Genomic DNA, 140,706 nt, shown 5'->3' on the forward strand with positions numbered 1-140,706 from the left:
GGGAAATGCGGGGGATTTCCTGGAAATGCAGGTAGCATCTAGTGCTTCCCACTGGACAGGGGAGGTAATTAGCGGACTTCCCCTGCCAGACAACACCTGTGAATCCTGGCAGCTGCGTGGACGGCTGCCCTAAACCTCCCACACACACTCGTTTGTGATCCTGAATTCTTAGTGTGGGTAGGTTCACTCTTCTGTCTGCAGCGCCTGGGATCTCCTAGTTGCCCTCCTCCTGAATTCCCCGAGTGTCACATATTGCGGGCTGCTGGGGAAAGGCGGGGGTTGGGCTGGAAATGCAGGTAGCATCTAGTGCCTCCCCCTGGACAGGGGAGGTATTTAGCGGAATTCCCCCTGCCAGGCTACAGCTGTGACATGAGGCAGCTGGGTGGAGGGCGACCCCACATCCCCTACACACTCGGCCGTGTTCCGGAATTCTGAGTGTGGGGATGTTCTGTCTTCTGTCTGCAGCGTCTGGGATCTCCTAGGAGCCCTCCGCGTGTCTTCACTGAATGTCTCCGTGTGCGGGGTCCCGGGAATAGGCGGGGGTTGGGCTGGAAATGCAAGTAGCATCTAGTGCCTCCCCCTGGAATGGGGAGGTAATTAGCGGACTTCCCCCTGCCAGGCAACACATGTGACATCAGGCAGCTGCGTGGTGGGCGGCCCCAAAACTCCCCCACACAATCGGCCGTGGTCCGGGATTCGGAGTGTGGGGAGGATCCGTTTTCTCTCTGCAGTGCCTGTGATCACCTAGGAGCCCACGGCATGTCTTCCCCTAGTGTCTCTTAGTGCGGGATGCCTGGGAAAATCGGGGGTTGGGCTGAAAATTCAGGTAGCTTCTAGTGCCTCCCCCTGGACAGGGGAGGTAATTAGTGGACTTCCCCCTGCCAGTCAACACCTGTGACACCAGGCAGCTGCGTGGAGGGCGGCCCCAAACCTCCCACACACACGCGGCCGTGTTCCAGAATTCTGAGTGTGGGGAGCTTCCGTCTTCTGTCTGCAGCGACTGGGATCTACTAGGAGCCATCCGCCTGTCTTCCCCGAGTATCTACTAGTGCGTGCTGCCGGGGAAAAGCGGGAGTTATGCTGGAAATGCAGGTAGCATCTCGTGCCTTCCCCTGGACAGGGGAGGTAATTGGCGTAATTCCCCCTGCAATGCAACACCTGTGACATCAGACATTTTCGTGGAGGGTGGCCCCAAACCTCCCCCACACACTCGGCCGTGATCCGGAATTCTCAGTTTGGGGAGGTTCCGTCTAGTGTCTGCAGGGCCTGGGATCACCTAGGAGCCATCCGCGTGTTTTGCTCGAGTGTCTCCTAGTACGGGCTGCCGGGGAAATGCGGGGGATTTCCTGGAAATGCAGGTAGCATCTAGTGCCTTCCCCTGGACAGGGGAGGTAATTAGCGGATTTCCCCCTGCCAGGAAACACCTGTGATACCAGGCAGCTGCGTGGAGTGCAGCCCCAAACCTCCCCCACACACTCGGCCGTGATCCGGAATTCTCAGTGTGGGGAGGTTCCGTCTACTCTCTGCAGCGCCTGGGATCACCTAGGAGCCCTCTGCGTGTGTTGCTCGAGTGTCTCCTAGTACGGGCTGCCGGGGAAATGCAGGGGATTTCCTGGAAATGCAGGTAGCATCTAGTGCCTCCACCTGGACAGGGGAGGTAATTAGCGGACTTCCCCTGCCAGACAACACCTCTGAATCCTGGAAGCTGCGTGGACGGCTGCCCTAAACCTCCCACACACACTCGTTCGTGATCCTGAATTCTTAGTGTGGGTAGGTTCACTCTTCTGTCTGCAGCGCCTGGGATCTCCTAGTAGCCCTCCTCCTGAATTCCCCGAGTGTCACCTATTGCGGGCTGCTGGGGAAAGGCGGGGGTTGGGCTGGAAATGCAGGTAGCATCTAGTGCCTCCCCCTGGACAGGGGAGGTATTTAGCGGAATTCCCCCTGCCACGCTACAGCTGTGACATGAGGCAGCTGGGTGGAGGGCGACCCCACATCCCGTACACACTCGGCCGTGTTCCGGAATTCTTAGTGCGGGGATGTTCTGTCTTCTGTCTGCAGCATCTGGGATCTCCTAGGAGCCCTCTGCGTGTCTTCACTGAATGTCTCCATGTGCGGGGTCCCGGGAATAGGTGGGGGTTGGGCTGGAAATGCAAGTAGCATCTAGTGCCTCCCCCTGAACAGGGGAGGTAATTAGCGGACTTCCCCTGCCTGGCAACACCTGTGACACCTGGCAAATGCGTGGAGGGCGGCCCTAACCTCCCCCACACACTCGGCCGTTTTCCGGAATTCTGAGTGTGGGGAGGTTCCGTCTTCTGTCTGCAGCGCCTGGGATCTCCTAGGAGAACACCGCGTGTATTGCCCGAGTGTCTCCTAGTGCGGGTTGCCGGGTAAATGCGGGGGATTTGCTGGAAATGCAGGTAGAATCTAGTGCCTCCCCCTGGACAGGGGAGGTAATTAGCTGAATACCCCTTGCCGGGCAACACCTGTGACACCATGCAGCTGCGTGGAGGGCGGCCCCAAACCTCCCCCACACACTTGGCCGTGATCCGGTATTCTGAGTGTGGGGAGGTTCCGTCTTATGTCTGCAGTGCCTGATATCTCCTAGGAGCCATCCGCGTGTATTCCCCGAGTGTCTCCTATTGCGGGCTTCAATGGAAATGCGGGGGTTGTGTTGGAAATGCAGGTAGCATCTAGTGCCTCCTCCTGGACAGGGGAGGTAATTAGCCGAATTCCCACTGCCAGGCAACAGCTGTGAAACGAGGCACCTTGGTGGAGGCCGGCCCCAAACCTCACCCACACACTCGGCCATGTTCCGGAATTCTGAGTGTGGGGATGTTCCGTCTTCTGTCTGCAGTGCCTGGGATCTCCTAGGAGCTCTCCGCCTGTCTTCCCCGATTGTCTCCTACGGCGAGCTCCCGGGGAATGCGGGGTTTGGGCTGGAAATGCAGGTAGCATCTAGTGCCTCCCCCTGGAATGGGGAGGTAATTAGCGGACTTCCCCCTACCAGTCAACACATGTGACATCAGGCAGCTGCGTGGTGGGCGGCCCCAAAACTCCCCCACACAATCGGCCGTGGTCCGGGATTCGGAGTGTGGGGAGGATCCGTTTTCTCTCTGCAGTGCCTGTGATCACCTAGGAGCCCACGGCATGTCTTCCCCTAGTGTCTCTTAGTGCGGGATGCCTGGGAAAATCGGGGGTTGGGCTGGAAATTCAGGTAGCTTCTAGTGCCTCCCCCTGGACAGGGGAGGTAATTAGTGGACTTCCCCCTGCCAGGCAACACCTGTGACACCAGGCAGCTGCGTGAAGGGCAGCCCCAAACCTCCCACACACACGCGGCCGTGTTCCAGAATTCTGAGTGTGGGGAGCTTCCGTCTTCTGTCTGCAGCGACTGGGATCTACTAGGAGCCATCCGCCTGTCTTCCCCGAGTATCTACTAGTGCGTGCTGCCGGGGAAAAGCGGGAGTTATGCTGGAAATGCAGGTAGCATCTCGTGCCTTCCCCTGGACAGGGGAGGTAATTGGCGTAATTCCCCCTGCAATGCAACACCTGTGACACCAGACATTTTCGTGGAGGGTGGCCCCAAACCTCCCCCACACACTCGGCCGTGATCCGGAATTCTCAGTTTGGGGAGGTTCCGTCTACTGTCTGCAGGGCCTGGGATCACCTAGTAGCCATCCGAGTGTTTTGCTCGAGTGTCTCCTAGTACGGGCTGCCGGGGAAATGCGGGGGATTTCCTGGAAATGCAGGTAGCATCTAGTGCCTTCCCCTGGACAGGGGAGGTAATTAGCGGATTTCCCCCTGCCAGGCAACACCTGTGATACCAGGCAGCTGCGTGGAGTGCAGCCCCAAACCTCCCCCACACACTCGGCCGTGATCCGGAATTCTCAGTGTGGGGAGGTTCCGTCTACTCTCTGCAGCGCCTGGGATCACCTAGGAGCCCTCTGCGTGTGTTGCTCGAGTGTCTCCTAGTACGGGCTGCCGGGGAAATGCAGGGGATTTCCTGGAAATGCAGGTAGCATCTAGTGCCTCCACCTGGACAGGGGAGGTAATTAGCGGACTTCCCCTGCCAGACAACACCTGTGAATCCTGGCAGCTGCGTGGACGGCTGCCCTAAACCTCCCACACACACTCGTTCGTGATCCTGAATTCTTAGTGTGGGTAGGTTCACTCTTCTGTCTGCAGCGCCTGGGATCTCCTAGTAGCCCTCCTCCTGAATTCCCCGAGTGTCACCTATTGCGGGCTGCTGGGGAAAGGCGGGGGTTGGGCTGGAAATGCAGGTAGCATCTAGTGCCTCCCCCTGGACAGGGGAGGTATTTAGCGGAATTCCCCCTGCCACGCTACAGCTGTGACATGAGGCAGCTGGGTGGAGGGCGACCCCACATCCCCTACACACTCGGCCGTGTTCCGGAATTCTGAGTGCGGGGATGTTCTGTCTTCTGTCTGCAGCATCTGGGATCTCCTAGGAGCCCTCCGCGTGTCTTCACTGAATGTCTCCGTGTGCGGGGTCCCGGGAATAGGTGGGGGTTGGCCTGGAAATGCAAGTAGCATCTAGTGCCTCCCCCTGAACAGGGGAGGTAATTAGCGGACTTCCCCTGCCAGGCAACACCTGTGACACCTGGCAGCTGCGTGGAGGGCGGCCCTAACCTCCCCCACACACTCGGCCGTTTTCCGGAATTCTGAGTGTGGGGAGGTTCCGTCTTCTGTCTGCAGCGCCTGGGATCTCCTAGGAGAACACCGCGTGTATTGCCCGAGTGTCTTCTAGTGCGGGTTGCCGGGTAAATGCGGGGGATTTGCTGGAAATGCAGGTAGAATCTAGTGCCTCCCCCTGGACAGGGGAGGTAATTAGCTGAATACCCCTTGCCGGGCAACACCTGTGACACCATGCAGCTGCGTGGAGGGCGGCCCGAAACCTCCCCCACACTCTCGGCCGTGATCCGGAATTCTGAGTGTGTGGAGGTTCTGTCTTCTGTCTGCAGCGCCTGATATCTCCTAGGAGCACTCCGCGTGTCTTCCCCGAGTGTCTCCTAGTGCGGGGTTCAATGGATAAGCGGGGGTAGTTTTGGAAATGTAGGTAGCATCTTGTGCCTCCCCCTGGACAGGGGAGGTAATTAGCGGAATTCCCCCTGCCAGGCTACAGCTGTGACATGAGGCAGCTGGGTGGAGGGCGACCCCACATCCCCTACACACTCGGCCGTGTTCCGGATTTCTGAGTGTGGGGATGTTCTGTCTTCTGTCTGCAGCGTCTGGGATCTCCTAGGAGCCCTCCGCGTGTCTTCACTGAATGTCTCCATGTGCGGGGTCCCGGTAATAGGCGGGGTTTGGGCTGGAAATGCAAGTAGCATCTAGTGCCTCCCCCTGAACAGGGGAGGTAATTAGCGGACTTCCCCTGCCAGGCAACACCTGTGACACCTGGCAGCTGCGTGGAGGGCGGCCCTAACCTCCCCCACACACTCGGCCGTTTTCCGGAATTCTGAGTGTGGGGAGGTTCCGTCTTCTGTCTGCAGCGCCTGGGACCTCCTAGGAGACCACCGCGTGTATTGCCCGAGTGTCTCCTAGTGCGGGTTGCCGGGTAAATGTGGGGGATTTGCTGGAAATGCAGGTAGAATCTAGTGCCTCCCCCTGGACAGGGGAGGTAATTAGCTGAATACCCCTTGCCGGGCAACACCTGTGACACCATGCAGCTGCGTGGAGGGCGGCCCCAAAACTCCCCCACACACTTGGCCGTGATCCGGTATTCTGAGTGTGGGGAGGTTCCGTCTTATGTCTGCAGTGCCTTATATCTCCTAGGAGCCATCCGCGTGTATTCCCCGAGTGTCTCCTATTGCGGGCTTCAATGGAAATGCGGGGGTTGTGTTGGAAATGCAGGTAGCATCTAGTGCCTCCTCCTGGACAGGGGAGGTAATTAGCCGAATTCCCACTGCCAGGCAACAGCTGTGACACGAGGCACCTTGGTGGAGGCCGGCCCCAAACCTCACCCACACACTCGGCCATGTTCCGGAATTCTGAGTGTGGGGATGTTCCGTCTTCTGTCTGCAGTGCCTGGGATCTCCTAGGAGCTCTCCGCCTGTCTTCCCCGATTGTCTCCTACGGCGAGCTGCCGGGGAATGCGGGGTTTGGGCTGGAAATGCAGGTAGCATCTAGTGCCTCCCCCTGGAATGGGGAGGTAATTAGCGGACTTCCCCCTGCCAGGCAACACATGTGACATCAGGCAGCTGCGTGGTGGGCGGCCCCAAAACTCCCCCACACAATCGGCCGTGGTCCGGGATTCGGAGTGTGGGGAGGATCCGTTTTCTCTCTGCAGTGCCTGTGATCACCTAGGAGCCCACGGCATGTCCTCCCCTAGTGTCTCTTAGTGCGGGATGCCTGGGAAAATCGGGGGTTGGGCTGGAAATTCAGGTAGCTTCTAGTGCCTCCCCCTGGACAGGGGAGGTAATTAGTGGACTTCCCCCTGCCAGTCAACACCTGTGACACCAGGCAGCTGCGTGGAGGGCGGCCCCAAACCTCCCACACACACGCGGCCGTGTTCCAGAATTCTGAGTGTGGGGAGCTTCCGTCTTCTGTCTGCAGCGACTGGGATCTACTAGGAGCCATCCGCCTGTCTTCCCCGAGTATCTACTAGTGCGTGCTGCCGGGGAAAAGCGGGAGTTATGCTGGAAATGCAGGTAGCATCTCGTGCCTTCCCCTGGACAGGGGAGGTAATTGGCGTAATTCCCCCTGCAATGCAACACCTGTGACACCAGACATTTTCGTGGAGGGTGGCCCCAAACCTCCCCCACACACTCGGCCGTGATCCGGAATTCTCAGTTTGGGGAGGTTCCGTCTACTGTCTGCAGGGCCTGGGATCACCTAGTAGCCATCCGAGTGTTTTGCTCGAGTGTCTCCTAGTACGGGCTGCCGGGGAAATGCGGGGGATTTCCTGGAAATGCAGGTAGCATCTAGTGCCTTCCCCTGGACAGTGGAGGTAATTAGCGGATTTCCCCCTGCCAGGCAACACCTGTGATACCAGGCAGCTGCGTGGAGTGCAGCCCCAAACCTCCCCCACACACTCGGCCGTGATTCGGAATTCTCAGTGTGGGGAGGTTCCGTCTACTCTCTGCAGCGCCTGGGATCACCTAGGAGCCCTCTGCGTGTGTTGCTCGAGTGTCTCCTAGTACGGGCTGCCGGGGAAATGCAGGGGATTTCCTGGAAATGCAGGTAGCATCTAGTGCCTCCACCTGGACAGGGGAGGTAATTAGCGGACTTCCCCTGCCAGACAACACCTGTGAATCCTGGCAGCAGCGTGGACGGCTGCCCTAAACCTCCCACACACACTCGTTCGTGATCCTGAATTCTTAGTGTGGGTAGGTTCACTCTTCTGTCTGCAGCGCCTGGGATCTCCTAGTAGCCCTCCTCCTGAATTCCCCGAGTGTCACCTATTGCGGGCTGCTGGGGAAAGGCGGGGGTTGGGCTGGAAATGCAGGTAGCATCTAGTGCCTCCCCCTGGACAGGGGAGGTGTTTAGCGGAATTCCCCCTGCCAGGCTACAGCTGTGACATGAGGCAGCTGGGTGGAGGGCGACCCCACATCCCCTACACACTCGGCCGTGTTCCGGAATTCTGAGTGTGGGGATGTTCTGTCTTCTGTCTGCAGCATCTGGGATCTCCTAGGAGCCCTCCGCGTGTCTTCACTGAATGTCTCCGTGTGCGGGGTCCCGGGAATAGGAGGGGGTTGGCCTGGAAATGCAAGTAGCTTCTAGTGCCTCCCCCTGAACAGGGGAGGTAATTAGCGGACTTCCCCTGCCAGGCAACACCTGTGACACCTGGCAGCTGCGTGGAGGGCGGCCCTAACCTCCCCCACACACTCGGCCGTTTTCCGGAATTCTGAGTGTGGGGAGGTTCCGTCTTCTGTCTGCAGCGCCTGGGATCTCCTAGGAGACCACCGCGTGTATTGCCCGAGTGTCTTCTAGTGCGGGTTGCCGGGTAAATGCGGGGGATTTGCTGGAAATGCAGGTAGAATCTAGTGCCTCCCCCTGGACAGGGGAGGTCATTAGCTGAATACCCCTTGCCGGGCAACACCTGTGACACTAGGCAGCTGCGTGGAGTGCAGCCCCAAACCTCCCCCACACACTCGGCCGTGATCCGGAATTCTCAGTGTGGGGAGGTTCCGTCTACTGTCTGCAGCACCTGGGATCACCTACGAGCCCTCCGCGTGTGTTGCTCGAGTGTCTCCTAGTACGGGCTGCCGGGGAAATGCGGGGGATTTCCTGGAAATGCAGGTAGCATCTAGTGCTTCCCACTGGACAGGGGAGGTAATTAGCGGACTTCCCCTGCCAGAAAACACCTGTGAATCCTGGCAGCTGCGTGGACGGCTGCCCTAAACCTCCCACACACACTCGTTTGTGATCCTGAATTCTTATTGTGGGTAGGTTCACTCTTCTGTCTGCAGCGCCTGGGATCTCCTAGTAGCCCTCCTCCTGAATTCCCCGAGTGTCACATATTGCGGGCTGCTGGGGAAAGGCGGGGGTTGGGCTGGAAATGCAGGTAGCATCTAGTGCCTCCCCCTGGACAGGGGAGGTATTTAGCGGAATTCCCCCTGCCAGGCTACAGCTGTGACATGAGGCAGCTGTGTGGAGGGCGACCCCACATCCCCTACACACTCGGCCGTGTTCCGGAATTCTGAGTGTGGGGATGTTCTGTCTTCTGTCTGCAGCGTCTGGGATCTCCTAGGAGCCCTCCGCGTGTCTTCACTGAATGTCTCCGTGTGCGGGGTCCCGGGAATAGGCGGGGGTTGGGCTGGAAATGCAAGTAGCATCTAGTGCCTCCCCCTGGAATGGGGAGGTAATTAGCGGACTTCCCCCTGCCAGGCAACACATGTGACATCAGGCAGCTGCGTGGTGGGCGGCCCCAAAACTCCCCCACACAATCGGCCGTGGTCCGGGATTCGGAGTGTGGGGAGGATCCGTTTTCTCTCTGCAGTGCCTGTGATCACCTAGGAGCCCACGGCATGTCTTCCCCTAGTGTCTCTTAGTGCTGGATGCCTGGGAAAATCGGGGGTTGGGCTGGAAATTCAGGTAGCTTCTAGTGCCTCCCCCTGGACAGGGGAGGTAATTAGTGGACTTCCCCCTGCCAGTCAACACCTGTGACACCAGGCAGCTGCGTGGAGGGCGGCCCCAAACCTCCCACACACACGCGGCCGTGTTCCAGAATTCTGAGTGTGGGGAGCTTCCGTCTTCTGTCTGCAGCGACTGGGATCTCCTAGGAGCCATCCGCCTGTCTTCCCCGAGTATCTACTAGTGCGTGCTGCCGGGGAAAAGCGGGAGTTATGCTGGAAATGCAGGTAGCATCTCGTGCCTTCCCCTGGACAGGGGAGGTAATTGGCGTAATTCCCCCTGCAATGCAACACCTGTGACATCAGACATTTTCGTGGAGGGTGGCCCCAAACCTCCCCCACACACTCGGCCGTGATCCGGAATTCTCAGTTTGGGGAGGTTCCGTCTACTGTCTGCAGGGCCTGGGATCACCTAGGAGCCATCCGCGTGTTTTGCTCGAGTGTCTCCTAGTACGGGCTGCCGGGGAAATGCGGGGGATTTCCTGGAAATGCAGATAGCATCTAGTGCCTTCCCCTGGACAGGGGAGGTAATTAGCGGATTTCCCCCTGCCAGGAAACACCTGTGATACCAGGCAGCTGCGTGGAGTGCAGCCCCAAACCTCCCCCACACACTCGGCCGTGATCCGGAATTCTCAGTGTGGGGAGGTTCCGTCTACTCTCTGCAGCGCCTGGGATCACCTTGGAGCCCTCTGCGTGTGTTGCTCGAGTGTCTCCTAGTACGGGCTGCCGGGGAAATGCAGGGGATTTCCTGGAAATGCAGGTAGCATCTAGTGCCTCCACCTGGACAGGGGAGGTAATTAGCGGACTTTCCCTGCCAGACAACAACTGTGAATCCTGGCAGCTGCGTGGACGGCTGCCCTAAACCTCCCACACACACTCGTTCGTGATCCTGAATTCTTAGTGTGGGTAGGTTCACTCTTCTGTCTGCAGCACCTGGGATCTCCTAGTAGCCCTCCTCCTGAATTCCTCGAGTGTCACTTATTGCGGGCTGCTGGGGAAAGGCGGGGGTTGGGCTGGAAATGCAGGTAGCATCTAGTGCCTCCCCCTGGACAGGGGAGGTATTTAGCGGAATTCCCCCTGCCACGCTACAGCTGTGACATGAGGCAGCTGGGTGGAGGGCGACCCCACATCCCGTACACACTCGGCCGTGTTCCGGAATTCTTAGTGCGGGGATGTTCTGTCTTCTGTCTGCAGCATCTGGGATCTCCTAGGAGCCCTCTGCGTGTCTTCACTGAATGTCTCCATGTGCGGGGTCCCGGGAATAGGTGGGGGTTGGGCTGGAAATGCAAGTAGCATCTAGTGCCTCCCCCTGAACAGGGGAGGTAATTAGCGGACTTCCCCTGCCAGGCAACACCTGTGACACCTGGCAGCTGCGTGGAGGGCGGCCCTAACCTCCCCCACACACTCGGCCGTTTTCCGGAATTCTGAGTGTGGGGAGGTTCCGTCTTCTGTCTGCAGCGCCTGGGATCTCCTAGGAGAACACCGCGTGTATTGCCAGAGTGTCTCCTAGTGCGGGTTGCCGGGTAAATGCGGGGGATTTGCTGGAAATGCAGGTAGAATCTAGTGCCTCCCCCTGGACAGGGGAGGTAATTAGCTGAATACCCCTTGCCGGGCAACACCTGTGACACCATGCAGCTGCGTGGAGGGCGGCCCCAAACCTCCCCCACACACTTGGCCGTGATCCGGTATTCTGAGTGTGGGGAGGTTCCGTCTTATGTCTGCAGTGCCTGATATCTCCTAGGAGCCATCCGCGTGTATTCCCCGAGTGTCTCCTATTGCGGGCTTCAATGGAAATGCGGGGGTTGTGTTGGAAATGCAGGTAGCATCTAGTGCCTCCTCCTGGACAGGGGAGGTAATTAGCCGAATTCCCACTGCCAGGCAACAGCTGTGACACGAGGCACCTTGGTGGAGGCCGGCCCCAAACCTCACCCACACACTCGGCCATGTTCCGGAATTCTGAGTGTGGGGATGTTCCGTCTTCTGTCTGCAGTGCCTGGGATCTCCTAGGAGCTCTCCGCCTGTCTTCCCCGATTGTCTCCTACGGCGAGCTGCCGGGGAATGCGGGGTTTGGGCTGGAAATGCAGGTAGCATCTAGTGCCTCCCCCTGGAATGGGGAGGTAATTAGCGGACTTCCCCCTACCAGGCAACACATGTGACATCAGGCAGCTGCGTGGTGGGCGGCCCCAAAACTCCCCCACACAATCGGCCGTGGTCCGGGATTCGGAGTGTGGGGAGGATCCGTTTTCTCTCTGCAGTGCCTGTGATCACCTAGGAGCCCACGGCATGTCTTCCCCTAGTGTCTCTTAGTGCGGGATGCCTGGGAAAATCGGGGGTTGGGCTGGAAATTCAGGTAGCTTCTAGTGCCTCCCCCTGGACAGGGGAGGTAATTAGTGGACTTCCCCCTGCCAGGCAACACCTGTGACACCAGGCAGCTGCGTGAAGGGCGGCCCCAAACCTCCCACACACACGCGGCCGTGTTCCAGAATTCTGAATGTGGGGAGCTTCCGTCTTCTGTCTGCAGCGACTGGGATCTCCTGGGAGCCATCTGCCTGTCTTCCCCGAGTATCTACTAGTGCGTACTGCCGGGGAAATGCGGGAGTTATGCTGGAAATGCAGGTAGCATCTCGTGCCTCCCCCTGGACAGGGGAGGTAATTGGCGTAATTCCCCCTGCAATGCAACACCTGTGACACCAGACATTTTCGTGGAGGGTGGCCCCAAACCTCCCCCACACACTCGGCCGTGATCCGGAATTCTCAGTTTGGGGAGGTTCCGTCTACTGTCTGCAGGGCCTTGGATCACCTAGGAGCCCTCCGCGTGTTTTGTTCGAGTGTCTCCTAGTACGGGCTGCCGGGGAAATGCGGGGGATTTCCTGGAAATGCAGGTAGCATCTAGTGCCTTCCCCTGGACAGGGGAGGTATTTAGCGGAATTCCCCCTGCCAGGCAACACCTGTGATACCAGGCAGCTGCGTGGAGTGCAGCCCCAAACCTCCCCCACACACTCGGCCGTGATCCGGAATTCTCAGTGTGGGGAGGTTCCGTCTACTGTCTGCAGCGCCTGGGATCTCCTAGGAGACCACCGCGTGTATTGCCCGAGTGTCTCCTAGTGCGGGTTGCCGGGTAAATGTGGGGGATTTGCTGGAAATGCAGGTAGAATCTAGTGCCTCCCCCTGGACAGGGGAGGTAATTAGCTGAATGCCCCTTGCCGGGCAACACCTGTGACACCATGCAGCTGCGTGGAGGGCGGCCCCAAACCTCCCCCACACACTTGGCCGTGATCCTGTATTCTGAGTGTGGGGAGGTTCCGTCTTATGTCTGCAGTGCCTGAAATCTCCTAGGAGCCATCCGCGTGTATTCCCCGAGTGTCTCCTATTGCGGGCTTCAATGGAAATGCGGGGGTTGTGTTGGAAATGCAGGTAGCATCTAGTGCCTCCTCCTGGACAGGGGAGGTAATTAGCCGAATTCCCACTGCCAGGCAACAGCTGTGACACGAGGCACCTTGGTGGAGGCCGGCCCCAAACCTCACCCACACACTCGGCCATGTTCCAGAATTCTGAGTGTGGGGATGTTCCGTCTTCTGCCTGCAGTGCCTGGGATCTCCTAGGAGCTCTCCGCCTGTCTTCCCCGATTGTCTCCTACGGCGAGATGCAGGGGAATGCGGGGTTTGGGCTGGAAATGCAGGTAGCATCTAGTGCCTCCCCCTGGAATGGGGAGGTAATTTGCGGACTTCCCCCTGCCAGGCAACACATGTGACATCAGGCAGCTGCGTGGTGGGCGGCCCCAAAACTCCCCCACACAATCGGCCGTGGTCCGGGATTCGGAGTGTGGGGAGGATCCGTTTTCTCTCTGCAGTGCCTGTGATCACCTAGGAGCCCACGGCATGTCTTCCCCTAGTGTCTCTTAGTGCGGGATGCCTGGGAAAATCGGGGGTTTGGCTGGAAATTCAGGTAGCTTCTAGTGCCTCCCCCTGGACAGGGGAGGTAATTAGTGGACTTCCCCCTGCCAGGCAACACCTGTGACACCAGGCAGCTGCGTGAAGGGCGGCCCCAAACCTCCCACACACACGCGGCCGTGTTCCAGAATTCTGAGTTTGGGGAGGTTCCGTCTTCTGTCTGCAGCGCCTGGGATCTCCTAGGAGACCACCGCTTGTATTGCCCGAGTGTCTTCTAGTGCGGGTTGCCGGGTAAATGCGGGGGATTTGCTGGAAATGCAGGTAGAATCTAGTGCCTCCCCCTGGACAGGGGAGGTAATTAGTTGAATACCCCTTGCCGGGCAACACCTGTGACACTAGGCAGCTGCGTGGAGTGCAGCCCCAAACCTCCACCACACACTCGGCCGTGATCCGGAATTCTCAGTGTGGGGAGTTTCCGTCTACTGTCTGCAGCACCTGGGATCACCTAGGAGCCCTCCGCGTGTGTTGCTCGAGTGTCTCCTAGTACGGGCTGCCGGGGAAATGCGGGGGATTTCCTGGAAATGCAGGTAGCATCTAGTGCTTCCCACTGGACAGGGGAGGTAATTAGCGGACTTCCCCTGCCAGACAACACCTGTGAATCCTGGCAGCTGCGTGGACGGCTGCCCTAAACCTCCCACACACACTCGTTTTTGATCCTGAATTCTTAGTGTGGGTAGGTTCACTCTTCTGTCTGCAGCGCCTGGGATCTCCTAGTAGCCCTCCTCCTGAATTCCCCGAGTGTCACATATTGCGGGCTACTGGGGAAAGGCGGGGGTTGGGCTGGAAATGCAGGTAGCATCTAGTGCCTCCCCCTGGACAGGGGAGGTATTTAGTGGAATTCCCCCTGCCACGCTACAGCTGTGACATGAGGCAGCTGGGTGGAGGGCGACCCCACATCCCCTACACACTCGGCCGTGTTCCGGAATTCTGAGTGTGGGGATGTTCTGTCTTCTGTCTGCAGCGTCTGGGATCTCCTAGGGGCCCTCCGCGTGTCTTCACTGAATGTCTCCGTGTGCGGGGTCCCGGGAATAGGCGGGGGTTGGGCTGGAAATGCAAGTAGCATCTAGTGCCTCCCCCTGAACAGGGGAGGTAATTAGCGGACTTCCCCTGCCAGGCAACACCTGTGACACCTGGCAGCTGCGTGGAAGGTGGCCCTAACCTCCCCCACACACTCGGCCGTTTTCCGGAATTCTGAGTGTGGGGAGGTTCCGTCTTCTGTCTGCAGCGCCTGGGATCTCCTAGGAGACCACCGCGTGTATTGCCCGAGTGTCTCCTAGTGCGGGTTGCCGGGTAAATGCGGGGGATTTGCTGGAAATGCAGGTAGAATCTAGTGCCTCCCCCTGGACAGGGGAGGTAATTAGCTGAATACCCCTTGCCGGGCAACACCTGTGACACCATGCAGCTGCGTGGAGGGCGGCCCCAAACCTCCCCCACACACTTGGCCGTGATCCGGTATTCTGAGTGTGGGGAGGTTCCGTCTTATGTCTGCAGTGCCTGATATCTCCTAGGAGCCATCCGCGTGTATTCCCCGAGTGTCTCCTATTGCGGGCTTCAATGGAAATGCGGGGGTTGTGTTGGAAATGCAGGTAGCATCAAGTGCCTCCTCCTGGACAGGGGAGGTAATTAGCCGAATTCCCACTGCCAGGCAACAGCTGTGACACGAGGCACCTTGGTGGAGGCCGGCCCCAAACCTCACCCACACACTCGGCCATGTTCCGGAATTCTGAGTGTGGGGATGTTCCGTCTTCTGTCTGCAGTGCCTGGGATCTCCTAGGAGCTCTCCGCCTGTCTTCCCCGATTGTCTCCTACGGCGATCTGCCGGGGAATGCGGGGTTTGGGCTGGAAATGCAGGTAGCATCTACTGCCTCCCCCTGGAATGGGGAGGTAATTAGCAGACTCCCCCCTGCCAGGCAACACCTGTGACAGCAGGCAGCTGCGGGAAGGGCGGCCCGAAACCTCCCCCACACACTCGGCCGTGATCCGGAATTCTGAGTGTGTGGAGGTTCTGTCTACTGTCTGCAGCGCCTGATATCTCCTAGGAGCACTCCGCGTGTCTTCCCCGAGTGTCTCCTAGTGCGGGGTTCAATGGATAATCGGGGGTAGTTTTGGAATTGTAGGTAGCATCTTGTGCCTCCCCCTGGACAGAGGAGGTATTTAGCGGAATTCCCCCTGCCAGGCTACAGCTGTGACATGAGGCAGCTGGGTGGAGGGCGACCACACATCCCCTACACACTCGGCCGTGTTCCGGAATTCTGAGTGTGGGGATGTTCTGTCTTCTGTCTGCAGCGTCTGGGATCTCCTAGGAGCCCACGGCGAGTCTTCCCCTAGTGTCTCTTAGTGCGGGATGCCTGGGAAAGTAGGGGGTTGTGCTGGAATTTCAGGTAGCTTCTAGTGCCTCCCCCTGGACAGGGGAGGTAATTAGCGGACTTCCCCCTGCCAGGCAACACCTGTGACACCAGGCACCTGCGTGGAGGGCGGCCCCAAACCTCCCCCACACACGCGGCCGTGTTCCAGAATTCTGAGGGTGGGGAGGTTCCGTCTTCTGTCTGCAGCGACTGGGATCTCCTAGGAGCCCTCCGCCTGTCTTCCCCGAGTATCTACTAGTGCGTGCTGCCGGGGAAAAGCTGGAGTTATGCTGGAAATGCAGGTAGCATCTCGTGCCTTCCACTGGACAGGGGAGGTAATTAGCGTAATTCCCCCTGCAATGCAACACCTGTGACACCAGACATTTTCGTGGAGGGTGGCCTCAAAAATCCCCCACACACGCGTACGTGATCCGGAATTCTGAGTGTGGGGAGTCTCCGTCTTCTGTCTGCAGCGACTGGGATCTCCTAGGGCCCTCCACGTGTCTTCACCGAGTGTCTCCTAGTGCGGGCTGCAGGGGAAAAGCGGTGGATCGCCTGGAAATGCAGGTAGCATCTAGTGCCTCCCCCTGTACAGAGGAGAAAATTAGAAGACTTCCCCCTGCCATGCAACACCTATGACACCTGGCAGCTGCATGGAGGGCGGCCCCAAACCTCAACCAAACACTCGGGCGTGTTCCGGATTTCTGAGTGTTGGGAGGTTCCGTATTCAGTCTAGAGTGCCTGGATCTCCTAGGAGCCCTCGGCGTGTCTTCCCCTAGTGTCCCTTAGTGCGGGATGCCTGGGAAAGTCGGGGGTTGGGCTGGAAATTATGGTAGCATTTAGTGCCTTCCCCTGGACAGGGGAGGTAATTAGCGTAATTCCCCCTGCCAGGCAACATCTGTTATACCAGGCAGCTGTGTGGAGTGCAGCCCCAAACCTGCCCCACACACTCGGCCGTGATCCGGAATTCTCAGTGTGGGGAGGTTCCGTCTACTGTATGCAACGCCTGGGATCACCTAGGAGCCCTCGGCGTGTGTTGCTCGAGTGTCTCCTAGTATGGGATGCCGGGAAATGCGGGGGATTTCCTGGAAATGCAGGTAGCATCTAGTGCCTCCCCCTGGACAGGGTATGTAATTAGCGGACTTCCCCCTGCCAGACAACACCTGTGAAACCTGGCAGCTGCGTGGACGGCGGCCCTAAACCTCCCACACACACTCGTTCGTGATCCTGAATTCTTAGTGTGGGTAAGTTCACTCTTCTGTCTGCAGGGCAAGGGATCACCTAGTAGCCCTCCTCCTGACTTGCCCGAGTGTCACCTATTGCGGGCTGCTGCGGAAAGGCGGGGTTGGGCTGGAAATGCAGGTAGCATCTAGTGCCTCCCCCTGGACAGGGGAGGTAATTAGTGGACTCCCCCCTGCCAGGCAACACCTGTGACACCAGGCAGCTGCGTGAATGGCGGCCTGAAACCTCCCCCACACACTCGGCCGTGATCCGGAATTCTGAGTGTGTGGAGGTTCTGTCTTCTGTCTGCAGCGCCTGATATCTCCTAGGATCACTCCGCGTGTCTTCCCCGAGTGTCTCCTAGTGCGGGGTTCAATGGATAAGCGGGGGTAGTTTTGGAAATGTAGGTAGCATCTTGTGCCTCCCCCTGGACAGGGGAGGTATTTAGCGGAAATCCCCCTGCCAGGCTACAGCTGTGACATGAGGCAGCTGGGTGGAGGGCGACACCACATCCCCTACACACTCGGCCGTGTTCCGGAATTCTGAGTGTGGGGATGTTCTGTCTTCTGTCTGCAGCGTCTGGGATCTCCTAGGAGCCCTCCGCGTGTCTTCACTGAATGTCTCCGTGTGCGGGGTCCCGGGAATAGGCGGGGGTTGGGCTGGAAATGCAAGTATTATCTAGTGCCTCCCCCTGAACAGGGGAGGTAATTAGCGGACTTCCCCTGCCAGGCAACACCTGTGACACTTGGCAGCTGCGTGGAAGGTGGCCCTAACCTCCCCCACACACTCGGCCGTTTTCCGGAATTCTGAGTGTGGGGAGTTTCCGTCTTCTGTCTGCAGCGCCTGGGATGTCCTAGGAGACCACCGCGTGTATAGCCCGAGTGTCTCCTAGTGCGGGTGCCCGGGTAAATGCGGGGGATTGACTGGAAATGCAGGTAGAATCTAGTGCCTCCCCCTGGACAGGGGAGGTAATTAGCTGAATACCCCTTGCCGGGCAACACCTGTGACACCATGCAGCTGCGTGGAGGGCGGCCCGAAACCTCCCCCACACTCTCGGCCGTGATCCGGAATTCTGAGTGTGTGGAGGTTCTGTCTTCTGTCTGCAGCGCCTGATATCTCCTAGGAGCACTCCGCGTGTCTTCCCCGAGTGTCTCCTAGTGCGGGGTTCAATGGATAAGCGGGGGTAGTTTTGGAAATGTAGGTAGCATCTTGTGCCTCCCCCTGGACAGGGGAGGTAATTAGCGGAATTCCCCCTGCCAGGATACAGCTGTGACATGAGGCAGCTGGGTGGAGGGCGACCCCACATCCCCTACACACTCGGCCGTGTTCCGGATTTCTGAGTGTGGGGATGTTCTGTCTTCTGTCTGCAGCGTCTGGGATCTCCTAGGAGCCCTCCGCGTGTCTTCACTGAATGTCTCCGTGTGCGGGGTCCCGGTAATAGGCGGGGTTTGGGCTGGAAATGCAAGTAGCATCTAGTGCCTCCCCCTGAACAGGGGAGGTAATTAGCGGACTTCCCCTGCCAGGCAACACCTGTGACACCTGGCAGCTGCGTGGAGGGCGGCCCTAACCTCCCCCACACACTCGGCCGTTTTCCGGAATTCTGAGTGTGGGGAGGTTCCGTCTTCTGTCTGCAGCGCCTGGGACCTCCTAGGAGACCACCGCGTGTATTGCCCGAGTGTCTCCTAGTGCGGGTTGCCGGGTAAATGCGGGGGATTTGCTGGAAATGCAGGTAGAATCTAGTGCCTCCCCCTGGACAGGGGAGGTAATTAGCTGAATACCCCTTGCCGGGCAACACCTGTGACACCATGCAGCTGCGTGGAGGGCGGCCCCAAAACTCCCCCACACACTTGGCCGTGATCCGGTATTCTGAGTGTGGGGAGGTTCCGTCTTATGTCTGCAGTGCCTTATATCTCCTAGGAGCCATCCGCGTGTATTCCCCGAGTGTCTCCTATTGCGGGCTTCAATGGAAATGCGGGGGTTGTGTTGGAAATGCAGGTAGCATCTAGTGCCTCCTCCTGGACAGGGGAGGTAATTAGCCGAATTCCCACTGCCAGGCAACAGCTGTGACACGAGGCACCTTGGTGGAGGCCGGCCCCAAACCTCACCCACACACTCGGCCATGTTCCGGAATTCTGAGTGTGGGGATGTTCCGTCTTCTGTCTGCAGTGCCTGGGATCTCCTAGGAGCTCTCCGCCTGTCTTCCCCGATTGTCTCCTACGGCGAGCTGCCGGGGAATGCGGGGTTTGGGCTGGAAATGCAGGTAGCATCTAGTGCCTCCCCCTGGAATGGGGAGGTAATTAGCGGACTTCCCCCTGCCAGGCAACACATGTGACATCAGGCAGCTGCGTGGTGGGCGGCCCCAAAACTCCCCCACACAATCGGCCATGGTCCGGGATTCGGAGTGTGGGGAGGATCCGTTTTCTCTCTGCAGTGCCTGTGATCACCTAGGAGCCCACGGCATGTCTTCCCCTAGTGTCTCTTAGTGCGGGATGCCTGGGAAAATCGGGGGTTGGGCTGGAAATTCAGGTAGCTTCTAGTGCCTCCCCCTGGACAGGGGAGGTAATTAGTGGACTTCCCCCTGCCAGTCAACACCTGTGACACCAGGCAGCTGCGTGGAGGGCGGCCCCAAACCTCCCACACACACGCGGCCGTGTTCCAGAATTCTGAGTGTGGGGAGCTTCCGTCTTCTGTCTGCAGCGACTGGGATCTACTAGGAGCCATCCGCCTGTCTTCCCCGAGTATCTACTAGTGCGTGCTGCCGGGGAAAAGCGGGAGTTATGCTGGAAATGCAGGTAGCATCTCGTGCCTTCCCCTGGACAGGGGAGGTAATTGGCGTAATTCCCCCTGCAATGCAACACCTGTGACACCAGACATTTTCGTGGAGGGTGGCCCCAAACCTCCCCCACACACTCGGCCGTGATCCGGAATTCTCAGTTTGGGGAGGTTCCGTCTACTGTCTGCAGGGCCTGGGATCACCTAGTAGCCATCCGAGTGTTTTGCTCGAGTGTCTCCTAGTACGGGCTGCCGGGGAAATGCGGGGGATTTCCTGGAAATGCAGGTAGCATCTAGTGCCTTCCCCTGGACAGGGGAGGTAATTAGCGGATTTCCCCCTGCCAGGCAACACCTGTGATACCAGGCAGCTGCGTGGAGTGCAGCCCCAAACCTCCCCCACACACTCGGCCGTGATCCGGAATTCTCAGTGTGGGGAGGTTCCGTCTACTCTCTGCAGCGCCTTGGATCACCTAGGAGCCCTCTGCGTGTGTTGCTCGAGTGTCTCCTAGTACGGGCTGCCGGGGAAATGCAGGGGATTTCCTGGAAATGCAGGTAGCATCTAGTGCCTCCACCTGGACAGGGGAGGTAATTAGCGGACTTCCCCTGCCAGACAACACCTGTGAATCCTGGCAGCTGCGTGGACGGCTGCCCTAAACCTCCCACACACACTCGTTCGTGATCCTGAATTCTTAGTGTGGGTAGGTTCACTCTTCTGTCTGCAGCGCCTGGGATCTCCTAGTAGCCCTCCTCCTGAATTCCCCGAGTGTCACCTATTGCGGGCTGCTGGGGAAAGGCGGGGTTTGGGCTGGAAATGCAGGTAGCATCTAGTGCCTCCCCCTGGACAGGGGAGGTATTTAGCGGAATTCCCCCTGCCACGCTACAGCTGTGACATGAGGCAGCTGGGTGGAGGGCGACACCACATCCCCTACACACTCGGCCGTGTTCCGGAATTCTGAGTGTGGGGATGTTCTGTCTTCTGTCTGCAGCGTCTGGGATCTCCTAGGAGCCCTCCTCGTGTCTTCACTGAATGTCTCCGTGTGCGGGGTCCCGGGAATAGGCGGGGGTTGGGCTGGAAATGCAAGTAGCATCTAGTGCCTCCCCCTGAACAGGGGAGGTAATTAGCGGACTTCCCCTGCCAGGCAACACCTGTGACACCTGGCAGCTGCGTGGAAGGTGGCCCTAAACTCCCCCACACACTCGGCCGTTTTCCGGAATTCTGAGTGTGGGGAGTTTCCGTCTTCTGTCTGCAGCGCCTGGGATGTCCTAGGAGACCACCGCGTGTATAGCCCGAGTGTCTCCTAGTGCGGGTGCCCGGGTAAATGCGGGGGATTGACTGGAAATGCAGGTAGAATCTAGTGCCTCCCCCTGGACAGGGGAGGTAATTAGCTGAATACCCCTTGCCGGGCAACACCTGTGACACCATGCAGCTGCGTGGAGGGCGGCCCGAAACCTCCCCCACACTCTCGGCCGTGATCCGGAATTCTGAGTGTGTGGAGGTTCTGTCTTCTGTCTGCAGCGCCTGATATCTCCTAGGAGCACTCCGCGTGTCTTCCCCGAGTGTCTCCTAGTGCGGGGTTCAATGGATAAGCAGGGGTAGTTTTGGAAATGTAGGTAGCATCTTGTGCCTCCCCCTGGACAGGGGAGGTAATTAGCGGAATTCCCCCTGCCAGGCTACAGCTGTGACATGAGGCAGCTGGGTGGAGGGCCACCCCACATCCCCTACACACTCGGCCGTGTTCCGGATTTCTGAGTGTGGGGATGTTCTGTCTTCTGTCTGCAGAGTCTGGGATCTCCTAGGAGCCCTCCGCGTGTCTTCACTGAATGTCTCCATGTGCGGGGTCCCGGTAATAGGCGGGCTTTTGGCTGGAAATGCAAGTAGCATCTAGTGCCTCCCCCTGAACAGGGGAGGTAATTAGCGGACTTCCCCTGCCAGGCAACACCTGTGACACCTGGCAGCTGCGTGGAGGGCGGCCCTAACCTCCCCCACACACTCGGCCGTTTTCCGGAATTCTGAGTGTGGGGAGGTTCCGTCTTCTGTCTGCAGCGCCTGGGACCTCCTAGGAGACCACCGCGTGTATTGCCCGAGTGTCTCCTAGTGCGGGTTGCCGGGTAAATGCGGGGGATTTGCTGGAAATGCAGGTAGAATCTAGTGCCTCCCCCTGGACAGGGGAGGTAATTAGCTGAATACCCCTTGCCGGGCAACACCTGTGACACCATGCAGCTGCGTGGAGGGCGGCCCCAAAACTCCCCCACACACTTGGCCGTGATCCGGTATTCTGAGTGTGGGGAGGTTCCGTCTTATGTCTGCAGTGCCTTATATCTCCTAGGAGCCATCCGCGTGTATTCCCCGAGTGTCTCCTATTGCGAGCTTCAATGGAAATGCGGGGGTTGTGTTGGAAATGCAGGTAGCATCTAGTGCCTCCTCCTGGACAGGGGAGGTAATTAGCCGAATTCCCACTGCCAGGCAACAGCTGTGACACGAGGCACCTTGGTGGAGGCCGGCCCCAAACCTCACCCACACACTCGGCCATGTTCCGGAATTCTGAGTGTGGGGATGTTCCGTCTTCTGTCTGCAGTGCCTGGGATCTCCTAGGAGCTCTCCGCCTGTCTTCCCCGATTGTCTCCTACGGCGAGCTGCCGGGGAATGCGGGGTTTGGGCTGGAAATGCAGGTAGCATCTAGTGCCTCCCCCTGGAATGGGGAGGTAATTAGCGGACTTCCCCCTGCCAGGCAACACATGTGACATCAGGCAGCTGCGTGGTGGGCGGCCCCAAAACTCCCCCACACAATCGGCCGTGGTCCGGGATTCGGAGTGTGGGGATGTTCTGTCTTCTGTCTGCAGCGTCTGGGATCTCCTAGGAGCCCTCCGCGTGTCTTCACTGAATGTCTCCGTGTGCGGGGTCCCGGGAATAGGCGGGGGTTGGGCTGGAAATGCAAGTAGCATCTAGTGCCTCCCCCTGAACAGGGGAGGTAATTAGCGGACTTCCCCTGCCAGGCAACACCTGTGACACCTGGCAGCTGCGTGGAAGGTGGCCCTAACCTCCCCCACACACTCGGCCGTTTTCCGGAATTCTGAGTGTGGGGAGTTTCCGTCTTCTGTCTGCAGCGCCTGGGATGTCCTAGGAGACCACCGCGTGTATAGCCCGAGTGTCTCCTAGTGCGTGTGCCCGGGTAAATGCGGGGGATTGACTGGAAATGCAGGTAGAATCTAGTGCCTCCCCCTGGACAGGGGAGGTAATTAGCTGAATACCCCTTGCCGGGCAACACCTGTGACACCATGCAGCTGCGTGGAGGGCGGCCCGAAACCTCCACCACACTCTCGGCCGTGATCCGGATTTCTGAGTGTGGGGATGTTCTGTCTTCTGTCTGCAGCGTCTGGGATCTCCTAGGAGCCCTCCGCGTGTCTTCACTGAATGTCTCCATGTGCGGGGTCCCGGTAATAGGCGGGGTTTGGGCTGGAAATGCAAGTAGCATCTAGTGCCTCCCCATGAACAGGGGAGGTAATTAGCGGACTTCCCCTGCCAGGCAACACCTGTGACACCTGGCAGCTGCGTGGAGGGCGGCCCTAACCTCCCCCACACACTCGGCCGTTTTCCGGAATTCTGAGTGTGGGGAGGTTCCGTCTTCTGTCTGCAGCGCCTGGGACCTCCTAGGAGACCACCGCGTGTATTGCCCGAGTGTCTCCTAGTGCGGGTTGCCGGGTAAATGCGGGGGATTTGCTGGAAATGCAGGTAGAATCTAGTGCCTCCCCCTGGACAGGGGAGGTAATTAGCTGAATACCCCTTGCCGGGCAACACCTGTGACACCATGCAGCTGCGTGGAGGGCGGCCCCAAAACTCCCCCACACACTTGGCCGTGATCCGGTATTCTGAGTGTGGGGAGGTTCCGTCTTATGTCTGCAGTGCCTTATATCTCCTAGGAGCCATCCGCGTGTATTCCCCGAGTGTCTCCTATTGCGGGCTTCAATGGAAATGCGGGGGTTGTGTTGGAAATGCAGGTAGCATCTAGTGCCTCCTCCTGGACAGGGGAGGTAATTAGCCGAATTCCCACTGCCAGGCAACAGCTGTGACACGAGGCACCTTGGTGGAGGCCGGCCCCAAACCTCACCCACACACTCGGCCATGTTCCGGAATTCTGAGTGTGGGGATGTTCCGTCTTCTGTCTGCAGTGCCTGGGATCTCCTAGGAGCTCTCCGCCTGTCTTCCCCGATTGTCTCCTACGGCGAGCTGCCGGGGAATGCGGGGTTTGGGCTGGAAATGCAGGTAGCATCTAGTGCCTCCCCCTGGAATGGGGAGGTAATTAGCGGACTTCCCCCTGCCAGGCAACACATGTGACATCAGGCAGCTGCGTGGTGGGCGGCCCCAAAACTCCCCCACACAATCGGCCGTGGTCCGGGATTCGGAGTGTGGGGAGGATCCGTTTTCTCTCTGCAGTGCCTGTGATCACCTAGGAGCCCACGGCATGTCTTCCCCTAGTGTCTCTTAGTGCGGGATGCCTGGGAAAATCGGGGGTTGGGCTGGAAATTCAGGTAGCTTCTAGTGCCTCCCCCTGGACAGGGGAGGTAATTAGTGGACTTCCCCCTGCCAGTCAACACCTGTGACACCAGGCAGCTGCGTGGAGGGCGGCCCCAAACCTCCCACACACACGCGGCCGTGTTCCAGAATTCTGAGTGTGGGGAGCTTCCGTCTTCTGTCTGCAGCGACTGGGATCTACTAGGAGCCATCCGCCTGTCTTCCCCGAGTATCTACTAGTGCGTGCTGCCGGGGAAAAGCCGGAGTTATGCTGGAAATGCAGGTAGCATCTCGTGCCTTCCCCTGGACAGGGGAGGTAATTGGCGTAATTCCCCCTGCCAGGCAACACCTGTGATACCAGGCAGCTGCGTGGAGTGCAGCCCCAAACCTCCCCCACACACTCGGCCGTGATCCGGAATTCTCAGTGTGGGGAGGTTCCGTCTACTCTCTGCAGCGCCTGGGATCACCTAGGAGCCCTCTGCGTGTGTTGCTCGAGTGTCTCCTAGTACGGGCTGCCGGGGAAATGCAGGGGATTTCCTGGAAATGCAGGTAGCATCTAGTGCCTCCACCTGGACAGGGGAGGTAATTAGCGGACTTCCCCTGCCAGACAACACCTGTGAATCCTGGCAGCTGCGTGGACGGCTGCCCTAAACCTCCCACACACACTCGTTCGTGATCCTGAATTCTTAGTGTGGGTAGGTTCACTCTTCTGTCTGCAGCGCCTGGGATCTCCTAGTAGCCCTCCTCCTGAATTCCCCGAGTGTCACCTATTGCGGGCTGCTGGGGAAAGGCGGGGGTTGGGCTGGAAATGCAGGTAGCATCTAGTGCCTCCCCCTGGACAGGGGAGGTATTTAGCGGAATTCCCCCTGCCAGGCTACAGCTGTGACATGAGGCAGCTGGGTGGAGGGCGACACCACATCCCCTACACACTCGGCCGTGTTCCGGAATTCTGAGTGTGGGGATGTTCTGTCTTCTGTCTGCAGCGTCTGGGATCTCCTAGGATCCCTCCGCGTGTCTTCACTGAATGTCTCCGTGTGCGGGGTCCCGGGAATAGGCGGGGGTTGGGCTGGAAATGCAAGTAGCATCTAGTGCCTCCCCCTGAACAGGGGAGGTAATTAGCGGACTTCCCCTGCCAGGCAACACCTGTGACACCTGGCAGCTGCGTGGAAGGTGGCCCTAACCTCCCCCACACACTCGGCCGTTTTCCGGAATTCTGAGTGTGGGGAGTTTCCGTCTTCTGTCTGCAGCGCCTGGGATGTCCTAGGAGACCACCGCGTGTATAGCCCGAGTGTCTCCTAGTGCGGGTGCCCGGGTAAATGCGGGGGATTGACTGGAAATGCAGGTAGAATCTAGTGCCTCCCCCTGGACAGGGGAGGTAATTAGCTGAATACCCCTTGCCGGGCAACACCTGTGACACCATGCAGCTGCGTGGAGGGCGGCCCGAAACCTCCCCCACACTCTCGGCCGTGATCCGGAATTCTGAGTGTGTGGAGGTTCTGTCTTCTGTCTGCAGCGCCTGATATCTCCTAGGAGCATTCCGCGTGTCTTCCCCGAGTGTCTCCTAGTGCGGGGTTCAATGGATAAGCGGGGGTAGTTTTGGAAATGTAGGTAGCATCTTGTGCCTCCCCCTGGACAGGGGAGGTAATTAGCGGAATTCCCCCTGCCAGGCTACAGCTGTGACATGAGGCAGCTGGGTGGAGGGCCACCCCACATCCCCTACACACTCGGCCGTGTTCCGGATTTCTGAGTGTGGGGATGTTCTGTCTTCTGTCTGCAGCGTCTGGGATCTCCTAGGAGCCCTCTGCGTGTCTTCACTGAATGTCTCCATGTGCGGGGTCCCGGTAATAGGCGGGGTTTGGGCTGGAAATGCAAGTAGCATCTAGTGCCTCCCCCTGAACAGGGGAGGTAATTAGCGGACTTCCCCTGCCAGGCAACACCTGTGACACCTGGCAGCTGCTTGGAGGGCGGCCCTAACCTCCCCCACACACTCGGCCGTTTTCCGGAATTCTGAGTGTGGGGAGGTTCCGTCTTCTGTCTGCAGCGCCTGGGACCTCCTAGGAGACCACCGCGTGTATTGCCCGAGTGTCTCCTAGTGCGGGTTGCCGGGTAAATGCGGGGGATTTGCTGGAAATGCAGGTAGAATCTAGTGCCTCCCCCTGGACGGGGGAGGTAATTAGCTGAATACCCCTTGCCGGGCAACACCTGTGACACCATGCAGCTGCGTGGAGGGCGGCCCCAAAACTCCCCCACACACTTGGCCGTGATCCGGTATTCTGAGTGTGGGGAGGTTCCGTCTTATGTCTGCAGTGCCTTATATCTCCTAGGAGCCATCCGCGTGTATTCCCCGAGTGTCTCCTATTGCGGGCTTCAATGGAAATGCGGGGGTTGTGTTGGAAATGCAGGTAGCATCTAGTGCCTCCTCCTGGACAGGGGAGGTAATTAGCCGAATTCCCACTGCCAGGCAACAGCTGTGACACGAGGCACCTTGGTGGAGGCCGGCCCCAAACCTCACCCACACACTCGGCCATGTTCCGGAATTCTGAGTGTGGGGATGTTCCGTCTTCTGTCTGCAGTGCCTGGGATCTCCTAGGAGCTCTCCGCCTGTCTTCCCCGATTGTCTCCTACGGCGAGCTGCCGGGGAATGCGGGGTTTGGGCTGGAAATGCAGGTAGCATCTAGTGCCTCCCCCTGGAATGGGGAGGTAATTAGCGGACTTCCCCCTGCCAGGCAACACATGTGACATCAGGCAGCTGCGTGGTGGGCGGCCCCAAAACTCCCCCACACAATCGGCCGTGGTCCGGGATTCGGAGTGTGGGGAGGATCCGTTTTCTCTCTGCAGTGCCTGTGATCACCTAGGAGCCCACGGCATGTCTTCCCCTAGTGTCTCTTAGTGCGGGATGCCTGGGAAAATCGGGGGTTGGGCTGGAAATTCAGGTAGCTTCTAGTGCCTCCCCCTGGACAGGGGAGGTAATTAGTGGACTTCCCCCTGCCAGTCAACACCTGTGACACCAGGCAGCTGCGTGGAGGGCGGCCCCAAACCTCCCACACACACGCGGCCGTGTTCCAGAATTCTGAGTGTGGGGAGCTTCCGTCTTCTGTCTGCAGCGACTGGGATCTACTAGGAGCCATCCGCCTGTCTTCCCCGAGTATCTAGTAGTGCGTGCTGCCGGGGAAAAGCGGGAGTTATGCTGGAAATGCAGGTAGCATCTCGTGCCTTCCCCTGGACAGGGGAGGTAATTGGCGTAATTCCCCCTGCAATGCAACACCTGTGACACCAGACATTTTCGTGGAGGGTGGCCCCAAACCTCCCCCACACACTCGGCCGTGATCCGGAATTCTCAGTTTGGGGAGGTTCCGTCTACAGTCTGCAGGGCCTGGGATCACCTAGTAGCCATCCGAGTGTTTTGCTCGAGTGTCTCCTAGTACGGGCTGCCGGGGAAATGCGGGGGATTTCCTGGAAATGCAGGTAGCATCTAGTGCCTCCACCTGGACAGGGGAGGTAATTAGCGGACTTCCCCTGCCAGACAACACCTGTGAATCCTGGCAGCTGCGTGGACGGCTGCCCTAAACCTCCCACACACACTCGTTCGTGATCCTGAATTCTTAGTGTGGGTAGGTTCACTCTTCTGTCTGCAGCGCCTGGGATCTCCTAGTAGCCCTCCTCCTGAATTCCCCGAGTGTCACCTATTGCGGGCTGCTGGGGAAAGGCGGGGGTTGGGCTGGAAATGCATGTAGCATCTAGTGCCTCCCCCTGGACAGGGGAGGTATTTAGCGGAATTCCCCCTGCCAGGCTACAGCTGTGACATGAGGCAGCTGGGTGGAGGGCGACACCACATCCCCTACACACTCGGCCGTGTTCCGGAATTCTGAGTGTGGGGATGTTCTGTCTTCTGTCTGCAGCGTCTGGGATCTCCTAGGAGCCCTCCGCGTGTCTTCACTGAATGTCTCCGTGTGCGGGGTCCCGGGAATAGGCGGGGGTTGGGCTGGAAATGCAAGTAGCATCTAGTGCCTCCCCCTGAACAGGGGAGGTAATTAGCGGACTTCCCCTGCCAGGCAACACCTGTGACACCTGGCAGCTGCGTGGAAGGTGGCCCTAACCTCCCCCACACACTCGGCCGTTTTCCGGAATTCTGAGTGTGGGGAGTTTCCGTCTTCTGTCTGCAGCGCCTGGGATGTCCTAGGAGACCACCGCGTGTATAGCCCGAGTGTCTCCTAGTGCGGGTGCCCGGGTAAATGCGGGGGATTGACTGGAAATGCAGGTAGAATCTAGTGCCTCCCCCTGGACAGGGGAGGTAATTAGCTGAATACCCCTTGCCGGGCAACACATGTGACACCATGCAGCTGCGTGGAGGGCGGCCCGAAACCTCCCCCACACTCTCGGCCGTGATCCGGAATTCTGAGTGTGTGGAGTTTCTGTCTTCTGTCTGCAGAGCCTGATATCTCCTAGGAGCACTCCGCGTGTCTTCCCCGAGTGTCTCCTAGTGCGGGGTTCAATGGATAAGCGGGGGTAGTTTTGGAAATGTAGGTAGCATCTTGTGCCTCCCCCTGGACAGGGGAGGTAATTAGCGGAATTCCCCCTGCCAGGCTACAGCTGTGACATGAGGCAGCTGGGTGGAGGGCGACACCACATCCCCTACACACTCGGCCGTGTTCCGGATTTCTGAGTGTGGGGATGTTCTGTCTTCTGTCTGCAGCGTCTGGGATCTCCTAGGAGCCCTCCGCGTGTCTTCACTGAATGTCTCCATGTGCGGGGTCCCGGTAATAGGCGGGGTTTGGGCTGGAAATGCAAGTAGCATCTAGTGCCTCCCCCTGAACAGGGGAGGTAATTAGCGGACTTCCCCTGCCAGGCAACTCCTGTGACACCTGGCAGCTGCGTGGAGGGCGGCCCTAACCTCCCCCACACACTCGGCCGTTTTCCGGAATTCTGAGTGTGGGGAGGTTCCGTCTTCTGTCTGCAGCGCCTGGGACCTCCTAGGAGACCACCGCGTGTATTGCCCGAGTGTCTCCTAGTGCGGGTTGCCGGGTAAATGCGGGGGATTTGCTGGAAATGCAGGTAGAATCTAGTGCCTCCCCCTGGACAGGGGAGGTAATTAGCTGAATACACCTTGCCGGGCAACACCTGTGACACCATGCAGCTGCGTGGAGGGCGGCCCCAAAACTCCCCCACACACTTGGCCGTGATCCGGTATTCTGAGTGTGGGGAGGTTCCGTCTTATGTCTGCAGTGCCTTATATCTCCTAGGAGCCATCCGCGTGTATTCCCCGAGTGTCTCCTATTGCGGGCTTCAATGGAAATGCGGGGGTTGTGTTGGAAATGCAGGTAGCATCTAGTGCCTCCTCCTGGACAGGGGAGGTAATTAGCCGAATTCCCACTGCCAGGCAACAGCTGTGACACGAGGCACCTTGGTGGAGGCCGGCCCCAAACCTCACCCACACACTCGGCCATGTTCCGGAATTCTGAGTGTGGGGATGTTCCGTCTTCTGTCTGCAGTGCCTGGGATCTCCTAGGAGCTCTCCGCCTGTCTTCCCCGATTGTCTCCTACGGCGAGCTGCCGGGGAATGCGGGGTTTGGGCTGGAAATGCAGGTAGCATCTAGTGCCTCCCCCTGGAATGGGGAGGTAATTAGCGGACTTCCCCCTGCCAGGCAACACATGTGACATCAGGCAGCTGCGTGGTGGGCGGCCCCAAAACTCCCCCACACAATCGGCCGTGGTCCGGGATTCGGAGTGTGGGGAGGATCCGTTTTCTCTCTGCAGTGCCTGTGATCACCTAGGAGCCCACGGCATGTCCTCCCCTAGTGTCTCTTAGTGCGGGATGCCTGGGAAAATCGGGGGTTGGGCTGGAAATTCAGGTAGCTTCTAGTGCCTCCCCCTGGACAGGGGAGGTAATTAGTGGACTTCCCCCTGCCAGTCAACACCTGTGACACCAGGCAGCTGCGTGGAGGGCGGCCCCAAACCTCCCACACACACGCGGCCGTGTTCCAGAATTCTGAGTGTGGGGAGCTTCCGTCTTCTGTCTGCAGCGACTGGGATCTACTAGGAGCCATCCGCCTGTCTTCCCCGAGTATCTACTAGTGCGTGCTGCCGGGGAAAAGCCGGAGTTATGCTGGAAATGCAGGTAGCATCTCGTGCCTTCCCCTGGACAGGGGAGGTAATTGGCGTAATTCCCCCTGCCAGGCAACACCTGTGATACCAGGCAGCTGCGTGGAGTGCAGCCCCAAACCTCCCCCACACACTCGGCCGTGATCCGGAATTCTCAGTGTGGGGAGGTTCCGTCTACTCTCTGCAGCGCCTGGGATCACCTAGGAGCCCTCTGCGTGTGTTGCTCGAGTGTCTCCTAGTACGGGCTGCCGGGGAAATGCAGGGGATTTCCTGGAAATGCAGGTAGCATCTAGTGCCTCCACCTGGACAGGGGAGGTAATTAGCGGACTTCCCCTGCCAGACAACACCTGTGAATCCTGGCAGCTGCGTGGACGGCTGCCCTAAACCTCCCACACACACTCGTTCGTGATCCTGAATTCTTAGTGTGGGTAGGTTCACTCTTCTGTCTGCAGCGCCTGGGATCTCCTAGTAGCCCTCCTCCTGAATTCCCCGAGTGTCACCTATTGCGGGCTGCTGGGGAAAGGCGGGGGTTGGGCTGGAAATGCAGGTAGCATCTAGTGCCTCCCCCTGGACAGGGGAGGTATTTAGCGGAATTCCCCCTGCCAGGCTACAGCTGTGACATGAGGCAGCTGGGTGGAGGGCGACACCACATCCCCTACACACTCGGCCGTGTTCCGGAATTCTGAGTGTGGGGATGTTCTGTCTTCTGTCTGCAGCGTCTGGGATCTCCTAGGATCCCTCCGCGTGTCTTCACTGAATGTCTCCGTGTGCGGGGTCCCGGGAATAGGCGGGGGTTGGGCTGGAAATGCAAGTAGCATCTAGTGCCTCCCCCTGAACAGGGGAGGTAATTAGCGGACTTCCCCTGCCAGGCAACACCTGTGACACCTGGCAGCTGCGTGGAAGGTGGCCCTAACCTCCCCCACACACTCGGCCGTTTTCCGGAATTCTGAGTGTGGGGAGTTTCCGTCTTCTGTCTGCAGCGCCTGGGATGTCCTAGGAGACCACCGCGTGTATAGCCCGAGTGTCTCCTAGTGCGGGTGCCCGGGTAAATGCGGGGGATTGACTGGAAATGCAGGTAGAATCTAGTGCCTCCCCCTGGACAGGGGAGGTAATTAGCTGAATACCCCTTGCCGGGCAACACCTGTGACACCATGCAGCTGCGTGGAGGGCGGCCCGAAACCTCCCCCACACTCTCGGCCGTGATCCGGAATTCTGAGTGTGTGGAGGTTCTGTCTTCTGTCTGCAGCGCCTGATATCTCCTAGGAGCATTCCGCGTGTCTTCCCCGAGTGTCTCCTAGTGCGGGGTTCAATGGATAAGCGGGGGTAGTTTTGGAAATGTAGGTAGCATCTTGTGCCTCCCCCTGGACAGGGGAGGTAATTAGCGGAATTCCCCCTGCCAGGCTACAGCTGTGACATGAGGCAGCTGGGTGGAGGGCCACCCCACATCCCCTACACACTCGGCCGTGTTCCGGATTTCTGAGTGTGGGGATGTTCTGTCTTCTGTCTGCAGCGTCTGGGATCTCCTAGGAGCCCTCTGCGTGTCTTCACTGAATGTCTCCATGTGCGGGGTCCCGGTAATAGGCGGGGTTTGGGCTGGAAATGCAAGTAGCATCTAGTGCCTCCCCCTGAACAGGGGAGGTAATTAGCGGACTTCCCCTGCCAGGCAACACCTGTGACACCTGGCAGCTGCTTGGAGGGCGGCCCTAACCTCCCCCACACACTCGGCCGTTTTCCGGAATTCTGAGTGTGGGGAGGTTCCGTCTTCTGTCTGCAGCGCCTGGGACCTCCTAGGAGACCACCGCGTGTATTGCCCGAGTGTCTCCTAGTGCGGGTTGCCGGGTAAATGCGGGGGATTTGCTGGAAATGCAGGTAGAATCTAGTGCCTCCCCCTGGACGGGGGAGGTAATTAGCTGAATACCCCTTGCCGGGCAACACCTGTGACACCATGCAGCTGCGTGGAGGGCGGCCCCAAAACTCCCCCACACACTTGGCCGTGATCCGGTATTCTGAGTGTGGGGAGGTTCCGTCTTATGTCTGCAGTGCCTTATATCTCCTAGGAGCCATCCGCGTGTATTCCCCGAGTGTCTCCTATTGCGGGCTTCAATGGAAATGCGGGGGTTGTGTTGGAAATGCAGGTAGCATCTAGTGCCTCCTCCTGGACAGGGGAGGTAATTAGCCGAATTCCCACTGCCAGGCAACAGCTGTGACACGAGGCACCTTGGTGGAGGCCGGCCCCAAACCTCACCCACACACTCGGCCATGTTCCGGAATTCTGAGTGTGGGGATGTTCCGTCTTCTGTCTGCAGTGCCTGGGATCTCCTAGGAGCTCTCCGCCTGTCTTCCCCGATTGTCTCCTACGGCGAGCTGCCGGGGAATGCGGGGTTTGGGCTGGAAATGCAGGTAGCATCTAGTGCCTCCCCCTGGAATGGGGAGGTAATTAGCGGACTTCCCCCTGCCAGGCAACACATGTGACATCAGGCAGCTGCGTGGTGGGCGGCCCCAAAACTCCCCCACACAATCGGCCGTGGTCCGGGATTCGGAGTGTGGGGAGGATCCGTTTTCTCTCTGCAGTGCCTGTGATCACCTAGGAGCCCACGGCATGTCTTCCCCTAGTGTCTCTTAGTGCGGGATGCCTGGGAAAATCGGGGGTTGGGCTGGAAATTCAGGTAGCTTCTAGTGCCTCCCCCTGGACAGGGGAGGTAATTAGTGGACTTCCCCCTGCCAGTCAACACCTGTGACACCAGGCAGCTGCGTGGAGGGCGGCCCCAAACCTCCCACACACACGCGGCCGTGTTCCAGAATTCTGAGTGTGGGGAGCTTCCGTCTTCTGTCTGCAGCGACTGGGATCTACTAGGAGCCATCCGCCTGTCTTCCCCGAGTATCTAGTAGTGCGTGCTGCCGGGGAAAAGCGGGAGTTATGCTGGAAATGCAGGTAGCATCTCGTGCCTTCCCCTGGACAGGGGAGGTAATTGGCGTAATTCCCCCTGCAATGCAACACCTGTGACACCAGACATTTTCGTGGAGGGTGGCCCCAAACCTCCCCCACACACTCGGCCGTGATCCGGAATTCTCAGTTTGGGGAGGTTCCGTCTACAGTCTGCAGGGCCTGGGATCACCTAGTAGCCATCCGAGTGTTTTGCTCGAGTGTCTCCTAGTACGGGCTGCCGGGGAAATGCGGGGGATTTCCTGGAAATGCAGGTAGCATCTAGTGCCTCCACCTGGACAGGGGAGGTAATTAGCGGACTTCCCCTGCCAGACAACACCTGTGAATCCTGGCAGCTGCGTGGACGGCTGCCCTAAACCTCCCACACACACTCGTTCGTGATCCTGAATTCTTAGTGTGGGTAGGTTCACTCTTCTGTCTGCAGCGCCTGGGATCTCCTAGTAGCCCTCCTCCTGAATTCCCCGAGTGTCACCTATTGCGGGCTGCTGGGGAAAGGCGGGGGTTGGGCTGGAAATGCAGGTAGCATCTAGTGCCTCCCCCTGGACAGGGGAGGTATTTAGCGGAATTCCCCCTGCCAGGCTACAGCTGTGACATGAGGCAGCTGGGTGGAGGGCGACACCACATCCCCTACACACTCGGCCGTGTTCCGGAATTCTGAGTGTGGGGATGTTCTGTCTTCTGTCTGCAGCGTCTGGGATCTCCTAGGAGCCCTCCGCGTGTCTTCACTGAATGTCTCCGTGTGCGGGGTCCCGGGAATAGGCGGGGGTTGGGCTGGAAATGCAAGTAGCATCTAGTGCCTCCCCCTGAACAGGGGAGGTAATTAGCGGACTTCCCCTGCCAGGCAACACCTGTGACACCTGGCAGCTGCGTGGAAGGTGGCCCTAACCTCCCCCACACACTCGGCCGTTTTCCGGAATTCTGAGTGTGGGGAGTTTCCGTCTTCTGTCTGCAGCGCCTGGGATGTCCTAGGAGACCACCGCGTGTATAGCCCGAGTGTCTCCTAGTGCGGGTGCCCGGGTAAATGCGGGGGATTGACTGGAAATGCAGGTAGAATCTAGTGCCTCCCCCTGGACAGGGGAGGTAATTAGCTGAATACCCCTTGCCGGGCAACACATGTGACACCATGCAGCTGCGTGGAGGGCGGCCCGAAACCTCCCCCACACTCTCGGCCGTGATCCGGAATTCTGAGTGTGTGGAGTTTCTGTCTTCTGTCTGCAGAGCCTGATATCTCCTAGGAGCACTCCGCGTGTCTTCCCCGAGTGTCTCCTAGTGCGGGGTTCAATGGATAAGCGGGGGTAGTTTTGGAAATGTAGGTAGCATCTTGTGCCTCCCCCTGGACAGGGGAGGTAATTAGCGGAATTCCCCCTGCCAGGCTACAGCTGTGACATGAGGCAGCTGGGTGGAGGGCGACACCACATCCCCTACACACTCGGCCGTGTTCCGGATTTCTGAGTGTGGGGATGTTCTGTCTTCTGTCTGCAGCGTCTGGGATCTCCTAGGAGCCCTCCGCGTGTCTTCACTGAATGTCTCCATGTGCGGGGTCCCGGTAATAGGCGGGGTTTGGGCTGGAAATGCAAGTAGCATCTAGTGCCTCCCCCTGAACAGGGGAGGTAATTAGCGGACTTCCCCTGCCAGGCAACTCCTGTGACACCTGGCAGCTGCGTGGAGGGCGGCCCTAACCTCCCCCACACACTCGGCCGTTTTCCGGAATTCTGAGTGTGGGGAGGTTCCGTCTTCTGTCTGCAGCGCCTGGGACCTCCTAGGAGACCACCGCGTGTATTGCCCGAGTGTCTCCTAGTGCGGGTTGCCGGGTAAATGCGGGGGATTTGCTGGAAATGCAGGTAGAATCTAGTGCCTCCCCCTGGACAGGGGAGGTAATTAGCTGAATACACCTTGCCGGGCAACACCTGTGACACCATGCAGCTGCGTGGAGGGCGGCCCCAAAACTCCCCCACACACTTGGCCGTGATCCGGTATTCTGAGTGTGGGGAGGTTCCGTCTTATGTCTGCAGTGCCTTATATCTCCTAGGAGCCATCCGCGTGTATTCCCCGAGTGTCTCCTATTGCGGGCTTCAATGGAAATGCGGGGGTTGTGTTGGAAATGCAGGTAGCATCTAGTGCCTCCTCCTGGACAGGGGAGGTAATTAGCCGAATTCCCACTGCCAGGCAACAGCTGTGACACGAGGCACCTTGGTGGAGGCCGGCCCCAAACCTCACCCACACACTCGGCCATGTTCCGGAATTCTGAGTGTGGGGATGTTCCGTCTTCTGTCTGCAGTGCCTGGGATCTCCTAGGAGCTCTCCGCCTGTCTTCCCCGATTGTCTCCTACGGCGAGCTGCCGGGGAATGCGGGGTTTGGGCTGGAAATGCAGGTAGCATCTAGTGCCTCCCCCTGGAATGGGGAGGTAATTAGCGGACTTCCCCCTGCCAGGCAACACATGTGACATCAGGCAGCTGCGTGGTGGGCGGCCCCAAAACTCCCCCACACAATCGGCCGTGGTCCGGGATTCGGAGTGTGGGGAGGATCCGTTTTCTCTCTGCAGTGCCTGTGATCACCTAGGAGCCCACGGCATGTCTTCCCCTAGTGTCTCTTAGTGCGGGATGCCTGGGAAAATCGGGGGTTTGGCTGGAAATTCAGGTAGCTTCTAGTGCCTCCCCCTGGACAGGGGAGGTAATTAGTGGACTTCCCCCTGCCAGTCAACACCTGTGACACCAGGCAGCTGCGTGGAGGGCGGCCCCAAACCTCCCACACACACGCGGCCGTGTTCCAGAATTCTGAGTGTGGGGAGCTTCCGTCTTCTGTCTGCAGCGACTGGGATCTACTAGGAGCCATCCGCCTGTCTTCCCCGAGTATCTAGTAGTGCGTGCTGCCGGGGAAAAGCGGGAGTTATGCTGGAAATGCAGGTAGCATCTCGTGCCTTCCCCTGGACAGGGGAGGTAATTGGCGTAATTCCCCCTGCAATGCAACACCTGTGACACCAGACATTTTCGTGGAGGGTGGCCCCAAACCTCCCCCACACACTCGGCCGTGATCCGGAATTCTCAGTTTGGGGAGGTTCCGTCTACTGTCTGCAGGGCCTGGGATCACCTAGGAGCCATCCGCGTGTTTTGCTCGAGTGTCTCCTAGTACGGGCTGCCGGGGAAATGCGGGGGATTTCCTGGAAATTCAGGTAGCATCTAGTGCCTTCCCCTGGACAGGGGAGGTAATTAGCGGATTTCCCCCTGCCAGGAAACACCTGTGATACCAGGCAGCTGCGTGGAGTGCAGCCCCAAACCTCCCCCACACACTCGGCCGTGATCCGGAATTCTCAGTGTGCGGAGGTTCCGTCTACTCTCTGCAGCGCCTGGGATCACCTAGGAGCCCTCTGCGTGTGTTGCTCGAGTGTCTCCTAGTACGGGCTGCCGGGGAAATGCAGGGGATTTCCTGGAAATGCAGGTAGCATCTAGTGCCTCCACATGGACAGGGGAGGTAATTAGCGGACTTCCCCTGCCAGACAACACCTCTGAATCCTGGAAGCTGCGTGGACGGCTGCCCTAAACCTCCCACACACACTCGTTCTTGATCCTGAATTCTTAGTGTGGGTAGGTTCACTCTTCTGTCTGCAGCGCCTGGGATCTCCTAGTAGCCCTCCTCCTGAATTCCACGAGTGTCACTTATTGCGGGCTGCTGGGGAAAGGCGGGGGTTGGGCTGGAAATGCAGGTAGCATCTAGTGCCTCCCCCTGGACAGGGGAGGTATTTAGCGGAATTCCCCCTGCCACGCTACAGCTGTGACATGAGGCAGCTGGGTGGAGGGCGACCCCACATCCCGTACACACTCGGCCGTGTTCCGGAATTCTTAGTGCGGGGATGTTCTGTCTTCTGTCTGCAGCATCTGGGATCTCCTAGGAGCCCTCTGCGTGTCTTCACTGAATGTCTCCATGTGCGGGGTCCCGGGAATAGGTGGGGGTTGGGCTGGAAATGCAAGTAGCATCTAGTGCCTCCCCCTGAACAGGGGAGGTAATTAGCGGACTTCCCCTGCCAGGCAACACCTGTGACACCTGGCAGCTGCGTGGAAGGCGGCCCTAACCTCCCCCACACACTCGGCCGTTTTCCGGAATTCTGAGTGTGGGGAGGTTCCGTCTTCTGTCTGCAGCGCCTGGGATCTCCTAGGAGAACACCGCGTGTATTGCCCGAGTGTCTCCTAGTGCGGGTTGCCGGGTAAATGCGGGGGATTTGCTGGAAATGCAGGTAGAATCTAGTGCCTCCCCCTGGACAGGGGAGGTAATTAGCTGAATACCCCTTGCCGGGCAACACCTGTGACACCATGCAGCTGCGTGGAGGGCGGCCCCAAACCTCCCCCACACACTTGGCCGTGATCCGGTATTCTGAGTGTGGGGAGGTTCCGTCTTATGTCTGCAGTGCCTGATATCTCCTAGGAGCCATCCGCGTGTATTCCCCGAGTGTCTCCTATTGCGGGCTTCAATGGAAATGCGGGGGTTGTGTTGGAAATTCAGGTAGCATCTAGTGCCTCCTCCTGGACAGGGGAGGTAATTAGCCGAATTCCCACTGCCAGGCAACAGCTGTGACACGAGGCACCTTGGTGGAGGCCGGCCCCAAACCTCACCCACACACTCGGCCATGTTCCGGAATTCTGAGTGTGGGGATGTTCCGTCTTCTGTCTGCAGTGCCTGGGATCTCCTAGGAGCTCTCCGCCTGTCTTCCCCGATTGTCTCCTACGGCGAGCTGCCGGGGAATGCGGGGTTTGGGCTGGAAATGCAGGTAGCATCTAGTGCCTCCCCCTGGAATGGGGAGGTAATTAGCGGACTTCCCCCTACCAGGCAACACATGTGACATCAGGCAGCTGCGTGGTGGGCGGCCCCAAATCTCCCCCACACAATCGGCCGTGGTCCGGGATTCGGAGTGTGGGGAGGATCCGTTTTCTCTCTGCAGTGCCTGTGATCACCTAGGAGCCCACGGCATGTCTTCCCCTAGTGTCTCTTAGTGCGGGATGCCTGGGAAAATCGGGGGTTGGGCTGGAAATTCAGGTAGCTTCTAGTGCCTCCCCCTGGACAGGGGAGGTAATTAGTGGACTTCCCCCTGCCAGGCAACACCTGTGACAAAAGGCAGCTGCGTGAAGGGCGGCCCCAAACCTCCCACACACACGCGGCAGTGTTCCAGAATTCTGAGTGTGGGGAGCTTCCGTCTTCTGTCTGCAGCGACTGGGATCTCCTGGGAGCCATCTGCCTGTCTTCCCCGAGTATCTACTAGTGCGTACTGCCGGGGAAAAGCGGGAGTTATGCTGGAAATGCAGGTAGCATCTCGTGCCTTCCCCTGGACAGGGGAGGTAATTGGCGTAATTCCCCCTGCAATGCAACACCTGTGACACCAGACATTTTCGTGGAGGGTGGCCCCAAACCTCCCCCACACACTCGGCCGTGATCCGGAATTCTCAGTTTGGGGAGGTTCCGTCTACTGTCTGCAGGGCCTTGGATCACCTAGGAGCCCTCCGCGTGTTTTGCTCGAGTGTCTCCTAGTACGGGCTGACGGGGAAATGCGGGGGATTTCCTGGAAATGCAGGTAGCATCTAGTGCCTTCCCCTGGACAGGGGAGGTATTTAGCGGAATTCGCCCTGCCAGGCAACACCTGTGATACCAGGCAGCTGCGTGGAGTGCAGCCCCAAACATCCCCCACACACTCGGCCGTGATCCGGAATTCTCAGTGTGGGGAGGTTCCGTCTACTGTCTGCAGCGCCTGGGATCTCCTAGGAGAACACCGCGTGTATTGCCCGAGTGTCTCCTAATGCGGGTTGCCGGGTAAATGCGGGGGATTTGCTGGAAATGCAGGTAGAATCTAGTGCCTCCCCCTGGACAGGGGAGGTAATTAGCTGAATGCCCCTTGCCGGGCAACACCTGTGACACCATGCAGCTGCGTGGAGGGCGGCCCCAAACCTCCCCCACACACTTGGCCGTGATCCTGTATTCTGAGTGTGGGGAGGTTCCGTCTTATGTCTGCAGTGCCTGAAATCTCCTAGGAGCCATCCGCGTGTATTCCCCGAGTGTCTCCTATTGCGGGCTTCAATGGAAATGCGGGGGTTGTGTTGGAAATGCAGGTAGCATCTAGTGCCTCCTCCTGGACAGGGGAGGTAATTAGCCGAATTCCCACTGCCAGGCAACAGCTGTGACACGAGGCACCTTGGTGGAGGCCGGCCCCAAACCTCACCCACACACTCGGCCATGTTCCGGAATTCTGAGTGTGGGGATGTTCCGTCTTCTGCCTGCAGTGCCTGGGATCTCCTAGGAGCTCTCCGCCTGTCTTCCCCGATTGTCTCCTACGGCGAGCTCCCGGGGAATGCGGGGTTTGGGCTGGAAATGCAGGTAGCATCTAGTGCCTCCCCCTGGAATGGGGAGGTAATTTGCGGACTTCCCCCTGCCAGGCAACACATGTGACATCAGGCAGCTGCGTGGTGGGCGGCCCCAAAACTCCCCCACACAATCGGCCGTGGTCCGGGATTCGGAGTGTGGGGAGGATCCGTTTTCTCTCTGCAGTGCCTGTGATCACCTAGGAGCCCACGGCATGTCTTCCCCTAGTGTCTCTTAGTGCGGGATGCCTGGGAAAATCGGGGGTTTGGCTGGAAATTCAGGTAGCTTCTAGTGCCTCCCCCTGGACAGGGGAGGTAATTAGTGGACTTCCCCCTGCCAGGCAACACCTGGGACACCAGGCAGCTGCGTGAAGGGCGGCCCCAAACCTCCCACACACACGCGGCCGTGTTCCAGAATTCTGAGTGTGGGGAGGTTCCGTCTTCTGTCTGCAGCTCCTGGGATCTCCTAGGAGACCACCGCGTGTATTGCCCGAGTGTCTTCTAGTGCGGGTTGCCGGGTAAATGCGGGGGATTTGCTGGAAATGCAGGTAGAATCTAGTGCCTCCCCCTGGACAGGGGAGGTAATTAGTTGAATACCCCTTGCCGGGCAACACCTGTGACACTAGGCAGCTGCGTGGAGTGCAGCCCCAAACCTCCCCCACACACTCGGCCGTGATCCGGAATTCTCAGTGTGGGGAGGTTCCGTCTACTGTCTGCAGCACCTGGGATCACCTAGGAGCCCTCCGCGTGTGTTGCTCGAGTGTCTCCTAGTACGGGCTGCCGGGGAAATGCGGGGGATTTCCTGGAAATGCAGGTAGCATCTAGTGCTTCCCACTGGACAGGGGAGGTAATTAGCGGACTTCCCCTGCCAGACAACACCTGTGAATCCTGGCAGCTGCGTGGACGGCTGCCCTAAACCTCCCACACACACTCGTTTTTGATCCTGAATTCTTAGTGTGGGTAGGTTCACTCTTCTGTCTGCAGCGCCTGGGATCTCCTAGTAGCCCTCCTCCTGAATTCCCCGAGTGTCACATATTGCGGGCTCCTGGGGAAAGGCGGGGGTTGGGCTGGAAATGCAGGTAGCATCTAGTGCCTCCCCCTGGACAGGGGAGGTATTTAGCGGAATTCCCCCTGCCACGCTACAGCTGTGACATGAGGCAGCTGGGTGGAGGGCGACCCCACATCCCCTACACACTCGGCCGTGTTCCGGAATTCTGAGTGTGGGGATGTTCTGTCTTCTGTCTGCAGCGTCTGGGATCTCCTAGGGGCCCTCCGCGTGTCTTCACTGAATGTCTCCGTGTGCGGGGTCCCGGGAATAGGCGGGGGTTGGGCTGGAAATGCAAGTAGCATCTAGTGCCTCCCCCTGAACAGGGGAGGTAATTAGCGGACTTCCCCTGCCAGGCAACACCTGTGACACCTGGCAGCTGCGTGGAGGGCGGCCCTAACCTCCCCCACACACTCGGCCGTTTTCCGGAATTCTGAGTGTGGGGAGGTTCCGTCTTCTGTCTGCAGCGCCTGGGATCTCCTAGGAGACCACCGCGTGTATTGCCCGAGTGTCTCCTAGTGCGGGTTGCCGGGTAAATGCGGGGGATTTGCTGGAAATGCAGGTAGAATCTAGTGCCTCCCCCTGGACAGGGGAGGTATTTAGCTGAATACCCCTTGCCGGGCAACACCTGTGACACCATGCAGCTGCGTGGAGGGCGGCCCCAAACCTCCCCCACACACTCGGCCGTGATCCGGTATTCTGAGTGTGGGGAGGTTCCGTCTTATGTCTGCAGTGCCTGATATCTCCTAGGAGCCATCCGCGTGTATTCCCCGAGTGTCTCCTATTGCGGGCTTCAATGGAAATGCGGGGGTTGTGTTGGAAATGCAGGTAGCATCAAGTGCCTCCTCCTGGACAGGGGAGGTAATTAGCCGAATTCCCACTGCCAGGCAACAGCTGTGACACGAGGCACCTTGGTGGAGGCCGGCCCCAAACCTCACCCACACACTCGGCCATGTTCCGGAATTCTGAGTGTGGGGATGTTCCGTCTTCTGTCTGCAGTGCCTGGGATCTCCTAGGAGCTCTCCGCCTGTCTTCCCCGATTGTCTCCTACGGCGAGCTGCCGGGGAATGCGGGGTTTGGGCTGGAAATGCAGGTAGCATCTAGTGCCTCCCCCTGGAATGGGGAGGTAATTAGCGGACTCCCCCCTGCCAGGCAACACCTGTGACAGCAGGCAGCTGCGGGAATGGCGGCCCGAAACCTCCCCCACACACTCGGCCGTGATCCGGAATTCTGAGTGTGTGGAGGTTCTGTCTACTGTCTGCAGCGCCTGATATCTCCTAGGAGCACTCCGCGTGTCTTCCCCGAGTGTCTCCTAGTGCGGGGTTCAATGGATAATCGGGGGTAGTTTTGGAATTGTAGGTAGCATCTTGTGCCTCCCCCTGGACAGGGGAGGTATTTAGCGGAATTCCCCCTGCCAGGCTACAGCTGTGACATGAGGCAGCTGGGTGGAGGGCGACCACACATCCCCTACACACTCGGCCGTGTTCCGGAATTCTGAGTGTGGGGATGTTCTGTCTTCTGTCTGCAGCGTCTGGGATCTCCTAGGAGCCCACGGCGTGTCTTCCCCTAGTGTCTCTTAGTGCGGGATGCCTGGGAACGTAAGGGGTTGTGCTGGAATTTCAGGTAGCTTCTAGTGCCTCCCCCTGGACAGGGGAGGTAATTAGCGGACTTCCCCCTGCCAGGCAACACCTGTGACACCAGGCACCTGCGTGGAGGGCGGCCCCAAACCTCCCCCACACACGCGGCCGTGTTCCAGAATTCTGAGGGTGGGGAGGTTCCGTCTTCTGTCTGCAGCGACTGGGATCTCCTAGGAGCCCTCCGCCTGTCTTCCCCGAGTATCTACTAGTGCGTGCTGCCGGGGAAAAGCTGGAGTTATGCTGGAAATGCAGGTAGCATCTCGTGCCTTCCCCTGGACAGGGGAGGTAATTAGCGTAATTCCCCCTGCAATGCAACACCTGTGACACCAGACATTTTCGTGGAGGGTGGCCTCAAAAATCCCCCACACACTCGTACGTGATCCGGAATTCTGAGTGTGGGGAGTCTCCGTCTTCTGTCTGCAGCGACTGGGATCTCCTAGGGCCCTCCACGTGTCTTCACCGAGTGTCTCCTAGTGCGGGCTGCAGGGGAAAAGCGGTTGATCGCCTGGAAATGCAGGTAGCATCTAGTGCCTCCCCCTGTACAGAGGAGAAAATTAGAAGACTTCCCCCTGCCATGCAACACCTATGACACCTGGCAGGTGCATGGAGGGCGGCCCCAAACCTCAACCAAACACTCGGGCGTGTTCCGGATTTCTGAGTGTTGGGAGGTTCCGTATTCAGTCTAGAGTGCCTGGATCTCCTAGGAGCCCTCGGCGTGTCTTCCCCTAGTTTCCCTTAGTGCGGGATGCCTGGGAAAGTCGGGGGTTGGGCTGGAAATTATGGTAGCATTTAGTGCCTTCCCCTGGACAGGGGAGGTAATTAGCGTAATTCCCCCTGCCAGGCAACATCTGTTATACCAGGCAGCTGTGTGGAGTGCAGCCCCAAACCTCCCCCACACACTCGGCCGTGATCCGGAATTCTCAGTGTGGGGAGGTTCCGTCTACTGTATGCAACGCCTGGGATCACCTAGGAGCCCTCCGCGTGTGTTGCTCGAGTGTCTCCTAGTATGGGATGCCGGGAAATGCGGGGGATTTCCTGGAAATGCAGGTAGCATCTAGTGCCTCCCCCTGGACAGGGTATGTAATTAGCGGACTTCCCCCTGCCAGACAACACCTGTGAAACCTGGCAGCTGCGTGGACGGCGGCCCTAAACCTCCCACACACACTCGTTCGTGATCCTGAATTCTTAGTGTGTGTAAGTTCACTCTTCTGTCTGCAGGGCAAGGGATCACCTAGTAGCCCTCCTCCTGACTTCCCCGAGTGTCACGTATTGCGGGCTGCTGCGGAAAGGCGGGGTTGGGCTGGAAATGCAGGTAGCATCTAGTGCCTCCCCCTGGACAGGGGAGGTAATTAGCGGACTCCCCCCTGCCAGGCAACACCTGTGACAACAGGCAGCTGCGTGAATGGCGGCCTGAAACCTCCCCCACACACTCGGCCGTGATCCGGAATTCTGAGTGTGTGGAGGTTCTGTCTTCTGTCTGCAGCGCCTGATATCTCCTAGGAGCACTCCGCGTGTCTTCCCCGAGTGTCTCCTAGTGCGGGGTTCAATGGATAAGCGGGGGTAGTTTTGGAAATGTAGGTAGCATCTTGTGCCTCCCCCTGGAGAGGGGAGGTATTTAGCGGAATTCCCCCTGCCAGGCTACAGCTGTGACATGAGGCAGCTGGGTGGAGGGCGACCCCACATCCCCTACACACTGGGTCGTGTTCCGGAATTCTGAGTGTGGGGATGTTCTGTCTTCTGTCTGCAGCGTCTGGGATCTCCTAGGAGCACTCCGCGTGTCTTCACTGAATGTCTCCGAGTGCGGGGTCCCGGGAATAGGCGGGGGTTGGGCTGGAAATGCAAGTAGCATCTAGTGCCTCCCCCTGAACAGGGGAGGTAATTAGCGGACTACACCTGCCAGGCAACACCTGTGACACCTGGCAGCTGCGTGGATGGCGGCCTAAACTCACCCACACACTCGGACGTTTTCCGGAATTCTGAGTGTGGGGAGGTTCCGTCTTCTGTCTGCAGCGCCTGGGATCTCCTAGGAGACCACCGCGTGTATTGCCCGAGTGTCTCCTAGTGCGGGTTGCCGGGTAAATGCGGGGGATTTGCTGGAAATGCAGGTAGAATCTTGTGCCTCCGCCTGGACAGGGGAGGTAATTAGCTGAATACCCCTTGCCGGGCAACACCTGTGACACCATGCAGCTGCGTGGAGGGCGGCCCCAAACCTCCCCCACACACTTGGCCGTGATCCGGTATTCTGAGTGTTGGGAGGTTCCGTCTTATGTCTGCAGTGCCTGATATCTCCTAGGAGCCATCCGCGTGTATTCCCCGAGTGTCTCCTATTGCGGGCTTCAATGGAAATGCGGGGGTTGTGTTGGAAATGCAGGTAGCATCTAGTGCCTCCTCCTGGACAGGGGAGGTAATCAGCCGAATTCCCACTGCCAGGTAACAGCTGTGACACGAGGCACCTTCGTGGAGGCCGGCCCCAAACCTCACCCACACACTCGGCCATGTTCCGGAATTCTGAGTGTGGGGATGTTCCGTCTTCTGTCTGCAGTGCCTGAGATCTCCTAGGAGCTCTCCGCCTGTCTTCCCCGATTGTCTCCTACGGCGAGCTGCCGGGGAATGCGGTGTTTGGGCTGGAAATGCAGGTAGCATCTAGTGCCTCCCCCTGGAATGGGTAGGTAATTAGCGGAATTCCCCCTGCCAGGCAACACATGTGACATCAGGCAGCTGCGTGGTGGGCTGCCCCAAAACTCCCCCACACAATCGGCCGTGGTCCGGGATTCGGAGTGTGGGGAGGATCCGTTTTCTCTCTGCAGTGCCTGTGATCACCTAGGAGCCCACGGCATGTCTTCCCCTAGTGTCTCTTAGTGCGGGATGCCTGGGAAAATCGGGGGTTGGGCTGGAAATTCAGGTAGCTTCTAGTGCCTCCCCCTGGACAGGGGAGGTAATTAGTGGACTTCCCCGTGCCAGGCAACACCTGTGACACCAGGCAGCTGCGTGGAGGGCGGCCCCAAACCTCCCACACACACGCGGCCGTGTTCCAGAGTTCTGAGTGTGGGGAGGTTCCGTCTTCTGTCTGCAGCGCCTGGGATCTCCTAGGAGAACACCGCGTGTATTGCCCGAGTGTCTCCTAGTGCGGGTTTCCGGGTAAATGCGGGGGATTTGCTGGAAATGCAGATAGAATCTAGTGCCTCCCCCTGGACAGGGGAGGTAATTAGCTGAATGCCCCTTGCCGGGCAAAACCTGTGACACCATGCAGCTGCGTGGAGGGTGGCCCCCAACCTCCCCCACACACTTGGCCGTGATCCGGTATTCTGAGTGTGGGGAGGTTCCGTCTTATGTCTGCAGTGCCTGATATCTCCTAGGAGCCATCCGAGTGTATTCCCCGAGTGTCTCTTATTGCGGGCTTCAATGGAAATGCGGGGGTTGTGTTGGAAATGCAGGTAGCATCTAGTGCCTCCCCCTGGACAGGGGAGGTATTTAGCGGAATTCCCCCTGCCAGGCTACAGCTGTGACATGAGGCAGCTGGGTGGAGGGCGACCACACATCCCCTACACACGCGGCCGTGTTCCGGAATTCTGAGTGTGGGGATGTTCTGTCTTCTGTCTGCAGCGTCTGGGATCTCCTAGGAGCCCACGGCGTGTCTTCCCCTAGTGTCTCTTAGTGCGGGATGCCTGGGAAAGTCGGGGGTTGGGCTGGAATATCTGGTAGCTTCTAGTGCCTCCCCCTGGACAGGGGAGGTAATTAGCGGACTTCCCCCTGCCAGGCAACACCTGTGACACCAGGCAGCTGCGTGGAGGGCGGCCCCAAACCTCCCCCACACACGCGGCCGTGTTCCAGAATTATGAGGGTGGGGAGGTTCCGTCTTCTGTCTGCAGCGACTGGGATCTCCTAGGAGCCCTCCGCCTGTCTTCCCCGAGTATCTACTAGTGCGTGCTGCCGGGGAAAAGCGGGAGTTATGCTGGAAATGCAGGTAACATCTCGTGCCTTCCCCTGGACAGGGGAGGTAATTAGCGTAATTCCCCCTGCAATGCAACACCTGTGACACCAGACATTTTCGCGGAGGGTGGCCCCAAACCTCCCCCACACACTCGTACGTGATCCGAAATTCTGAGTGTGGGGAGTCTCCGTCTTCTGTCTGCAGCGACTGGGATCTCCTAGGATCCCTCCGCGTGTCTTCACCGAGTGTCTCCTAGTGCGGGCTGCAGGGGAAAAGCGGTGGATCGCCTGGAAATGCAGGTAGCATCTAGTGCCTCCCCCTGTACAGAGGAGAAAATTAGAAGACTTCCCCCTGCCATGCAACACCTATGACACCTGGCAGCTGCATGGAGGGCGGCCCCAAACCTCAACCAAACACTCGGGCTTGTTCCGGATTTCTGAGTGTGGGGAGGTTCCGTATTCAGTCTAGAGTGCCTGGGATCTCCTAGGAGCCCTCGGCGTATCTTCCCCTAGTGTCCCTTAGTGCGGGATGCCTGGGAAAGACGGGGGTTGGGCTGGAAATTCAGGTAGATTCTAGTGCCTCCGCCTGGACAGGGGAGGTAATTAGCGGACTTCCCCCTGCCAGGCAACACCTGTGACACCAGGCAGCTGCGTGGAGGGCGGCCCCAAACCTCCCCCACACACGCGGCCGTGTTCCAGTATTCTGAGTGTGGGGAGGTTCCGTCTTCTGTCTGCAGCGACTGGGATCTACTAGGAGCCCTCCGCAAGTCTTCCCCGAGTATCTACTAGTGCGTGCTCTTGGGGAAAAGCGGGAGTTAGGCTGGAAATGCAGGTAGCATCTAGTGCATTCCCCTGCACAGGGGAGGTAATTAGCGGACATCCCCCTGCCAGACAACACCTGTGAAACCTGGCAGCTGCGTGGACGGCGGACTTAAACATCTCACACACACTCGTTCGTGATCCTGAATTCTTCGTGTTTGTAGGTTCACTGTTTTGTCTGCAGCGCCTGGGATCTCCTAGTTGCACTCCTCCTGACTTCCCTGAGTGTCACCTATTACGGGCTCCTGGGGAAAGGCGGGGGTTGGGCTGGAAATGCAGGTAGCTTCTAGTGCCTCCTCCTGGACAGGGGAGGTAATTAGACGAATTCCCACTGCCAGGCAACAGCTGTGACACGAGGCACCTTGGTGGAGGCCGGCCCCAAACCTCACCCACACACTCGGCCATGTTCCGGAATTCTGAGTGTGGGGATGTTCCGTCTTCTGTCTGCAGTGCCTGGGATCTCCTAGGAGCCCTCCGCTTGTCTTCCCCGATTGTCTCCTACGGCGAGCTGCCGGGGAATGCGGGGTTTGGGCTGGAAATGCAGGTAGCATCTAGTGCCTTCCCCTGGAATGGGGAGGTAATTAGCGGACTTCCCCCTGCCAGGCAACACATGTGACATCAGGCAGCTGCGTGGTGGGCGGCCCAAAAACTCCCCCACACAATCGGCCGTGGTCCGGGATTCGGAGTGTGGGGAGGATCCGTTTTCTCTCTGCAGTGCCTGTGATCACCTAGGAGCCCACGGCGTGTCTTCCCCTAGTGTCTCTTAGTGCGGGATGCCTGGGAAAATCGGGGGTTTGGCTGGAAATTCAGGTAGCTTCTAGTGCCTTCCCCTGGACAGGGGAGGTAATTAGTGGACTTCCCCCTGCCAGGCAACACCTGTGACACCAGGCAGCTGCGTGGAGGGCGGCCCCAAACCTCCCACACACACGCGGCCGTGTTCCAGAATTCTGAGTGTGGGGAGCTTCCGTCTTCTGTCTGCAGCGACTGGGATCTCCTAGGAGCCATCCGCCTGTATTCCCCGAGTATCTACTAGTGCGTGCTGCCGGGGAAAAGCGGGAGTTATGCTGGAAATGCAGGTAGCATCTCGTGCCTTCCCCTGGACAGGGGAGGTAATTGGCGTAATTCCCCCTGCAATGCAACACCTGTGACACCAGACATTTTCGTGGAGGGTGGCCCCAAACCTCCCCCACACACTCGGCCGTGATCCGGAATTCTCAGTTTGGGGAGGTTCCGTCTACTGTCTGCAGGGCCTGGGATCACCTAGGAGCCCTCAGCGTGTTTTGCTCGAGTGTCTCCTAGTACGGGCTGCCGGGGAAATGCGGGGGATTTGCTGGAAATGCAGGTAGCATCTAGTGCCTTCCCCTGTACAGGGGAGGTAATTAGCGGAATTCCCCCTGCCAGGCAACACCTGTGATACCTGGCAGCTGCGTGGATGGCGGCTCAAACCTCCCCCACACACTCGGCCGTTTTCCGGAATTCTGAGTGTGGGGAGGTTCCGTCTTCTGTCTGCAGCGCCTGGGATCTCCTAGGAGAACACCGCGTGTATTGCCCGAGTGTCTCCTAGTGCGGTTTGCCGGGTAAATGCGGGGGATTTGCTGGAAATGCAGGTAGAATCTAGTGCCTCCCCCTGGACAGGGGAGTTAATTAGCTGAATACCCCTTGCCGGGCAACACCTGTGACACCATGCAGCTGCGTGGAGGGCGGCCCCAAACCTCCCCCACACACTTGGCCGTGATCCGGTATTCTGAGTGTGGGGAGGTTCCGTCCTATGTCTGCAGTGCCTGATATCTCCTAGGAGCCATCCGCGTGTATTCCCCGAGTGTCTCCTATTGCGGGCTTCAATGGAAATGCGGGGGTTGTGTTGGAAATGCAGGTAGCATCTAGTGCCTCCTCCTGGACAGGGGAGGTAATTAGCCGAATTCCCACTGCCAGGCAACAGCTGTGACACGAGGCACCTTGGTGGAGGCCGGCCCCAAACCTCACCCACACACTCGGCCATGTTCCCGAATTCTGAGTGTGGGGATGTTCCGTCTTCTGTCTGCAGTGCCTGGGATCTACTAGGAGCCCTCCGCTTGTCTTCCCCGATTGTCTCCTACGGCGAGCTGCCGGGGAATGCGGGGTTTGGGCTGGAAATGCAGGTAGCATCTAGTGCCTCCCCCTGGAATGGGGAGGTAATTAGCGGACTTCCCCCTGCAAGGCAACACATGTGACATCAGGCAGCTGCGTGGTGGGCGGCCCAAAAACTCCCCCACACAATCGGCCGTGGTCCGGGATTCGGAGTGTGGGGAGGATCCGTTTTCTCTCTGCAGTGCCTGTGATCACCTAGGAGCCCACGGCGTGTCTTCCCCTAGTGTCTCTTAGTGCGGGATGCCTGGGAAAGTTGGGGGTTGGGCTGGAAATTCAGGTAGCATCTAGTGCCTAGCCCTGGACAGGGGAGGTAATTAGTGGACTTCCCCCTGCCAGGCAACACCTGTGACACCAGGCAGCTGCGTGGAGGGCGGCCCCAAACCTCCCCCACACACGCGGCCGTGTTCCAGATTTCTGAGGGTGGGGAGGTTCCGTCTTCAGTCTGCAGCGACTGGGATCTCCTAGGAGCCCTCCGCCTGTCTTCCCCGAGTATCTACTAGTGCGTGCTGCCGGGGAAAAGCGGGAGTTATGCTGGAAATGCAGGTAGCATCTCGTGCCTTCCCCTGGACAGGGGAGGTAATTGGCGTAATTCCCCCTGCAATGCAACACCTGTGACACCAGACATTTTCGCGGAGGGTGGCCCCAAACCTCCCCCACACACTCGTACGTGATCCGGAATTCTGAGTGTGGGGAGTCTCCGTCTTCTGTCTGCAGCGACTGGGATCTCCTAGGATCCCTCCGCGTGTCTTCACCGAGTGTCTCCTAGTGCGTGCTGCAGGGGAAAAGCGGTGGATCGCCTGGAAATGCAGGTAGCATCTAGTGCCTCCCCCTGTACAGAGGAGAAAATTAGAAGACTTCCCCCTGCCATGCAACACCTATGACACCTGGCAGCTGCATGGAGGGCGGCCCCAAACCTCAACCAAACACTCGGGCGTGTTCCGGATTTCTGAGTGTGGGGAGGTTCCGTATTCAGTCTAGAGTGCCTGGGATCTCCTAGGAGCCCTCGGCATGTCTGCCCCTAGTGTCCCTTAGTGCGGGATGCCTGGGAAAGACGGGGGTTGGGCTGGAAATTCTGGTAGCTTCTAGTGCCTCCCCCTGGACAGGGGAGGTAATTAGCGGACTTCTCCCTGCCAGGCAACACCTGTGATACCAGGCAGCTGCGTGGAGTGCAGCCCCAAACCTCCCCCACACACTCGGCCGTGATCCGGAATTCTCAGTGTGGGGAGGTTCCGTCTAATGTCTGCAGCGCCTGGGATCACCTAGGAGCCCTCCGCGTGTGTTGCTCGAGTGTCTCCTAGTAAGGGCTGCCGGGGAAATGCAGGGGATTTCCTGGAAATGCAGGTAGCATCTAGTGCCTCCACCTGGACAGGGGAGGTAATTAGCGGACTTCCACTGCCAGACAACACCTGTGAATCCTGGCAGCTGCGTGGACGGCTGCCCTAAACCTCCCACACACACTCGTTCGTGATCCTGAATTCTTAGGGTTGGTAGGTTCACTCTTCTGTCTGCAGCGCCTGGGATCTCCTAGAGCCCTCCTCCTGAATTCCCCGAGTGTCACCTATTGCGGGCTGCTGGGGAAAGACGGGGGTTGGGCTGGAAATGCAAGTAGCATCTAGTGCCTCCCCCTGAACAGGGGAGGTAATTAGCGGACTTCCCCTGCCAGGCAACACCTGTGACACCTGGCAGCTGCGTGGAGGGCGGCCCTAACCTCCCCCACACACTCGGCCGTTTTCCGGAATTCTGAGTGTGGGGAGGTTCCGTCTTCTGTCTGCAGCGCCTGGGATCTCCTAGGAGAACACCGCGTGTATTGCCCGAGTGTCTCCTAGTGCGGGTTGCCGGGTAAATGCGGGGGATTTGCTGGAAATGCAGGTAGAATCTAGTGCCTCCCCCTGGACAGGGGAGGTAATTAGCTGAATGCCCCTTGCCGGACAACACCTGTGACACCATGCAGCTGCGTGGAGTGCGGCCCCAAACCTCCCCCACACACTTGGCCGTGATCCGGTATTCTGAGTGTGGGGAGGTTCCGTCTTATGTCTGCAGTGCCTGATATCTCCTAGGAGCCATCCGCGTGTATTCCCCGAGTGTCTCCTATTGCGGGCTTCAATGGAAATGCGGGGGTTGTGTTGGAAATGCAGGTAGCATCTAGTGCCTCCTCCTGGACAGGGGAGGTAATTAGCCGAATTCCCACTGCAAGGCAACAGCTGTGACACGAGGCACCTTGGTGGAGGCCGGCCCCAAACCTCACCCACACACTCGGCCATGTTCCGGAATTCTGAGTGTGGGGATGTTCTGTCTTCTGTCTGCAGTGCCTGGGATCACCTAGGATCCCTCCGCGTGTTTTGCAGGAGTGTCTCCTAGTACGGGCTGCCGGGGAAATGCGGGGGATTTCTTGGAAATGCAGGTAGCATCTAGTGCCTTCCCCTGTACAGGGGAGGTAATTAGCGGAATTCCCCCTGCCAGGCAACACATGTGACATCAGGCAGCTGCGTGGTGGGCGGCCCCAAACCTCCCCCACACACTCGTACGTGATCCGGAATTCTGAGTGTGGGGAGTCTCCGTCTTCTGTCTGCAGCGACTGGGATCTCCTAGGATCCCTCCGCGTGTCTTCACCGAGTGTCTCTTGTGCGTGCTGCAGGGGAAAAGCGGTGGATCGCCTGGAAATGCAGGTAGCATCTAGTGCCTCCCCCTGTACAGAGGAGAAAATTAGAAGACTTCCCCCTGCCATGCAACACCTATGACACCTGGCAGGTGCATGGAGGGCGGCCCCAAACCTCAACCAAACACTCGGGCGTGTTCCGGATTTCTGAGTGTGGGGAGGTTCCGTATTCAGTCTAGAGTGCCTGGGATCTCCTAGGAGCCCTCTTCGTGTCTTCCCCTAGTGTCCCTTAGTGCGGGATGCCTGGGAAAGACGGGGGTTGGGCTGGAAATTCAGGTAGATTCTAGTGCCTCCCCCTGGACAGGGGAGGTAATTAGCGGAATTCCCCCTGCCAGGCAACACCTGTGACACCAGGCAGCTGCGTGGAGGGCGGCCCCAAACCTCCCCCACACACGCGGCCGTGTTCCAGTATTCTGAGTGTGGGGAGGGTCCGTCTTCTGTCTGCAGCGACTGGGATCTACTTGGAGCCCTCCGCAAGTCTTCCCCGAGTATCTACTAGTGCGTGCTGCTGGGGAAAAGCGGGAGTTAGGCTGGAAATGCAGGTAGCATCTAGTGCCTTCCCCTGCACAGGGGAGGTAATTAGCGGACTTCCCCCTGCCAGACAACACCAGTGAAACCTGGCAGCTGCGTGGACGGCGGACTTAAACCTCCCACACACACTCGTTCGTGATCCTGAATTCTTAGTTTGGGTAGGTTCACTCTTTTGTCTGCAGCGCCTGGGATCTCCTAGTTGCACTCCTCCTGAATTCCCCGAGTGTCACTTATTGCGGGCTCCTGGGGAAAGGCGGGGGTTGGGCTGGAAATGCAGGTAGCTTCTAGTGCCTCCTCCTGGACAGGGGAGGTAATTAGCCGAATTCCCACTGCCAGGCAACAGCTGTGACTCGAGGCACCTTGGTGGAAGCCGGCCCCAAACCTCACCCACACACTCGGCCATGTTCCGGAATTCTGAGTGTGGGGAGGTTCCGTCTTCTGTCTGCAGTGCCTGGGATCTCCTAGGAGCCCTCCGCTTGTCTTCCCCGATTGTCTCCTACGGCGAGCTGCCGGGGAATGCGGGGTTTGGGCTGGAAATGCAGGTAGCATCTAGTGCCTCCACCTGGAATGGGGAGGTAATTAGCGGACTTCCCCCTGCCAGGCAACACATGTGACATCAGGCAGCTGCGTGGTGGGCGGCCCAAAATCTCCCCCACACAATCGGCCGTGGTCCGGGATTCGGAGTGTGGGGAGGATCCGTTTTCTCTCTGCAGTGCCTGTGATCACCTAGGAGCCCACGGCGTGTCTTCCCCTAGTGTCTCTTAGTGCGGTATGCCTGGGAAAATCGGGGGTTTGGCTGGAAATTCAGGTAGCTTCTACTGCCTTCCCCTGGACAGGGGAGGTAATTAGTGGACTTCCCCCTGCCAGGCAACACCTGTGACACCAGGCAGCTGCGTGGAGGGCGGCCCCAAACCTCCCACACACACGCGGCCGTGTTCCAGAATTCTGAGTGTGGGGAGCTTCCGTCTTCTGTCTGCAGCGACTGGGATCTCCTAGGAGCCATCCGCCTGTCTTCCCCGAGTATCTACTAGTGCGTGCTGCCGGGGAAAAGCGGGAGTTATGCTGGAAATGCAGGTAGCATCTCGTCCCTTCCCCTGGACAGGGGAGGTAATTGGCGTAATTCCCCCTGCAATGCAACACCTGTGACACCAGACATTTTCGTGGAGGGTGGCCCCAAACCTCCCCCACACACTCGGCCGTGATCCGGAATTCTCAGTTTGGGGAGGTTCCGTCTACTGTCTGCAGGGCCTGGGATCACCTAGGAGCCCTCCGCGTGTTTTGCTCGAGTGTCTCCTAGTACGGGCTGCCGGGGAAATGCGGGGGATTTCCTGGAAATGCAGGTAGCATCTAGTGCCTTCCCCTGTACAGGGGAGGTAATTAGCGGAATTCCCCCTGCAATGCAACACCTGTGACACCAGACATTTTCGTGGAGGGTGGCCTCAAACCTCCCCCACACACTCGTACGTGATCCGGAATTCTGAGTGTGGGGAGTCTCCGTCTTCTGTCTGCAGCGACTGGGATCTCCTAGGATCCCTCCGCGTGTCTTCACCGAGTGTCTCCTAGTGCGTGCTGCAGGGGAAAAGCGGTGGATCGCCTGGAAATGCAGGTAGCATCTAGTGCCTCCCCCTGTACAGAGGAAAAAATTAGAAGACTTCCCCCTGCCATGCAACACCTATGACACCTGGCAGCTGCATGGAGGGCGGCCCCAAACCTCAACCAAACACACGGGCGTGTTCCGGATTTCTGAGTGTGGGGAGGTTCCGTATTCAGTCTAGAGTGCCTGGGATCTCCTAGGAGCCCTCGGCGTGTCTTCCCCTAGTGTCCCTTAGTGCGGGATGCCTGGGAAAGACGGGGGTTGTGCTGGAAATTCTGGTAGCTTCTAGTGCCTCCCCCTGGACAGGGGAGGTAATTAGCGGACTTCCCCCTGCCAGGCAACACCTGTGACACCAGGCAGCTGCGTGGACGGCGGCCCAAAACCACCCCCACACACGCGGCCGCGTTCCAGAATTCTGAGTGTGGGGAGGTTTCGTCTTCTGTCTGCAGAGACTGGGATCTCCTAGGAGCCCTCCGCCTGTCATCCCCGATTATCTACTAGTGCGTGCTGCCGGGAAAAGCGGGAGTTATGCTGGAAATGCAGGTAGCATCTCGTGCCTTCCCCTGGACAGTGGAGGTATTTAGCGTAATACCCCCTGCAATGCAACACCTGTGACACCAGACAATTTCGTGGAGGGTGGCCCCAAACCTCCCCCACACACTCGTACGTGATCCGGAATTCTGAGTGTGGGGAGTCTCCGTCTTCTGTCTGCAGCGACTGGGATCTCCTAGGAGCCTTCCGCGTGTCTTCACCGAGTGTCTCCTAATGCGGGCTGCAGGGGAAATGCGGTGGATCGCCTGGAAATGCAGGTAGCATCTAGTGCCTCCCCCTGTACAGAGGAGAAAATTAGAAGACTTCCCCCTGCCATGCAACACCTATGACACCTGGCAGCTTCGTGGAGGGCGGCCCCAAACCTCCCCCAAGCACTCGGGTGTGTTCCAGATTTCTGAGTGTGGGGAGGTTCCGTCTTCAGTCTGCAGCGCCTGGGATCTCCTAGGAGCCCTCGGCGTGTCTTCCCCTAGTGTCTCTTAGTGCGTGATACCTGGGAAATTCGAGGGTTGGGCTGGAAATTCAGGTAGATTCTAGTGCATCCCCCTGGACAGGGGAGGTAATTAGCGGAATTCCTCCTGCCAGGCAACACCTGTGATACCAGGCAGCTGCGTGGAGTGCAGCCCCAAACCTCCCCCACAAACATTCGTCCGTGATCCGGTATTCTCAGTTTGGGGAGGTTCCGTCTAATGTCTGCAGCGCCTGGGATCACCTAGGAGCCCTCCGCATGGGTTGTTCGAGTGTCTCCTAGTACGGGCTGCCGGGGAAATGCGGGGGATTTCCTGGAAATGCAGGTAGCATCTAGTGCCTCTTCCTGGACAGGGGAGGTATTTAGCGGACTTCCCCCTGCCAGGCAACACCTGTGACACCAGGCAGCTGCGTGGAGGGCGGCCCCAAACCTCCCCCAAGCACTCGGGTGTGTTCCAGATTTCTGAGTGTGGGGAGGTTCCGTCTTCTGTCTGCAGTGCCTGGGATCTCCTAGGAGTCCTCCGTTTGTCTTACCAGATTGTCTCCTACTGCGAGCTCCGGGGAATGCGGGGTTTGGGCTGGAAATGCAGGTAGCATCTAGTGCCTCCCCCTGGAATGGGGAGGTAATTAGCGGACTTCCCCCTGCCAGGCAACACCTGTGACACCAGGCAGCTGCGTGGAGGGCGGCCCCAAACCTCCCCAACACACGCGGCCGTGTTCCAGAATTCTGAGTGTGGGGAGGTTCCGTCTTCTGTCTGCAGCGACTGGGATCTCCTAGGAGCCATCCGGCCGTCTTCCCCGAGTATCTACTAGTACGTGCTGCCGGGGAATTGCAGGGGTTAGGCTGGAAATGCAGGTAGCATCTAGTGCCTTCCCCTGGACAGGGGACGTAATTAGCGGACTTCCCCCTGCCAGGCAACACCTGTGACAACACGCAGCTGCGTGGAGGGCGGCCCAAAACCTCCCCCACACACGCGGCCGTGTTCCAGAATTCTGAGTGTGGGGAGGTTTCGTCTTCTGTCTGCAGCGACTGGGATCTCCTAGGAGCCCTCCGCCTGTCTTCCCCGAGTATCTAATAGTGCGTGCTGCCGGGGAAAAGCGGGAGTTATGCTGGAAATTCAGGTAGCATCTCGTGCCTTCCCCTGGACAGGGGAGGTATTTAGCGTAATTCCCCCTGCAATGCAACACCTGTGACACCAGACAATTTCGTGGAGGGTGGCCCCAAACCTCCCCCACACACTCGTACGTGATCCGGAATTCTGAGTGTGGGGATGTTCCGTCTTCTGTCTGCAGTGCCTGGAATCTCCTAGGAGCCCTCCGCTTGTCTTCCCCGATTGTCTCCTACGGCGAGCTGCCGGGGAATGCGGGGTTTGGGCTGGAAATGCAGGTAGCATCTAGTGCCTCCCCCTGGAATGGATAGGTAATTAGCGGACTTCCCCCTGCCAGGCAACACATGTGACATCAGGCAGCTGCGTGGTGGGCGGCCCCAAAACTCCCCCACCCAATCGGCCGTGGTCCGGGATTCGGAGAGTGGGGAGGATCTGTTTTCTCTCTGCAGTGCCTGTGATCACCTAGGAGCTATCCGCGTGTCTTCCCCTAGTGTCTCTTAGTGCGGGATGACTGGGAAAGTCGGGGGTTGGGCTGGAAATTCAGGTAGCATCTAGTGCCTTCCCCTGGACAGGGGAGGTATTTAGCCGAATTCCCCCTGCCAGGCAACACCTGTGATACCAGGCAGCTGCGTGGGGTGCAGCCCCAAACCTCCCCCACACACTCGGCCGTGACCCGGAATTCTCAGTGTGGGGAGGATCCATCTACTTTCTGCAGCGCCTGGGATCACCTAGGAGCCCTCCGCGTGTGTTGCTCGAGTGTCTCCTATTACGGGCTGCCGGGGAAATGCAGGGGATTTCCTGGAAATGAAGGTAGCATCTGGTGCCTCCCCCTGGACAGGGGAGGTAATTAGCGGACTTCCCCTGCCAGACAACACCTGTGAATCCTGGCAGCTGCGTGGACGGCTGCCCTAAACCTCCTACACACACACGTTCGTGATCCTGAATTCTTAGGGTGGGTAGGTTCACTCTTCTGTCTGCAGCGCCTGGGATCTCCTAGTAGCCCTCCTCCTGAATTCCCCGAGTGTCAACTATTGCGGGCTGCTAGGGAAAGGCGGGGGTTGGGCTGGAAATGCAGGTAGCATCTAGTGCCTCCCCCTGGACAGGGGAGGTATTTAGCGGAATTCCCCCTGCCAGGCTACAGCTGTGACATGAGGCAGCTGGGTGGAGGGCGACCCCACATCCCCTACACACTCGGCCGTGTTCCGGAATTCTGAGTGTGGGGATGTTCTGTCTTCTGTCTGCAGCGTCTGGGATCTCCTAGGAGCACTCGGCGTGTCTTCACTGATTGTCTCCGTGTGCGGAGTCCCGGGAATAGGCGGGGGTTGGGCTGGAAATGCAAGTAGCATCTAGTGCCTCCCCCTGAACAGGGGAGGTAATTAGCGGACTTCCCCTGCCAGGCAACACCTGTGACACCTGGCAGCTGTGTGGAGGGCGGCCCTAACCTCCCCCACACACTCGGCCGTTTTCCGGAATTCTGAGTGTGGGGAGGTTCCGTCATCTGTCTGCAGCGCCTGGGATCTCCTAGGAGACTACCGCGTGTATTGCCCGAGTGTCTCCTAGTGCGGGTTGCCGGGTAAATGCGGGGGATTTGCTGGAAATGCAGGTAGAATCTAGTGCCTCCCCCTGGACAGGGGAGGTAATTAGCTGAATACCCCTTGACAGGCAACACCTGTGACACCATGCAGCTGCGTGGAGGGCGGCCCCAAACCTCCCCCACACACTTGGCCGTGATCCGGTATTCTGAATGTGGGGAGGTTCCGTCCTATGTCTGCAGTGCCTGATATCTCCTAGGAGCCATCCGCGTGTATTCCCCGAGTGTCTCCTATTGCGGGCTTCAATGGAAATGCGGGGGTTGTGTTGGAAATGCAGGTAGCATCTAGTGCCTCCTCCTGGACAGGGGAGGTAATTAGCCGAATTCCCACTGCCAGGCAACAGCTGTGACACGAGGCACCTTGGTGGAGGCCGGCCCCAAACCTCACCCACACACTCGGCCATGTTCCGGAATTCTGAGTGTGGGGATGTTCCGTCTTCTGTCTGCAGTGCCTGGGATCTCCTAGGAGCCCTCCGTTTGTCTTACCCGATTGTCTACTACTGCGAGCTGCCGGGGAATGCAGGGTTTGGGCTGGAAATGCAGGTAGCATCTAGTGCCTCCCCCTGGACAGGGGAGGTAATTAGCGGACTTCCCCCTGCCAGGCAACACATGTGACATCAGGCAGCTGCGTGGTGGGCGGCCCCAAAACTCCCCCACACAATCGGCCGTGGTACGGGATTCGGAGTGTGGGGAGGATCCGTTTTCTCTCTGCAGTGCCTGTGATCACCTACGAGCCCACGGCGTGTCTTCCCCTAGTGTCTCTTAGTGCGGGATGCCTGGGAAAGTCGGGGGTTGGGCTGGAAATTCAGGTAGCTTCTAGTGCCTCCCCCTGGACAGGGGAGGTAATTAGCGGACTTCCCCCTGCCAGGCAACACCTGTGACAACAGGAGGCTGCGTGAAGGGCGGCCCCAAACCTCCCCCACACACGCGGCCGTGTTCCAGATTTCTGAGTGTGGGGAGGTTCCGCCTTCTGTCTGCAGCGACTGGGATCTCCTAGGAGCCCTCCGCAAGTCTTCCCCGAGTATCTACTAGTGCGTCATGCCGGGGAAAAGCGGGGGTTAGGCTGGAAATGCAGGTAGCATCTAGTGCCTTCCCCTGGACAGGGGAGGTAATTAGCGGAATTCCCCCTGCCAGGCAACACCTGTGATACCAGGCAGCTGCGTGGGGTGCAGCCCCAAACCTCCCCCACACACTCGGCCGTGATCCGGAATTCTCAGTGTGGGGAGGTTCCATCTACTGTCTGCAGCGCCTGGGATCACCTAGGAGCCCTCCGCGTGTGTTGCTCGAGTGTCTCCTAGTACGGGCTGCCGGAGAAATGCAGGGGATTTCCTGGAAATGAAGGTAGCATCTGGTGCCTCCCCCTGGACAGGGGAGGTAATTAGCGGACTTTCCCTGCCAGAAAACACCTGTGAATCTTGGCAGCTGCGTGGACGGCTGCCCTAAACCTCCTACACACACACGTTCGTGATCCTGAATTCTTAGGGTGGGTAGGTTCACTCTTCTGTCTGCAGCACCTGGCATCTCCTAGGAGACCACCACGTGTATTGCCCGAGTGTCTCCTAGTGCGGGTTGCCGGGTAAATGCGGGGGATTGCTGGAAATGCAGGTAGAATCTAGTGCCTCCCCCTGGACAGGGGAGGTAATTAGCTGAATACCCCTTGCCGGGCAACACCTGTGACACCATGCAGCTGCGTGTAGGGCGGCCCCAAACCTCCCCCACACACTTGGCCGTGATCCGGTATTCTGAGTGTGGGGAGGTTCCGTCCTATGTCTGCAGTGCCTGATATCCCCTAGGAGCCATCCGCGTGTATTCCCCGAGTGTCTCCTATTGCGGGCTTCAATGGAAATGCGGGGGTTGTGTTGGAAATGCAATTAGCATCTAGTGCCTCCTCCTGGACAGGGGAGGTAATTAGCCGAATTCCCACTGCCAGGCAACAGCTGTGACATGAGGCACCTTGGTGGAGGCCGGCCCCAAACCTCACCCACACACTCGGCCATGTTCCGGAATTCTGAGTGTGGGGATGTTCCGTCTTCTGTCTGCAATGCCTGGAATCTCCTAGGAGCCCTCCGCTTGTCTTCCCCGATTGTCTCCTACGGCGAGCTGCCGGGGAATGTGGGGTTTGGGCTGGAAATGCAGGTAGCATCTAGTGCCTCCCCCTGGAATGGGGAGGTAATTAGCGGACTTCCCCCTGCCAGGCAACACCTGTGACACCAGGCAGCTGCGTGGAGGGCGGCCCCAAACCTCCCCAACACACGCGGCCTTGTTCCAGAATTCTGAGTGTGGGGAGGTTCCGTCTTCTGTCTGCAGCGACTGGGATCTCCTAGGAGCCCTCCGCCTGTCTTCCCCGAGTATCTACTAGTGCGTGCTGGCGGGGAAAATCGGGAGTTATGCTGGAAATGCAGGTAGCATCTCGTGTCTTCCCCTGGACTGGGGAGGTAATTAGCGTAATTCCCCCTGCAATGCAACACCTGTGACACCAGACATTTTCGTGGAGAGTGGCCTCAAACCTCCCCCACACACTCGTACGTGATCCGGAATTCTGAGTGTGGGGTGTCTCCGTCTTCTGTCTGCAGCGACTGGGATCTCCTAGGAGCCCTCCGTTTGTCTTACCCGATTGTCTACTACTGCGAGCTGCTGGGGAATGCGGGGTTTCGGCTGGAAATGCAGGTAGCATATAGTGCCTCCCCCTGGAATGGGGAGGTAATTAGTGGAATTCCCCCTGCCAGGCAACACATGTGAAATCAGGCAGCTGCGTGATCGGCGGCCCCAAAACTCCCCCACAGAATCGGCCGTGGTCCGGGATTCGGAGTGTGGGGAGGATCCGTTATATCTCTGCAGTGCCTGTGATCACCTAGGAGCCCACGGAGTGTCTTCCCCTAGTGTCTGTAAGTGCGGGATGCCTGGGAAAGTCGGGGGTTGGGCTGGAAATTCAGGTAGCTTCTAGTGCCTCCCCCTGGACAGGGGAGGTAATTAGCGGACTTCCCCCTGCCAGGCAACACCTGTGACACCAGGCAGCTGCGTGGAGGGCGGCCCAAAACCACCCCCACACACACGGCCTTGTTCCAGAATTCTGAGTGTGGGGAGGTTCCGTCTTCTGTCTGCAGCGACTGGGATCTCCTAGGAGCCCTCCGCCCGTCTTCCCCGAGTATCTACTAGTGCGTGCTGCCGGGGAAATGCAGGGGTTAGGCTAGAAATGCAGGTAGCATCTAGTGCCTTCCCCTGGACAGGGTCGTAATTAGCGGACTTCCCCCTGCCAGGCAACACCTGTGACACCAGGCAGCTGCGTGGAGGGCGGCCCAAAACCACCCCCACACACGCGGCCGTGTTCCAGAATTCTGAGTGTGGGGAGGTTTCGTCTTCTGTCTGCAGCGACTGGGATCTCCTAGGAGCCCTCCGCCTGTCTTCCCCGAGTATCTACTACTGCGTGCTGCCGGGAAAAGCGGGAGTTATGCTGGAAATGCAGGTAGCATCTCGTGCCTTCCCCTGGACAGGGGAGGTATTTAGCGTAATACCCCCTGCAATGCAACACCTGTGACACCAGACAATTTCGTGGAGGGTGGCCCCAAACCTCCCCCACACACTCGTACGTGATCCGGAATTCTGAGTGTGGGGAGTCTCCGTCTTCTGTCTGCAGCGACTGGGATCTCCTAGGAGCCTTCCGCGTGTCTTCACCGAGTGTCTCCTAATGCGGGCTGCAGGGGAAAAGCGGTGGATCGCCTGGAAATGCAGGTAGCATCTAGTGCCTCCCCCTGTACAGTGGAGAAAATTAGAAGACTTCCCCCTGCCATGCAACACCTATGACACCTGGCAGCTTCGTGGAGGGCGGGCCCAAACCTCCCCCAAGCACTCGGGCGTGTTCCGGATTTCTGAGTGTCGGGAGGTTCCGTCTTCAGTCTGCAGCGCCTGGGATCTCCTAGGAGCCCTCGGCGTGTCTTCCCCTAGTGTCTATTAGTGCGTGATGCCTGGGAAAGTCGAGGGTTGGGCTGGAAATTCAGGTAGCTTCTAGTGCCTCCCCCTGGACAGGGGAGGTAATTAGCGGACTTCCCCCTGCCAGGCAACACCTGTGACAACAGGAAGCTGCGTGGAGGGCGGCCCCAAACCTCCCCCACACACGCGGCCGTGTTCCAGATTTCTGAGTGTGGGGAGGTTCCGTCTTCTGTCTACAGCGACTGGGATCTCCTTGGAGCCCTCCGCAAGTCTTCCCCGAGTATCTACTAGTGCGTCCTGCCGGGGAAAAGCGGGTGTTAGGCTGGAAATGCAGGTAGCATCTAGTGCCTTCCCCTGGACAGGGGAGGTAATTAGCGGAAATCCCCCTGCCAGGCAACACCTGTGATACCAGGCAGCTGCGTGGGTTGCAGCCCCAAACCTCCCCCACACACTCGGCCGTGATCCGGAATTCTCAGTGTGGGGAGGTTCCGTCTAATGTCTGCAGCGCCTGGGATCTCCTAGGAGCCCTCCGCATGGGTTGCTCGAGTGTCTATAGTACGGGCTGCCGGGGAAATGCGGGGGATTTCCTGGAAATGCAGGTAGCATCTAGTGCCTTCCCCTGGACAGGGGAAGTATTTAGCGGAATTCCTCCAGCCAGGCAACACCTGTGATACCAGGCAGCTGCGTGGAGTGCAGCCCCAAACCTCCCCCACAAACATTCGTCCGTGATCCGGTATTCTCAGTTTGGGGAGGTTCCGTCTAATGTCTGCAGCGCCTGGGATCACCTAGGAGCCCTCCGCATGGGTTGCTCTAGTGTCTCCTAGTACGGGCTGCCGGGGAAATGCGGGGGATTTCCTGGAAATGCAGTTAGCATCTAGTGCCTCCCCCTGGACAGGGGAGGTAATTAGCTGAATACCCCTTGCCGGGCAACACCTGTGACACCATGCAGCTGCGTGGAGAGCGGCCCTAACCTCCCCCACACACTCAGCCTTTTTCCGGAATTCTGAGTGTGGGGAGGTTCCGTCTTCTGTCTGCAGTGCCTGGGATCTCCTAGGAGCCCTCCGCTTGTCTTCCCCGATTGTCTCCTACGGCGAGCTGCCGGGGAATGCGGGGTTTGGGCTGGAAATGCAGGTAGCATCTAGTGCCTCCCCCTGGAATGGGGAGGTAATTAGCTGAATACCCCTTGCCGGGCAACACCTGTGACACCATGCAGCTGCGTGGAGGGCGGCCCTTACCTCCCCCACACACTAAGCCTTTTTCCGGAATTCTGAGTGTGGGGAGGTTCCGTCTTCTGTCTGCAGCGCCTGGGATCTCCTAGGAGACCACCGCGTGTATTGCCCGAGTGTCTCCTAGTGCGGGTTGCCGGGTAAATGCGGGGGATTTGCTGGAAATGCAGGTAGAATCTAGTGCCTCCCCCTGGACAGGGGAGGTAATTAGCTGAATACCCCTTGACGGGCAACACCTGTGACACCATGCAGCTGCGTGGAGGGCGGCCCCAAACCTCCCCCACACACTTGGCCGTGATCCGGTATTCTGAGTGTGGGGAGGTTCCGTCTTATGTCTGCAGTGCCTGATATCTCCTAGGAGCCATCCGCGTGTATTCCCCGAGTGTCTCCTATTGCGGTCTTCAATGGAAATGCGGGGGTTGTGTTGGAAATGCAGGTAGCATCTAGTGCCTCCTCCTGGACAGGGGAGGTAATTTGCCGAATTCCCACTGCCAGGCAACAGCTGTGACACGAGGCACCTTGGTGGAGGCCGGCCCCAAACCTCACCCACACACTCGGCCATGTTCCGGAATTCTGAGTGTGGGGATGTTCCGTCTTCTGTCTGCAGTGCCTGGGATCTCCTAGGAGCCCTCCGCTTGTCTTCCCCGATTGTCTCCTACGGCGAGCTGCCGGGGAATGCGGGGTTTGGGCTGGAAATGCAGGTAGCATCTAGTGCCTCCCCCTGGAATGGGGAGGTAATTAGCTGAATACCCCTTGCCGGGCAACACTTGTGACACCAGGCAGCTGCGTGGAGGGCGGCCCCAAACCTCCCCCACACACGCGGCCGTGTTCCAGAATTCTGAGTGTGGGGAGTCTCCGTCTTCTGTCTGCAGCGACTGGGATCTCCTAGGAGCGTTCCGCGTGTCTTCACCGAGTGTCTCCTAATGCGGGCTGCAGGGGAAAAGCGGTGGATCGCCTGGAAATGCAGGTAGCATCTAGTGCCTACCCCTGTACAGAGGAGAAAATTAGAAGACTTCCCCCTGCCAGGCAACTCCTGTGATACCAGGCAGCTGCGTGGATTGCAGCCCCAAACCTCCCCCACACACTCGGCCGTGATCCGGATTTCTCAGTGTGGGGAGGTTCCGTCTACTGTCTGCAGCGCCTGGGATCACCTAGGAGCCCTCCGCGTGTGTTGCTCGAGTGTCTCCTAGTACGGGCGGCCGGGGAAATGCGGGGGATTTCCTGGAAATGCAGGTAGAATCTAATGCCTCCCCCTGGACAGCGGTGGTAATTAGCGGACCTCCCCCTACCAGACAACAACTGTGAATCCTGGCACCTGCGTGGAGGGCGGCCCTAAATCTCCCACACACATTCGTTCGTGATCCTGAATTCTTAGTGTGGGTAGGTTCACTCTTATGTCTGCAGCGCCTGGGATCTCCTAGTAGCCCTCCTCCTGACTTCACCGAGTGTCACCTATTGCAGGCTGCTGGGGAAAGACGGGGGTTGGGCTGGAAATGCAGGTAGCATCTAGTGCCTCCCCCTGGACAGGGGAGGTAATTAGCGGACTCCCCCCTGCCAGGCAACACCTGTGACACCAGGCAGCTGCGTGGAGGGCGGCCCCAAACCTCCCCAACACACGCGGCCGTGTTCCAGAGTTCTGAGTGTGTGGAGGTTCTGTCTTCTGTCTGCAGCGCCTGATATCTCCTAGGAGCACTCCGCGTGTCTTCCCCGAGTGTCTCCTAGTGCGGGGTTCAATGGATAAGCGGGGGTAGTTTTGGAAATGTAGGTAGCATCTTGTGCCTCCCCCTGGACAGGGGAGGTAATTAGCGGAATTCCCCCTGCCAGGCTACAGCTGTGACATGAGGCAGCTGGGTGGAGGGCGACCCCACATCCCCTACACACTCGGCCGTGTTCCGGAATTCTGAGTGTGTGGATGTTCTGTCTTCTGTCTGCAGCGTCTGGGATCTCCTAGGAGCCCTCCGCGTGTCTTCACTAAATGTCTCCGTGTGCGGGGTGCCGGGAATAGGCGGGGGTTGGGCTGGATATGCAAGTAGCATCTAGTGCCTCCCCCTGAACAGGGGAGGTAATTAGCGGACTTCCCCTGCAAGGCAACACCTGTGACACCTGGCAGCTGCGTGGAGGGCGGCCCTAACCTCCCCCACACACTCAGCCTTTTTCCGGAATTCTGAGTGTGGGGAGGTTCCGTCTTCTGTCTGCAGCGCCTGGGATCTCCTAGGAGACCACCGCGTGTATTGCCCGAGTGTCTCCTAGTGCGGGTTGCCGGGTAAATGCGGGGGATTTGCTGGAAATGCAGGTAGAATCTAGTGCCTCCCCCTGGACAGGGGAGGTAATTAGCTGAATACCCCTTGCCGGGCAACACCTGTGACACCATGCAGCTGCGTGGAGGGCGGCCCCAAACCTCCCCCACACACTTGGCCGTGATCCGGTATTCTGAGTGTGGGGAGGTTCCGTCTTATGTCTGCAGTGCCTGATATCTCCTAGGAGCCATCCGCGTGTATTCCCCGAGTGTCTCCTATTGCGGGCTTCAATGGAAATGCGGGGGTTGTGTTGGAAATGCAGGTAGCATCTAGTGCCTCCTCCTGGACAGGGAAGGTAATTAGCCGAATTCCCACTGCCAGGCAACAGCTGTGACACGAAGCACCTTGGTGGAGGCCGGCCCCAAACCTCACCCACACACTCGGCCATGTTCCGGAATTCTGAGTGTGGGGATGTTCCGTCTTCTGTCTGCAGTGCCTGGGATCTCCTAGGAGCCCTCCGTTTGTCTTACCCGATTGTCTACTACTGCGAGCTGCCGGGGAATGCGGGGTTTCGGCTGGAAATGCAGGTAGCATCTAGTGCCTCCCCCTGGAATGGGGAGGTAATTAGTGGAATTCCCCCTGCCAGGCAACACATGTGAAATCAGGCAGCTGCGTGGTGGGCGGCCCCAAAACTCCCCCACACAATCGGCCGTGGTCCGGGATTCGGAGTGTGGGGAGGATCCGTTATATCTCTGCAGTGCCTGTGATCACCTAGGAGCCCACGGAGTGTCTTCCCCTAGTGTCTCTAAGTGCGGGATGCCTGGGAAAGTCGGGGGTTGGGCTGGAAATTCAGGTAGCTTCTAGTGCCTCCCCCTGGACAGGGGAGGTAATTAGCGGACTTCCCCCTGCCAGGCAACACCTGTGACACCAGGCAGCTGCGTGGAGGGCGGCCCAAAACCACCCCCACACACACGGCCGTGTTCCAGAATTCTGAGTGTGGGGAGGTTCCGTCTTCTGTCTGCAGCGACTGGGATCTCCTAGGAGCCCTCCGCCCGTCTTCCCCGAGTATCTACTAGTGCGTGCTGCCGGGGAATTGCAGGGGTTAGGCTGGAAATGCAGGTAGCATCTAGTGCCTTCCCCTGGACAGGGGAGGTAATTAGCGGACTTCCCCCTGCCAGGCAACACCTGTGACACCAGGCAGCTGCGTGGAGGGCGGCCCAAAACCACCCCCACACACGCGGCCGTGTTCCAGAATTCTGAGTGTGGGGAGGTTTCGTCTTCTGTCTGCAGCGACTGGGATCTCCTAGGAGCCCTCCGCCTGTTTTCCCCGAGTATCTACTAGTGCGTGCTGCCGGGAAAAGCGGGAGTTATGCTGGAAATGCAGGTAGCATCTCGTGCCTTCCCCTGGACAGGGGAGGTATTTAGCGTAATACCCCCTGCAATGCAACACCTGTGACACCAGACAATTTCGTGGAGGGTGGCCCCAAACCTCCCCCACACACTCGTACGTGATCCGGAATTCTGAGTGTGGGGAGTCTCCGTCTTCTGTCTGCAGCGACTGGGATCTCCTAGGAGCCTTCCGCGTGTCTTCACCGAGTGTCTCCTAATGCGGGCTGCAGGGGAAAAGCGGTGGATCGCCTGGAAATGCAGGTAGCATCTAGTGCCTCCCCCTGTACAGAGGAGAAAATTAGAAGACTTCCCCCTGCCATGCAACACCTATGACACCTGGCAGCTTCGTGGAGGGCGGCCCCAAACCTCCCCCAAGCACTAGGGCGTGTTCCGGATTTCTGAGTGTGGGGAGGTTCCGTCTTCAGTCTGCAGCGCCTGGGATCTCCTAGGAGCCCTCGGCGTGTCTTCCCCTAGTGTCTCTTAGTGCGTGATGCCTGGGAAAGTCGAGGGTTGCGCTGGAAATTCAGGTAGCTTCTAGTGCCTCCCCCTGGACAGGGGAGGTGATTAGCGGAATTCCCCCTGCCAGGCAACACCTGTGATACCAGGCAGCTGCGTGGGGTGCAGCCCCAAACCTCCCCCACACACTCGGCCGTGATCCGGAATTCTCAGTGTGGGGAGGTTCCGTCTACTGTCTGCAGGGCCTGGGATCACCTAGGAGCCCTCCGCGTGTGTTGCTCGAGTGTCTGTAGTACGGGCTGCCGGGGAAATGCGGGGGATTTCCTGGAAATGCAGGTAGCATCTAGTGCCTTCCCCTGGACAGGGGAAGTAATTAGCGGAATTCCTCCAGCCAGGCAACACCTGTGACACCAGGCAGCTGCGTGGAGTGCAGCCCCAAACCTCCCCCACAAACATTCGTCCGTGATCCGGTATTCTCAGTTTGGGGAGGTTCCGTCTAATGTCTGCAGCGCCTGGGATCACCTAGGAGCCCTCCGCATGGGTTGCTCTAGTGTCTCCTAGTACGGGCTGCCGGGGAAATGCGGGGGATTTCCTGGAAATGCAGTTAGCATCTAGTGCCTCCCCCTGGACAGGGGAGGTAATTAGCTGAATACCCCTTGCCGGGCAACACCTGTGACACCATGCAGCTGCGTGGAGGGCGGCCCTAACCTCCCCCACACACTCAGCCTTTTTCCGGAATTCTGAGTGTGGGGAGGTTCCGTCTTCTGTCTGCAGCGCCTGGGATCTCCTAGGAGAACACCGCGTGTATTGCCCGAGTGTCTCCTAGTGCGGGTTGCCGGGTAAATGCGGGGGATTTGCTGGAAATGCAGGTAGAATCTAGTGCCTCCCCCTGGACAGGGGAGGTATTTAGCTGAATACCCCTTGCCGGGCAACACCTGTGACACCATGCAGCTGCGTGGAGGGCGGCCCCAAACCTCCCCCACACACTTGGCCGTGATCCGGTATTCTGAGTGTGGGGAGGTTCCGTCTTATGTCTGCAGTGCCTGATATCTCCTAGGAGCCATCCGCGTGTATTCCCCGAGTGTCTCCTATTGCGGGCTTCAATGGAAATGCGGGGGTTGTGTTGGAAATGCAGGTAGCATCTAGTGCCTCCTCCTGGACAGGGAAGGTAATTAGCCGAATTCCCACTGCCAGGCAACAGCTGTGACACGAGGCACCTTGGTGGAGGCCGGCCCCAAACCTCACCCACACACTCGGCCATGTTCCGGAATTCTGAGTGTGGGGATGTTCCGTCTTCTGTCTGCAGTGCCTGGGATCTCCTAGGAGCCCTCCGTTTGTCTTACCCGATTGTCTACTACTGCGAGCTGCCGGGGAATGCGGGGTTTCGGCTGGAAATGCAGGTAGCATCTAGTGCCTCCCCCTGGAATGGGGAGGTAATTAGTGGAATTCCCCCTGCCAGGCAACACATGTGAAATCAGGCAGCTGCGTGGTGGGCGGCCCCAAAACTCCCCCACACAATCGGCCGTGGTCCGGGATTCGGAGTGTGGGGAGGATCCGTTATATCTCTGCAGTGCCTGTGATCACCTAGGAGCCCACGGAGTGTCTTCCCCTAGTGTCTCTAAGTGCGGGATGCCTGGGAAAGTCGGGGGTTGGGCTGGAAATTCAGGTAGCTTCTAGTGCCTCCCCCTGGACAGGGGAGGTAATTAGCGGACTTCCCCCTGCCAGGCAACACCTGTGACACCAGGCAGCTGCGTGGAGGGCGGCCCAAAACCACCCCCACACACACGGCCGTGTTCCAGAATTCTGAGTGTGGGGAGGTTCCGTCTTCTGTCTGCAGCGACTGGGATCTCCTAGGAGCCCTCCGCCCGTCTTCCCCGAGTATCTACTAGTGCGTGCTGCCGGGGAATTGCAGGGGTTAGGCTGGAAATGCAGGTAGCATCTAGTGCCTTCCCCTGGACAGGGGAGGTAATTAGCGGACTTCCCCCTGCCAGGCAACACCTGTGACACCAGGCAGCTGCGTGGAGGGCGGCCCAAAACCACCCCCACACACGCGGCCGTGTTCCAGAATTCTGAGTGTGGGGAGGTTTCGTCTTCTGTCTGCAGCGACTGGGATCTCCTAGGAGCCCTCCGCCTGTTTTCCCCGAGTATCTACTAGTGCGTGCTGCCGGGAAAAGCGGGAGTTATGCTGGAAATGCAGGTAGCATCTCGTGCCTTCCCCTGGACAGGGGAGGTATTTAGCGTAATACCCCCTGCAATGCAACACCTGTGACACCAGACAATTTCGTGGAGGGTGGCCCCAAACCTCCCCCACACACTCGTACGTGATCCGGAATTCTGAGTGTGGGGAGTCTCCATCTTCTGTCTGCAGCGACTGGGATCTCCTAGGAGCCTTCCGCGTGTCTTCACCGAGTGTCTCCTAATGCGGGCTGCAGGGGAAAAGCGGTGGATCGCCTGGAAATGCAGGTAGCATCTAGTGCCTCCCCCTGTACAGAGGAGAAAATTAGAAGACTTCCCCCTGCCATGCAACACCTATGACACCTGGCAGCTTCGTGGAGGGCGGCCCCAAACCTCCCCCAAGCACTAGGGCGTGTTCCGGATTTCTGAGTGTGGGGAGGTTCCGTCTTCAGTCTGCAGCGCCTGGGATCTCCTAGGAGCCCTCGGCGTGTCTTCCCCTAGTGTCTCTTAGTGCGTGATGCCTGGGAAAGTCGAGGGTTGCGCTGGAAATTCAGGTAGCTTCTAGTGCCTCCCCCTGGACAGGGGAGGTGATTAGCGGAATTCCCCCTGCCAGGCAACACCTGTGATACCAGGCAGCTGCGTGGGGTGCAGCCCCAAACCTCCCCCACACACTCGGCCGTGATCCGGAATTCTCAGTGTGAGGAAGTTCCGTCTACTGTCTGCAGGGCCTGGGATCACCTAGGAGCCCTCCGCGTGTGTTGCTCGAGTGTCTGTAGTACGGGCTGCCGGGGAAATGCGGGGGATTTCCTGGAAATGCAGGTAGCATCTAGTGCCTTCCCCTGGACAGGGGAAGTAATTAGCGGAATTCCTCCAGCCAGGCAACACCTGTGACACCAGGCAGCTGCGTGGAGTGCAGCCCCAAACCTCCCCCACAAACATTCGTCCGTGATCCGGTATTCTCAGTTTGGGGAGGTTCCGTCTAATGTCTGCAGCGCCTGGGATCACCTAGGAGCCCTCCGCATGGGTTGCTCTAGTGTCTCCTAGTACGGGCTGCCGGGGAAATGCGGGGGATTTCCTGGAAATGCAGTTAGCATCTAGTGCCTCCCCCTGGACAGGGGAGGTAATTAGCTGAATACCCCTTGCCGGGCAACACCTGTGACACCATGCAGCTGCGTGGAGGGCGGCCCTAACCTCCCCCACACACTCAGCCTTTTTCCGGAATTCTGAGTGTGGGGAGGTTCCGTCTTCTGTCTGCAGCGCCTGGGATCTCCTAGGAGAACACCGCGTGTATTGCCCGAGTGTCTCCTAGTGCGGGTTGCCGGGTAAATGCGGGGGATTTGCTGGAAATGCAGGTAGAATCTAGTGCCTCCCCCTGGACAGGGGAGGTATTTAGCTGAATACCCCTTGCCGGGCAACACCTGTGACACCATGCAGCTGCGTGGAGGGCGGCCCCAAACCTCCCCCACACACTTGGCCGTGATCCGGTATTCTGAGTGTGGGGAGGTTCCGTCTTATGTCTGCAGTGCCTGATATCTCCTAGGAGCCATCCGCGTGTATTCCCCGAGTGTCTCCTATTGCGGGCTTCAATGGAAATGCGGGGGTTGTGTTGGAAATGCAGGTAGCATCTAGTGCCTCCTCCTGGACAGGGAAGGTAATTAGCCGAATTCCCACTGCCAGGCAACAGCTGTGACACGAGGCACCTTGGTGGAGGCCGGCCCCAAACCTCACCCACACACTCGGCCATGTTCCGGAATTCTGAGTGTGGGGATGTTCCGTCTTCTGTCTGCAGTGCCTGGGATCTCCTAGGAGCCCTCCGTTTGTCTTACCCGATTGTCTACTACTGCGAGCTGCCGGGGAATGCGGGGTTTCGGCTGGAAATGCAGGTAGCATCTAGTGCCTCCCCCTGGAATGGGGAGGTAATTAGTGGAATTCCCCCTGCCAGGCAACACATGTGAAATCAGGCAGCTGCGTGGTGGGCGGCCCCAAAACTCCCCCACACAATCGGCCGTGGTCCGGGATTCGGAGTGTGGGGAGGATCCGTTATATCTCTGCAGTGCCTGTGATCACCTAGGAGCCCACGGAGTGTCTTCCCCTAGTGTCTCTAAGTGCGGGATGCCTGGGAAAGTCGGGGGTTGGGCTGGAAATTCAGGTAGCTTCTAGTGCCTCCCCCTGGACAGGGGAGGTAATTAGCGGACTTCCCCCTGCCAGGCAACACCTGTGACACCAGGCAGCTGCGTGGAGGGCGGCCCAAAACCACCCCCACACACACGGCCGTGTTCCAGAATTCTGAGTGTGGGGAGGTTCCGTCTTCTGTCTGCAGCGACTGGGATCTCCTAGGAGCCCTCCGCCCGTCTTCCCCGAGTATCTACTAGTGCGTGCTGCCGGGGAATTGCAGGGGTTAGGCTGGAAATGCAGGTAGCATCTAGTGCCTTCCCCTGGACAGGGGAGGTAATTAGCGGACTTCCCCCTGCCAGGCAACACCTGTGACACCAGGCAGCTGCGTGGAGGGCGGCCCAAAACCACCCCCACACACGCGGCCGTGTTCCAGAATTCTGAGTGTGGGGAGGTTTCGTCTTCTGTCTGCAGCGACTGGGATCTCCTAGGAGCCCTCCGCCTGTTTTCCCCGAGTATCTACTAGTGCGTGCTGCCGGGAAAAGCGGGAGTTATGCTGGAAATGCAGGTAGCATCTCGTGCCTTCCCCTGGACAGGGGAGGTATTTAGCGTAATACCCCCTGCAATGCAACACCTGTGACACCAGACAATTTCGTGGAGGGTGGCCCCAAACCTCCCCCACACACTCGTACGTGATCCGGAATTCTGAGTGTGGGGAGTCTCCGTCTTCTGTCTGCAGCGACTGGGATCTCCTAGGAGCCTTCCGCGTGTCTTCACCGAGTGTCTCCTAATGCGGGCTGCAGGGGAAAAGCGGTGGATCGCCTGGAAATGCAGGTAGCATCTAGTGCCTCCCCCTGTACAGAGGAGAAAATTAGAAGACTTCCCCCTGCCATGCAACACCTATGACACCTGGCAGCTTCGTGGAGGGCGGCCCCAAACCTCCCCCAAGCACTAGGGCGTGTTCCGGATTTCTGAGTGTGGGGAGGTTCCGTCTTCAGTCTGCAGCGCCTGGGATCTCCTAGGAGCCCTCGGCGTGTCTTCCCCTAGTGTCTCTTAGTGCGTGATGCCTGGGAAAGTCGAGGGTTGCGCTGGAAATTCAGGTAGCTTCTAGTGCCTCCCCCTGGACAGGGGAGGTGATTAGCGGAATTCCCCCTGCCAGGCAACACCTGTGATACCAGGCAGCTGCGTGGGGTGCAGCCCCAAACCTCCCCCACAAACATTCGTCCGTGATCCGGTATTCTGAGTTTGGGGAGGTTCCGTCTAATGTCTGCAGCGCCTGGGATCACCTAGGAGCCCTCCGCATGGGTTGCTCTAGTGTCTCCTAGTACGGGCTGCCGGGGAAATGCGGGGGATTTCCTGGAAATGCAGGTAGCATCTAGTGCCTCTTCCTGGACAGGGGAGGTATTTAGCGGACTTCCCCCTGCCAGACAACACCTGTGAAACCTGGCAGCTGCGTGGACGGCGGCCCTGAACCTCCCACACACATTCGTTCGTGATCCTGAATTCTTAGTGTGGGTAGGTTCACTCTTCTGTCTGCAGCGCCTGGGATCTCCTAGTAGCCCTCCGCCTGACTTCCCCGAGTGTCACCTATTGCGGGCTGCTGGGGAAAGGCGGGGTTTGGGCTGGAAATGCAAGTAGCATCTAGTGCCTCCCCCAGATCAGGGGAGGTAATTAGCGGACTTCCCCTGCCAGGCAACAACTGTGACACGAGGCACCTTGGTGGAGGCCGGCCCCAAACCTCACCCACACACTCGGCCATGTTCCAGAATTCTGAGTGTGGGGATATTCCGTCTTCTGTCTGCAGTGCCTGGGATCTCCTAGGAGCCCTTCGCTTGTCTTCCCCGATTGTCTCCTACGGCGAGCTCCGGGGAATGCGGGGTTTGGGCTGAAAATGCAGGTAGCATCTAGTGCCTCCCCCTGGAATGGGGAGGTAATTAGCGGACTTCCTCCTGCCAGGCAACACATGTGACATCAGGCAGCTGCGTGGTGGGCGGCCCCAAAACTCCCCCACACAATCGGCCGTGGTCCGGGATTCGGAGTGCGGGGAGGATCCGTTTTCTCTCTGCAGTGCCTGTGATCACCTAGGAGCCAACGGCGTGTCCTCCCCTAGTGTCTCTTAGTGCGGGATGCCTGGGAAATTCGGGGGTTGGGCTGGAAATTCAGGTAGATTCTAGTGCCTCCCCCTGGACATGGGAGGTAATTAGCGGACTTCCCCCTGCCAGGCAACACCTGTGACACCAGGCAGCTGCGTGGAGGGCAGCCCCAAACCTCCCCCACACACGCGGCCGTGGTCCAGAATACTGAGTGTGGGGAGGTTCCGTCTTCTGTCTGCAGCGACTGGGATCTCCTAGGAGCCCTCTGCCTGTCTTCCCCGAGTATCTAATTGTGCGTGCTACCGGGGAAATGCGGGAGTTATGCTGGAAAGGCAGGTAGCATCTCGTGCCTTCCCCTGGACAGGGAAGGTAATTAGCCGAATTCCCCCTGCCAGGCAACACCTGTGATACCAGGCAGCTGCGTGGGGTGCAGCACCAAACCTCCCCCACACACTCGGCCGTGATCCGGAATTCTCAGTGTGGGGAGGTTCCATCTACTGTCTGCAGCGCCTGGGATCACCTAGGAGCCCTCCGCGTGTGTTGCTCGAGTGTCTCCTAGTACGGGCTGCCGGGGAAATGCAGGGGATTTCCTGGAAATGCAGGTAGCATCTAGTGCCTCCCCCTGTACAGAAGAGAAAATTAGAAGACTTCCCCCTGCCATGCAACACCTATGACACCTGGCAGCTGCATGGAGGGCGGCCCCAAACCTCAACCAAACACTCGGGCGTGTTCCGGATTTCTGAGTGTGGGGAGGTTCCGTATTCAGTCTAGAGTGCCTGGGATCTCCTAGGAGCCCTCGGCGTGTCTTCCCCTAGTGTCCCTTAGTGCGGGATGCCTGGGAAAGACGGGGGTTGGGATGGAAATTCAGGTAGCTTCTAGTGCCTCCCCCTGGACAGGGGAGGTAATTAGCGGACTTCCCCCTTCCAGGCAACACCTGTGACACCAGGCAGCTGCGTGGAGGGCGGCCCCAAACCTCCCCCACACACGCGGCCGTGTTCCAGTATTCTGAGTGTGGGGAGGTTCCGTCTTCTGTCTGCAGCGACTGGGATCTCCTTGGAGCCCTCCGCAAGACTTCCCCGAGTATCTACTAGTGCGTGCTGCCAGGGAAAAGCGGGAGTTAGGCTGGAAATGCAGGTAGCATCTAGTGCCTTCCCCTGGACAGGGGAGGTAATTAGCGGACTTCCCCCTGCCAGACAACACCTGTGAAACCTGGCAGCTGCGTGGACGGCGGCCCTAAACCTCCCACACACACTCGTTCGTGATCCTGAATTCTTAGTGGGGGTAGGTTCACTCTTTTGTTTGCAGCGCCTGGGATCTCCTAGTTGCACTCCTGCTGACTTCCCCGAGTGTCACCTATTGCGGGCTGCTGGGGAAAGGCGGGAGTTGGGCTGGAAATGCAGGTAGCTTCTAGTGCCTCCTCCTGGACAGGGGAGGTAATTAGCCGAATTCCCACTGCCAGGCAACAGCTGTGACACGAGGCACCTTGGTGGAAGCCGGCCCCAAACCTCACCCACACACTCGGCCATGTTCCGGAATTCTGAGTGTGGGGATGTTCCGTCTTCTGTCTGCAGTGCCTGGGATCTCCTAGGAGCCCTCCGCTTGTCTTCCCCGATTGTCTCCTACGGCGAGCTGCCGGGGAATGCGGGGTTTGGGCTGGAAATTCAGGTAGCATCTAGTGCCGCCTCCTGGACAGGGGAGGTAATTAGCGGACTTCCCCCTGCCAGGCAACACATGTGACATCAGGCATCTGCGTGGTGGGCGGCCCCAAAACTCCCCCACACAATCGGCCGTGGTCCGGGATTCGGAGTGTGGGGAGGATCCGTTTTCTCTCTGCAGTGCCTTTGATCACCTACGAGCCCACGGCGTGTCTTCCCCTAGTGTCTCTTAGTGCGGGATGCCTGGGAAAGTCGGGGGATGGGCTGGAAATTCAGGTAGCTTCTAGTGCCTCCCCCTGGACAGGGGAGGTAATTAGCGGACTTCCCCCTGCCAGGCAACACCTGTGACACCAGGCAGCTGCGTGGAGGTCGGCCCTAAACCTCCCACACACACACGTTCGTGATCCTGAATTCTTAGTATGGGTAGGTTCACTCTTCTGTCTGCAGCGCCTGGGATCATCTATTAGCCCTCCTCCTGACTTCCCCGAGTGTCACTTATTGCGGGCTGCTGGGGAAATGCGGGGGTTAGTCTGGAAATGCAGGTAGCATCTAGTGCCTTCCCCTGGACAGGGGAGGTAATTAGCGGACTCCCCCCTGCCAGGCAACACCTGTGACACCAGGCAGCTGCGTGGAGGGCGGCCCAAAACCACCCCCACACACGCGGCCGTGTTCCAGAATTCTGTGTGTGGGGAGGATCCGTCTTCTGTCTGCAGCGACTGGGATCTCCTAGGAGCCCTCCGCCAGTCTTCCCCGAGTATCTACTAATGCGTGCTGCCGGGGAAAACGGGAGTTATGCTGGAAATGCAGGTAGCATCCCGTGCCTTCCCCTGGACAGGGGAGGTAATTAGCGTAATTCCCCCTGCAATGCAACACCTGTGACACCAGACATTTTCGTGGAGGTTGGCCTCAAACCTCCCCCACACACTCGTACGTGATCCGGAATTCTGAGTGTGGGGAGTCTCCGTCTTCTGTCTGCAGCGACTGGGATCTCCTAGGAGCCATCCGCGTGTCTTCACCGAGTGTCTCCTAGTGCGGTCTGCAGGGGAAAAGCGGTGGATCGCCTGGAAATGCAGGTAGCATCTAGTGCCTCCCCCTGTACAGAGGAGAAAATTAGAAGACTTCCCCCTGCCATGCAACACCTATGACACCTGGCAGCTGCATGGAGGGCGGCCCCAAACCTCAACCAAACACTCGGGCGTGTTCCGGATTTCTGAGTGTGGGGAGGTTCCGTATTCAGTCTAGAGTGCCTGGGATCTCCTAGGAGCCCTCGGCGTGTCTTCCCCTAGTGTCCCTTAGTGCGGGATGCCTGGGAAAGACGGGGGTTGGGATGGAAATTCAGGTAGCTTCTAGTGCCTCCCCCTGGACAGGGGAGGTAATTAGCGGACTTCCCCCTTCCAGGCAACACCTGTGACACCAGGCAGCTGCGTGGAGGGCGGCCCCAAACCTCCCTCACACACGCGGCCGTGTTCCAGTATTCTGAGTGTGGGGAGGTTCCGTCTTCTGTCTGCAGCGACTGGGATCTCCTTGGAGCCCTCCGCAAGACTTCCCCGAGTATCTACTAGTGCGTGCTGCCAGGGAAAAGCGGGAGTTAGGCTGGAAATGCAGGTAGCATCTAGTGCCTTCCCCTGGACAGGGGAGGTAATTAGCGGACTTCCCCCTGCCAGACAACACCTGTGAAACCTGGCAGCTGCGTGGACGGCGGCCCTAAACCTCCCACACACACTCGTTCGTGATCCTGAATTCTTAGTGGGGGTAGGTTCACTCTTTTGTTTGCAGCGCCTGGGATCTCCTAGTTGCACTCCTGCTGACTTCCCCGAGTGTCACCTATTGCGGGCTGCTGGGGAAAGGCGGGAGTTGGGCTGGAAATGCAGGTAGCTTCTAGTGCCTCCTCCTGGACAGGGGAGGTAATTAGCCGAATTCCCACTGCCAGGCAACAGCTGTGACACGAGGCACCTTGGTGGAAGCCGGCCCCAAACCTCACCCACACACTCGGCCATGTTCCGGAATTCTGAGTGTGGGGATGTTCCGTCTTCTGTCTGCAGTGCCTGGGATCTCCTAGGAGCCCTCCGCTTGTCTTCCCCGATTGTCTCCTACGGCGAGCTGCCGGGGAATGCGGGGTTTGGGCTGGAAATTCAGGTAGCATCTAGTGCCTCCTCCTGGACAGGGGAGGTAATTAGCGGACTTCCCCCTGCCAGGCAACACATGTGACATCAGGCATCTGCGTGGTGGGCGGCCCCAAAACTCCCCCACACAATCGGCCGTGGTCCGGGATTCGGAGTGTGGGGAGGATCCGTTTTCTCTCTGCAGTGCCTTTGATCACCTAGGAGCATACGGCGTGTCTTCCCCTAGTGTCTCTTAGTGCGGGATGCCTGGGAAAGTCGGGGGATGGGCTGGAAATTCAGGTAGCTTCTAGTGCCTCCCCCTGGACAGGGGAGGTAATTAGCGGACTTCCCCCTGCCAGGCAACACCTGTGACACCAGGCAGCTGCGTGGAGGGCGGCCCTAAACCTCCCACACACACACGTTCGTGATCCTGAATTCTTAGTATGGGTAGGTTCACTCTTCTGTCTGCAGCGCCTGGGATCATCTATTAGCCCTCCTCCTGACTTCCCCGAGTGTCACTTATTGCGGGCTGCTGGGGAAAGGCGGGGGTTGGGCTGGAAATGCAGGTAGCATCTAGCGCCTCACCCTGGACAGGGGAGGTAATTAGCGGACTCCCCCCTGCCAGGCAACACCTGTGACACCAGGCAGCTGCGTGGAGGGCGGCCCAAATCCAACCCCACACACGCGGCCGTGTTCCAGAATTCTGAGTGTGGGGAGGATCCGTCTTCTGTCTGCAGCGACTGGGATCTCCTAGGAGCCCTCCGCCAGTCTTCCCCGAGTATCTACTAGTGCGTGCTTCCGGGGAAATGCGGGGGTTAGTCTGGAAATGCAGGTAGCATCTAGTGCCTTCCCCTGGACAGGGGAGGTAATTAGCGGAATTCCCCCAGCCAGGCAACACCTGTGATACCAGGCAGCTGCGTGGTGTGCAGCCCCAAACCTCCCCCACACACTCGGCCGTGATCCGGAATTCTCACTGTGGGGAGGTTCCATCTACTGTCTGCAGGGCCTGGGATCACCTAGGAGCCCTCCACGTGTGTTGCTCGAGTGTCTCCTAGTACGGGCTGCCGGGGAAATGCGGGGGATTTCTTGGGAATGCAGGTAGCATCTAGTGCCTTCCCCTGGACAGGGGAAGTAATTAGCGGAATTCCCCCTGCCAGGCAACACCTGTGATACCAGGCATCTGCGTAGAGTGCAGCCCCAAACCTCCCCCACACACTCGGCCGTGATCCGGTATTCTCAGTTTGGGGAGGTTCCGTCTACTGTCTGCAGTGCCTGGGATCACCTAGGAGCCTTCCGCATGGGTTGCTCGAGTGTCTCCTAGTACGGGCTGCCGGGGAAATGCGGGGGATTTCCTGGAAATGCAGGTAGCATCTAGTGCCTCTTCCTGGACAGGGGAGGTATTTAGCGGACTTCCCCCTGCCAGATAACACCTGTGAAACCTGGCAGCTGCGTGGACGGCGGCCCTAAACCTCCCACACACACTCGTTCGTGATCCTGAATTCTTAGTGTGGGTAGGTTCACTCTTCTGTCTGCAGCGCCTGGGATCTCCTAGTAGCCCTCCGCTTGACTTCCCCGTGTGTCACCTATTGCGGGCTGCTGGGGAAAGGCGGGGGTTGGGCTGGAAATACAAGTAGCATCTAGTGCCTCCCCCTGAACAGGGGATGTAATTAGCGGACTTCCCCTGCCAGACAACACCTGTGACACCTGGCAGCTGCGTGGAGGGCGGCCCTAACCTCCCCCACACACTCGGCCGTGTTCCGGAATTCTGAGTGTGGGGAGGTTCCGTCTTCTGTCTGCAGCGCCTGGGATCTCCTAGGAGACCACCTCGTGTATTGCCCGAGTGTCTCCTAGTGCGTGTTGCCGGGTAAATGCGGGGGATTTGCTGGTAATGCAGGTAGCATCTAGTGCCTCCCCCTGGACCAGGGAGGTAATTAGCTGAATACCCCTTGCCGGGCAACACCTGTGACACCATGCAGCTGCGTGGAGGGTGGCCCCAAATCTCCCCAACACACTTGGACCTGATCCGGTATTCTGAGTGTGGGGAGGTTCCGTCTTATGTCTGCAGTGCCTTATATCTCCTAGGAGCCATCCGCGTGTAATCCCCGAGTGTCTCTTACTGCGGGCTTCAATGGAAATGCGGGGGTTGTGTTGGAAATGCAGGTAGCATCTAGTGCCTCCTCATGGACAGGGGAGGTAATTAGCCGAATTCCCACTGCCAGGCAACAATGTGACACGAGGCACCTTGGTGGAGGCCGGCCCCAAACCTCACCCACACACTCGGCCATGTTCCGAAATTCTGATGTGGGGATGTTCCGTCTTCTGTCTGCAGTGCCTGGGATCTCCTAGGAGTCCTCCGTTTGTCTTACCAGATTGTCTCCTACGGCGAGCTGCCGGGAATGCAGGATTTGGGCTGGAAATGCTGGTAGCATCTAGTGCCTCCCCCTGGAATGGGGAGGTAATTAGCGGACTTCCCCCTGCCAGGCAACACCTGTGACACCAGGCAGCTGCGTGGAGGGCGGCCCCAAACCTCCCCAACACACGCGGCCGTGTTCCAGAATTCTGAGTGTGGGGAGGTTCCGTCTTCTGTCTGCAGCGACTGGGATCTCCTAGGAGCCCTCCGCCCGTCTTCCCCGACTATCTACTAGTGCGTGCTGCCGGGGAATTGCAGGGGTTAGGCTGGAAATGCAGGTAGCATCTAGTGCCTTCCCCTGGACAGGGGAGGTAATTAGCGGACTTCCCCCTGCCAGGCAACACCTGTGACACCACGCAGCTGCGTTGGGGGCTGCCCAAAACCTCCCCCACACACTCGGCCGTGATCCGGAATTCTCAGTGTGGGGAGGTTCCGTGTATTGTCTGCAGCGCCTGGGATCACCTAGGAGCCCTCCGCGTGTGTTGCTCGAGTGACTCCTAGTACGGGCGGCCGGGGAAATGCGGGGGATTTCCTGGAAATGCAGGTAGAATCTAGTGCCTCCCCCTGGACAGGGGTGGTAATTAGCGGACCTCCCCCTGCCAGGCAACACCTGTGACACCAGGCAGCTGCGTGGAGTGCAGCCCCAAACCTCCCCCACAAACATTCGTCCGTGATCCGGTATTCTCAGTTTGGGGAGGTTCCGTCTAATGTCTGCAGCGCCTGGGATCACCTAGGAGCCCTCCGCATGGGTTGCTCTAGTGTCTCCTAGTACGGGCTGCCGGGGAAATGCGGGGGATTTCCTGGAAATGCAGTTAGCATCTAGTGCCTCCCCCTGGACAGGGGAGGTAATTAGCTGAATACCCCTTGCCGGGCAACACCTGTGACACCATGCAGCTGCGTGGAGGGCGGCCCTAACCTCCCCCACACACTCAGCCTTTTTCCGGAATTCTGAGTGTGGGGAGGTTCCGTCATCTGTCTGCAGCGCCTGGGATCTCCTAGGAGAACACCGCGTGTATTGCCCGAGTGTCTCCTAGTGCGGGTTGCCGGGTAAATGCGGGGGATTTGCTGGAAATGCAGGTAGAATCTAGTGCCTCCCCCTGGACAGGGGAGGTATTTAGCTGAATACCCCTTGCCGGGCAACACCTGTGACACCATGCAGCTGCGTGGAGGGCGGCCCCAAACCTCCCCCACACACTTGGCCGTGATCCGGTATTCTGAGTGTGGGGAGGTTCCGTCTTATGTCTGCAGTGCCTGATATCTCCTAGGAGCCATCCGCGTGTATTCCCCGAGTGTCTCCTATTGCGGGCTTCAATGGAAATGCGGGGGTTGTGTTGGAAATGCAGGTAGCATCTAGTGCCTCCTCCTGGACAGGGAAGGTAATTAGCCGAATTCCCACTGCCAGGCAACAGCTGTGACACGAGGCACCTTGGTGGAGGCCGGCCCCAAACCTCACCCACACACTCGGCCATGTTCCGGAATTCTGAGTGTGGGGATGTTCCGTCTTCTGTCTGCAGTGCCTGGGATCTCCTAGGAGCCCTCCGTTTGTCTTACCCGATTGTCTACTACTGCGAGCTGCCGGGGAATGCGGGGTTTCGGCTGGAAATGCAGGTAGCATCTAGTGCCTCCCCCTGGAATGGGGAGGTAATTAGTGGAATTCCCCCTGCCAGGCAACACATGTGAAATCAGGCAGCTGCGTGGTGGGCGGCCCCAAAACTCCCCCACACAATCGGCCGTGGTCCGGGATTCGGAGTGTGGGGAGGATCCGTTATATCTCTGCAGTGCCTGTGATCACCTAGGAGCCCACGGAGTGTCTTCCCCTAGTGTCTCTAAGTGCGGGATGCCTGGGAAAGTCGGGGGTTGGACTGGAAATTCAGGTAGCTTCTAGTGCCTCCCCCTGGACAGGGGAGGTAATTAGCGGACTTCCCCCTGCCAGGCAACACCTGTGACACCAGGCAGCTGCGTGGAGGGCGGCCCCAAACCACCCCCACACACACGGCCGTGTTCCAGAATTCTGAGTGTGGGGAGGTTCCGTCTTCTGTCTGCAGCGACTGGGATCTCCTAGGAGCCCTCCCCCCGTCTTCCCCGAGTATCTACTAGTGCGTGCTGCCGGGGAATTGCAGGGGTTAGGCTGGAAATGCAGGTAGCATCTAGTGCCTTCCCCTGGACAGGGGAGGTAATTAGCGGACTTCCCCCTGCCAGGCAACACCTGTGACACCAGGCAGCTGCGTGGAGGGCGGCCCAAAACCACCCCCACACACGCGGCCGTGTTCCAGAATTCTGAGTGTGGGGAGGTTTCGTCTTCTGTCTGCAGCGACTGGGATCTCCTAGGAGCCCTCCGCCTGTTTTCCCCGAGTATCTACTAGTGCGTGCTGCCGGGAAAAGCGGGAGTTATGCTGGAAATGCAGGTAGCATCTCGTGCCTTCCCCTGGACAGGGGAGGTATTTAGCGTAATACCCCCTGCAATGCAACACCTGTGACACCAGACAATTTCGTGGAGGGTGGCCCCAAACCTCCCCCACACACTCGTACGTGATCCGGAATTCTGAGTGTGGGGAGTCTCCGTCTTCTGTCTGCAGCGACTGGGATCTCCTAGGAGCCTTCCGCGTGTCTTCACCGAGTGTCTCCTAATGCGGGCTGCAGGGGAAAAGCGGTGGATCGCCTGGAAATGCAGGTAGCATCTAGTGCCTCCCCCTGTACAGAGGAGAAAATTAGAAGACTTCCCCCTGCCATGCAACACCTATGACACCTGGCAGCTTCGTGGAGGGCGGCCCCAAACCTCCCCCAAGCACTAGGGCGTGTTCCGGATTTCTGAGTGTGGGGAGGTTCCGTCTTCAGTCTGCAGCGCCTGGGATCTCCTAGGAGCCCTCGGCGTGTCTTCCCCTAGTGTCTCTTAGTGCGTGATGCCTGGGAAAGTCGAGGGTTGCGCTGGAAATTCAGGTAGCTTCTAGTGCCTCCCCCTGGACAGGGGAGGTGATTAGCGGAATTCCCCCTGCCAGGCAACACCTGTGATACCAGGCAGCTGCGTGGGGTGCAGCCCCAAACCTCCCCCACAAACATTCGTCCGTGATCCGGTATTCTGAGTTTGGGGAGGTTCCGTCTAATGTCTGCAGCGCCTGGGATCACCTAGGAGCCCTCCGCATGGGTTGCTCTAGTGTCTCCTAGTACGGGCTGCCGGGGAAATGCGGGGGATTTCCTGGAAATGCAGGTAGCATCTAGTGCCTCTTCCTGGACAGGGGAGGTATTTAGCGGACTTCCCCCTGCCAGACAACACCTGTGAAACCTGGCAGCTGCGTGGACGGCGGCCCTGAACCTCCCACACACATTCGTTCGTGATCCTGAATTCTTAGTGTGGGTAGGTTCACTCTTCTGTCTGCAGCGCCTGGGATCTCCTAGTAGCCCTCCGCCTGACTTCCCCGAGTGTCACCTATTGCGGGCTGCTGGGGAAAGGCGGGGTTTGGGCTGGAAATGCAAGTAGCATCTAGTGCCTCCCCCAGATCAGGGGAGGTAATTAGCGGACTTCCCCTGCCAGGCAACAACTGTGACACGAGGCACCTTGGTGGAGGCCGGCCCCAAACCTCACCCACACACTCGGCCATGTTCCAGAATTCTGAGTGTGGGGATATTCCGTCTTCTGTCTGCAGTGCCTGGGATCTCCTAGGAGCCCTTCGCTTGTCTTCCCCGATTGTCTCCTACGGCGAGCTCCGGGGAATGCGGGGTTTGGGCTGAAAATGCAGGTAGCATCTAGTGCCTCCCCCTGGAATGGGGAGGTAATTAGCGGACTTCCTCCTGCCAGGCAACACATGTGACATCAGGCAGCTGCGTGGTGGGCGGCCCCAAAACTCCCCCACACAATCGGCCGTGGTCCGGGATTCGGAGTGCGGGGAGGATCCGTTTTCTCTCTGCAGTGCCTGTGATCACCTAGGAGCCAACGGCGTGTCCTCCCCTAGTGTCTCTTAGTGCGGGATGCCTGGGAAATTCGGGGGTTGGGCTGGAAATTCAGGTAGATTCTAGTGCCTCCCCCTGGACATGGGAGGTAATTAGCGGACTTCCCCCTGCCAGGCAACACCTGTGACACCAGGCAGCTGCGTGGAGGGCAGCCCCAAACCTCCCCCACACACGCGGCCGTGTTCCAGAATTCTGAGTGTGGGGAGGTTCCGTCTTCTGTCTGCAGCGACTGGGATCTCCTAGGAGCCCTCTGCCTGTCTTCCCCGAGTATCTAATTGTGCGTGCTACCGGGGAAATGCGGGAGTTATGCTGGAAAGGCAGGTAGCATCTCGTGCCTTCCCCTGGACAGGGAAGGTAATTAGCCGAATTCCCCCTGCCAGGCAACACCTGTGATACCAGGCAGCTGCGTGGGGTGCAGCACCAAACCTCCCCCACACACTCGGCCGTGATCCGGAATTCTCAGTGTGGGGAGGTTCCATCTACTGTCTGCAGCGCCTGGGATCACCTAGGAGCCCTCCGCGTGTGTTGCTCGAGTGTCTCCTAGTACGGGCTGCCGGGGAAATGCAGGGGATTTCCTGGAAATGCAGGTAGCATCTAGTGCCTCCCCCTGTACAGAGGAGAAAATTAGAAGACTTCCCCCTGCCATGCAACACCTATGACACCTGGCAGCTGCATGGAGGGCGGCCCCAAACCTCAACCAAACACTCGGGCGTGTTCCGGATTTCTGAGTGTGGGGAGGTTCCGTATTCAGTCTAGAGTGCCTGGGATCTCCTAGGAGCCCTCGGCGTGTCTTCCCCTAGTGTCCCTTAGTGCGGGATGCCTGGGAAAGACGGGGGTTGGGATGGAAATTCAGGTAGCTTCTAGTGCCTCCCCCTGGACAGGGGAGGTAATTAGCGGACTTCCCCCTTCCAGGCAACACCTGTGACACCAGGCAGCTGCGTGGAGGGCGGCCCCAAACCTCCCCCACACACGCGGCCGTGTTCCAGTATTCTGAGTGTGGGGAGGTTCCGTCTTCTGTCTGCAGCGACTGGGATCTCCTTGGAGCCCTCCGCAAGACTTCCCCGAGTATCTACTAGTGCGTGCTGCCAGGGAAAAGCGGGAGTTAGGCTGGAAATGCAGGTAGCATCTAGTGCCTTCCCCTGGACAGGGGAGGTAATTAGCGGACTTCCCCCTGCCAGACAACACCTGTGAAACCTGGCAGCTGCGTGGACGGCGGCCCTAAACCTCCCACACACACTCGTTCGTGATCCTGAATTCTTAGTGGGGGTAGGTTCACTCTTTTGTTTGCAGCGCCTGGGATCTCCTAGTTGCACTCCTGCTGACTTCCCCGAGTGTCACCTATTGCGGGCTGCTGGGGAAAGGCGGGAGTTGGGCTGGAAATGCAGGTAGCTTCTAGTGCCTCCTCCTGGACAGGGGAGGTAATTAGCCGAATTCCCACTGCCAGGCAACAGCTGTGACACGAGGCACCTTGGTGGAAGCCGGCCCCAAACCTCACCCACACACTCGGCCATGTTCCGGAATTCTGAGTGTGGGGATGTTCCGTCTTCTGTCTGCAGTGCCTGGGATCTCCTAGGAGCCCTCCGCTTGTCTTCCCCGATTGTCTCCTACGGCGAGCTGCCGGGGAATGCGGGGTTTGGGCTGGAAATTCAGGTAGCATCTAGTGCCGCCTCCTGGACAGGGGAGGTAATTAGCGGACTTCCCCCTGCCAGGCAACACATGTGACATCAGGCATCTGCGTGGTGGGCGGCCCCAAAACTCCCCCACACAATCGGCCGTGGTCCGGGATTCGGAGTGTGGGGAGGATCCGTTTTCTCTCTGCAGTGCCTTTGATCACCTACGAGCCCACGGCGTGTCTTCCCCTAGTGTCTCTTAGTGCGGGATGCCTGGGAAAGTCGGGGGATGGGCTGGAAATTCAGGTAGCTTCTAGTGCCTCCCCCTGGACAGGGGAGGTAATTAGCGGACTTCCCCCTGCCAGGCAACACCTGTGACACCAGGCAGCTGCGTGGAGGTCGGCCCTAAACCTCCCACACACACACGTTCGTGATCCTGAATTCTTAGTATGGGTAGGTTCACTCTTCTGTCTGCAGCGCCTGGGATCATCTATTAGCCCTCCTCCTGACTTCCCCGAGTGTCACTTATTGCGGGCTGCTGGGGAAATGCGGGGGTTAGTCTGGAAATGCAGGTAGCATCTAGTGCCTTCCCCTGGACAGGGGAGGTAATTAGCGGACTCCCCCCTGCCAGGCAACACCTGTGACACCAGGCAGCTGCGTGGAGGGCGGCCCAAAACCACCCCCACACACGCGGCCGTGTTCCAGAATTCTGTGTGTGGGGAGGATCCGTCTTCTGTCTGCAGCGACTGGGATCTCCTAGGAGCCCTCCGCCAGTCTTCCCCGAGTATCTACTAATGCGTGCTGCCGGGGAAAACGGGAGTTATGCTGGAAATGCAGGTAGCATCCCGTGCCTTCCCCTGGACAGGGGAGGTAATTAGCGTAATTCCCCCTGCAATGCAACACCTGTGACACCAGACATTTTCGTGGAGGTTGGCCTCAAACCTCCCCCACACACTCGTACGTGATCCGGAATTCTCAGTGTGGGGAGTCTCCGTCTTCTGTCTGCAGCGACTGGGATCTCCTAGGAGCCATCCGCGTGTCTTCACCGAGTGTCTCCTAGTGCGGTCTGCAGGGGAAAAGCGGTGGATCGCCTGGAAATGCAGGTAGCATCTAGTGCCTCCCCCTGTACAGAGGAGAAAATTAGAAGACTTCCCCCTGCCATGCAACACCTATGACACCTGGCAGCTGCATGGAGGGCGGCCCCAAACCTCAACCAAACACTCGGGCGTGTTCCGGATTTCTGAGTGTGGGGAGGTTCCGTATTCAGTCTAGAGTGCCTGGGATCTCCTAGGAGCCCTCGGCGTGTCTTCCCCTAGTGTCCCTTAGTGCGGGATGCCTGGGAAAGACGGCGGTTGGGATGGAAATTCAGGTAGCTTCTAGTGCCTCCCCCTGGACAGGGGAGGTAATTAGCGGACTTCCCCCTTCCAGGCAACACCTGTGACACCAGGCAGCTGCGTGGAGGGCGGCCCCAAACCTCCCTCACACACGCGGCCGTGTTCCAGTATTCTGAGTGTGGGGAGGTTCCGTCTTCTGTCTGCAGCGACTGGGATCTCCTTGGAGCCCTCCGCAAGACTTCCCCGAGTATCTACTATTGCGTGCTGCCAGGGAAAAGCGGGAGTTAGGCTGGAAATGCAGGTAGCATCTAGTGCCTTCCCCTGGACAGGGGAGGTAATTAGCGGACTTCCCCCTGCCAGACAACACCTGTGAAACCTGGCAGCTGCGTGGACGGCGGCCCTAAACCTCCCACACACACTCGTTCGTGATCCTGAATTCTTAGTGGGGGTAGGTTCACTCTTTTGTTTGCAGCGCCTGGGATCTCCTAGTTGCACTCCTGCTGACTTCCCCGAGTGTCACCTATTGCGGGCTGCTGGGGAAAGGCGGGAGTTGGGCTGGAAATGCAGGTAGCTTCTAGTGCCTCCTCCTGGACAGGGGAGGTAATTAGCCGAATTCCCACTGCCAGGCAACAGCTGTGACACGAGGCACCTTGGTGGAAGCCGGCCCCAAACCTCACCCACACACTCGGCCATGTTCCGGAATTCTGAGTGTGGGGATGTTCCGTCTTCTGTCTGCAGTGCCTGGGATCTCCTAGGAGCCCTCCGCTTGTCTTCCCCGATTGTCTCCTACGGCGAGCTGCCGGGGAATGCGGGGTTTGGGCTGGAAATTCAGGTAGCATCTAGTGCCTCCTCCTGGACAGGGGAGGTAATTAGCGGACTTCCCCCTGCCAGGCAACACATGTGACATCAGGCATCTGCGTGGTGGGCGGCCCCAAAACTCCCCCACACAATCGGCCGTGGTCCGGGATTCGGAGTGTGGGGAGGATCCGTTTTCTCTCTGCAGTGCCTTTGATCACCTAGGAGCCCACGGCGTGTCTTCCCCTAGTGTCTCTTAGTGCGGGATGCCTGGGAAAGTCGGGGGATGGGCTGGAAATTCAGGTAGCTTCTAGTGCCTCCCCCTGGACAGGGGAGGTAATTAGCGGACTTCCCCCTGCCAGGCAACACCTGTGACACCAGGCAGCTGCGTGGAGGGCGGCCCTAAACCTCCCACACACACACGTTCGTGATCCTGAATTCTTAGTATGGGTAGGTTCACTCTTCTGTCTGCAGCGCCTGGGATCATCTATTAGCCCTCCTCCTGACTTCCCCGAGTGTCACTTATTGCGGGCTGCTGGGGAAAGGCGGGGGTTGGGCTGGAAATGCAGGTAGCATCTAGCGCCTCACCCTGGACAGGGGAGGTAATTAGCGGACTCCCCCCTGCCAGGCAACACCTGTGACACCAGGCAGCTGCGTGGAGGGCGGCCCAAAACCACCCCCACACACGCGGCCGTGTTCCAGAATTCTGAGTGTGGGGAGGATCCGTCTTCTGTCTGCAGCGACTGGGATCTCCTAGGAGCCCTCCGCCAGTCTTCCCCGAGTATCTACTAGTGCGTGCTTCCGGGGAAATGCGGGGGTTAGTCTGGAAATGCAGGTAGCATCTAGTGCCTTCCCCTGGACAGGGGAGGTAATTAGCGGAATTCCCCCAGCCAGGCAACACCTGTGATACCAGGCAGCTGCGTGGTGTGCAGCCCCAAACCTCCCCCACACACTCGGCCGTGATCCGGAATTCTCACTGTGGGGAGGTTCCATCTACTGTCTGCAGGGCCTGGGATCACCTAGGAGCCCTCCACGTGTGTTGCTCGAGTGTCTCCTAGTACGGGCTGCCGGGGAAATGCGGGGGATTTCTTGGGAATGCAGGTAGCATCTAGTGCCTTCCCCTGGACAGGGGAAGTAATTAGCGGAATTCCCCCTGCCAGGCAACACCTGTGATACCAGGCATCTGCGTAGAGTGCAGCCCCAAACCTCCCCCACACACTCGGCCGTGATCCGGTATTCTCAGTTTGGGGAGGTTCCGTCTACTGTCTGCAGTGCCTGGGATCACCTAGGAGCCTTCCGCATGGGTTGCTCGAGTGTCTCCTAGTACGGGCTGCCGGGGAAATGCGGGGGATTTCCTGGAAATGCAGGTAGCATCTAGTGCCTCTTCCTGGACAGGGGAGGTATTTAGCGGACTTCCCCCTGCCAGATAACACCTGTGAAACCTGGCAGCTGCGTGGACGGCGGCCCTAAACCTCCCACACACACTCGTTCGTGATCCTGAATTCTTAGTGTGGGTAGGTTCACTCTTCTGTCTGCAGCGCCTGGGATCTCCTAGTAGCCCTCCGCTTGACTTCCCCGTGTGTCACCTATTGCGGGCTGCTGGGGAAAGGCGGGGGTTGGGCTGGAAATACAAGTAGCATCTAGTGCCTCCCCCTGAACAGGGGATGTAATTAGCGGACTTCCCCTGCCAGACAACACCTGTGACACCTGGCAGCTGCGTGGAGGGCGGCCCTAACCTCCCCCACACACTCGGCCGTGTTCCGGAATTCTGAGTGTGGGGAGGTTCCGTCTTCTGTCTGCAGCGCCTGGGATCTCCTAGGAGACCACCGCGTGTATTGCCCGAGTGTCTCCTAGTGCGTGTTGCCGGGTAAATGCGGGGGATTTGCTGGTAATGCAGGTAGCATCTAGTGCCTCCCCCTGGACCAGGGAGGTAATTAGCTGAATACCCCTTGCCGGGCAACACCTGTGACACCATGCAGCTGCGTGGAGGGTGGCCCCAAATCTCCCCAACACACTTGGACCTGATCCGGTATTCTGAGTGTGGGGAGGTTCCGTCTTATGTCTGCAGTGCCTTATATCTCCTAGGAGCCATCCGCGTGTAATCCCCGAGTGTCTCTTACTGCGGGCTTCAATGGAAATGCGGGGGTTGTGTTGGAAATGCAGGTAGCATCTAGTGCCTCCTCATGGACAGGGGAGGTAATTAGCCGAATTCCCACTGCCAGGCAACAGCTGTGACACGAGGCACCTTGGTGGAGGCCGGCCCCAAACCTCACCCACACACTCGGCCATGTTCCGAAATTCTGATGTGGGGATGTTCCGTCTTCTGTCTGCAGTGCCTGGGATCTCCTAGGAGTCCTCCGTTTGTCTTACCAGATTGTCTCCTACGGCGAGCTGCCGGGAATGCAGGATTTGGGCTGGAAATGCTGGTAGCATCTAGTGCCTCCCCCTGGAATGGGGAGGTAATTAGCGGACTTCCCCCTGCCAGGCAACACCTGTGACACCAGGCAGCTGCGTGGAGGGCGGCCCCAAACCTCCCCAACACACGCGGCCGTGTTCCAGAATTCTGAGTGTGGGGAGGTTCCGTCTTCTGTCTGCAGCGACTGGGATCTCCTAGGAGCCCTCCGCCCGTCTTCCCCGACTATCTACTAGTGCGGGCTGCCGGGGAATTGCAGGGGTTAGGATGGAAATGCAGGTAGCATCTAGTGCCTTCCCCTGGACAGGGGAGGTAATTAGCGGACTTCCCCCTGCCAGGCAACACCTGTGACACCACGCAGCTGCGTTGGGGGCTGCCCAAAACCTCCCCCACACACTCGGCCGTGATCCGGAATTCTCAGTGTGGGGAGGTTCCGTGTATTGTCTGCAGCGCCTGGGATCACCTAGGAGCCCTCCGCGTGTGTTGCTCGAGTGACTCCTAGTACGGGCGGCCGGGGAAATGCGGGGGATTTCCTGGAATTGCAGGTAGAATCTAGTGCCTCCCCCTGGACAGGGGTGGTAATTAGCGGACCTCCCCCTTCCAGACAACACCTGTGAATCCTGGCAGATGCGTGGACGGCTGCCCTAAACCTCCCACACACACTCGTTCGTGATCCTGAATTCTTAGTGTGGGTAGGTTCACTCTTCTGTCTGCAGCGCCTGGGATCTCCTAGTACCCCTCCCCCTGACTTCCCCGAGTGTCACGTATTGCGGGCTGCTGGGGAAAGGCGGGGGTTGGGCTGGAAATGCAGGTAGCATCTAGTGCCTCCCCCTGGACAGGGGAGGTAATTAGCGGACTCCCCCCTGCCAGGCAACACCTGTGACACCAGGCAGCTGCATGAAGGGCGGCCCGAAACCTCCCCCAAACACTCGGCCGTGATCCGGAATTCTGAGTGTGTGGAGGTTCTGTCTTCTGTCTGCAGCGCCTGATATCTCCTAGGAGCACTCCGCGTGTCTTCCCCGAGTGTCTCCTAGTGCGGGGTTCAATGGATAAGCGGGGGTAGTTTTGGAAATGTAGGTAGCATCTTGTGCCTCCCCCTGGACAGGGGAGGTATTTAGCGGAATTCCCCCTGCCAGGCTACAGCTGTGACATGAGGCAGCTGGGTGGAGGGCGACCCCACATCCCCTACACACTCGGCCGTGTTCCGGAATTCTGAGTGTGGGAATGTTCTGTCTTCTGTCTGCAGCGTCTGGGATCTCCTAGGAGCCCTCCGCGTGTCTTCACTGAATGTCTCCGTGTGCGGGCTCCCGGGAATAGGCGGGGGTTGGGCTGGAAATGCAAGTAGCATCTAGTGCCTCCCCCTGAACAGGGGAGGTAATTAGCGGACTTCCCCTGCCAGGAAACACCTGTGACACCTGGCAGCTGCGTGGAGGGCGGCCCTAACCTCCCCCACACACTCGGCCGTTTTCCGGAATTCTGAGTGTGGGGAGGTTCCGTCTTCTGTCTGCAGCGCCTGGGATCTCCTAGGAGACCACTGCGTGTATTGCCCGAGTGTCTCCTAGTGCGGGTTGCCGGGTAAATGCGGGGGAATTGCTGGAAATGCAGGTAGAATCTAGTGCCTCCCCCTGGACAGGGGAGGTAATTAGCTGAATACCCCTTGCCGGGCAACACCTGTGACACCATGCAGCTGCGTGGAGGGCGGCCCTAAACCTCCCCCACACACTTGGCCGTGATCCGGTATTCTGAGTGTGGGGAGGTTCCGTCTTATGTCTGCAGTGCCTGATATCTCCTAGGAGCCATCCGCGTGTATTCCCCGAGTTTCTCCTATTGCGGGCTTCAATGGAAATGCGGGGGTTGTGTTGGAAATGCAGGTAGCATCTAGTGCCTCCTCCTGGACAGGGGAGGTAATTAGACGAATTCCCACTGCCAGGCAACAGCTGTGACACGAGGCACCTTGGTGGAGGGCGGCCCCAAACCTCACCCACACACTCGGCCATGTTCCAGAATTCTGAGTGTGGGGATGTTCCGTCTTCTGTCTGCAGAGCCTGGGATCTCCTAGGAGCCCTCCGCTTGTCTTCCCCGATTGTCTCCTACGGCGAGGTGCCGGGGAATGCGGGGTTTGGGCTGGAAATGCAGGTAGCATCTAGTGCCTCCCCCTGGAATGGGGAGGTAATTAGGGGACTTCCCCCTGCCAGGCAACACATGTGACATCAGGCAGCTGCGTGGTGGGCGGCCCCAAAACTCCGCCACACAATCAGCCGTGGTCCGGGATTCGGAGTGTGGGGAGGATCCGTTTTCTCTCTGCAGTGCCTGTGATCACCTAGGAGCCCACGGCGTGTCTTCCCCTAGTGTCTCTTAGTGCGGGATGCCTGGGAAAGTCGGGGGATGGGCTGGAAATTCAGGTAGCTTCTAGTGCCTACCCCTGGACAGGGGAGGTAATTAGCGGACTTCCCCCTGCCAGGCAACACCTGTGACACCAGGCAGCTGCGTGGAGGGCGGCCTTAAACCTCCCACACACACTCGTTCGTGATCCTGAATTCTTAGTATGGGTAGGTTCACTCTTCTGTCTGCAGCGCCTGGGATCTTCTAGTAGCCCTCCTGACTTCCCCGAGTGTCACTTATTGCGGGCTGCTGGGGAAAGGCGGGGGTTTCCTGGAAATGCAGGTAGCATCTAGTGCCTCCCCCTGGACAGGGGAGGTAATTAGCGGACTCCCCCCTGCCAGGCAACTCTGTGACACGAGGCACCTTGGTGGAGGCCGGCCCCAAACCTCACCCACACACTCGGCCATGTTCCGGAATTCTGAGTGTGGGGATGTTCCGTCTTCAGTCTGCAGCGCCTGGGATCTCCTAGGAGCCCTCGGCGTGTCTTCCCCTAGTGTCTCTTAGTGCGGGATGCCTGGGAAATTCGGGGGTTGGGCTGGAAATTCAGGTAGCTTCTAGTGCCTCCCCCTGGACAGGGGAGGTAATTAGCGGACTTCCCCCTGCCAGGCAACACCTGTGACACCAGGCCGCTGGGTGGAGGGCGGCCCCAAACCTCCCCTACACACGCGGCCTTGTTCCAGAATTCTGAGTGTGTGGAGGTTCCATCTTCTGTCTGCAGCGACTGGGATCTCCTAGGATCCCTCCGCCTGTCTTCCCCGAGTATCTACTAGTGCGTGCTGCCGGGGAAAAGCGGGAGTTATGCTGGAAATGCAGGTAGCATCTCGTGCCTTCCCCTGCACAGGGGAGGTAATTAGCGTAATTCCTCCTACAATGCAACACATGTGACACCAGACATTTTCGTGGAGGGTGGCCCCAAACCTCCCCCACACACTCGGCCGTGATCCGGAATTCTGAGTGTGTGGAGGATCTGTCTTCTGTCTGCAGCGTCTGATATCTCCTAGGAGCATTCCGCGTGTCTTCCCCGAGTGTCTCCTAGTGCGGGGTTCAATGGATAAGCGGGGGTAGTTTTGGAAATGTAGGTAGCATCTTGTGCCTCCCTCTGGACAGGGGAGGTATTTAGCGAAATTCCCCCTGCCAGGCTACAGCTGTGACATGAGGCAGCTGGGTGGAGGGCGACCCCACATCCCCTACACACTCGGCCGTGTTCCGGAATTCTGAGTGTGGGGATGTTCTGTCTTCTGTCTGCAGCGTCTGGGATCTCCTAGGAGCCCTCCACGTGTCTTCACTGAATGTCTCCGTGTGCGGGGTGCCGGGAATAGGCGGGGGTTGGGCTGGAAATGCAAGTAGCATCTATTGCCTCCCCCTGGACAGGGGAGGTAATTAGCGGACTTCCCCCTTCCAGACAACACCTGTGAATCCTGGCAGCTGCGTGGACGGCGGCCCTAAACCTCCCACACACACTCGTTCGTGATCCTGAATTCTTAGTGTGGGTAGGTTCATTCTTCTGTCTGCAGCGCCTGGGATCTCCTAGTTGCCCTCCGACTGACTTCCCCGAGTGTCACTTATTGCGGGCTGCAGGGGAAAGGAGGGTGTTGGGCTGGAAATGCAGGTAGCTTCTAGTGCCTCCCCCTGGACAGGGGAGGTAATTAGAGTAATCCCCCCTGCCAGGCAACACCTGTGATACCTGGCAGCTGCGTGGAGGGCGGCCCTAACCTCCCCCACACACTCGGCCGTTTTCCGGAATTCTGCATGTGCGGAGATTCCGTCTTCTGTCTGCAGCGCCTGGGATCTCCTAGGAGACCACAGCGTGTATTGCCCGAGTGTCTCCTAGTGCGGGTTGCCGGGTAAATGCGGGGGATTTGCTGGAAATGCAGGTAGAATCTAGTGCCTCCCCCTGGACAGGGGAGGTAATTAGCTGAATACCCCTTGACGGGCAAAACCTGTGACACCATGCAGCTGCGTGGAGGGCGGCCCCAAACCTCCCCCACACACTTGGCCGTGATCCGGTATTCTGAGTGTGGGGAGGTTCCGTCTTATGTCTGCAGTGCCTGATATCTCCTAGGAGCCATCCGCGTGTATTCCCCGAGTGTCTCCTATTGCGGGCTTCAATGGAAATGCGGGGGTTGTGTTGGAAATGCAGGTAGCATCTAGTGCCTCCTCCTGGACAGGGGAGGTAATTAGCCGAATTCCCACTGCCAGGCAACAGCTTTGACACGAGGCACCTTGGTGGAAGCCGGCCCCAAACCTCACCCACACACTCGGCCATGTTCCGGAATTCTGAGTGTGGGGATGTTCTGTCTTCTGTCTGCAGTGCCTGGGATCTCCTAGGAGCCCTCCGCTTGTCTTCCCCGATTGTCTCCTACGGCGAGCTGCCGGGGAATGCGGGGTTTTGGCTGGAAATGCAGGTAGCATCTAGTGCCTCCCCCTGGAATGGGGAGGTAATTAGCGGACTTCCCCCTGCCAGGCAACACATGTGACATCAGGCATCTGCGTGGTTGGCGGCCCCAAAACTCCCCCACACAATCGGCCGTGGTCCAGGATTCAGAGTGTGGGGAGGATCCGTTTTCTCTCTGCAGTGCCTGTGATCACCAAGGAGCCCACGGCGTGTCTTCGCCTAGTGTCTCTTAGTGCGGGATGCCTGGGAAATTCGGGGGTTGGGCTGGAAATTCAGGTAGCTTCTAGTGCCTCCCCCTGGACAGGGGAGGTAATTAGCGGACTTCCCCCTGCCAGGCAACACCTGTGACACCAGGCAGCTGCGTGGAGGGCGACCCCAAACCTCCCACACACACTCGTTCGTGATCCTGAATTCTTAGTTTGGGTAGGTTCACTCTTCTGTCTGCAGCGCCTGGGATCTCCTAGTAGCCCTCCTCCTGACTTCCCGGAGTGTCACCTATTGTGGGCTGCTGGGGAAAGGCGGGGGTTTGGCTGGAAATGCAGGTAGCATCTAGTGCCTTCCTCGGGACAGGGGAGGTAATTAGCGGAATTCCCCCTGCCAGGCAACACCTGTGACACCACGCAGCAGCGTGGAGTGCAGCCCCAAACCTCCCCCACACACTCGGCCGTGATCCGGAATTCTCAGTGTGGGGAGGTTCCGTCTACAGTCTGCAGGGCCTGGGATCACCTAGGAGCCCTCCGCGTGTGTTGCTCGAGTGTCTCCTAGTACGGGCTGCCAGGGAAATGCGGGGGATTTCCTGGAAATGCAGGTAGAATCTAGTGCCTCCCCCTGGACAGGGGTGGTAATTAGCGGACCTCCCCCTGCCAGACAACACCTGTGAATCCTGGCAGCTGCGTGGACGGCGGCCCTAAACCTCCCACGCACACTCGTTCGTGATCCTGAATTCTTAGTGTGGGTAGGTTCACTCTTCTGTCTGCAGCGCCTGGGATCTCCTAGTAGCCCTCCTCCTGACTTCCCCGAGTGTCACCTATTGCGGGCTGCTGGGGAAAGGCGGGGGTTTGGCTGGAAATGCAGGTAGCATCTAGTGCCTCCCCCTGGACAGGGGAGGTAATTAGCGGACTCCCCCCTGCCAGGCAACAGCTGTGACACCAGGCAGCTGCGTGAAGGGCGGCCCGAAACCTCCCCCACACACTCGGCCGTGATCCGGAATTCTGAGTGTGTGGAGGTTCTGTCTTCTGTCTGCAGCGCCTGATATCACCTAGGAGCATTCCGCGTGTCTTCACCGAGTGTCTCCTAGTGCGGGGTTCAATGGATAAGCGGGGGTAGTTTTGGAAATGTAGGTAGCATCTTGTGCCTCCCCCTGGACAGCGGAGGTATTTAGCGAAATTCCCCCTGCCAGGCTACAGCTGTGACATGAGGCAGCTGGGTGGAGGGCGACCCCACATCCCCTACACACTCGGGCGTGTTCCGGAATTCTGAGTGTGGGGATTTCTGTATTCTGTCTGCAGCGTATGGGATCTCCTAGGAGCCCTCCGCGTGTCTTCACTGAATGTCACAATGTGCGGGCTCCCGGGAATAGGCGGGGGTTGGGCTGGAAATGCAAGTAGCATCTAGTGCCTCCCCCTGAACAGGGGAGGTAATTAGCGGACTTCCCCTCCCAGGCAACACCTGTGACACCTGGCAGCTGCGTGGAGGGCGGCCCTAACCTCCCCCACACACTCGGCCTTTTTCCGGAATTCTGAGTGTGGGGAGGTTCCGTCTTCTGTCTGCAGCGCCTGGGATCTCCTAGGAGAACACCGCGTGTATTGCCCGAGTGTCTCCTAGTGCGGGTTGCCGGGTAAATGTTGGGGATTTGCTGGAAATGCAGGTAGAATCTAGTGCCTCCCCCTGGACAGGGGAGGTATTTAGCTGAATACCCCTTGCCGGGCAACACCTGTGACACCATGCAGCTGCGTGGAGGGCGGCCCCGAACCTCCCCCACACACTTGGCCGTGATCCGGTATTCTGAGTGTGGGGAGGTTCCGTCTTATGTCTGCAGTGCCTGATATCTCCTAGGAGCCATCCGCGTGTATTTCCCGAGTGTCTCATATTGCGGGCTTCAATGGAAATGCGGGGGTTGTGTTGGAAAGGCAGGTAGCATCTAGTGCCTCCTCCTGGACAGGGGAGGTAATTAGCCGAATTCCCACTGCCAGGCAACAGCTGTGACACGAGGCACCTTGGTGGAGGCCGGCCCCAAACCTCACCCACACACTCGGCCATGTTCCGGAATTCTGAGTGTGGGGATGTTCCATCTTCTGTCTGCAGTGCCTGGGATCTCCTAGGAGCCCTCCGCTTGACTACCCCGATTGTCTCCTACGGCGAGCTGCCGGGGAATGCGGGGTTTGGGCTGGAAATGCAGGTAGCATCTAGTGCCTCCCCCTGGAATGGGGAGGTAATTACCGGACTTCCCTCTGCCAGGCAACACATGTGACATCAGGCAGCTGCGTGGTGGGCGGCCCCAAAACTCCCCCACACAATCGGCCGTGGTCCGGGATTCGGATTGTGGGGAGGATCCGTTTTTTCTCTGCAGTGCCTGTGATCACCTAGGAGCCCACGACGTGTCTTCCCCTAGTGTCTCTTAGTGCAGGATGCCTGGGAAATTCGGGGGTTGGGCTGGAAATTCAGGTAGCTTCTAGTTCCTCCCCCTGGACAGGGGAGGTAATTAGGGGACTTCCCCCTGCCAGGCAACACCTGTGACACCAGGCAGCTGCGTGGAGGGCGGCCCCAAACCTCCCCCACACACGCGGGCCTGTTCCAGAATTCTGAGTGTGGGGAGGTTCCGTCTTCTGTCTGCAGCGACTGGGATCTCCTAGGAGCCCTCCGCCTGTCTTCCCCGAGTATCTACTAGTGCGTGCTGCCGGGGAAAAGCGGGAATTATGCTGGAAATGCCGTTAGCATCTCGTGCGTTCCCCTGGACATGGGAGGTAATTAGCGTAATTCCCCCTGCAATTCAACACCTGTGACACCAGACAATTTCGTGGAGGGTGGCCCCAAACCTCCCCCACACACTCCTACGTGATCCGGAATTCTGAGTGTGGGGAGTCTCCGTCTTCTGTCTGCAGCGACTGGGATCTCCTAGGAGCCCTCCGCGTATCTTCACCGAGTGTCTCCTAGTGCGGGCTGCAGGGGAAAAGCGGTGGATCACCTGGAAATGCAGGTAGCATCTAGTGCCTCCCCCTGTACAGAGGAGAAAATTAGAAGACTTCCCCCTGCCATGCAACACCTATGACACCTGGCAGCTGCATGGAGGGTGGCCCCAAACCTCCCCCACACACTCGGGCGTGTTCCGGATTTCTGAGTGTGGGGAGGTTCCGTATTCAGTCTACAGTGCCTGGGATCTCCTAGGAGCCTTCGGCGTGTCTTCCCCTAGTGTCTCTTAGTGAGGGATGCCTGGGAAAGTCGGGGGTTGGGCTGGAAATTCAGGTAGCTTCTAGTGCCTCCCCCTGGACAAGGGAGGTAATTAGCGGACTTCCTCCTGCCAGGCAACACCTGTGATACCAGGCAGCTGCGTGGAGTGCAGCCCCAAACCTCCCCCACACACTCGGCCGTGATCCGGAATTCTCAATGTGGGGAGGTTCCGTCTACTGTCTGCAGCGCCTGGGATCAACTAGGAGCCCTCCGCGTGTGTTGCTCGAGTGTCTCCTAGTACGGGCTGCCGGGGAAATGCGGGGGATTTCCTGGAAATGAAGGTAGCATCTAGTGCCTCCCCCTGGACAGGGGAGGTAATTAGCGGACTTCCCCCTGCCATACAACACCTGTGAATCCTGGCAGCTGCGTGGACGGCGGCCCTAAACCTCCCAAACACACTCGTTCGTAATCCTGAATTCTTAGCGTGGGTAGGTTCACTCTTCTGTCTGCAGCGCCTGGGATCTCCTAGTAGCCCTCCTCCTGACTTCCCCGAGTGTCACCTATTGCGGGCTGCTGGGGAAAGGCGGGGGTTTGGCTGGAAATGCAGGTAGCATCTAGTGCCTCCCCCTGGACAGGGGAGGTAATTAGCGGACTCCCCCCTGCCAGGCAACACCTGTGACACCAGGCAGCTGCGTGAAGGGCGGCCCGAAACCTCCCCCAAACACTCGGCCTTGATCCGGAATTCTGAGTGTGTGGAGGTTCTGTCTTCTGTCTGCAGCGCCTGATATGTCCTAGGAGCACTCCGCGTGTCTTCCCCGAGTGTCTCCTAGTGCGGGGTTCAATGGATAAGCGGGGGTAGTTTTGAAAATGTAGGTAGCATCTTGTGCCTCCCCCTGGACAGGGGAGGTATTTAGCGGAATTCCCCCTGCCAGGCTACAGCTGTGACATGAGGCAGCTGGGTGGAGGGCGACCCCACATCCCCTACACACTCGGCCGTGTTCCGGAATTCTGAGTGTGGGGATGTTCTGTCTTCTGTCTGCAGCGTCTGGGATCTCCTAGGAGCCCTCCGCGTGTCTTCACTGAATGTCACCGTGTGCGGGCTCCCGGGAATAGGCGGGGGTTGGGCTGGAAATGCAAGTAGCATCTAGTGCCTCCCCCTGAACAGGGGAGGTAATTAGCGGACTTCCCCTGCCAGGCAACACCTGTGACACCTGGCAGCTGCGCGGAGGGCGGCCCTAACCTCCCCCACACACTCGGCCGTTTTCCGGAATTCTGAGTGTGGGGAGGTTCCGTCTTCTTTCTGCAGCGCCTGGGATCTTCTAGTAGCCCTCCTGACTTCCCCGAGTGTCACTTATTGCGGACTGCTGGGGAAAGGCGGGGGTTGGGCTGGAAATGCAGGTAGCATCTAGTGCCTCCCCCTGGACAGGGGAGGTAATTAGCAGACTCCCCCTTGCCAGGCAACACGTGTGACACCAGGCAACTGCGTGAAGGGCGGCCCGAAACCTCCCCCACACACTCGGCCGTGATCCGGAATTCTGAGTGTGTGGATGTTCTGTCTTCTGTCTGCAGCACCTGATATCTCCTAGGTGCATTCCGCGTGTCTTCCCCGAGTGTCTCCTAGTGCGGGGTTCAATGGATAAGCGGGGGTAGTTTTGGAAATGCAGGTAGCATCTTGTGCCTCCCCCTGGACAGGGGATGTATTTAGTGGAATTCCCCCTGCCAGGCTACAGCTGTGACAAGAGGCAGCTTGGTGGAGGGCGACCCCACATCCCCTACACACTCGGCCGTGTTCCGGAATTCTGAGGGTGGGGATGTTCTGTCTTCTGTCTGCAGCGTCTGGGATCTCCTAGGAGCCCTCCGCGTGTCTTCACTGAATGTCTCCTTGTGCGGAGCCCCGGGAATAGGCGGGGGTTGGGCTGGAAATGCAAGTAGCATCTAGTGCCTCCCCCTGAACAGGGGAGGTAATTAGCGGACTTCCCCTGCCAGGCAACACCTGTGACACCTGGCAGCTGCGTGGAGGGCGGCCCTAACCTCCCCCACACACTCGGCCGTTTTCCGGAATTCTGAGTGTGGGGAGGTTCCGTCTTCTGTCTGCAGCGCCTGGGATCTCCTAGGAGACCACCGCGTGTATTGCCCAAGTGACTCCTAGTTCGGTTTGCCGGGTAAATGCGGGGGATTTGCTGGAAATGCAGGTAGAATCTAGTGCCTCCCCCTGGACAGGGGAGGTAATTAGCTGAATACCCCTTGCCGGGCAACACCTGTGACACCATGCAGCTGCGTGGAGCGCGGCCCCAAACCTCCCCCACACACTCGGCCATTTTCCGGGATTCTGAGTGTGGGGAGGTTCCGTCTTATGTCTGCAGTGCCTGATATCTCCTAGGAGCCCCCGGCGTGTCTTCCCCTAGTGTCTCTTAGTGCGGGATGCCTGGGAAAGTCGGGGGTTGGGCTGGAAATTCAGGTAGCTTCTAGTGCCTCCCCCTGGACAGGGGAGGTAATTAGCGGAATTCCCCCTGCCAGGCAACACCTGTTACACCAGGCAGCTGGGTGGAGGGCGGCCCCAAACCTCCCCCACACGCGGCCGTGTTCCAGAATTCTGAGAGTGTGGAGGTTCCATCTTCTGTCTGCAGCGACTGGGATCTCCTAGGATCCCTTCGCCTGTCTTCCCCGAGTATCTACTAGTGCGTGCTGCCGGGGAAAAGCGGGAGTTATGCTGGAAATGCAGGTAGCATCTCGTGCCTTCCCCTGGACAGGGGAGGTAATTAGCGTAATTCCCCCTACAATGCAACACATGTGACACCAGACATTTTCGTGGAGGGTGGCCCCAAACCTCCCCCACACACTCGGCCGTGATCCGGAATTCTGAGTGTGTGGAGGATCTATCTTCTGTCTGCAGCGTCTGATATCTCCTAGGAGCATTCCGCGTGTCTTCCCCGAGTGTCTCCTAGTGCGGGGTTCAATGGATAAGCGGGGGTAGTTTTGGAAATGTAGGTAGCATCTTGTGCCTCCCCCTGGACAGGGGAGGTATTTAGCGAAATTCCCCCTGCCAGGCTACAGCTGTGACATGAGGCAGCTGGGTGGAGGGCGACCCCACATCCCCTACACACTCGGCCGTGTTCCGGAATTCTGAGTGTGGGGATGTCTGTCTTCTGTCTGCAGCGACTGGGATCTCCTAGGAGCCCTCCACGTGTCTTCACTGAATGTCTCCGTGTGCGGGGTGCCGGGAATAGGCGGGGGTTGGGCTGGAAATGCAAGTAGCATCTATTGCCTCCCCCTGGACAGGGGAGGTACTTAGCAGACTTCCCCCTGCCAGACAACACCTGTGAATCCTGGCAGCTGCGTGGACGGCGGCCCTAAACCTCCCACACACACTCGTTCGTGATCCTGAATTCTTAGTGTGGGTAGGTTCACTCTTCTGTCTTCAGCGCCTGGGATCTCCTAGTAGCCCTCCGCCTGACTTCCCCGAGTGTCACCTATTGCGGGCTGCTGGGGAAAGGAGGGTGTTGGGCTGGAAATGCAGGTAGCTTCTAGTGCCTCCCCCAGGACAGGGGAGGTAATTAGCGGAATCCCCCCTGCCAGGCAACACCTGTGATACCTGGCAGCTGCGTGGAGGGCGGCCCTAACCTCCCCCACACACTCGACCGTTTTCCGGAATTCTGCATGTGCGGAGATTCCGTCTTCTGTCTGCAGCGCCTGGGATCTCCTAGGAGACCACAGCGTGTATTGCCCGAGTGTCTCCTAGTGCGGGTTGCCGGGTAAATGCGGGGGATTTGCTGGAAATGCAGGTAGAATCTAGTGCCTACCCCTGGACAGGGGAGGTAATTAGCTGAATACCCCTTGCCGGGCAACAACTGTGACACCATGCAGCTGCGTGGAGGGCGGCCCCAAACCTCCCCCACACACTTGGCCGTGATCCGGTATTCTGAGTGTGGGGAGGTTCCGTCTTATGTCTGCAGTGCCTGATATCTCCTAGGAGCCATCCGCGTGTATTCCCCGAGTGTCTCCTATTGCGGGCTTCAATGGAAATGCGGGGGTTGTGTTGGAAATGCAGGTAGCATCTAGTGCCTCCTCCTGGACAGGGGAGGTAATTAGCCGAATTCCCACTGCCAGGCAACAGCTGTGACACGAGGCACATTGGTGGAGGCCGGCCCCAAACCTCACCCACACACTCGGCCATGTTCCGGAATTCTGAGTGTGGGGATGTTCCGTCTTCTGTCTGCAGTGCCTGGGATCTCCTAGGAGCCCTCCGCTTGTCTTCCCCGATTGTCTCCTACGGCGAGCTGCCGGGGAATGCGGGGTTTTGGCTGGAAATGCAGGTAGCATCTAGTGCCTCCCCCTGGAATGGGGAGGTAATTAGCGGACTTCACCCTGCCAGGCAACACATGTGACATCAGGCATCTGCGTGGTTGGCGGCCCCAAAACTCCCCCACACAATCGGCCGTGGTCCAGGATTCAGAGTGTGGGGAGGATCCGTTTTCTCTCTGCAGTGCCTGTGATCACCTAGGAGCCCACGGCGTGTCTTCCCCTAGTGTCTCTTAGTGCGGGATGCCTGGGAAAGTAGGGGGTTGGGCTGGAAATTCAGGTAGCTTCTAGTGCCTCCCCCTGGACAGGGGACGTAATTAGCGGACTTCCCCCTGCCAGGCAACACCTGTGACACCAGGCAGCTGCGTGGAGGGCGGCCCCAAACCTCCCCAACACACTCGGCCGTGATCCGGAATTCTGAGTGTGGGGAGGTTCCGTCTTCTGTCTGCAGCACCTGGGATCTCCTAGGAGACCACCGCGTGTATTGCCCGAGTGTCTCCTAGTGCGGGTTGCCGGGTAAATGCGGGGGATTTGCTGGAAATGCAGGTAGAATCTAGTGCCTCAACCTGGACAGGGGAGGTAATTAGCTGAATACCCCTTGCCGGGCAACACCTGTGACACCATGCAGCTGCGTGGAGGGCGGCCCCAAACCTCCCCCACACACTTGGCCGTGATCCGGTATTCTGAGTGTGGGGAGGTTCCGTCTTATGTCTGCAGTGCCTGATATCTCCTAGGAGCCCTCCGCCTGTTTTCCCCGATTGTCTCCTACGGCGAGCTGCCGGGAAAACAGGGGTTGAGCTGGAAATGCAGGTAGCATCTGGTGCCTCTTCCTGGAATGGGGAGGTAATTAGCGGAATTCCCGCTGCCAGGCAACACCTGTGACAACAGTCAGCTGCGTGGAGGTTGGCCCCAAACTTTCCCCACAAACTCGGCCGTGTTTTGGAATTCTCAGTGTGGGGAGGTTCCCTCTTATGTCTGCAGCCCCTGGGATCACCTAGGAGACGTCCGCGTGACTTCCTCGAGTGTCTCCTAGTGCGGGCTGCCGGGTAAAGGCGGGGGTTGGGCTGGAAATGCAGGTAGCATCTAGTTCCTCCACCTGGACAGGGGAGGTAATTAGCGGAATTTCCCCTGCCAGGCAACACCTTTGACACCAGGCAGCTTCGTGGAGGGCGGCCCCAAACCTCCCCCACACACTCGTACGTGATCCGGAAATCTGAGTGTGGGGAAGTTCCGTCTTCTGACTGCAGTGCCGTGGATCACCTAGGATCCATCCTCGTGTCTTCCCCGAGTGTTTCCTAGTGCGTGCTGCAAGTGAAATGAGGGGGTTGGACTGGAAATGCAGGTAGCATCTAGTGCCTCCCCCTGTACAAGGGAGGTTATTAGCGGAAATCCCCCTGCAATTCAAAACCTGTGACACCCTGCAGCTGCGGTAAGGGCGGCCACAATCCTCCCCAACACACTCGGCCGTGATCCGGATTTCTGAGTGTGGGGATGTTCCGTCTTCTGTCTGCAGCGACTCGGATCTCCTAGGAGCCCTCCGCTTGACTTCCTCGAGTGTCTCCTAGTGCGGGATGCCGGGGAAAGGCGGGGGTTGTTTTGGAAATGCAGGTAGAATCTAGTGCCTCCTCCTGGACAGGGGAGGTAATTAGCGGACTTCCCCCTGCAAGGCAACACCTGTGACACCAGGCAGCTTCGTGGAGTGCGGCCCCAAACCTCCCCCACACACGCGGTCGTGATCCGGAATTCTGACTGTGGGGAGGTTCCGTCTTATGTCTGCAGTGACTGATATCTCCTAGGAGCCCTGGGCGTGTCTTCCCCGAGTGTCTCCTATGGCGGGCTTCAATGGAAAGTCAGGGGTTGTGTTGTAAATGCAGGTAGCATCTAGTGCCTCCTCCTGGACAGGGGAGGTAATTAGCCGAATTCCCCCTGACAGGCAACAGCTGTGACACCAGGCAGCTGCATGGAGGCGGCCCCAAACCTCCCCAAACCACTCGGCCTTTTTCCTGGTTTCTGAGTGTGGGGAGGTTCCGTCTTCTGTCTGTAGCGCCTGGGATCTCCTAGGAGCACATCGCGTGTATTCCCCAAGTACTTTTTGTGCGGACTTCAATGGAAAATTGGGGGTTGTTTTGGAAATGCAGGTAGAATCTAGTGCCTCCTCCTGGACAGGGGAGGTAATTAGCGGACATCCCCATGCCAGACAAAACCTGTGACACCAGGCAGCTGCGTGGAAGGTGGCCCCAAACTCCCCCACACACTCGCCGTGTTTCCTAATTCTGAATGTGGGTAGGTTCCGTCTTCTGTCTGCAGGGCCTGGGATCTCGTAGGAGCCCTCCGCGTGTCTTCCCCGAGTGTCTACTATTGCGGGCTGCCGGGGAAATGCGGGGGTTAGGCTGGAAATGCAGGTAGCATCTAGTGCCTCCCCCTTGACAGGGGAGGTAATTAGCGGAATTCCCCCTGCCAGGCAACACCTGTGACACCAGGCAGCTGCGTGGAGGGCGGCCCCAAACCTCCCCCACACACTCGGCCTTGATCCGGAATTCTGAGTTTGGGGAGGTTCCGTCTTCTGTCTGCAGCGCCTGGGATCAACTAGGAGCTATCCGCGTGTCTTCCCCGAGTGTCTCCTTGTGCGGGCTTCAATGGAAAACGGGTTGTGTTGGAAATGCAGGTAGCATCTAGTGCCTCCTCCTGGACTGGGGAGGAAATTAGCGGACTTCCCACTGCCAGGCAACACCTGTGACACCAGGCAGCTGCGTGGAGGTCGGCCCCAAATTTTGCCCCAGAAACTCGGCCGTGTTTCGGAATTCTGAGTGTGGGGAGGATCCGTCTTCTGTCTGCAGCGCCTGGGATCAACTAGGAGCTATCCGCGTGTCTTCCCCGAGTGTCTCCTTGTGCGGGCTGCCGGGGAAATGCGCGGGTTATGCTGGAAATGCAGGTAGAATCTAGTGCATCCCCCTGGACAGGGGAGGTAATTAGCGGACTTCCCACTGCCAGGCAACACCTGTGACACCAGGCAGCTGCGTGGAGGTCTGCCTCAAACATCCCCCACACACTCGGCCGTGTTCCGGAATTCTGAGTTTGGTGAGGTTCCGTCTTCTGTCTGCAGCGCCTGGGATCTCCTAGGAGCCCACGGCGTGTCATCCCCTAGTGTCTCTTAGTGCGGGATGCCTGGGAAATTCTGGGGTTGGGCTGGAAATTCAGGTAGATTCTAGTGCCTCCACCTGGACAGGGGAGGTAATTAGCGGAATACTCCATGCGGGGCAACACCTCTGACACCAGGCAGCTGCGTGGAGGGCGGCCCCAAACCTCCCCCACACATTCGGCCATGATCCGGTATTCTGAGTGTGAGGAGGTTCCGTCTTATGTCTGCAGTGCCTGATATCTCCTAGGAGCCCTCCGCGTGTCTTCCCCGAGTGTCTCCTAGTGCGGGCTTCAATGGAATGTCGGGGGTTGTGTTGAAAATGCAGGTAGCATCTAGTGCCTCATCCTGGACAGGGGAGGTAATTAGCCGAATTCCCCCTGCCAGGCAACAGCTGTGACACCAGGCAGCTGCGTGGAGGGCGGCCCCAAATCTCCCCCACACACTCGGCCGTGTTCCGGTATTCTGAGTGTGGGGATGTTCCGTCTTCTGTCTGCAGTGCCTGGGATCTCCTAGGAGCCCTCCGCCTGTTTTCCCCGATTGTCTCCTACGGCGAGCTGCCGGGAAAACAGGGGTTGAGCTGGAAATGCAGGTAGCATCTGGTGCCTCTTCCTGGAATGGGGACGTAATTAGCGGAATTCCCCCTGCCAGGCAACACCTGTGACAACAGTCAGCTGCGTGGAGGTTGGCCCCAAACTTTCCCCACAAACTCGGCCTTGTTTTGGAATTCTCAGTGTGGGGAGGTTCCCTCTTATGTCTGCAGCGCCTGGGATCTCCTAGGAGCCGTCCGCGTGACTTCCTCGAGTGTGTCCTAGTGCGGGCTGCCGGGGAAAGGCAGGGGTTGGGCTGGAAATGCAGGTAGCATCTAGTTCCTCCACCTGGTCAGGGGAAGTAATTAGCGGACTTTCCCCTGCCAGGCAACACCTGTGACACCAGGCAGCTGCGTGGGGTGCGGCCCCAAACCTCCCCAACACACTCGGCCGTGATCCGGAATTCTAAGTGTGGGGAGGTTCCGTCTTCTGTCTGCAGCGCCTGGGATCTCCTAGGAGCCCTGCAGGTGTGTTGCTCGAGTGTCTCCTAGTGCGGGCTGCCGGGGAAATGCGGGGGATTTCCTGGAAATGCAGGTAGCATCTAGTGAATTCCCCTGGACAGGGGAGGTAATTAGCGGACTTCCCCCTGCCTGGCAACACCTGTGAAACTTGGCAGCTGCGTGGAAAGCGACCCTAAACCTCCCACAGACACTCGTACGTGATCCGGATTTCTGAGGGTTGGTAGCTTCCCTCTTCTGTCTGCAGCGCCTGGGATCTCTTAGGAGCCCTCCGCGTGTCTTCCCCGAGTGTCTACTAGTGCGGGCTGCCGGGGAAATGCGGGGTTTAGGCTGGAAATGCAGGTAGCATCTAGTGCCTCCCCATGGACAGGGGAGGTAATTAGCGGAAATCCCCCTGCCAGGCAACAACTGTGACACCAGTCAGCTGCGTGGAAGTTGGCCCCCAACTTCCCCACACACTCGGCTGTGATCCGGATTTCTGAGGGTGGGGAGGTTCCGTTTTCTCTCTGCAGTGCCTGGGATCTCCTAGGAGCCTTCCTCGTGTCTTCCCCGAGTGTCTCCTAGTGCGGGCTTCAATGGACATGCGGGGGTTGTGTTGGAAATGCAGGTAGAATCTAGTTCCTCCCCATGGACAGGGGAGGTAATTAGCCGAATTCCCCCTGCCAGGCAACAGCTGTGACACCAGGCAGCTGCATGGAGGCGGCCCCAAACCTCCCCAAACCACTCGGCCTTTTTCCTGGTTTCTGAGTGTGGGGAGGTTCCGTCTTCTGTCTGTAGCGCCTGGGATCTCCTAGGAGCACATCGCGTGTATTCCCCGAGTACTTTTTGTGCGGGCTTCAATGGAAAAGCGGGGGTTGTTTTGGAAATGCAGGTAGAATCTAGTGCCTCCTCCTGGACAGGGGAGGTAATTAGCGGACATCCCCATGCCAGACAACACCTGTGACATCAGGCAGCTGCGTGGAAGGTGGCCCCAAACTCCCCCACACACTCGCCAAGTTTCCTAATTCTGAATGTGGGGAGGTTCCGTCTTCTGTCTACAGGGCCTGTGATCTCCTAGGAGCCCTCCACGTGTCTTCCATGAGTGTCTACTATTGCGGGCTGCCGGGGAAATGCAGGGGTTAGGCTGGAAATGCAGGTAGCATCTAGTGCCTCCCCCTTGACAGGGGAGGTAATTAGCGGAATTCCCCCTGCAATGCAACACGTGTTACACCAGACAGTTTCATGGAGGGTGGCCCCAAACCTCCCCCACACACTCATACGTGATCCGGAATTCTGAGTGTGGGGAGTTTCCGTCTTCTCTCTGCAGCGTCTGGGATCTTCTAGGAGCCCTCCGCGTGTCTTCACAGAGTGTCTCCTACTGCGGGCTGCAGGGGAAAAGCGGTGGATCGCCTGGAAATGCAGGTAGCATCTAGTGCCTCCTCCTGGACAGGGGAGGTAATTAGCGGACATCCCCATGCCAGACAAAACCTGTGACACCAGGCAGCTGCGTGGAAGGTGGCCCCAAACTCCCCCACACACTCGCCGTGTTTCCTAATTCTGAATGTGGGTAGGTTCCGTCTTCTGTCTGCAGGGCCTGGGATCTCGTAGGAGCCCTCCGCGTGTCTTCCCCGAGTGTCTACTATTGCGGGCTGCCGGGGAAATGCGGGGGTTAGGCTGGAAATGCAGGTAACATCTAGTGCCTCCCCCTTGACAGGGGAGGTAATTAGCGGAATTCCCCCTGCCAGGCAACACCTGTGACACCAGGCAGCTGCGTGGAGGGCGGCCCCAAACCTCCCCAACACACTCGGCCTTGATCCGGAATTCTGAGTGTGTGGAGGTTCCGTCTTCTGTCTGCAGCGCCTGGGATCAACTAGGAGCTATCCGCGTGTCTTCCCCGAGTGTCTCCTTGTGCTGGCTTCAATGGAAAACGGGGGTTGTGTTGGAAATGCAGGTAGCATCTAGTGCCTCCTCCTGGACAGGGGAGGAAATTAGCGGACTTCCCCCTGCCAGGCAACACCTGTGACACCAGGCAGCTGCGTGGAGGTCGGCCCCAAATTTTGCCCCAGAAACTCGGCCGTGTTTCGGAATTCTGAGTGTGGGGAGGATCCGTCTTCTGTCTGCAGCGCCTGGGATCAACTAGGAGCTATCCGCGTGTCTTCCCCGAGTGTCTCCTTGTGCGGGCTGCCGGGGAAATGCGCGGGTTATGCTGGAAATGCAGGTAGAATCTAGTGCATCCCCCTGGACAGGGGAGGTAATTAGCGGACTTCCCACTGCCAGGCAATACCTGTGACACCAGGCAGCTGCGTGGGGGTCTGCCCCAAACCTCCCCCACACACTCGGCCGTGTTCCGGAATTCTGAGTTTGGTGAGGTTCCGTCTTCAGTCTGCAGCGCCTGGGATCTCCTAGGAGCCCACGGCGTGTCTTCCCCTAGTGTCTCTTAGTGCGGGATGCCTGGGAAATTCTGGGGTTGGGCTGGAAATTCAGGTAGATTCTAGTGCCTCCACCTGGACAGGGGAGGTAATTAGCAGAATACTCCCTGCGGGGCAACACCTCTGACACCAGGCAGCTGCGTGGAGGGCGGCCCAAAACCTCCCCCACACATTCGGCCATGATCCGGTATTCTGAGTGTGGGGAGGTTCCGTCTTATGTCTGCAGTGCCTGATATCTCCTAGGAGCCCACCGCGTGTCTTCCCCGAGTGTCTCCTAGTGCGGGCTTCAATGGAATGTCGGGGGTTGTGTTGAAAATGCAGGTAGCATCTAGTGCCTCATCTGGACAGGGGAGGTAATTAGCCGAATTCCCCCTGCCAGGCAACAGCTGTGACACCAGGCAGCTGCGTGGAGGGCGGCCCCAAATCTCCCCCACACACTCGGCCGTGTTCCGGTATTCTGAGTGTGGGGAGGTTCCATTTTCTGTCTGCAGTGCCTTGGATCTCCTAGGAGCACTCGGCGTGTCTTCCCGTAGTGTCTCTTAGTGCGAGATGCCGGGGAAAGGCGGGGGTTGGGCTGGAAATTCAGGTAGCTTCTACTGCCTCCCCCTGGAGAGGGGAGGTATTTAGCGGAATTCCCCCTGCCAGGAAACACCTGTGACACCAGGCAGCTGCGTCGAGGGCGGCCCCAAACCTCTCCCACTCACTCGTACGTAAACCGGAATTCTGAGTGTGGGGATGTTCCGTCTTCTCTCTGCAGTGCCTGGGATCTCCTAGGAGCCCTCCGCCTGTTTTCCCCGATTGTCTCCTACGGCGAGCTGCCGGGAAAACAGGGGTTGAGCTGGAAATGCAGGTAGCATCTGGTGCCTCTTCCTGGAATGGGGACGTAATTAGCGGAATTCCCCCTGCCAGGCAACACCTGTGACAACAGTCAGCTGCGTGGAGGTTGGCCCCAAACTTTCCCCACAAACTCGGCCGTGTTTTGGAATTCTCAGTGTGGGGAGGTTCCCTCTTATGTCTGCAGCGCCTGGGATCTCCTAGGAGCCGTCCGCGTGACTTCCCCGAGTGTCTACTAGTGCGGGCTGCCGGGGAAATGCGGGGTTTAGGCTGGAAATGCAGGTAGCATCTAGTGCCTCCCCATGGACAGGGGAGGTAATTAGCGGAAATCCCCCTGCCAGGCAACAACTGTGACACCAGTCAGCTGCGTGGAAGTTGGCCCCCAACTTCCCCACACACTCGGCTGTGATCCGGATTTCTGAGGGTGGGGAGGTTCCGTTTTCTCTCTGCAGTGCCTGGGATCTCCTAGGAGCCTTCCTCGTGTCTTCCCCGAGTGTCTCCTAGTGCGGGCTTCAATGGACATGCGGGGGTTGTGTTGGAAATGCAGGTAGAATCTAGTTCCTCCCCATGGACAGGGGAGGTAATTAGCCGAATTCCCCCTGCCAGGCAACAGCTGTGACACCAGGCAGCTGCATGGAGGCGGCCCCAAACCTCCCCATACCACTCGGCTTTTTCCTGGTTTCTGAGTGTGGGGAGGTTCCGTCTTCTGTCTGTAGCGCCTGGGATCTCCTAGGAGCACATCGCGTGTATTCCCCGAGGACTTTTTGTGCGGGCTTCAATGGAAAAGCGGGGGTTGTTTTGGAAATGCAGGTAGAATCTAGTGCCTCCTCCTGGACAGGGGAGGTAATTAGTGGACATCCCCATGCCAGACAACACCTGTGACATCAGGCAGCTGCGTGGAAGGTGGCCCCAAACTCCCCCACACACTCGCCAAGTTTCCTAATTCTGAATGTGGGGAGGTTCCGTCTTCTGTCTGCAGGGCCTGTGATCTCCTAGGAGCCCTCCGCGTGTCTTCCCTGAGTGTCTACTATTGCGGGCTGCCGGGGAAATGCGGGGGTTAGGCTGGAAATGCAGGTAGCATCTAGTGCCTCCCCTTTGACAGGGGAGGTAATTAGCGGAATTCCCCCTGCAATGCAACACGTGTTACACCAGACAGTTTCATGGAGGGTGGCCCCAAACCTCCCCCACACACTCATACGTGATCCGGAATTCTGAGTGTGGGGAGTTTCCGTCTTCTCTCTGCAGCGACTGGGATCTCCTAGGAGCCCTCCGCGTGTCTTCACCGAGTGTCTCCTACTGAGGGCTGCAGGGGAAAAGCGGTGGATCGCCTGGAAATGCAGGTAGCATCTAGTGCCTCCCCCTGTACAGGGGAGAAAATTAGAAGACTTCCCCCTGCCATGCAACACCTATGACACCTGGCAGCTGCATGGAGGGCGGCCCCAAACCTCCCCCAAACACTCGGGTGTGTTCCGGATATCTGAGTGTGGGGAGGATCCGTATTCAGTCTACAGTGCCTGGGATCTCCTAGGAGCCCTCGGCGTGTCTTCCCCGAGTGTCTCTTAGTGCGGGCTTCCGGGGAGTGGCGGGGGTTCGGCTGTAAATGCAGGTAGCATCTAGTACCTCCCCCTGGAAAGGGGAGGTAATTAGCGTAATTCCCCCTGCCAGGCAACACCTGTGACACCAGGCAGCTTCGTGGAGGGCGGCCCCAAACCTCCCCCACACACTCGAACGTGATCCGGAAATCTGAGTGTGGGGAAGTTCCGTCTTCTGACTGCAGTGCCGGGGATCACCTAGGATCCATCCTCGTGTCTTCCCCGAGTGTTTCCTAGTGCGTGATGCAAGTGAAATGAGGGGGTTGGACTGGAAATGCAGGTAGCATCTAGTGCCTCCCCCTGTACAAGGGAGGTTATTAGCGGAATTCCCCCTGCAATTCAAAACCTGTGACACCCTGCAGCTGCGGGAAGGGCGGCCACAATCCTCCCCAACACACTCGGCCGTGATCCGGATTTCTGAGTGTGGGGAGGTTCCGTCTTCTGTCTGCAGCGCCTTGGATCAACTAGGAGCTATCCGCGTGTCTTCCCCGAGTGTCTACTTGTGCGGGCTTCAATGGAAAACGGGGGTTGTGTTGAAAACGCAGGTAGTATCTAGTGCCTCCCCCTTGACAGGGGAGGTATTTAGCGGAATTCCCACTGCCAGGCAACACCTGTGACACCAGGCAGCTGCGAGGAGGTCTGCCCCAAACCTCCCCCACACACTCGGCCGTGTTCCGGAATTCTGAGTTTGGTGAGGTTCCGTCTTCTGTCTGCAGCGCCTGGGATATCCTAGGAGCCCACGGCGTGTCTTCCCCTAGTGTCTCTTAGTGCGGGATGCCTGGGAAATTCTGGGGTTGGGCTGGAAATTCAGGTAGATTCTAGTGCCTCCACCTGGACAGGGGAGGTAATTAGCGGAATACTCCCTGCGGGGCAACACCTCTGACACCAGGCAGCTGCGTGGAGGGCGGCCCCAAACCTCCCCCACACATTCGGCCATGATCCGGTATTCTGATTGTGGGGAGGTTCCGTCTTATGTCTGCAGTGCCTGATATCTCCTAGGAGCCCTCCGCGTGTCTTCCCCGAGTGTCTCCTAGTGCGGGCTTCAAAGGAATGTCGGGGGTTGTGTTGAAAATGCAGGTAGCATCTAGTGCCTCATCCTGGACAGGGGAGGTAATTAGCCGAATTCCCCCTGCCAGGCAACAGCTGTGACACCAGGCAGCTGCGTGGAGGGCGGCCCCAAATCTCCCCCACACACTCGGCCGTGTTCCGGTATTCTGAGTGTGGGGAGGTTCCATTTTCTGTCTGCAGTGCCTTGGATCTCCTAGGAGCACACGGCGTGTCTTCCCGTAGTTTCTCTTAGTGCGAGATGCCGGGGAAAGGCTGGGGTTGGGCTGGAAATTCAGGTAGCTTCTACTGCCTCCCCCTGGAGAGGGGAGGTATTTAGCGGAATTCCCCCTGCCAGGAAACACCTGTGACACCAGGCAGCTTCGTCGAGGGCGGCCCCAAAGCTCTCCAACTCACTCGTACGTAAACCGGAATTCTGAGTGTGGGGATGTTCCGTCTTCTGTCTGCAGTGCCTGGGATCTCCTAGGAGCCCTCCGCCTGTTTTCCCCGATTGTCTCCTACGGCGAGCTGCCGGGAAAACAGGGGTTGAGCTGGAAATGCAGGTAGCATCTGGTGCCTCTTCCTGGAATGGGGAGGTAATTAGCGGAATTCCCGCTGCCAGGCAACACCTGTGACAACAGTCAGCTGCGTGGAGGTTGGCCCCAAACTTTCCCCACAAACTCGGCCGTGTTTTGGAATTCTCAGTGTGGGGAGGTTCCCTCTTATGTCTGCAGCCCCTGGGATCACCTACGAGCCGTCCGCGTGACTTCCTCGAGTGTCTCCTAGTGCGGGCTGACGGGTAAAGGCGGGGGTTGGGCTGGAAATGCAGGTAGCATCTAGTTCCTCCACCTGGACAGGGGAGGTAATTAGCGGAATTTCCCCTGCCAGGAAACACCTGTGACACCAGGCAGCTGCGTGGGGTGCGTCCCCAAACCTCCACAACACACTCGGCCGTGATCCGGAATTCTAAGTGTGGGGACGTTCCGTCTTCTGTCTGCAGCGCCTGGGATCTCCTAGGAGCCCTGCAGGTGTGTTGCTCGAGTGTCTCCTAGTGCGGGCTGCCGGGGAAATGCGGGGGATTTCCTGGAAATGCAGGTAGCATCTAGTGAATTCCCCTGGACAGGGGAGGTAATTAGCGGACTTCCCCCTGCCTGGCAACACCTGTGAAACTTGGCAGCTGCGTCGAAATCGACCCTAAACCTCCCACAGACACTCGTATGTGATCCGGATTTCTGAGGGTTGGTAGTTTCCCTCTTCTGTCTGCAGCGCCTGGGATCTCCTAGGAGCCCTCCGCGTGTCTTCCCCGAGTGTCTACTAGTGCGGGCTGCCGGGGAAATGCGGGGTTTAGGCTGGAAATGCAGGTAGCATCTAGTGCCTCCCCATGGACAGGGGAGGTAATTAGCGGAAATCCCCCTGCCAGGCAACAACTGTGACACCAGTCAGCTGCGTGGAAGTTGGCCCCCAACTTCCCCACACACTCGGCTGTGATCCAGATTTCTGAGGGTGGGGAGGTTCCGTTTTCTCTCTGCAGTGCCTGGGATCTCCTAGGAGCCTTCCTCGTGTCTTCCCCGAGTGTCTCCTAGTGCGGGCTTCAATGGACATGCGGGGGTTGTGTTGGAAATGCAGGTAGAATCTAGTTCCTCCACATGGACAGGGGAGGTAATTAGCCGAATTCCCCCTGCCAGGCAACAGCTGTGACACCAGGCAGCTGCATGGAGGCGGCCCCAAACCTCCCCAAACCACTCGGCCTTTTTCCTGGTTTCTGAGTGTGGGGAGGTTCCGTCTTCTGTCTGTAGCGCCTGGGATCTCCTAGGAGCACATCGCGTGTATTCCCCGAGTACTTTTTGTGCGGGCTTCAATGGAAAAGCGGGGGTTGTTTTGGAAATGCAGGTAGAATCTAGTGCCTCCTCCTGGACAGGGGAGGTAATTAGCGGACATCCCCATGCCAGACAACACCTGTGACATCAGGCAGCTGCGTGGAAGGTGGCCCCAAACTCCCCCACACACTCGCCAAGTTTCCTAATTCTGAATGTGGGGAGGTTCCGTCTTCTGTCTGCAGGGCCTGTGATCTCCTAGGAGCCCTCCACGTGTCTTCCCTGAGTGTCTATTATTGCGGGCTGCCGGGGAAATGCGGGGGTTAGGCTGGAAATGCAGGTAGCATCTAGTGCCTCCCCCTTGACAGGGGAGGTAATTAGCGGAATTCCCCCTGCAATGCAACACGTGTTACACCAGACAGTTTCATGGAGGGTGGCCCCAAACCTCGCCCACACACTCGGCCTTGATCCGGAATTCTGAGTGTGGGGAGTTTCCGTCTTCTATCTGCAGCGACTGGGATCTCCTAGGAGCCCTCCGCGTGTCTTCACCGAGTGTCTCCTACTGCGGGCTGCAGGGGAAAAGCGGTGGATCGCCTGGAAATGGAGGTAGCATCTAGTGCCTCCCCCTGTACAGGGGAGAAAATTAGAAGACTTCCCCCTGCCATGCAACACCTATGACACCTGGCAGCTGCATGGAGGGCGGCCCCAAACCTCCCCCAAACACTCGGGTGTGTTCCGGATATCTGAGTGTGGGAAGGTTCCGTATTCAGTCTACAGTGCCTGGGATCTCCTAGGAGCCCTCGGCGTATCTTCCCCGAGTGTCTCTTAGCGCGGGCTTCCGGGGAGTGGCGGGGGTTCGGCTGTAAATGCAGGTAGCATCTAGTACCTCCCCCTGGAAAGGGGAGGTAATTAGCGTAATTCCCCCTGCCAGGCAACACCTTTGACACCAGGCAGCTTCGTGGAGGGCGGCCCCAAACCTCCCCCACACACTCGTACGTGATCCGGAAATCTGAGTGTGGGGAAGTTCCGTCTTCTGACTGCAGTGCCGGGGATCACCTAGGATCCATCCTCGTGTCTTCCCCGAGTGTTTCCTAGTGCGTGCTGCAAGTGAAATGAGGGGGTTGGACTGAAAATGCAGGTAGCATCTAGTGCCTCCCCCTGTACAAGGGAGGTTATTAGCGGAATTCCCCCTGCAATTCAAAACCTGTGACACCCTGCAGCTGCGGGAAGGGCGGCCACAATCCTCCCCAACACACTCGGCCGTAATCCGGATTTCTGAGTGTGGGGATGTTCCGTCTTCTGTCTGCAGCGACTCGGATCTCCTAGGAGCCCTCCGCTTGATTTCCTCGAGTGTCTCCTAGTGCGGGATGCCGGGGAAAGGCGGGGGTTGAGCTGGAAATGCAGGTAGAATCTAGTGCCTCCCCCTTGACAAGGGATGTAATTAGCGGACTTCCCCCTGCAAGGCAACACCTGTGACACAGGCAGCTTCGTGGAGTGCGGCCCCAAACCTCCCCCACACACGCGGTCGTGATCCGGAATTCTGACTGTGGGGAGGTTCCGTCTTATGTCTGCAGTGACTGATATCTCCTAGGAGCCCTGGGCGTGTCTTCCCCGAGTGTCTCCTATGGCGGGCTTCAATGGAAAGTCGGGGGTTGTGTTGTAAATGCAGGTAGCATCTAGTGCCTCCTCCTGGACAGGGGAGGTAATTAGCCGAATTCCCCCTGACAGGCAACAGCTGTGACACCAGGCAGCTGCATGGAGGCGGCCCCAAACCTCCCCAAACCACTCGGCCTTTTTCCTGGTTTCTGAGTGTGGGGAGGTTCCGTCTTCTGTCTGTAGCGCCTGGGATCTCCTAGGAGCACATCGCGTGTATTCCCCGAGTACTTTTTGTGCGGGCTTCAATGGAAAAGTGGGGGTTGTTTTGGAAATGCAGGTAGAATCTAGTGCCTCCTCCTGGACAGGGGAGGTAATTAGCGGACATCCCCATGCCAGACAAAACCTGTGACAACAGGCAGCTGCGTGGAAGGTGGCCCCAAACTCCCCCACACACTCGCCGTGTTTCCTAATTCTGAATGTGGGGAGGTTCCGTCTTCTGTCTGCAGGGCCTGGGATCTCGTAGGAGCCCTCCGCGTGTCTTCCCCGAGTGTCTACTATTGCGGGCTGCCGGGGAAATGCGGGGGTTAGGCTGGAAATGCAGGTAGCATCTAGTGCCTCCCCCTTGACAGGGGATGTAATTAGCGGATTCCCCCTGCCAGGCAACACCTGTGACACCAAGCAGCTGCGTGGAGGGCGGCCCCAAACCTCCCCCACACACTCGGCCCTGATCCGGAATTCTGAGTGTGTGGAGGTTCCGTCTTCTGTCTGCAGCGCCTGGGATCAAATAGGAGCTATCCGCGTGTCTTCCCCGAGTGTCTCCTTGTGCGGGCTTCAATGGAAAACGGGGGTTGTGTTGAAAATGCGGGTAGTATCTAGTGCCTCCCCCTTGACAGGGGAGGTAATTAGCGGAATTCCCACTGCCAGGCAACACCTGTGACACCAGGCAGCTGCGTGGAGGTCTGCCCCAAACCTCCCCCACACACTCGGCCGTGTTCCGGAATTCTGAGTTTGGTGAGGTTCCGTCTTCTGTCTGCAGCGCCTGGGATATCCTAGGAGCCCACGGCGTGTCTTCCCCTAGTGTCTCTTAGTGCGGGATGCCTGGGAAATTCTGGGGTTGGGCTGGAAATTCAGGTAGATTCTAGTGCCTCCACCTGGACAGGGGAGGTAATTAGCAGAATACTCCCTGCGGGGCAACACCTCTGACACCAGGCAGCTGCGTGGAGGGCGGCCCCAAACCTCCCCCACACATTCGGCCATGATCCGGTATTCTGAGTGTGGGGAGGTTCCGTCTTATGTCTGCAGTGCCTGATATCTCCTAGGAGCCCTCCGCGTGTCTTCCCCGAGTGTCTCCTAGTGCGGGCTTCAATGGAATGTCGGGGGTTGTGTTGAAAATGCAGGTAGCATCTAGTGCCTCATCCTGGACAGGGGAGGTAATTAGCCGAATTCCCCCTGCCAGGCAACAGCTGTGACACCAGGCAGCTGCGTGGAGGGCGGCCCCAAATCTCCCCCACACACTCGGCCGTGTTCCGGTATTCTGAGTGTGGGGAGGTTCCATTTTCTGTCTGCAGTGCCTTGGATCTCCTAGGAGCACTCGGCGTGTCTTCCCGTAGTGTCTCTTAGTGCGAGATGCCGGGGAAAGGCTGGGGTTGGGCTGGAAATTCAGGTAGCTTCTACTGCCTCCCCCTGGAGAGGGGAGGTATTTAGCGGAATTCCCCCTGCCAGGAAACACCTGTGACACCAGGCAGCTTCGTCCAGGGCGGCCCCAAAGCTCTCCCACTCACTCGTACGTAAACCGGAATTCTGAGTGTGGGGATGTACCATCTTCTTTCTGCAGTGCCTGGGATCTCCTAGGAGCCCTCCGCCTGTTTTCCCCGATTGTCTCCTACGGCGAGCTGCCGGGAAAACAGGGGTTGAGCTGGAAATGCAGGTAGCATCTGGTGCCTCTTCCTGGAATGGGGAGGTAATTAGCGGAATTCCCCCTGTCAGGCAACACCTGTGACAACAGTCAGCTGCGTGGAGGTTGGCCCCAAACTTTCCCCACAACCTCGGCCGTGTTTTGGAATTCTCAGTGTGGGGAGGTTCCCTCTTATGTCTGCAGCGCCTGGGATCTCCTAGGAGCCGTCCGCGTGACTTCCTCGAGTGTCTCCCAGTGCGGGCTCCCGGGGAAAGGCGGGGGTTGGGCTGGAAATGCAGGTAGCATCTAGTTCCTCCACGTGGACAGGGGAGGTAATTAGCGGAATTTCCCCTGCCAGGCAACACCTGTGACACCAGGCAGCTGCGTGGGGTGCGGCCCCAAACCTCCCCAACACACTCGGCCGTGATCCGGAATTCTAAGTGTGGGGAGGTTCCGTCTTCTGTCTGCAGCTCCTGGGAACTCCTAGGAGCCCTGCAGGTGTGTTGCTCGAGTGTCTCCTAGTGCGGGCTGCCGGGGAAATGCGGGGGATTTCCTGGGAATGCAGGTAGCATCTAGTGCCTCCCCATGGACAGGGGAGGTAATTAGCGGAAATCCCCCTGCCAGGCAACAACTGTGACACCAGTCAGCTGCGTGGAAGTTGGCCCCCAACTTCCCCACACACTCGGCTGTGATCCGGATTTCTGAGTGTGGGGAGGTTCCGTTTTCTCTCTGCAGTGCCTGGGATCTCATAGGAGCCTTCCTCGTGTCTTCCCCGAGTGTCTCCTATTACGGGCTTCAATGGACATGCGGGGGTTGTGTTGGAAATGCAGGTAGAATCTAGTTCCTCCCCATGGACAGGGGAGGTAATTAGCCGAATTTCCCCTGCCAGGCAACAGCTGTGACACCAGGCAGCTGCATGGGGGCGGCCCCAAACCTCCGCAAACCACTCGGCCTTTTTCCTGGTTTCTGAGTGTGGGGAGGTTCCGTCTTCTGTCTGTAGCGCCTGGGATCTCCTAGGAGCACATCGCGTGTATTCCCAGAGTACTTTTTGTGCGGGCTTCAATGGAAAAGCGGGGGTTGTTTTGGAAATGCAGGTAGAATCTAGTGCCTCCTCCTGGACAGGGGAGGTAATTAGCGGACATCCCCATGCCAGACAAAACCTGTGACACCAGGCAGCTGCGTGGAAGGTGGCCCCAAACTCCCCCACACACTCGCCGTGTTTCCTAATTCTGAATGTGGGGAGGTTCCGTCTTCTGTCTGCAGGGCCTGGGATCTCGTAGGAGCCCTCCGCGTGTCTTCCCCGAGTGTCTACTATTGCGGGCTGCCGGGATAATGCGGGGGTTAGGCTGGAAATGCAGGTAGCATCTAGTGCCTCCCCCTTGACAGGGGAGGTAATTAGCGGACTTCCCCCTGCCAGGCAACACTTGTGACACCAGGCAGCTGCGTCGAGTGTGGGCCCAAAGCTCTCCCACTCACTCGTACGTGATCCGGAATTCTGAGTGTGGGGATGTTCTGTCTTCTGTCTGCAGTGCCTGGGATCTCCTAGGAGCCCTCCGCCTATTTTCCCCGATTGTCTCCTACGGCGAGCTGCCGGGAAAACAGGGGTTGAGCTGGAAATGCAGGTAGCATCTGGTGCCTCTTCCTGGAATGGGGAGGTAATTAGCGGAATTCCCCCTGCCAGGCAACACCTGTGACACCAGTCAGCTGCGTGAAGGTTGGCCCCAAACTTTCCCCACAAACTCGGCCGTGTATTGGAATTCTCAGTGTGGGGAGGTTCCCTCTTCTGTCTGCAGCGCCTGGGATCTCCTAGGAGCCGTCCGCGTGACTTCCTCGAGTGTCTCCTTGTGCGGGCTTCCGAGGAAAGTCGGGGGTTGGGCTGGAAATGCAGGTAGCATCTAGTGTCTCTCCCTGGAATGGGGAGGTAATTAGCGGACTTCCCCCTGGGAGGCAACACATGTGACATCAGGCAGCTGCGTGGTGGGCGGCCCCAAAACTCCCCCACACAATCGGCTGTGGTCCGGGATTCGGAGTGTGGGGAGGATCCGTTTTCTCTCTGCAGTGCCTGTGATCACCTAGGAGCCCACGGCGTGTCTTCCCCTAGTGTCTCTTAGTGCAGGATGCCAGGGAAAGTCGGGTGTTGGGCTGGAAATTCAGGTAGCTTCTAGTGCCTCCCCCTGGACAGGGGAGGTAATTAGCGGACTTCCCCCTGCCAGGCAACACCTGTGAAACCAGGCAGCTGCCTGGAGGGCGGGCCCAAACCTCCCCCAAACACTCGGATGTGTTCCGGAATTCTGAGTTTGGTGAGGTTCCGTCTTCTGTCTGCAGCGCCTGGGATCTACTAGGAGCTCACGGCGTGTCTTCCCCTAGTGTCTCTTAGTGCGGGATGCCTGGGAAAGTCTGGGGTTGGGCTGGAAATTCAGGTAGATTCTAGTGCCTCCCCCTGGACAGGGGAGGTAATTAGCGGAATTTCCACTGCCAGGAAACACATGTGACACCAGGAAATTACGTGGTGATCGTCCCCAAACTTTCCCCACAATCTCGGCCGTGTTTCGGAATTCTGAGTGTGGGGAGGTTCCATCTTCTGTCTGCAGCGCCTGGGATCTCCTAGGAGCCCACCGCGTGTATTGCCCGAGTGTCTCCTATTGCGGGCTGCCGGCGAAATGTGGGGGTTTGGCTGGAAATGCAGGTAGCATCTAGTGCCTCCACCTGGACAGGGGAGGTAATTAGCGGAATACTCCCTGCGGGGCAACACCTGTGACACCAGGCAGCTGCGTGGAGGTCGGCCCCAAACCTCCCCCACATATTCGGCCATGATCCGGTATTCTGAGTGTGGGGAGGTTCCGTCTTATGTCTGCAGTGCCTGATATCTCCTAGGAGCCCTCCGCGTGTCTTCCCCGAGTGTCTCCTAGTGCGGGCTTCAATGGAATGGCGGGGGTTGTGTTGAAAATGCAGGTAGCATCTAGTGCCTCATCCTGGACAGGGGAGGTAATTAGCCGAATTCCCGCTGCCAGGCAACAGCTGTGACACCAGGCAGCTGCGTGGAGGGCGGCCCCAAACCTCAACCACACACGCGGCCGTGTTCCAGAATTCTGAGTGTGGGGAGGTTCCATTTTCTGTCTGCAGCGACTGGGATCTCCTAGGAGCCCTCCGCCTGTCTTCCCCGAGTATCTACTAGTGCGTGCTGCCGGGGAAAAGCGGGAGTTATGCTGGAAATGCAGGTAGCATCTCGTGCCTTTCCCTGGACAGGGGAGGTAATTAGCGTAATTCCCCCTGCAACGCAACACCTGTGACACCAGACATTTTCGTGGAGGGCGGCCCCAAACCTCCCCCACACACTCGTACGTGATCCGGAATTCTGAGTATGGGGAGTCTCCGTCTTCTGTCTGCAGCGACTGGGATCTCCTAGGAGCCCTCCGCCTGTCTTCCCCTAGTGTCTCTTAGTGCGGGATGCCTGGGAATGTCGGGGGTTGGGCTGGAAATTCAGGTAGTTTCTAGTGTCTCCCCCTGGACAGGGGAGGTAATTAGCGGACTTCCCCCTGCCAGGCAACACCTGTGACACCAGGCAGCTGCGTGGAGGGCGGCCCCAAACCTCCCCCACACATGCGGCCGTGTTCCAGAATTCTGAGTGTGGGGAGGTTCCGTCTTCTGTCTGCAGCGACTGGGATCTCCTAGGAGCCCTCCGCCTGTCTTCCCCGAGTATCTACTAGTGCGTGCTGCCGGGGAAAAGCGGGGGTTAGGCTGGAAATGCAGGTAGCATCTAGTGCCTTCCCCTGGACAGGGGAGGTAATTAGCGGACTTCCCCCTGCCAGGCAACACCTGTGACACCAGGCAGCTGCGTGGAGGGCGGCCCCAAAACTCCCCCACACACCCGGCCGTGTTCCAGAATTCTGAGTGTGGGTAGGTTCCGTCTTCTGTCTGCAGCGACTGGGATCTCCTAGGAGCCCTCGGCCTGTCTTCCCCAAATATCTACTTGTGTGTGCTGCCGGGGAAAAGCGGAGGTTAGGCTGGAAATGCAGGTAGCATCTTGCGCCTTCCCCAGGACAGGAGAAGTAATTAGCGGACTTCCCCCTGCCATGCAACTCCTGTTACACCAGACAGTTTCATGGAGGGTGGCCCCAAAACTCCCCCACACACTCATACGTGATCCGGAATTCTGAGTGTGGGGAGTTTCCGTCTTCTCTCTGCAGCGACTGGGATCTCCTAGGAGCCCTCCGCGTGTCTTCACCGAGTGTCTCCTGCTGCGGGCTGCAGGGGAAAAGCGGTGGATCGCCTGGAAATGCAGGTAGCATCTAGTGCCTCCCCCTGTACAGGGGAGAAATTTAGAAGACTTCCCCCTGCCATGCAACACCTATGACACCTGGCAGCTGCATGGAGGGCGGCCCCAATCCTCCCCTAAACACTCGGGTGTGTTCCGGATATCTGAGTGTGGGGAGGTTCCGTATTCAGTCTACAGTGCCTGGGATCTCCTAGGAGCCCTCGGCATGTCTTCCCCGAGTGTCTCTTAGTGCGGGCTTCCGGGGAGTGGCGGGGGTTCGGCTGTAAATGCAGGTAGCATCTAGTACCTCCCCCTGGAAAGGGGAGGTAATTAGCGTAATTCCCCCTGCCAGGCAACACCTGTGACACCAGGCAGCTTCGTGGAGGGCGGCCCCAAACCTCCCCCACACACTCGTACGTGATCCGGAAATCTGAGTCTGGGGAGGTTCCGTCTTCTGTCTGCAGCGCCTGGGATCAACTAGGAGCTATCCGCGTGTCTTCCCCGAGTGTCTCCTTGTGCGGGCTTCAATGGAAAACGGGGGTTGTGTTGAAAATGCAGGTAGCATCTAGTGCCTCCACCTGGACAGGGGAGGAAATTAGCGGACTTCCCCCTGCCAGGCAACACCTGTGACACCAGGCAGCTGCGTGGAGTTCGGCCCCAAATTTTGCCCCAGAAACTCGGCCGTGTTTCGGAATTCTGAGTGTGGGGAGGATCCGTCTTCTGTCTGCAGCGCCTGGGATCAACTAGGAGCTATCCGCGTGTCTTCCCCGAGTGTCTCCTTGTGCGGGCTGCCGGGGAAATGCGCGGGTTATGCTGGAAATGCAGGTAGAATCTAGTGCATCCCCCTGGACAGGGGAGGTAATTAGCGGACTTCCCACTGCCAGGCAACACCTGTGACACCAGGCAGCTGCGTGGAGGGCTGCCCCAAACCTCCCCCACTCACTCGGCCGTGTTCCGGAATTCTGAGTTTGGTGAGGTTCCGTCTTCTGTCTGCAGCGCCTGGGATCTCCTAGGAGCCCACGGCGTGTCTTCCCCTAGTGTCTCTTAGTGCGGGATGCCTGGGAAATTCTGGGGTTGGGCTGGAAATTCAGGTAGATTCTAGTGCCTCCACCTGGACAGGGGAGGTAATTAGCGGAATACTCCCTGCGGGGCAACACCTCTGACACCAGGCAGCTGCGTGGAGGGCGGCCCCAAAACTCCCCCACACATTCGGCCATGATCCGGTATTCTGAGTGTGGGGAGGTTCCGTCTTATGTCTGCAGTGCCTGATATCTCCTAGGAGCCCTCCGCGTGTCTTCCCCGAGTGTCTCCTAGTGCGGGCTTCAATGGAATGTCGGGGGTTGTGTTGAAAATGCAGGTAGCATCTAGTGCCTCATCCTGGACAGGGGAGGTAATTAGCCGAATTCCCCCTGCCAGGCAACAGCTGTGACACCAGGCAGCTGCGTGGAGGGCGGCCCCAAATCTCCCCCACACACTCGGCCGTGTTCCGGTATTCTGAGTGTGGGGAGGTTCCATTTTCTGTCTGCAGTGCCTTGGATCTCCTAGGAGCATTCGGCGTGTCTTCCCGTAGTGTCTTTTAGTGCGAGATGCCGGGGAAAGGCGGGGGTTGGGCTGGAAATTCAGGTAGCTTCTACTGCCTCCCCCTGGAGAGGGGAGGTATTTAGCGGAATTCCCCCTGCCAGGAAACACCTGTGACACCAGGCAGCTGCGTCGAGGGCGGCCCCAAACCTCTCCCACTCACTCGTACGTAAACCGGAATTCTGAGTGTGGGGATGTTCCGTCTTCTGTCTGCAGTGCCTGGGATCTCCTAGGAGCCCTCCGCCTGTTTTCCCCGATTGTCTCCTACGGCGAGCTGCCGGGAAAACAGGGGTTGAGCTGGAAATGCAGGTAGCATCTGGTGCCTCTTCCTGGAATGGGGAGGTAATTAGCGGAATTCCCCCTGCCAGGCAACACCTGTGACAACTGTCAGCTGCGTGGAGGTTGGCCCCAAACTTTCCCCACAAACTCGGCCGTGTTTTGGAATTCTCAGTGTGGGGAGGTTCCCTCTTATGTCTGCAGCGCCTGGGATCTCCTAGGAGCCGTCCGCGTGACTTCCTCGAGTGTGTCCTAGTGCGGGCTGCCGGGGAAATGCAGGGGTTGGGCTGGAAATGCAGGTAGCATCTAGTTCCTCCACCTGGTCAGGGGAAGTAATTAGCGGACTTTCCCCTGCCAGGCAACACCTGTGACACTAGGCAGCTGCGTGGGGTGCGGCCCCAAACCTCCCCAACACACTCGGCCGTGATCCGGAATTCTAAGTGTGGGGAGGTTCCGTCTTCTGTCTGCAGCGCCTGGGATCTCCTAGGAGCCCTGCAGGTGTGTTGCTCGAGTGTCTCCTAGTGCGGGCTGCCAGGGAAATGCGGGGGAATTCCTGGAAATGCAGGTAGCATCTAGTGAATTCCCCTGGACAGGGGAAGTAATTAGCGGACTTCCCCCTGCCTGGCAACACCTGTGAAACTTGGCAGCTGCGTGGAAAGCGACCCTAAACCTCCCACAGACACTCGTACGTGATCCGGATTTCTGAGGGTTGGTAGCTTCCCTCTTCTGTCTGCAGCGCCTGGGATCTCCTAGGAGCCCTCCGCGTGTCTTCCCCGAGTGTCTACTAGTGCGGGCTACCGGGGAAATGCGGGGTTTAGGCTGGAAATGCAGGTAGCATCTAGTGCCTCCCCATGGACAGGGGAGGTAATTAGCCGAATTCCCCCTGCCAGGCAACAGCTGTGACACCAGGCAGCTGCATGGAGGCGGCCCCAAACCTCCCCAAACCACTCGGCCTTTTTCCTGGTTTCTGAGTGTGGGGAGGTTCCGTCTTCTGTCTGTAGCGCCTGGGATCTCCTAGGAGCACATTGCGTGTATTCCCCGAATACTTTTTGTGCGGGCTTCAATGGAAAAGCGTGGGTTGTTTTGGAAATGCAGGTAGAATCTAGTGCCTCCTCCTGGACAGGGGAGGTAATTAGCGGACATCCCCATGCCAGACAAAACCTGTGACACCAGGCAGCTGCGTGGAAGGTGGCCCCAAACTCCCCCACACACTCGCCGTGTTTCCTAATTCTGAATGTGGGGAGGTTCCGTCTTCTGTCTGCAGGGCCTGGGATCTCGTAGGAGCCCTCCGCGTGTCTTCCCCGAGTGTCTACTATTGCGGGCTGCCGGGGAAATGCGGGGGTTAGGCTGGAAATGCAGGTAGCATCTAGTGCCTCCCCCTTGACAGGGGAGGTAATTAGCGGACTTCCCCCTGCCAGGCAACACCTGTGACACCAGGCAGCTGCGTGGAGGGCGGCCCCAAACCTCCCCCACACACTCGGACTTGATCCGGAATTCTGAGTGTGGGGAGGTTCCGTCTTCTGTCTGCAGCGCCTGGGATCAACTAGGAGCTATCCGCGTTTCTTCCCCGAGTGTCTCCTTGTGCGGGCTTCAATGGAAAACGAGGGTTGTGTTGGAAATGCAGGTAGCATCTAGTGCCTCCTCCTGGACAGGGGAGGAAATTAGCGGACTTCCCCCTGCCAGGCAACACCTGTGACACCAGGCAGCTGCGTTTAGGTCGGCCCCATATTTTGCCCCAGAAACTCGGCCGTGTTTTGTAATTCTGAGTGTGGGGAGGATCCGTCTTCTGTCTGCAGCGCCTGGGATCAACTAGGAGCTATCCGCGTGTCTTCCCCGAGTGTCTCCTTGTGCGGGCTGCCGGGGAAATGCGCGGGTTATGCTGGAAATGCAGGTAGAATCTAGTGCATCCCCCTGGACAGGGGAGGTAATTAGCGGACTTCCCACTGCCAGGCAACACCTGTGACACCAGGCAGCTGCGTGGAAGGTGGCCCCAAACTCCCCAACACACTCGTCGTGTTTCCTAATTCTGAATGTGGGGAGGTTTCATCTTCTGTCTGCAGGGCCTGTGAACTCCTAGGAGCCCTCCGCGTGTCTTCCCCGAGAGTCTACTATTGCGGGCTGCCGGGGAAATGCGGGGGTTTGGCTGGAAATGCAGGTAGCATCTAGTGCCTCCACCTGGACAGGGGAGGTAATTAGCGGAATACTCCCTGCGGGGCAACACCTCTGACACCAGGCAGCTGCGTGGAGGGCGGCCCCAAACCTCCCCCACACATTCGGCCATGATCCGGTATTCTGAGTGTGGGGAGGTTCCGTCTTATGTCTGCAGTGCCTGATATCTCCTAGGAGCCCTCCGCGTGTCTTCCCCGAGTGTCTCCTAGTGCGGGCTTCAATGGAATGGCGGGGGTTGTGTTGAAAATGCAGGTAGCATCTAGTGCCTCATCCTGGACAGGGGAGGTAATTAGCCGAATTCCCCCTCCAGGCAACAGCTGTGACACCAGGCAGCTGCGTGGAGGGCGGCCCCAAATCTCCCCCACACACTCGGCCGTGTTCCGGTATTCTGAGTGTGGGGAGGTTCCATTTTCTGTCTGCAGTGCCTTGGATCTCCTAGGAGCACTCGGCGTGTCTTCCCGTAATGTCTCTTAGTGCGAGATGATGGGGAAAGGCAGGGGTTGGGCTGGAAATTCAGGAAGCTTCTACTGCCTCCCCCTGGAGAGGTGAGGTAATTAGCGGAATTCCCCCTGCCAGGAAACACTTGTGACACCAGGCAGCTGCGTAGAGGGCGGCCCCAAAGCTCTCCCACTCACTCGTACGTGATCCGGAATTCTGAGTGTGGGGATGTTCCGTCTTCTGTCTGCAGTGCCTGGGATCTCCTAGGAGCCCTCCGCCTGTTTTCCCCGATTGTCTCCTACGGCGAGCTGCCGGGAAAACAGGGGTTGAGCTGGAAATGCAGGTAGCATCTGGTGCCTCTTCCTGGAATGGGGAGGTAATTAGCGGAATTCCCCCTGCCAGGCAACACCTGTGACACTAGTCAGCTGCGTGAAGTTTGGCCCCAAACTTTCCCCACAAACTCGGCCGTGTTTTGGAATTCTCAGTGTGGGGAGGTTCCCTCTTCTGTCTGCAGCGGCTGGGATCACCTAGGAGCCGTCCGCGTGACTTCCTCTAGTGTCTCCTAGTGCGGGCTACCGAGGAAAGTCGGGGGTTGGGCTGGAAATGCAGGTAGCATCTAGTGTCTCCCCCTGGAATGGGGAGGTAATTAGCGGACTTCCCCCTGCCAGGCAACACATGTGACATCAGGCAGCTGCCTGGAGGGCGGGCCCAAACCTCCCCCAAACACTCGGATGTGTTCCGGAATTCTGAGTTTGGTGAGGTTCCGTCTTCTGTCTGCAGAGCCTGGGATCTCCTAGGAGCCCACGGCGTGTCTTCCCCTAGTGTCTCTTAGTGCGGGATGCCTGGGAAAGTCTGGGGTTGGGCTGGAAATTCAGGTAGATTCTAGTGCCTCCCCCTGGACAGGGGAGGTAATTAGCGGAATTCCCCCTGCCAGGAAACACATGTGACACCAGGAAATTACGTGGTGATCGTCCCCAAACTTTCCCCACAAACTCGGCCGTGTTTCGGAATTCTGAGTGTGGGGAGGTTCCATCTTCTGTCTGCAGCGCCTGGGATCTCCTAGGAGCCCACCGCGTGTATTGCCCGAGTGTCTCCTAGTGTGGGCTGCCGGGGAAATGCGGGGGTTTGGCTGGAAATGCAGGTAGCATCTAGTGCCTCCACCTGGACAGGGGAGGTAATTAGCGGAATACTCCCTGCGGGGCAACACCTGTGACACCAGGCAGCTGCGTGGAGGGCGGCCCCAAACCTCCCCCACACACGCGGCCGTGTTCCAGAATTCTGAGTGTGCGGAGGTTCCATCTTCTGTCTGCAGCGACTGGGATCTCCTAGGAGCCCTCCGCCTGTCTTCCCCGAGTATCTACTAGTGCGTGCTGCCGGGGAAAAGCGGGAGTTATGCTGGAAATGCAGGTAGCATCTCGTGCCTTTCCCTGGACAGGGGAGGTAATTAGCGTAATTCCCCCTGCAATGCAACACCTGTGACACCAGACATTTTCGTGGAGGGTGGCCCCAAACCTCCCCCACACACTCGTACGTGATCCGGAATTCTGAGTGTGGGGAGTCTCCGTCTTCTGTCTGCAGCGACTGGGATCTCCTACGAGCCCTCCGCGTGTCTTCACCGATTGTCTCCTTGTGCGGGCTGCAGGGGAAAATCGGTGGATCGCCTGGAAATGCAGGTAGCATCTAGTGCCTCCCCCTGTACAGAGGAGAAAATTAGAAGACTTCCCCCTGCCATGCAACACCTATGACACCTGGCAGCTGCATGGAGGTCGACCCCAAACCTCCCCCAAACACTCGGGCGTGTTCCGGATTTCTGAGTGTGGGGAGGTTCCGTATTCAGTCTACAGTGCCTGGGATCTCTTAGGATCCCTCGGCGTGTCTTCCCCGAGTGTCTCTTAGTGCGGGCTTCCGGGGAGTGGCGGGGGTTCGGCTGTAAATGCAGGTAGCATCTAGTACCTCCCCCTGGAAAGGGGAGGTAATTAGCGTAATTCCCCCTGCCAGGCAACACCTGTGACACCAGGCAGCTTCGTGAAGGGCGGCCCCAAACCTCCCCCACACACTCGTACGTGATCCGGAAATCTGAGTGTGGGGAAGTTCCGTCTTCTGACTGCAGTGCCGGGGATCACCTAGGATCCATCCTCGTGTCTTCCCCTAGTGTTTCCTAGTGCGGGCTGCAAGTGAAATGAGGGGGTTCTACTGGAAATGCAGGTAGCATCTAGTGCCTCCCCCTGTACAAGGGAGGTTATTAGCGGAATTCCCCCTGCAATTCAAAACCTGTGACACCCTGCAGCTGCGGGAAGGGCGGCCACAATCCTCCCCAACACACTCGGCCGTGATCCGGATTTCTGAGTGTGGGGATGTTCCGTCTTCTGTCTGCAGTGCCTGATATCTCCTAGGAGCCCTCCGCTTGAATTCCTCGAGTGTCTCCTAGTGCGGGATGCCGGGGAAAGGCGGGGGTTGAGCTGGAAATGCAGGTAGAATCTAGTGCCTCCCCCTTGACAGGGGAGGTAATTAGCGGACTTCCTCCTGCAAGGCAACACCTGTGACACCAGGCAGCTGCGTGGAGGGCAGCCCCTAACCTCCCCCACACACGCGGCCTTGATCCGGAATTCTGACTGTGGGGAGGTTCCGTCTTATGTCTGCAGTGACTGATATCTCCTAGGAGCCCTGGGCGTGTCTTCCCCGAGTGTCTCCTATGGCGGGCTTCAATGGAAATTCGGGGGTTGTGTTGTAAATGCAGGTAGCATCTAGTGCCTCCTCCTGGACAGGGGAGGTAATTAGCCGAATTCCCCCTGACAGGCAACAGCTGTGACACCAGGCAGCTGCATGGAGGCGGCCCCAAACCTCCCCAAACCACTCGGCCTTTTTCCTGGTTTCTGAGTGTGGGGAGGTTCCGTCTTCTGTCTGTAGCGCCTGGGATCTCCTAGGAGCACATCGCGTGTATTCCCCGAGTACTTTTTGTGCGGGCTTCAATGGAAAAGTGGGGGTTGTTTTGGAAATGCAGGTAGAATCTAGTGCCTCCTCCTGGACAGGGGAGGTAATTAGCGGACATCCCCATGCCAGACAAAACCTGTGACACCAGGCAGCTGCGTGGAAGGTGGCCCCAAACTCCCCCACACACTCGCCGTGTTTCCTAATTCTGAATGTGGGGAGGTTCCGTCTTCTGTCTGCAGGGCCTGGGATCTCGTAGGAGCCCTCCGCGTGTCTTCCCCGAGTGTCTACTATTGCGGGCTGCCGGGGAAATGCGGGGGTTAGGCTGGAAATGCAGGTAGCATCTAGTGCCTCCCCCTTGACAGGGGAGGTAATTAGCGGAATTCCCCCTGCCAGGCAACACCTGTGACACCAGGCAGCTGCGTGGAGGGCGGCCCCAAACCTCCCCCACACACTCGGCCTTGATCCGGAATTCTGAGTGTGGGGAGGTTCCGTCTTCTGTCTGCAGCGCCTGGGATCAACTAGGAGCTATCCGCGTGTCTTCCCCGAGTGTCTCCTTGTGCGGGCTTCAATGGAAAACGGGGGTTGTGTTGGAAATGCAGGTAGCATCTAGTGCCTCCTCCTGGACAGGGGAGGAAATTAGCGGACTTCCCCCTGCCAGGCAACACCTGTGACACCAGGCAGCTGCGTGGAGTTCGGCCCCAAATTTTGCCCCAGAAACTCGGCCGTGTTTCGGAATTCTGAGTGTGGGGAGGATTCGTCTTCTGTCTGCAGCGCCTGGGATCAACTAGGAGCTATCCGCGTGTCTTCCCCGAGTGTCTCCTTGTGCGGGCTGCCGGGGAAATGCGCGGGTTATGCTGGAAATGCAGGTAGAATCTAGTGCATCCCCCTGGACAGGGGAGGTAATTAGCGGACTTCCCACTGCCAGGCAACACCTGTGACACCAGGCAGCTGCGTGGAGGGCTGCCCCAAACCTCCCCCACTCACTCGGCCGTGTTCCGGAATTCTGAGTTTGGTGAGGTTCCGTCTTCTGTCTGCAGCGCCTGGGATCTCCTAGGAGCCCACGGCGTGTCTTCCCCTAGTGTCTCTTAGTGCGGGATGCCTGGGAAATTCTGGGGTTGGGCTGGAAATTCAGGTAGATTCTAGTGCCTCCACCTGGACAGGGGAGGTAATTAGCGGAATACTCCCTGCGGGGCAACACCTCTGACACCAGGCAGCTGCGTGGAGGGCGGCCCCAAACCTCCCCCACACATTCGGCCATGATCCGGTATTCTGAGTGTGGGGAGGTTCCGTCTTATGTCTGCAGTGCCTGATATCTCCTAGGAGCCCTCCGCGTGTCTTCCCCGAGTGTCTCCTAGTGCGGGCTTCAATGGAATGTCGGGGGTTGTGTTGAAAATGCAGGTAGCATCTAGTGCCTCATCCTGGACAGGGGAGGTAATTAGCCGAATTCCCCCTGCCAGGCAACAGCTGTGACACCAGGCAGCTGCGTGGAGGGCGGCCCCAAATCTCCCCCACACACTCGGCCGTGTTCCGGTATTCTGAGTGTGGGGAGGTTCCATTTTCTGTCTGCAGTGCCTTGGATCTCCTAGGAGCATTCGGCGTGTCTTCCCGTAGTGTCTTTTAGTGCGAGATGCCGGGGAAAGGCGGGGGTTGGGCTGGAAATTCAGGTAGCTTCTACTGCCTCCCCCTGGAGAGGGGAGGTATTTAGCGGAATTCCCCCTGCCAGGCAACAGCTGTGACACCAGGCAGCTGCGTGGAGGGCGGCCCCAAACCTCCCCCACACACTCGGCCTTGATCCGGAATTCTGAGTGTGGGGAGGTTCCGTCTTCTGTCTGCAGCGCCTGGGATCAACTAGGAGCTATCCGCGTGTCTTCCCCGAGTGTCTCCTTGTGCGGGCTTCAATGGAAAACGGGGGTTGTGTTGGAAATGCAGGTAGCATCTGGTGCCTCTTCCTGGAATGGGGAGGTAATTAGCGGAATTCCCCCTGCCAGGCAACACCTGTGACAACAGTCAGCTGCGTGGAGGTTGGCCCCAAACTTTCCCCACAAACTCGGCCGTGTTTTGGAATTCTCAGTGTGGGGAGGTTCCCTCTTATGTCTGCAGCGCCTGGGATCTCCTAGGAGCCGTCCGCGTGACTTCCTCGAGTGTGTCCTAGTGCGGGCTGCCGGGGAAATGCAGGGGTTGGGCTGGAAATGCAGGTAGCATCTAGTTCCTCCACCTGGTCAGGGGAAGTAATTAGCGGACTTTCCCCTGCCAGGCAACACCTGTGACACCAGGCAGCTGCGGGGGTGCGGCCCCAAACCTCCCCAACACACTCGGCCTTGATCCGGAATTCTAAGTGTGGGGAGGTTCCGTCTTCTGTCTGCAGCCTCTGGGATCTCCTAGGAGCCCTGCAGTTGTGTTGCTCGAGTGTCTCCTAGTGCGGGCTGCCAGGGAAATGCGGGGGATTTCCTGGAAATGCAGGTAGCATCTAGTGAATTCCCCTGGACAGGGGAGGTAATTAGCGGACTTCCTCCTGCCTGGCAACACCTGTGAAACTTGGCAGCTGCGTGGAAAGCGACCCTAAACCTCCCACAGACACTCGTACGTGATCCGGATTTCTGAGGGTTGGTAGCTTCCCTCTTCTGTCTGCAGCGCCTGGGATCTCCTAGGAGCCCTCCGCGTGTCTTCCCCGAGTGTCTACTAGTGCGGGCTACCGGGGAAATGCGGGGTTTAGGCTGGAAATGCAGGTAGCATCTAGTGCCTCCCCATGGACAGGGGAGGTAATTAGCCGAATTCCCCCTGCCAGGCAACAGCTGTGACACCAGGCAGCTGCATGGAGGCGGCCCCAAACCTCCCCAAACCACTCGGCCTTTTTCCTGGTTTCTGAGTGTGGGGAGGTTCCGTCTTCTGTCTGTAGCGCCTGGGATCTCCTAGGAGCACATTGCGTGTATTCCCCGAATACTTTTTGTGCGGGCTTCAATGGAAAAGCGGGGGTTGTTTTGGAAATGCAGGTAGAATCTAGTGCCTCCTCCTGGACAGGGGAGGTAATTAGCGGACATCCCCATGCCAGACAAAACCTGTGACATCAGGCAGCTGCATGGAAGGTGGCCCCAAACTCCCCCACACACTCGCCGTGTTTCCTAATTCTGAATGTGGGGAGGTTCCGTCTTCTGTCTGCAGGGCCTGGGATCTCGTAGGAGCCCTCCGCGTGTCTTCCCCGAGTGTCTACTATTGCGGGCTGCCGGGGAAATGCGGGGGTTAGGCTGGAAATGCAGGTAGCATCTAGTGCCTCCCCCTTGACAGGGGAGGTAATTAGCGGACTTCCCCCTGCCAGGCAACACCTGTGACACCAGGCAGCTGCGTGGAGGGCGGCCCCAAACCTCCCCCACACACTCGGACTTGATCCGGAATTCTGAGTGTGGGGAGGTTCCGTCTTCTGTCTGCAGCGCCTGGGATCAACTAGGAGCTATCCGCGTTTCTTCCCCGAGTGTCTCCTTGTGCGGGCTTCAATGGAAAACGAGGGTTGTGTTGGAAATGCAGGTAGCATCTAGTGCCTCCTCCTGGACAGGGGAGGAAATTAGCGGACTTCCCCCTGCCAGGGATCACCTGTGACACCAGGCAGCTGCGTTTAGGTCGGCCCCATATTTTGCCCCAGAAACTCGGCCGTGTTTCGTAATTCTGAGTGTGGGGAGGATCCGTCTTCTGTCTGCAGCGCCTGGGATCAACTAGGAGCTATCCGCGTGTCTTCCCCGAGTGTCTCCTTGTGCGGGCTGCCGGGGAAATGCGCGGGTTATGCTGGAAATGCAGGTAGAATCTAGTCCATCCCCCTGGACAGGGGAGGTAATTAGGGGACTTCCCACTGCCAGGCAACACCTGTGACACCAGGCAGCTGCTTGGAAGGTGGCCCCAAACTCCCCAACACACTCGTCGTGTTTCCTAATTCTGAATGTGGGGAGTTTTCATCTTCTGTCTGCAGGGCCTGTGAACTCCTAGGAGCCCTCCGCGTGTCTTCCCCGAGAGTCTACTATTGCGGGCTGCCGGGGAAATGCGGGGGTTTGGCTGGAAATGCAGGTAGCATCTAGTGCCTCCACCTGGACAGGGGAGGTAATTAGCGGAATACTCCCTGCGGGGCAACACCTCTGACACCAGGCAGCTGCGTGGAGGGCGGCCCCAAACCTCCCCCACACATTCGGCCATGATCCGGTATTCTGAGTGTGGGGAGGTTCCGTCTTATGTCTGCAGTGCCTGATATCTCCTAGGAGCCCTCCGCGTGTCTTCCCCGAGTGTCTCCTAGTGCGGGCTTCAATGGAATGGCGGGGGTTGTGTTGAAAATGCAGGTAGCATCTAGTGCCTCATCCTGGACAGGGGAGGTAATTAGCCGAATTCCCCCTCCAGGCAACAGCTGTGACACCAGGCAGCTGCGTGGAGGGCGGCCCCAAATCTCCCCCACACACTCGGCCGTGTTCCGGTATTCTGAGTGTGGGGAGGTTCCATTTTCTGTCTGCAGTGCCTTGGATCTCCTAGGAGCACTCGGCGTGTCTTCCCGTAATGTCTCTTAGTGCGAGATGATGGGGAAAGGCAGGGGTTGGGCTGGAAATTCAGGAAGCTTCTACTGCCTCCCCCTGGAGAGGTGAGGTAATTAGCGGAATTCCCCCTGCCAGGAAACACTTGTGACACCAGGCAGCTGCGTAGAGGGCGGCCCCAAAGCTCTCCCACTCACTCGTACGTGATCCGGAATTCTGAGTGTGGGGATGTTCCGTCTTCTGTCTGCAGGACCTGGGATCTCCTAGGAGCCCTCCGCCTGTTTTCCCCGATTGTCTCCTACGGCGAGCTGCCGGGAAAAAAGGGGTTGAGCTGGAAATGCAGGTAGCATCTGGTGCCTCTTCCTGGAATGGGGAGGTAATTAGCGGAACTCCCCTTGCCAGGCAACACCTGTGACACTAGTCAGCTGCGTGAAGTTTGGCCCCAAACTTTCCCCACAAACTCGGCCGTGTTTTGGAATTCTCAGTGTGGGGAGGTTCCCTCTTCTGTCTGCAGCGGCTGGGATCACCTAGGAGCCGTCCGCGTGACTTCCTCTAGTGTCTCCTAGTGCGGGCTACCGAGGAAAGTCGGGGGTTGGGCTGGAAATGCAGGTAGCATCTAGTGTCTCCCCCTGGAATGGGGAGGTAATTAGCGGACTTCCCCCTGCCAGGCAACACATGTGACATCAGGCAGCTGCCTGGAGGGCGGGCCCAAACCTCCCCCAAACACTCGGATGTGTTCCGGAATTCTGAGTTTGGTGAGGTTCCGTCTTCTGTCTGCAGAGCCTGGGATCTCCTAGGAGCCCACGGCGTGTCTTCCCCTAGTGTCTCTTAGTGCGGGATGCCTGGGAAAGTCTGGGGTTGGGCTGGAAATTCAGGTAGATTCTAGTGCCTCCACCTGGACAGGGGAGGTAATTAGCGGAATTCCCCCTGCCAGGAAACACATGTGACACCAGGAAATTACGTGGTGATCGTCCCCAAACTTTCCCCACAAACTCGGCCGTGTTTCGGAATTCTGAGTGTGGGGAGGTTCCATCTTCTGTCTGCAGCGCCTGGGATCTCCTAGGAGCCCACCGCGTGTATTGCCCGAGTGTCTCCTAGTGTGGGCTGCCGGGGAAATGCGGGGGTTTGGCTGGAAATGCAGGTAGCATCTAGTGCCTCCACCTGGACAGGGGAGGTAATTAGCGGAATACTCCCTGCGGGGCAACACCTGTGACACCAGGCAGCTGCGTGGAGGGCGGCCCCAAACCTCCCCCACACACGCGGCCGTGTTCCAGAATTCTGAGTGTGCGGAGGTTCCATCTTCTGTCTGCAGCGACTGGGATCTCCTAGGAGCCATCCGCCTGTCTTCCCCGAGTATCTACTAGTGCGTGCTGCCGGGGAAAAGCGGGAGTTATGCTGGAAATGCAGGTAGCATCTCGTGCCTTTCCCTGGACAGGGGAGGTAATTAGCGTAATTCCCCCTGCAATGCAACACCTGTGACACCAGACATTTTCGTGGAGGGTGGCCCCAAACCTCCCCCACACACTCGTACGTGATCCGGAATTCTGAGTGTGGGGAGTCTCCGTCTTCTTTCTGCAGCGACTGGGATCTCCTACGAGCCCTCCGCGTGTCTTCACCGATTGTCTCCTTGTGCGGGCTGCAGGGGAAAATCGGTGGATCGCCTGGAAATGCAGGTAGCATCTAGTGCCTCCCCCTGTACAGAGGAGAAAATTAGAAGACTTCCCCCTGCCATGCAACACCTATGACACCTGGCAGCTGCATGGAGGTCGACCCCAAACCTCCCCCAAACACTCGGGCGTGTTCCGGATTTCTGAGTGTGGGGAGGTTCCGTATTCAGTCTACAGTGCCTGGGATCTCTTAGGATCCCTCGGCGTGTCTTCCCCGAGTGTCTCTTAGTGCGGGCTTCCGGGGAGTGGCGGGGGTTCGGCTGTAAATGCAGGTAGCATCTAGTACCTCCCCCTGGAAAGCGGAGGTAATTAGCGTAATTCCCCCTGCCAGGCAACACCTGTGACACCAGGCAGCTTCGTGAAGGGCGGCCCCAAACCTCCCCCACACACTCGTACGTGATCCGGAAATCTGAGTGTGGGGAAGTTCCGTCTTCTGACTGCAGTGCCGGGGATCACCTAGGATCCATCCTCGTGTCTTCCCCGAGTGTTTCCTAGTGCGGGCTGCAAGTGAAATGAGGGGGTTCTACTGGAAATGCAGGTAGCATCTAGTGCCTCCCCCTGTACAAGGGAGGTTATTAGCGGAATTCCCCCTGCAATTCAAAACCTGTGACACCCTGCAGCTGCGGGAAGGGCGGCCACAATCCTCCCCAACACACTCGGCCGTGATCCGGATTTCTGAGTGTGGGGATGTTCCGTCTTCTGTCTGCAGTGCCTGATATCTCCTAGGAGCCCTCCGCTTGAATTCCTCGAGTGTCTCCTAGTGCGGGATGCCGGGGAAAGGCGGGGGTTGAGCTGGAAATGCAGGTAGAATCTAGTGCCTCCCCCTTGACAGGGGAGGTAATTAGCGGACTTCCTCCTGCAAGGCAACACCTGTGACACCAGGCAGCTGCGTGGAGGGCGGCCCCTAACCTCCCCCACACACGCGGCCGTGATCCGGAATTCTGACTGTGGGGAGGTTCCATCTTATGTCTGCAGTGACTGATATCTCCTAGGAGCCCTGGGCGTGTCTTCCCCGAGTGTCTCCTTGTGCGGGATTCAATGGAAAGTCGGGGGTTGTGTTGTAAATGCAGGTAGCATCTAGTGCCTCCTCCTGGACAGGGGAGGTAATTAGCCGAATTCCCCCTGACAGGCAACAGCTGTGACACCAGGCAGCTGCATGGAGGCGGCCCCAAACCTCCCCAAACCACTCGGCCTTTTTCCTGGTTTCTGAGTGTGGGGAGGTTCCGTCTTCTGTCTGTAGCGCCTGGGATCTCCTAGGAGCACATCGCGTGTATTCCCCGAGTACTTTTTGTGCGGGCTTCAATGGAAAAGTGGGGGTTGTTTTGGAAATGCAGGTAGAATCTAGTGCCTCCTCCTGGACAGGGGAGGTAATTAGCGGACATCCCCATGCCAGACAAAACCTGTGACACCAGGCAGCTGCGTGGAAGGTGGCCCCAAACTCCCCCACACACTCGCCGTGTTTCCTAATTCTGAATGTGGGGAGGTTCCGTCTTCTGTCTGCAGGGCCTGGGATCTCGTAGGAGCCCTCCGCGTGTCTTCCCCGAGTGTCTACTATTGCGGGCTGCCGGGGAAATGCGGGGGTTAGGCTGGAAATGCAGGTAGCATCTAGTGCCTCCCCCTTGACAGGGGAGGTAATTAGCGGAATTCCCCCTGCCAGGCAACACCTGTGACACCAGGCAGCTGCGTGGAGGGCGGCCCCAAACCTCCCCCACACACTCGGCCTTGATCCGGAATTCTGAGTGTGGGGAGGTTCCGTCTTCTGTCTGCAGCGCCTGGGATCAACTAGGAGCTATCCGCGTGTCTTCCCCGAGTGTCTCCTTGTGCGGGCTTCAATGGAAAACGGGGGTTGTGTTGGAAATGCAGGTAGCATCTAGTGCCTCCTCCTGGACAGGGGAGGAAATTAGCGGACTTCCCCCTGCCAGGCAACACCTGTGACACCAGGCAGCTGCGTGGAGTTCGGCCCCAAATTTTGCCCCAGAAACTCGGCCGTGTTTCGGAATTCTGAGTGTGGGGAGGATTCGTCTTCTGTCTGCAGCGCCTGGGATCAACTAGGAGCTATCCGCGTGTCTTCCCCGAGTGTCTCCTTGTGCGGGCTGCCGGGGAAATGCGGGGGTTATGCTGGAAATGCAGGTAGAATCTAGTGCATCCCCCTGGACAGGGGAGGTAATTAGCGGACTTCCCACTGCCAGGCAACACCTCTGACACCAGGCAGCTGCGTGGAGGGCGGCCCCAAACCTCCCCCACACATTCGGCCATGATCCGGTATTCTGAGTGTGGGGAGGTTCCGTCTTATGTCTGCAGTGCCTGATATCTCCTAGGAGCCCTCCGCGTGTCTTCCCCGAGTGTCTCCTAGTGCGGGCTTCAATGGAATGTCCGGGGTTGTGTTGAAAATGCAGGTAGCATCTAGTGCCTCATCCTGGACAGGGGAGGTAATTAGCCGAATTCCCCCTGCCAGGCAACAGCTGTGACACCAGGCAGCTGCGTGGAGGGCGGCCCCAAATCTCCCCCACACACTCGGCCGTGTTCCAGTATTCTGAGTGTGGGGAGGTTCCATTTTCTGTCTGCAGTGCCTTGGATCTCCTAGGAGCACTCGGCGTGTCTTCCCGTAGTGTCTTTTAGTGCGAGATGCCGGGGAAAGGCGGGGGTTGGGCTGGAAATTCAGGTAGCTTCTACTGCCTCCCCCTGGAGAGGGGAGGTATTTAGCGGAATTCCCCCTGCCAGGCAACAGCTGTGACACCAGGCAGCTGCGTGGAGGGCGGCCCCAAACCTCCCCCACACATTCGGCCATGATCCGGTATTCTGAGTGTGGGGAGGTTCCGTCTTATGTCTGCAGTGCCTGATATCTCCTAGGAGCCCTCCGCGTGTCTTCCCCGAGTGTCTCCTAGTGCGGGCTTCAATGGAATGTCGGGGGTTGTGTTGAAAATGCAGGTAGCATCTAGTGCCTCATCCTGGACAGGGGAGGTAATTAGCCGAATTCCCCCTGCCAGGCAACAGCTGTGACACCAGGCAGCTGCGTGGAGGGCGGCCCCAAATCTCCCCCACACACTCGGCCGTGTTCCGGTATTCTGAGTGTGGGGAGGTTCCATTTTCTGTCTGCAGTGCCTTGGATCTCCTAGGAGCACTCGGCGTGTCTTCCCGTAGTGTCTCTTAGTGCGAGATGCCGGGGAAAGGCTGGGGTTGGGCTGGAAATTCAGGTAGCTTCTACTGCCTCCCCCTGGAGAGGGGAGGTATTTAGCGGAATTCCCCCTGCCAGGAAACACCTGTGACACCAGGCAGCTTCGTCCAGGGCGGCCCCAAAGCTCTCCCACTCACTCGTACGTAAACCGGAATTCTGAGTGTGGGGATGTACCATCTTCTTTCTGCAGTGCCTGGGATCTCCTAGGAGCCCTCCGCCTGTTTTCCCCGATTGTCTCCTACGGCGAGCTGCCGGGAAAACAGGGGTTGAGCTGGAAATGCAGGTAGCATCTGGTGCCTCTTCCTGGAATGGGGAGGTAATTAGCGGAATTCCCCCTGTCAGGCAACACCTGTGACAACAGTCAGCTGCGTGGAGGTTGGCCCCAAACTTTCCCCACAACCTCGGCCGTGTTTTGGAATTCTCAGTGTGGGGAGGTTCCCTCTTATGTCTGCAGCGCCTGGGATCTCCTAGGAGCCGTCCGCGTGACTTCCTCGAGTGTCTCCCAGTGCGGGCTCCCGGGGAAAGGCGGGGGTTGGGCTGGAAATGCAGGTAGCATCTAGTTCCTCCACGTGGACAGGGGAGGTAATTAGCGGAATTTCCCCTGCCAGGCAACACCTGTGACACCAGGCAGCTGCGTGGGGTGCGGCCCCAAACCTCCCCAACACACTCGGCCGTGATCCGGAATTCTAAGTGTGGGGAGGTTCCGTCTTCTGTCTGCAGCTCCTGGGAACTCCTAGGAGCCCTGCAGGTGTGTTGCTCGAGTGTCTCCTAGTGCGGGCTGCCGGGGAAATGCGGGGGATTTCCTGGGAATGCAGGTAGCATCTAGTGCCTCCCCATGGACAGGGGAGGTAATTAGCGGAAATCCCCCTGCCAGGCAACAACTGTGACACCAGTCAGCTGCGTGGAAGTTGGCCCCCAACTTCCCCACACACTCGGCTGTGATCCGGATTTCTGAGTGTGGGGAGGTTCCGTTTTCTCTCTGCAGTGCCTGGGATCTCATAGGAGCCTTCCTCGTGTCTTCCCCGAGTGTCTCCTATTACGGGCTTCAATGGACATGCGGGGGTTGTGTTGGAAATGCAGGTAGAATCTAGTTCCTCCCCATGGACAGGGGAGGTAATTAGCCGAATTTCCCCTGCCAGGCAACAGCTGTGACACCAGGCAGCTGCATGGGGGCGGCCCCAAACCTCCGCAAACCACTCGGCCTTTTTCCTGGTTTCTGAGTGTGGGGAGGTTCCGTCTTCTGTCTGTAGCGCCTGGGATCTCCTAGGAGCACATCGCGTGTATTCCCAGAGTACTTTTTGTGCGGGCTTCAATGGAAAAGCGGGGGTTGTTTTGGAAATGCAGGTAGAATCTAGTGCCTCCTCCTGGACAGGGGAGGTAATTAGCGGACATCCCCATGCCAGACAAAACCTGTGACACCAGGCAGCTGCGTGGAAGGTGGCCCCAAACTCCCCCACACACTCGCCGTGTTTCCTAATTCTGAATGTGGGGAGGTTCCGTCTTCTGTCTGCAGGGCCTGGGATCTCGTAGGAGCCCTCCGCGTGTCTTCCCCGAGTGTCTACTATTGCGGGCTGCCGGGATAATGCGGGGGTTAGGCTGGAAATGCAGGTAGCATCTAGTGCCTCCCCCTTGACAGGGGAGGTAATTAGCGGACTTCCCCCTGCCAGGCAACACTTGTGACACCAGGCAGCTGCGTCGAGTGTGGGCCCAAAGCTCTCCCACTCACTCGTACGTGATCCGGAATTCTGAGTGTGGGGATGTTCTGTCTTCTGTCTGCAGTGCCTGGGATCTCCTAGGAGCCCTCCGCCTATTTTCCCCGATTGTCTCCTACGGCGAGCTGCCGGGAAAACAGGGGTTGAGCTGGAAATGCAGGTAGCATCTGGTGCCTCTTCCTGGAATGGGGAGGTAATTAGCGGAATTCCCCCTGCCAGGCAACACCTGTGACACCAGTCAGCTGCGTGAAGGTTGGCCCCAAACTTTCCCCACAAACTCGGCCGTGTATTGGAATTCTCAGTGTGGGGAGGTTCCCTCTTCTGTCTGCAGCGCCTGGGATCTCCTAGGAGCCGTCCGCGTGACTTCCTCGAGTGTCTCCTTGTGCGGGCTTCCGAGGAAAGTCGGGGGTTGGGCTGGAAATGCAGGTAGCATCTAGTGTCTCTCCCTGGAATGGGGAGGTAATTAGCGGACTTCCCCCTGGGAGGCAACACATGTGACATCAGGCAGCTGCGTGGTGGGCGGCCCCAAAACTCCCCCACACAATCGGCTGTGGTCCGGGATTCGGAGTGTGGGGAGGATCCGTTTTCTCTCTGCAGTGCCTGTGATCACCTAGGAGCCCACGGCGTGTCTTCCCCTAGTGTCTCTTAGTGCAGGATGCCAGGGAAAGTCGGGTGTTGGGCTGGAAATTCAGGTAGCTTCTAGTGCCTCCCCCTGGACAGGGGAGGTAATTAGCGGACTTCCCCCTGCCAGGCAACACCTGTGAAACCAGGCAGCTGCCTGGAGGGCGGGCCCAAACCTCCCCCAAACACTCGGATGTGTTCCGGAATTCTGAGTTTGGTGAGGTTCCGTCTTCTGTCTGCAGCGCCTGGGATCTACTAGGAGCTCACGGCGTGTCTTCCCCTAGTGTCTCTTAGTGCGGGATGCCTGGGAAAGTCTGGGGTTGGGCTGGAAATTCAGGTAGATTCTAGTGCC

This window comes from Camelus bactrianus, chromosome 26 (genome assembly GCF_048773025.1).
Source record: "Camelus bactrianus isolate YW-2024 breed Bactrian camel chromosome 26, ASM4877302v1, whole genome shotgun sequence".
In the NCBI taxonomy this organism is placed as follows: domain Eukaryota; kingdom Metazoa; phylum Chordata; class Mammalia; order Artiodactyla; family Camelidae; genus Camelus; species Camelus bactrianus.